The 144,179-nt window shown below is 40.5% G+C and overlaps 1 protein-coding gene across 1 annotated transcript; it reads right to left on the bottom strand.

Moving 5' to 3' along the window:
- Window positions 1-79,720: 79,720 nt before the first annotated feature.
- Window positions 79,721-140,746, bottom strand: CLIC5 (chloride intracellular channel 5). The gene is made up of 6 exons (XM_082048774.1): window positions 140,386-140,746; window positions 114,233-114,342; window positions 113,781-113,906; window positions 112,331-112,437; window positions 91,193-91,374; window positions 79,721-88,900 (listed from the first exon to the last, which is right to left on the bottom strand). Exons 1-6 carry the CDS (start codon window positions 140,446-140,448, stop codon window positions 88,733-88,735), a joined length of 756 nt encoding a protein of 251 aa, XP_081904900.1. The 5' UTR covers window positions 140,449-140,746; the 3' UTR covers window positions 79,721-88,732.
- Between the last annotated feature and the right edge of the window lie 3,433 nt (window positions 140,747-144,179).

The raw sequence follows: 144,179 nt of genomic DNA, 5'->3' as shown, positions 1-144,179 counted from the left end.
AGAAAGGCATATATTCCCTTCAGAAATGTAGGTTCTTATATTTCAGCCATGGGAAGCCAGGATGAGAGCTGGTTTGCAGGTCAGAGACACCTAGATCTGATCAGCTGAATCACTTTTTAGAACTCACTGATTCTGCCAGCTAGATCTCCATCAACCATACCTGGAGTTTAGAGATCAACTTGCAAGTAACAATGCACATTTACCTGTCCCAGTCTGGACCTGTATTCCATTCTGACAGACATTTTACCCCCTAAAACACCGCCGAGGTCTTTGGACTACAAACTGAGTTCAAGTGGCAACCTAAGGTGTACATCTCACCAGCTGAGTGACTCCCTCTGATTTGGAACTTTCTCAAGGGAAACACCACCAGAGCCATAGCCCATCTGCAGAAGAAAGGATGGTGTCCACAGCTATGACCTTCTTGTGGCTTTATGGGAGTCTTTGAAGGCTGAGTCAGGTCAGCATGGGAGCAAGAAGTAAGGCTGAAATTCTGCCTCTCAGTGTGGCTGTTAAGGGCCCAACGTCATTTTTCACAGTCTGAAACGGGAATCCAAAACTGAAACATGCCCTTTTGCTGCAGAAAGGTCTACAGGATATTCGCACATAGAGTTTGTCAGTCTTGCTCTCCCTCAGGTTTATTACTCTCCTCATTAGACATACAATATACTTCAGAAATAATATGTAATACAAATATTTATCATGTGTATATGTGTGTGTATTATAGTAAAATAAACCATGTATATTCCTGTATATATATAGGACCGGAACTGGCAAGTAGGTATTTCAAGTGCATGTGCTAAACACTAGAAAAGATCATCTCCTACCTACCTTTCTGTTCCTGGATTCCTGAATTTCCTCTGCCTGGAGAGCCAGTTAGATCGTTGCAGATATGAGTCAGAGAATGAGCCTGAAGCTGGCACAGATGATCAGAGACTTCGGGCTGAGTGTGAATTTGAGGCATGAGCTAATGCAACAGTGTAGATATAGTCAGGGAAGAGGATGGCTCAGCAGTTAGGCAGTACTCCGCAGGAAAAAAAAAAAAAGGAAGGGTCTGCGTTGAAAGCCAGGGAAAGGATTCAAATAACCCTGAGTGTACCAACCCAGAAATAATTAAGGGGATCCTTTCCCATTGTTTCTGTGCTAGAGCAATGGTAAAGTTCATGATGAGCAGGTAAAAACAAAGGGATTTTTAGTAGTGGACCCACTCATCGTCCCACAGACTGTTCAGCAGAGACTGTTCTGAGTTAGAAGCTACAGCCTGTTCACGAGGACACATATTCCTGGATGTTTGAATCTTACCTTAAGCCCATTAACACCTCTGGCTTCTGTACAAGCCTGCAACAAGTTCCCTGACTTAATTACATTTTTGGTTAAAAAATACTTATTTTTGAACTAAACCTGCAGACTGATGATTTCCTATGTTGTTTTCCACTTCCCACCTTCTACAAAATGGACAGCAATTGTTTCCTATTTGCTTTTTTCATGACACTCCATTTCTACAACCCTCTATAAGCTGTCTCTTTTCCAGTCTCCCATTTTACAGATACCATATCTTACACACACCTGATCATCATTAACTCTTATAATCTTTACCTTTCCTGATCCCTGCCTTCTTTCTGCTGAGGTGAGGTGAGCAGATGTGCACACAGTTTTAAAGAACTGAGCCCAAGAGACGTGTATAGTTTAATAGTGATGTTTTCTGTTTTATACTTTAGTCTTTGTTAACAAGTTTTGTCTCTCTCTTTGCTCTTTAAACTGCTGGTACCCATGGTCCTGTTTTCAAAGAGCTGCAGTGATTCCAGGATTTCTTTCCTGAGCTGGCAATAGATTATTCAGAACCTCTCATTGTTTATGAACACTAAGAGCTATTTTTTTCCACCAGGTATCTTACTTCACCTATGAAAATTGTATTTTCAGATGTGGAACTCAAGCTTCTTCCTTACATGATAATTTATTTTCTTATTGCAGAAGCAGGATGCTTGGTTGGAAGCTCAGCTGAGCAGAAGCAGCCACTCACTGCATGTGTTGTATCCCACGACCTTAGACAGGAGTGCTCTGTTGGTGAGAAGAGACCTGTAAAACCTAACTCAAGCTAACCAATATGTTGGAAAACTTCCTAATACATAGTGGGTATGTTCAACTGATGAGAGGATCTGCTGGCACGTGGGATGAAAGGGAATAGTCATGTGTGAGAACCACACATGGAGATGTGTGGAGACAGGCTGGGGCAGGAGATCTGGAGCACAAATTCAAGTTTGATTAAAAGCGTCCAGGAAGGGAGGAATGTGGTATGGTGACCATTTAGTCTGTTCCTTATCTTTTACTCGTTCCTGTTGCCCCATAACACAGTGCTTCTTGTGCTTCCTTCCTCACAAAGCCCTCTGCTACTTCACAGCCACCCACAGGCAGCTGTATCTGCACACCCTGCCAACCTTCACCCTGCCCAAATGACCTCTCATCTGGATCCCACATCTGCACACCTCCTCCACACTCAAGGGAGGTGTCCTTTCATAGGATCTGATCAAAATTAAATACAGCCATGATCTGCTTGAGTGTAAATTGGGTGCTACATCCACTAATGTACACTTGCCCGTCACCACTTTTCCCTAAACCCTCTGACTTGAGTCACTCCCTTCCCAGCCCTGTTAATGCCCCAGAGCTGTCCCTACACTTCTTGCTGGGTTTGGAGTTGTGTGGTCTACCCTCAAGCTGTCAGCATCCCTTTCTTCTCACACCCAAGCCCTGAGGTACTGTCACTGATGAAGCCATGACACATGCCCTGGATCTCTGTAGAAACAAAATCCACCTTCTGCTCATTGTGACAGTTTGGAAAGCTGGGTCATGACTGCTCTTATCAAAATTCCTTCTGGAAAAGACACAGGTAGGAGGAAAAATGAGTGTGTCTGAGGGGAAAGGAGGTCTACAGGAACCTCAGGACTAATTCTTGGCTGCAGAGGTGCATCACCTGATAAGATCAATGCTAGTATCTCACAGTACAATACAAAGAAACGTGAACTCTGGGCTCTGCTCTTGACTGCCTCCAAAACCATAGTAGGATTTTGGCCTACTCCAACTCTTCATGTTGTAGGTAGGCTGGCTTGAAGTTAGGAGTAGGTGCCTACTGAGGGGTTCTTGCAGTTGGACTAGATGATCTTGTAGGCCACTTCCAATGGAACTCCTACTTCTATTCTATTCTATTCTATTCTATTCTATTCTATTCTATTCTATTCTATTCTATTCTATTCTATTCTATTCTATTCTATTCCATCCTATATACTCCTTGAAAAGGATGAAGGCTTGATCCAAATTCTCTGAAAATCAGTAGTCACTTTACCCCCAATTCCAGTCATGTTGGCAAACCTCAACATGCAAGGCAGTATTACTTATTCTCAGCTTGGGGAAAAATTTCTTGGCACTTACCATTCCCCTGTTCTTCCAACTGTCTCTGAAATTGTTGGCTGAAGAATTATTTTCTTCCAGACACAGTTTTCTCCCTCTGTGTATGTGTACATGCTTGTGTGTGCAGGGGACAGGGTGAGTTATTGTGGCTTGTCTGCTTATCCAGATTACCAGCTCCATTTGCACAATCACCATACATGTTTCCACAGGATTATAAAAAACACTGGTCATTCCAACTTCAACTGCACAATTTGACATGTTGCTGGTTGACTCCTCCTCCTTCCCAACCCCCCCAGAGACTGGCTTCTCTCCACTAAAGTCAGTGGAATTGCAATAAAATAAAATAAAATCAATGTTGTGGAGCAAAAGAATCAAGCCCATCTGACTATATATCTGTAACAATCCACTCATTTCATATAGGTCAGATTCTGGCAAGTGACATTTTATAGATGGACTCATTACTACCACAATGTGACAAGACAGGATCCACCAATATCACGTTCTCAATAGAAGCAGTGGGACTTGATGTCTATCAGCTTTTATTTTTGACATGATGTATTTAGTTTTGCATCATGAAAAAGCCCAGAGGAAAAGGAAAATATCTAGTTAACTGAAGTATTAACTACTCAAAATACCTATATGCACACACATGTGAGCACATACACACAAATGTAAACCCCAAATTCTGTTCAAACCACCATGTTGCTGCAACATATGAGATTTACCACCTACTCAGACCTCTGGGCATGAAAAAGAGCAGAGGAGATCCCATTCCAAGGTGGGAGAGCATAGACTCCAGTGTCCTCTATGCAGCCCTCATCTAATGGCAAGAAAATTAATGTAACAGTACTGAGGGGTTTTAGCTGAGCAAACAACCAGCACTTCAGCATGGCTTTGTTGTATTTACCAGTGCCAGGGCAATTTTCAAAAGGATTTCAAAACAATAGCATGAGCCCCAGGTCAGTTCAGCTAATTTCTGATAGATACATTTTTTCTCTCCCCTTTCCAGAGGAGGAGCTGCAGAGGGAGCCAGTGACAAAGAGCCAACGTCTGTAAGGTTTTCCCAAGAGTGTGTAACAAATTTAGGAAACCATGAAGGGGAAGACTCTAAATCATGACCCAAAAGGATGCACTGTCCACAGCAGCAGCTCTGAACCTTTAACGAGACATTTTTTGAGCAAGTTTTTGGAATTTTGGTGGGCTCTGACCTGCAGTTTTCACTTCCAAAATAACTTGACTTTTCTAAAGTGGTAATTTCATTTTCATGATAATACTAAACTCAAGCCACATGTGCTTTAATTTAAAGCAGGACTCAGGCAGTGGACCCTGCCAAGAAACAGTAGAGAAACATGCTTATTCTACTAGTTTGCTTGAGGCATTCAGCATTTTTGAATGCCTAGGCAGAAATATAGTTTTTAAATAAGCCAATCCCAAAGAGAGAGAGGAAGAGAGAGAGCAGAACAGGGAGGGAGGGGTAGAAGAAGGTTGCTGTAGATTTTTGCATTAAACTTTTGTTGCATTGGCTGGTTAAATAAGAACTGACGAACTGGCAATAGAACAAATATTATTTATTGGTTTCACTCTTTTTGTTGTTGTTATTGTTGTGGTGGCCTTGGTAGGGATTTTTTTTGACAGAAAAGGTGTTGTCCAGACCTTCTTCTCCTTTTCAGGCAACGAACTGGCATGTTAGACTTCATCATGGAAAAGGCTATTAAATTGCTTTAAGTATACAACTTGGTTGAACAGCTCTTTGTACTAATTAAATCCTGGGGACAGATATGTTTACAGTCCTTTTGGTGGCATTTTTAGGATTATTTTAAATGCTCCTGGGAGGCCCAGGAAAGCAAGCTTGTCTTTTTATTTAGTGAGAGGAAAAGAGAGATACAGAAAAGAAAGAGAGAAGATCCAAGAATTAGTGGACAGAGAGGAAGATAATTTTTCTCCCCTCGTCCTGAAAGTCAGTGGACAATGTTCTTGGATTTGTGGGCACTTTGTGTCAAGAGGGAAGCCAGCTTCTTTCCCCCATTAAAGTGCTTTCGGACTGCTTGTATCTGTCACTAGAAAAGCAACTTTGGCTGTGGTTCTCCAAGTGCATCACTAAGGCAGGAAGGTGTTGTCTTCCTTGTGGAGGAATTTTTACAGCCATGCACACGTGTGCAGGACAGTAACACTTCAATCGGGGTTTCCTCTTCTGCTTTCTTCAGACCTGTCCCCAGATGTCTCCAATGGTTAATTCCTGAGTTTTCTGCTCAGTTGTCACAGTCCCAGGCCCCTACAAGTCTCCTCAAACTGGGACCCAGCTATTTCCAGCCAGAAAACCTTCCCTGAGTGCCAGCTTCATGGTGCAGCATCAATTTTCTGTTTCCATAGTATTGGACCATGTCTGAAACTGGGAGTGACATCAACCTGAAGGATGTAGCTGGATTCAGGCAAAAGCCCTGACAGACTCTGAGTGCCTGCTGTCTTAATTTAAAAAAAAACAAAACAAAACAAAACAAAACACCTTCGTAGGTAAAAACCCTGTGATCCGCATTGGTCTACTCAGGACAAGTTGTTTAAATCCCTTGAAATAATAACCCGTGTTCTCAAGCCAGGTTTGGGTTTTGATCTTAAAGAAAACAGAGGGTGTTTCAACAAAGAATTTCTAATTTTGAAAGGCTGAGAGTTGCCTTTCAAACGATTCTTCCCTGGCTCTGGAATGGGCAGCCCTCATTCTCGTTGTTTTACAGTGAAATATCTTCAGTAAGAAGTATTTAGAAAAGGAACCACAATGCCTCAAGACAGACATGATTTAATGATTTCCCAAAACAGAGATTTTAAATAAATACTGCATTACATCTTTCTGGTTTTGTTTTGTTTTTACAAGCCATCAGTAACATACATGTAGCAGCTTCCAGGAAGGATGTGCAGGTAGTGAATTATCTGTAAAAAATGACCAGGGGCTGAAAGCTCAAAGCTTCCCTCTTTCCCTGAATTACCTGGCTGGCAGGCTATAACAAACATACATACCACCCACACACTGCTTTAAAAGAACATTATTAAGGTTGCAAATCAATTCTTAACTCAAAAATGAACCTTAAATCATTTCCCTTGTATGTATGAATTACACAAGTCTTTAATTAAATGAACACCTAGTATATTTTCCACCACCTCATTCAGAATGGATGGTGCTCTCCTAATTCAATATTTAGTTCTCTGCTTATTATCTGAAGTGTGACCCCAGGCCTTACTTACAGTACAAATCTCATTCTGAAGACAGAATTATTAATTTCCTTGTGGCTTCTCCCGTGGGGTTCACCACCGCAGCATCTGAGGGCTTCGCAAACATTCATTCATCGTTCTTCCCAAACCAGAGAGGAGGGCGTGCTGTTGTCCCCGCTGGTCTGTTGGAGAGCCAAGGCACAGGGAAATAGTTGAAAAGTTAGATCTAGAGGGACATGGCATGAGACATGACCTGGTCTTGCATGCTGAGTTCAGCTGCAGTCAGAAATCATGGCTGTTTCTGCAAGTCAGAATCTATTATCTTATTAGATACCTAGAAGATGAGAAATGCACAGTTAATGACTTGTGGGAAAAGGTTGGTTTCAATGACCAAAGATGGGCTTAAACAGACACAAGGATAAAAGTGAATCCAACCTAACTAACCTAACTGAGATACCATTGTTTTTTGGTTTTGTTTTTCTTGCAACCTTCATTTTCTATTATTATCTTACACTTTCCAGGCTTTGAAAGCACTGAGATAGAAATACTGAAAATAAGCCTCCTTCCCTCAAAACATCAGTTCCCAAAACAGAGCCTTGTTGCCTTGAATGAGGCAGGGGTCAGTGGGAAATGTAGGAACTCATTGAGTCATTAAAATCTTCGTGAACATCACTTAGACACAGAAAACCAAATCGAAGTTGCGTGAGCACTCTTGAATTTGATAATTCCTAACCTTTGCATCTTCCTGCAGCTAATATTTTTTATTTCCTAGGTTCTTAAAAAGGCAGTCTGAAAAAGTAGTCTTTCCTGCAGGAGGTATGGTCCTGACACCCACATGGGCCATCAGAAAGACTGGAGCTTCTTTATCACCCTCTTGGACTTCTGTCACTTAAAGTAACAGAATAATTGGGCTAAGAAAAGCTTTGGAGAGGTTTTCTAACATCTAAAAACTGTGTGAATTGTGGTTTTTCAAAAGTCTGAAATTTTGCCAGTTCTGGGCAGATTCTCACGGGGAATGCAAAAGACTTGTCCCATCCACAGCAGCCAGCCAGCTGTAAAATTTGAGGTTCCCATTAGAAATCAAAGGAAATACCCTCAAAATCTAACACCAGAAATGAATTTATCCTTCTTCTTGGAAGTGGTAAATCTTTTCACCTCAAATCTCTTCTCTCACTAAAAAGGAAAACAAAATCAGTTATAAACTAGCAATGAAAATGGAAAATTTCAGACTCAACACAAAATCTTGGGAAAGTCATAATGAACTGAAAATTAGAGTGTTTTAACAGTATTTGTTGGGCAATCTTAAAAGTTATTGTGACAAATGATGTTTATGTGTTTCTCTTTCACTTGGATCCACGACATGATCTTAAAGTTGACACATTGCAAGAAGTTACCTTTTGCCTGTGGTTTTTTACAGTTCACTTGCAGCAATGCAGGTGAATCAGAAAATGTAATCTATCTATCTACTGGCTTAGTATCTCTGCTTGGCTTTGTAGTACTCTGGTCTGATTGAAATGGTGAGAATATATGCAATTAAAAATTTCAGGTCCTTACGACATCTATTCCCACTCCTGGATGAGACCTTAAGTCAGCCAGTTCTTCTACGGTATCTAGATAAGTGGCCTAATTTTAAGAGCTGTGAAAAGATCACAAATCCATCACACATCTTTGCTGCCCAAATAGGAACAGAGTTGCTGAACTGGAAACCTTCTGATTGACAATGTTTGACCTTGCTCTTGAAGTGTTCAAGGCATTATCTCATCTAAGTTGTACCAAAGCCAATGAGAAATTTGAGTACTGTTTGATGTGCAGCTCCGCGTCTGCAGAATGAACTGTCACTTGGCCAGATGGTAGGTCAGGAACTAATTTATTGTTGATTGTTGCAACCAGGATTCCTTCTAAAGGGCAAATGTCACCTGCTGTAGGACACAGAGGAAGGATCAGTCCATGCACACCCAGGTGGCGCACATCCATAACCCCATGCGCTGCTTACCAAAATCACCATGCAAATGGGACCCGCCCTATGCAAAGCAGATACGGCAGAGAACGGAGGAGTGCCAGGAGGCATCCACAGGTGGAAAAGGTTAATGTCTCCCTGTGGGGTCCTGTCACTCATTTCTGAACATGGTGCTCAGTCCTAGCACAGGCTGGGATGCTTGTGCTGGATGGGTTCCTTGGCAGCTACAGGGGTGGCTTTCCCAGTGGGTCCCAACCTGCGTGGGTGTTACAGCCATGGGAGTCACAGCTCTGGATTAAGTAGCCGGAGAGCCCCAGGTTGACCATCCAGGTATTATTTTCATTTATGTTATTATTGTATGCCAGCTAATTATTATTTAATGTGTAAAGCATGATGTTGGCTGCAGCCCTTATAACTGGTAATTGGGTGGGGTTCAGACAGTATTTTTTAATGAAATTGTTTGGGGTTTTTTTGACAGAAATGACAATTTGTTACAAAATCCATTTTTTTTTAATCTCAGTGAAAAATAAGAAGCTCTCAAATCCAGATTAACCTCATGATGTGTTCTGAATATTTTCCCCAAGGTGCAGTTTGCCAAAGTGTTTGAATTCTGAACAGTAATGTGTTTTTTTCCCCACATTTTCAAATTGTCAGCAAAACAAAACAAAAAATTATTTTGCCCAGTACTAGCTGGAAGATCATTTAGGCAGATGCTCTGTCAACAACATCCATAGAATTTAGCCCCTAGGGTGTTATATCTGTGTTTCTCAAGCTCTACTCTATCATAGCTTGCCATATCCTTTGGAAAAACTGTAGGTAGACCATTGAATTAATCAGGTTTACTTGATTTTTGCCCACTGGAACTGGAATAAACAAAACAAATGCTAATGTCTAAACCAGAACAACTGCATGTCTCTCTGATGAATTAGGAAAGCCAAGAAGTATGTATTTTTTTAAGCAAGAACAATGGAGAGCTGACATTGCAAAAGGCCTGATAAATGATATTATATTGTTTTCTTTTCAGTGCTTTCCACCATTGCCCACTTGTTTCAAGCCCAAAAGACCAGCTCCAGAAAAGGAAATCTTGATTTTAGTGAATACAACTCCCAGTCAAGCTTTATGATTTATTTGTTCACTCTATCATTAAAATCCCTCAATCTGGATGCCACATTCTGGGAAGAGCCTAACCAGACCTGTTGGGTTGTTTGTGGGTAGACTCATTCATGGTAGTAAAAAGCAAACTTGTGCTAGCAGTGGAATATTTAAGTGGTCTAGGCATCCAAAAATTTGTTTCCCGGTCATCTGAATTGGATCTGCCAGGATGTGCTCGTGCAATGTGACAGAATGAAAAAGGAGAACACTATTTTAATGCATGGTCATAAGCAACCAATAAAAAAGCCCTTTTTCCCTCCCTCTGAAACTCTTGCAAGTTTAGCTCTGTAAAAGTTAAATAATTGGTTTAACCTGATCCCTCTATGACTCTCCTCTACCTTGTGGGAAAACTCCTGTAAGCTTATTGTAAACATAATTATGCTGTGTGGGCTTTTCATTAATCTAGCAAAAAACCACAAGATGACATGCATCAGACTATTTTTTCTCTTTCTGGAACTTGCCTCTACTTGCAGTTGCTGCAAGATGCTTATTTGTATAGTCTGAGCTTTTTTGCAAATGTACTGTGAACTAAATCTTCTCTGTTTTTTACATTCTGAGAATTAAACAGGAGGTGTCCCAGGGTAAATAATAAGGAGTTTAAGGCAGACCCACATCTTTGGCCATTGCATGGTAGACAGAAACCTCTCACCCTCCTGTTCCTGGGCTTCGGTGGCAAGTCAAGCAGCAAAATATTACTTGAGAATGTGAAATACAAAGGTTGGATGTTACTTTCAGCAATGATGGGGCACATTGTACGTTGTCTTGGTGGCAATGTAGCCTCCTGAATTACATACAGTTGCCAGCTGTCCAGATGTGGATCCTGTACCGTTGCGTGTGGTAGGCAGCTACTTCAATACACTGATGCCTGGAGACTCAAAATCACTGATCTGAGGAGAAAGCAGATGAGCTGAAGCCAACTCTGTTGGGTTACCCCAGAGCCAGCTGAGCACCTAGTTAAGGTCATTCTGCAGGGAAGCAATGGCACATCTGGGAGCCACTGGCTTCTCCTCCTCCTCCTAAGGACTTTTGGAGAGCACTTTCTGCTTTCTAAAGTACGTGATAAGTATCTGTTGGCTCTTTGGGGATTTTGGGTCAAGATGTTTGGAAAGCAGTGGCTTATTGTGCAGGGTTTGTGGTGGGCAACATGGACTTTTAGGGCGTGTTCATTAAATAAAGGTCAAATCCAAGGATATCTCAATTTGCACATATCTGCAGGCAAGTTGAGCTGTGCCTCTGATTTCCTGTTCTCCCAGGAGCCACACAGGAGCATCCCAAGAGCTGAATCTCTCTCACAATCCAGCAGCTGCATGTTGTAGGGCACTGACTAGAGACCAGGCCTGGAAACCACCCTGCAATATAAGCCCCATTTCCCCTCACTGTCTTCATCTATTAGGAAAAAGAAAAAGTAACACTTTGGTTGGTTGCCTAAAAGGACTTTTAGGGACAAGAAAGAATAACATTTGAGAAGTGCTTTAAGTAGTCCTGTTACATATGCTGAAATAATGGATACAGACTCTTTTTCTCTCCAAGAAGAAGGTGCAGCCAGTGCTTGGCTATGCGTTACAAAGTGAATTTGTCAGTACTGCCCTTTGTAGAGAGCAGACCCACACTCGCATCATCTGGACTACAGCATGGCTGCAGATGAAGCAACTCTGATCCAAAAGCAGCAAGTGGCTCGCTGAGAGCAGCATAGAGCTTTCAGCAGGACTTACGGATCTGTTTAAGCATGGCGCTGTGCTAACGAAGCTGCTCAGCTTTCAAATCAGAGCTGGCTCGTGTCCAGCTGAGCAACTGCAGATCTGTCTGCAGTCACAGCTGGTGCAGAAAAACCCACAGCTGGTGCTCCTGGGGTGGGAGCAGGGACAGGAGCCCCCTCGTTAGCAGCACCCAATGTGGTGCATAATCCAGGTCAGCTGCTGGGGTTACAGTAGCACAGCTGCTACTTCCAGCCCTACAGAGCTGAGGTCTAGCAAAAAAGCAGAAAATACTTTAAACATTTTATTTTATTTTATTTTATTTTATTTTATTTTATTTTATTTTATTTTATTTTATTTTATTTTATTTTATTTTATTTTATTTTATTTTATTTTATTCCTACATTTGGTAGCTGAAGGTTGGGCTGCAGTCGGTGTTGAAACAAAGTCCTTATCATCATGTTTAGATAAATTTGGAAGCTTATAAGAATCACAGAATAGTTTGGGTTGGAAGGGACCTTCAAAGCTCATCCAGTGCCACCCCTCCCATGAGCAGGGACATCTTCACCCAGCTCAGGTTGCTCAGAGCCCGTCCAGCCTGGTCTGGGATGTCTCCAGGGATGGGGCATCCACCACCTCTCTGGGCAACCTGGGCCAGGGTTTCACCACCTTCATTGTAAACAATTTCTTCCTCAAGCCTAACATGAATCCCCCCCTCCTTTAGATTAAAATAATAGGCTTCCAGTCTGCTTATACTGTTACAATTGAGGTGGATAGTTTGGCAGGCAGGAAGCAAAGAAAAAAGGCACTTCAGGCACTTATTTCACAAATCAAGTTGTTTAGGGCTTCCATCAAAGTCCTAAAGCTAGGTGACTCTAGGGTCTGGAGTTGGTAAGTGAGAACTGCAGTGCCTGCAAAACAGCACAGGAGAAAAAAAATCACTGTTTTGTTTTTTTTCAGAAGAAATCTTGCCAAACCAAACTAAACTTTTTTTTTTTTTTTTCTTCTGGCACAGCAACATACCTTTTGGATAAGGGAGAAACATAGATGTTTCATCTTGCCTCTAATAAGCTTTTGATATTGTTTTAAACAGCATTCTTTGAAGCAAGTCTTAGTAATAATACATGGTAAAAAAAATTGCTGAGAAACTAATAGTTTTCAATACTACACTCTCTAGCAGGAAATATGTCATGAGAAGAGTATTGTAGTAGTTTTCTGTAGTAATATTCAATGCCCTTATGAATGAATTGGGGATAGAGGAAAGAGAAAGCTCATAAAGTACACAGATCATGAATTATGTGGGCATGCAAAAGTGAATTCTGAAAGTATATTCAGGGATCAGAATAGAATTAAACCAATTTTCACAAAATAAAGAAGTGGCTGGTAAAAAATGGGATGCTATTTGACAAGGACAATAGGGAATATTACTAATAAAGCATGTGATGTAATCCCACTGTTCTTGGTTTGGCTAAATTTAAATTGAACTACTGTGTCCAATTCGAGAAATATGTAGTCCAGTGGCAGAAGAAGCACTGAAGGTCAACAACAAGTGTAAGAAGTCAAGAAAACATGACCTGTAAGTGGAAGGAATTAGGATTATTCAGTCTGTTATTTAGAGAAGATTGCAGGGAGATGTGATAATGGTCATCAGATATGTAAAATTAGCAGTAAAGAGGAAAGGAGTAAACTATCCTCACATCTAGTGCAGGTAGAACAAGAAGTAAAAGGTTTAAATTGCAATAAGTAAGATTTAGGATAGCCTGTGGGGAAAAATGTAAACATAAATGTAATTAAGCAGAGATGGATTGCTTTGCAAGGCTGTGGAATCTCCAGCACAGGAGTGTTTAAGAACAGGTAAAACAAGCATCTGTTTGGAATAATACAACTATCACTATGCTAAGGTTGATTTTCCATGATAGCCTATATGACCTTTCAAGACTTCTTCCATCCTTTTCTTTTACAATTTTGAGTGTGTGAGACGGTGTAACATGTCAACTAGAGCACTATATCTATGGGGCAAAGCTGTAAGAATGTCGGTATTTCCACTAGTATTATGTGACTTTGGTTAAAATACTCCATTTTCCACAATAATTTTCCTTAATATGAAATTGCTTATGCTCTGAGTTATTGTGTTGTTCTTTGAAGTATCTCTGATTCAAATATTTCTTCTACACAGGCATTCATATAACCAACTATGTAGTTCCTTATTCTTGGGACAGTAAGACATCAGGTAGGATATAAAATAACATGAGGATGATAGTAGAAGCCAACTGTTATTCCTTAAGATCCTTACTATCCCGAATAACAATTTTATATTAAAACTAAGGACTACTGTGTTTCTTTCCACTTGAATATAATTTTTCCATTAAAAAATTCCAGTTGCAGAAGAATGGGTTAGCTTTACCTTCTTAATAATACTGTTTGTGTCTTAGGCTACTTTGCCTAGTCCCTCAGTTTTCCTTCTTGAAAATGGAACTTATTACAATAGACAATACCATAATATTTTAGTGTATTATAGCAACAAAGTCAATATAATAGGTATAAAGACAGAAGATGCAGGCCACGAGCCAGGACAAAATCATGGTCTATCTATAGGCACAGTACCCTAGTGTTTTTGTAGACATTGGCAGAAGTACTGAATGCAAAAGGCTATGCATTTTTATAATATTAAGCAGGATGTAACTTCTGTACTGGAGTTATATATAAATATATGTATATATATGCCTTAGCCTAATGCAGGTATCTAACTGTGTTCCTCAGATGAACTGAATATGGTCCTTTTCCATGTGATCTGGAGTTCACTGCATAAATGAAATTCCTCTTTTCTTGAGGAGTGATTGCATGTTTGAGTATCTGATTGCTGTGCAAACAAAAAGAGATGTCATAGAAAATCCTGCCCTGACCAGTTATGAAGTTATGACTCCAAGGAGCACAGTGAATGCCAAACACATTGCTCTGCAGACCTTTTCCATTGTTTCTTTTCATTTTGGATGTAGTACTGGTAGATTATACTTAGCATTTATTTTGAAACTAATTCAGTTTGACTGTTTATTATGTATCTGAAAAAGCAAATGTCTAATTTCCCCTTTTTAATATTCCGATTTCATATTTTCCTTAGTGGATTGCTAGTGAAGGCAGTCTAACTAGAAAGACTATGACACATCATCCCGAAAAATAAAGAAGAAGATTTTTTTTCCCCTACATTTTCACAGGGTTTTTCCATACACTGTTTCAGATTGAAAAACCTCATCTTTGGGACATGTACCCCAAGACAGCAGGATAAACCAAAATCTTCCTTGGCTGTTCTCATAGCATGTTACATGAATCCTCTATATCCTTCAGGACAGAGCAGAAAACACTGAAACAACATTTCAAAAGAAATGAATCCTTCAGAACACACTACTCCAAAATGAATCTCACCTGGAATAGCTCCCAATACCATTGAGATTATTAGTCTCAGTTTTTCATAACCACCACTTCGATGCTTCTGGTTTTGCCTCAGGTTTTAACTGTAGGTACTGCTGGCTTTTTGATTGTTCTTTTAAGTAAGTGTAGGTATTTTCCACTGACTTTATTGGCCCCTAGATTTCAAGAATAGGTATGTTTTTGTAAGGGTTTCATTAAACCAATGAACATGAGTCCAGACCGTTTCACCTGAGTTTAAAGCCCACAAAGGTAAGGTATGTAGGTAGTTAGATTAGGCTTTCCAATGCGGTCAACAGATTATGTCTCTTTTATTGATGATATAGGAAGCACTGAAAGACAATACCTCTATACAACACCTCACTTAAGTGGGATGAACTTACCTATATAATACCTGTGCAGCTGAAATCCCAACTAGAAGCTGAGAGACATGGTTCACAGCAGCGATCACTATATAAGCTACTGTCTCTCATCAGATCTAGATGAGTGCTCTGAAGGAGCTTCAAGTTGCTCTGTAATGTTTTTGCTAGTCATAAAATAAATTAAATAAAATAAATAAAATAAAATAAATAAATTTCTCCCTAGTCCTGGATCCCTTTAAAATATGGCACACCCTGTGATTTATTCATATTTACTGTTTTGATTAGTTTAATACTTCAACAGATACAAGGAGGACTGAGAAGGATAATGACATCCAACAATAGTCAGAGATGAAAGATGCTGTAATTTAAAATAAGAATTATAATCTCAGACCCATTGCCTTTAGCTTCTGTGTTGCCTCTTAAGGCTTATCCTTTTGTGAAACCTTTGACATAAATTAAATACCTTCCCCACCAACTAGAAGACGGGAAAGACGATTTTGAAAGCCGTTCTCCACTGTAAGTCACAGAGAAAGGGCATATTCAAGATGGATACAAGGTTGCATAGGACCAGGAGCTAAACATGCTGAAAAAATTAGCTGTCATTTATAATACTGATGCAGCAGAGATTTCTAGTTATTAAAAAGAAGTCCTGTCTTCCTCTAACATATTGATTGCTCTCAAGAGTAAAACCATTGAATACTCCCTTATTATCAGGAGTGAAGTAATCTAAATATTGCTAAAGGATGCTCATAATATTTGCCTCCAGCTCCTTTGAACCAAAATCCTTCCTGGCTATTTATTCTTTCCCTGAAACAATACCTCCTTCACTTCTTATGCTGACATCATCTGAGGAAATCAGGATGTTCTTACTCAAATCGATAGATTAATCCTCACAATGGCCCTAAAAATAGAGAATTATTCTGACTTGGTAAAGTGGGGAATTGAAGTACAGCAAAAAATCTTTTTACCCAAAAGACAGATACATACAGTCTTAGCAGTGCGAAACCTTAGCAAACAGAATCCTTATTTGTTTTCTGGATTTCAAGTCCATGATCCAGCAGCAATACGACACTTTCCCTCCTCTGTGTAATACATTTCATCTTCCTTCAAACATCTCTCCTTGAAACTCTCACGTAGTGTAAATGTATTGTAAACCTTAGTTTCAATATTTCCTTCAAGTCATCCCATAAACAGACACTTTCAAGAGTGAAGAATTCCATTTCGAATCAACCCCTTTTGTATGTGAGTCATTCTTCCCATGTATCACATTTGCAGTCAAGTGCTTTGTGCTTTCCAGTTGAAACATACCTCTTGTCTCAGTAATTATTTAGGAATCAGTATCTGCTTTCTATATATTAGTGAGTGAAAAGCTTCCAAATATTCTCCAAATCTTTTTTAAATTTTCATCACAGCCAGTTCAACAGCAAATCTGATTCTTATTCCTATAGGATAAGCATGTCAAGTCTCTAATCCCAGAACAATCTTTGCTGCAGCCCTGCATTATTTATTTGGTTTACCTCATGTTTCCACTGTCTCCAAAAAAACACTAAATCAAGCAGGGATAGAGCTGAGATTTTGGAATAGATTTTCATTGGCATAAATATCAGTGAGGTGCCTAACTCCTAGGCAGTTCACATGGGCAAGTAATATGGCTGTTCAAAGCCTTTGAGGATTCGAAAATCATTTTCCAAAGCCCAAAAGTGCAGTAAAACAACGTACTTCATGCTTACTTCTAGAAAGTGTGTGCAGATGAAATGGCAGTGCCAAACTCACACCTGGGTAGACAAGCATCTGAATATGTAGCAAAGGCAAATAAATTCAGTGCGTTCACCAGTCTGCTGTTTGCTGTGATCACATTAGATTAGAGATTAGAACTCAAAATGAAGTTTTTGCCATCTTATTGGCAAAGTCTGGATAGCAACGTGATGCTTTCAGTGTCTATGTGAAATAGTACATAATGCTCCTTGTAGTATTTTGTAAAATGATTGCTCCATGTCACGTCTGTGTCCAGCTTTTTGCTTTACTTTGATTTTAAGCTCAGGGAAGAGAATTCACTTAAAGCTTGGAGTTTTGGAAAAAGCATAAGAAGGGGTGATCAAATTCAGTGGAGTAACAGGATCTTTTTCCTGCAATCTGATCATTTATATGGGATTTTGACAGCTAGAAGGAAAATTATTTTTCTTTTCTTTTAAGCCTGTCTCTGGTCTCAGACTTATTGAAGCTTTTAGCACTTCAGGCAGGCAAATGATGCCAGAGTATGTTCCAGTATATTCCAGCACCCTGCAGTGACTGAAAGGACATTTGACACAATTGTGTCTCCTTACCCATTGACATTAATGTTGATTAATTAATTGACACATTACTAATTTTAATTGACAATGATTAATTCACAATTAATTGTCAATTAATTGACAACATTATCCTCAGCTTGTGGTACAGCCCCATAAAATCTCCTTCCCCATTGTCACCTGTGGGCAGGAAGGGTTGACTGTGGAAGTCAAATATTTCTTCAACGCCATTTGCCAGGTCATTTTGGAATAATTGAAAATGAAAGAAGCCCCCAAGTGTGTCTGAATTAAGAACAGCCGCGTTCAGTATTTGGTACTCATTTGCAGGGAGTGGAAAGTGAAACGAGAGAGCAGAGGCAGATATGCAAAAAATTGCCTTTGGCACCAGTGTCTTAATGAAATCTAGCTCAGGAGAATAGTTGGCAGAGGGAATTCACTTTAGCTTATATCTGAGGCTAATTTGTGTTGTTGTGGTGTTCATACATCCAAGTTCACTTGGTGATAGTCTATGTCTTTCCGCATCTCAGTTGTAACTACACAGTGCCTCATAAACCTGAAGGTCTAAGCAAGGTTATAATGGTCCAGCTGGGTGCTGCTAGAGCCTGTTGCTGGTATGTTACATTTTTGGTACCTGGAGCTAGTACGTGGAGTTGGTACCACCTTAATTCAGGCGGAACAGGTACAGTGTAGGTTGAGTAAGGGGGTCACTCCTTTCCCCACTGCCAAGCAGAGGTTATGTCAAGAATTTGATGGATCAACTAAAATTTTGGTTAATCCCTTTTTGCCAAGTATCTTTTCTGTCAGCAAATGCTGTGTCTTCAAAATGGAAGTTCTTTGCAAGTGCGTCTCTCTTTTGACAACAAATATATGAGGGCAATTTATGTCTGTCCAGTGCTCACAGCTACTGCTTCAGTTGCGCAAAAACCATGTTGAAATCCATGCTTTTCCCAGTTCACAGCCAGGATTTGAACCTGCACTTTGTTATTCGTCTGGCAAGTTTCCTAACTGTTCACTTGCATTTTCTGCAAAGCAGCAACTTTGAGATATTTTTCACAAAAGAGTTGTATCTGCATAGCTCGAATTGCAAGGTCCTGGGGTGCCCTGCTGGTCAAATACCTATGTGGAAGTTGGTCCTCATATAACCCAATGGCTGCTCACATGGCCAGCTAGGAAACAGAATGAAAAAATCCCTTTAGCAAAAAAGAAAGATTCAGGGATTTAATCAAAGTGACCCAATGAGCTCTATGAAATCCAGGCAAGTTCTAGCCACTTCTTCAAGGTCTGGAGAGGAGCTGAAATTTGCAGATGAAACAGGAGCACATAGGTGCAGTGTATGGATCTCATCAAAGACAGATGCAATCGGGAGCCTCTTTGGTTTGTGTTCATTCATGCCTTGCCAGTTCTGCTCACTTTGATGATAAAATTCCTTCTCACTGCAATTTCAAGGAAATGGGGAGAAAATGCATAAAATACTTTGGAAAATTTCGCTAAGGCTTTTAGAACAATTTTCTGTTAAGGAATCGGTGTTTTGTCTCTAAGGGGCATTTGCAGTGTTTCAACCAATACTAAATAGGAAACTAAACCAACCTGTCACTGAAAGTAAAATGTTGACTCATGTTGACATTTGAGCCAAAACTCATAACAGGCCTTGGGATGAGCAGCTAAAAACTCTTGCATCTGCTTCCTATCTGGAGGCAGAGGATATTAACATTTGCTTTACTTTTCTAAGAAAAAAAAATAATGAATTAACACCAAAAAGATGAGCTTGAATTAAAAATAACAAGTCTCTTCATATTTATAGTGTCTCTCACAGAGCAGTAAATTCACTGGAAAACTATAAATACTTTCAAAGAATCACAACGATCATTCTTAAAGCCTCTATTAATCCTGCTTTTAAGAAATGAAAGTATTCATAGTGTTAAGAGTGGTAAACTGTGGAAATGCTATGAATTCTGTTCCAGTGATATTCACTGTTTGCAACACTTAAAATAACAACACCCAAATTCATGGGCAAATCTGATAGGGAGAACATTTTCCTGGCTCTGTAACTGATGATGTGGAGGACTGTAACTTCTGATAGTTGTGTATGATGCGCATCAGTTGTGTTCAGGACATAACCTAGTATTAATACTATTAAAGACTAAAATCCACATGACAAGTGACAAACTGGTCACTCTTCCATAAAACTTAACTCATCTCTCCAAGTAAGTGCTCCAGCCTTTTAGGAAAACAACCCTGTTCTGGTTTTGTTAAAAAACAAGTTTCTCTTTTAGTGAATCTGCCTGTCAGCTAAAGCCTTCATATTAGCTGCATTTTCCTGGAGAACCAGATACATGTTTTGGTAAACACAGCAATGGAATGCAAACTTATTGATAAGCACGGATGGACATCTCGCGGGAGGGGCAACGAGAAACAAGTGACTAAGAAACTGAACAACTGTGTATAATATTCCATTCACGTGAATACTTCATATAAAAGTGGGAGACCATGAGGATCTCTTCCCTTTTCCCTTCTTCTTTTTCCTTCTGCTTATGGCCGACGTTAGGAGAGGACCTTGCTAGTCATCCCTGCGAACTGAGGCCTAGTGACAGACTGAATCCAGCTCCGGTTGGCTGCAGAGTCCGATCCAGGACTTTGGGTGCCATCTCTGCAGTTGCTGAGACTTTCAAGGTTGGTTTTGTATATTTTGTATTATTTTCTCTATTCTTATTAGTAGCATTAGTAAAACATGGTTAATTTTTCCAACTCTCTTCTCTCTGTCCTTCTTTCCCTCCCAATCACCTGTAATTAGTGGGAAGGGGGGAGAGGGAGGGGCAAACGGGGGAAGCAGGGGGGAGAGGAGGTTAACAATACATCTGCCAGGGTTTTATTGTCACCCCACAATCTAAACCCTTGACAAACCCCCTAAGACATCTGGCAGGGGAGAAAAAAAAAAAAGAGTAGCCATTTCCACCAGATCTTGAAGGTTAGGAAATACAACAGACCTACTAAATCCTGGAGTACGTGACCACGGGATGGTAGCGAACTGTCAGTCTCTGAGCTTTAGTTTCCCAAACTCTGTTGGGGGTGACTGAGACTCATTTCCAAAGCTTTCAGCTGGGATGCTTTATTTAATGGGTTTTGTTGTGTGGGAACTGATTAAGACCAATGATATGATAAGGTCTGCCACTTAATTTGGAAATGGTTTGACTTACTAAATTTGAGCTCAGCCACTGCCAAGTGCTATCAGAGAGTGAAATCAATGTATCAAAAAAAAACCCCACCATCCCTTATGCTATGGAAATGGGTGGCATGATCTGGCTGGATCAGAGTCTGATGGACCTGATGTGAGAATTGCAGGGTGAGGTTTTGTGGTTGGCATTATGCAGAGAGTCGGTCTAGGTGATCTGAATGGTGCCTCCTGGCCCCAGAAGATATTAAACCAAGGGGTGTTTTGATCTCTTTTCTGAGTGTGTTGTTTACAATAGCAGTTCTTGTGTCCGCTTTCACACCATAAGTGCAAGGTATTCACTTGCACTCATATTAGTGAGTTTTTAGCTGCTCTAATCAAGATCCTGCAACCATTGACTTTGAGAAAGGGGCTAAATACATTCACAAGATTTTGCAGGAGCAGGCATTAATCAGAGCAACCCTTTTTAAAAGGACTGCGTTTAATTAAATTAATTATATTTCTTTGTATTTAATTAATTCCATGCTTCAGGGTTTCCACTGGATGCCTAGAGAGGCCAGGAAGGTTTTTTTTCCCACCTTTGATGAATAACTTGGCTGCTGATTTTTGGTGTTTATTTTTTCCCTATTTTTCTCAGATTCATCAGAGATTGGCAGCAGTCTGACTTGGGAGATGAGGTCAGGTGCGCTGTTGTTTCTCTCCTGATTTCTTTTTGCTCTGTGGTCAGGTTCAAACAACTCATGAGTTAGAGGGTCAGGAAAATTTTCTACATATCAGATTTGCAATAATTTTATGTGTTGGTTAGATTCCTTGGACATTTTCACCTGTCCAGTGTCCTGCAATTAAGGTGCCCGAACCACTGGCAATGTCTTGAGTCTCTGCTGTGTTTATCCTGTGCAATATTACTGTTTTGAGATTTTCTCTCTTGACCTGCAGATCTGATTTTTTAGCACAGTGTTGGGGAATGTAGCCAACGATATTTGGATTTGTGCATAGAAAAGGCCCTCAGGGGACCTCCCAGGCATAGCAGCTGTTACATCTTTACTCATAGGGGAGTAAGTTACATTATCCAGGTGATGTCCTCCAGTCTGACATCCCTGAGATGGCTCAGCATGAACTCAGAGCTTGAAATTACTTTATGCTTGTAATTCTTGGGCGACATGCATATAAGAAAAGGTAAACTAAGCAAATGACAACTAGCCACAAATTTTAAGGAGATTCTAATGCAGGCCTCAATAAAGATAGATATCTTTAGGCAATTACAGGCTCCCATTACAGTTTATAACCGCCTTTAAAGGCTTTAACATTGATGCATGGTTCATAGCTGTGCCTGGCTGCCGTGCTGCTAAAGAAGAGCTCAGGGTAGAGCCCAAATCCAGGACCAAGGCTGGAACCAGAGGTGGAGAGAGGATGTCCTGATAGCTGGCATGAAAACAAGCTGGAGACCATGGCTTTTCCTCCCTTCAGGTGAGAGGACTGCAGTTAATTACTCACCCTGAAAGAAAACCTTGTTATTATAGTTGGGATAATACGGTTCCTGGGCATAAATAGGGATTTGTGGTTATTATAATTAATATTAGGACTCTGACAAACTCCTTTGTTCACAAGGTACCCAAAATGCAGTGGTTCTACTATACAGATCATAAAACACTGCTTTTTTTTTTTTTTTTTTTTAAATAAAGCATGTTATTGACCAGAGGATTTAAGCGTGGCTTTTCTACTTTGTCTTTTTGATGTGCACCAACACAGGGACTGATTCTTCCAAAAACCCAAGAGGAGAGATGATAAACATCCATGACCACCTAGAGCATGAATAACACAAGGATGGGACTGCAAAAATGCCTTAAAATATTTCTGGGCCTGTACAGGACAAGGCTTGATTTAGACTGGGGCAATTAAGGCTAGAGCCAGGGCACTTAGGCTGAGCAACAGGTTCCTCCTAGAGCCTTGGGGCCCATTTCTATGTTCTGATTGTCCAGGTAAGAGACATTAAGGAGAGAGTATCATAGCTCCTCAGTGCTCTGTCTTTCTGGGTTCTTCCCAATATAAACCATTATTTTAACAGGCAGATCTTGCTTTGAGATGAGCCCAGGACCAGAGTTACTAATTCTTCCTCCTCCAAATCCTCCTGCTTTCAGGTAGAGAGGACCATAGAAATGTTCTTGACACAAGTGCTCTTTGGTTCGAGTCATAAATTGGGTTGTCTTTTAAGTCTGAGTTTTGGCTGGGATTGCAAATACCATGATTGGGCTACATTCTGAGGCTTGCATTCAAAGGTTGTGTCTCCTTTCTGCCAGAAATACTGATCTGAGGAGAAAAGAAAATGGTTGCTGTTAGTGCACCATGTCAGGTATGACCTGCTGCAATGTAGGGCTTTGGGGTTCCCTATCCCTAAAAAAAAGCTCGAAGATGAAGATCAAAACCAAAAACATCACTTTTCTAGCTCATGAGAATTTTCTGAAAAAGAGAGAAGGATAAAGATTTCTCAATGCCCAGATTGAGTGTAGAATTAAATTCCTCAGGAATTAATAAACATCAAAAAACTCACTGTCTTTTGCTGAAATGCAAGATGTCTACCTCTGAGCTGCCTCCTCTAACACCAAACAATCAGCAAACACTTAAAAATATTTGTTGGTAATACAAAATCCCCCATAGCACATGATTGTCTCCTGGGGAAAGTATGAGAAAGCAAACAGCAGATAAATGCTGGTCACGTCTCTAAATTGCCTACTGGTAGATGGTCACACGTTATGGTTGGGAGCTTAACATATGAACATACAAACACACCAACATACAAGCTGTCAGCCCATCATCAGACAAACTTCATGCCAAAGCCAATGGGGGATTTTGCCTCAGTAACGTAACACTTCTTACTCACAGCCTCAGTATTTGCTGCTTTAAAACAGCAGCAGATTTTTGTTCTTTTGTTGTATATGACTTTTTCCAGTAAGTTTAAAGGAAAAAAATTACAAAAATTCCTTCCTTTTTAACAATGCTGCCTCCTTTTTTAGATTTGCAGCTCAGGAAGGGTGTGTTTGAGGAAAAGGATGCCAGTTTCTTTTAAGCTTTTGTTTAACAAGGAGAAGAAACAAAACAAAAAAAGATATCAAAACAAACAAACAAAAAAACAACAGCAAAATACACACACACACTAAAAAAGAAAAAAAAAAGGAAAACAGTCCAACACAAGTCAAAAACTAAACAGTAATGTCAGTCAAACCAAAGAAAGGATCATCAGACTCTTAAGTAAAATCTACAGAGTGAGCCAGACGCCAAACTGATTATATTATGCCTCCACTTTTGCATAAATAGGCAACTGTCAAAATACAGCATCTTGTCATTCGACAAAGTGAAATTCCACTAAATTGAATCAAGTTGAACAGAGAGACGACTGTAGTTTAGACAGGCCCTCCCTCCCCTCTGACATTGTGGGCCTGCTTGGCAGAGCACTCAGGTTTCAAATGAAAGAAATGTGTTGGAATAGAGCAAGTGATGAAAAAAATGTCCTTAACAGGAAGTTCATTAATTAAAACCCAAGAGGCTGAGAAGCCTTGAGTTTGCAGCGTTGGGGTGAGGGGTATATGTTACGCAGAGCTACAAGCCAGGTTCGCTCCTCACACCTATTACCAGGACGAGTGGAAGTTTCTTCTGTAGTTTAAGCAGTATTCACTGTTGGAAAAGAAACACAACATTAATAAAACTGAGCGTGTCACACTTCTGCTAATTTTAGGGCAGCGTGTATCTCTCAACATTTATAAAAACCTCAGCTGTCAGTTTCAGGGTGTTATACTGGTGCCTATCACCAATGTACCTCTCAAAACACATAAAGTGGATTATCCCCAGAGTGGCTTCACAGCTTTTTTCATGGACTTGGTGACTTCTTCTGGCATTTCAAAATCCACCCTGGAAGGGATAATGTCTTGGTTTGCTTGTTCATGGGTTTTGAATTTTTTCTTAGCTTTCTGCAACTACGTTTGACTTTAGATTAGCCACAAAGGTAGGTAGAGCAGAACTGCCTGGGGGCTTTTCATCATCTTGCTTGCAATAGTAGAAGAGATGGTAAAGAAGAAGGGGTACAACATTTCCTTAAGATCAGATGTACCTTACCTTCCACAGAACCTACAGGGCAGATTTTACCTTCAGGATTTTACAGTTCTTCTGACTGCCTTAATGCTACATGATATTTTTCATCACAGGACCCTGTGTTCATTAGTCTTTCTCTGAAAGTTTGACTGAATTTTCTTCATGCCATGTGCTCCCTTCAAGCTGAATTTCTCTTGAAGAGTCATCAAAACGCTTCAGCCCTTTTTAAGTACAGAGCCCAGAAAATGTTCTTACTTCTGTTATCCAAGACATGAAGAGAGCAAGTTGAGGGCAGTTAAGATCAGACAAGGAGCCAGAGGTCTGGTGAAAAGGAAAAACAGGAGTAGTTAAAATAGGAGCTCTGGGGTGAGATGACTCAGATCATATCCTGATGGGGTCTGAAAGCAAGGAGATAGAAGAGAAACTGGTGGAAAGTCACATTCCTGGGCATTATACAGCTGCATGAACCAGGCCACACGACTCCTTCTGCAACCTTCATCGCTTTTTTTCTGATTTCAGCATGTGGTGGTAATGAATTTCTGTGATAATGAAGCAGAGACAGAGGTCTTTTCAATCAGGGAGTAATTATTTATTCCAGTGAATGCCTGTCCCATACACTGACAGAGGCAATGATCCAGGAGCAGGGAAATACCACATCTGATTGGGAAATATGAAATGAAGGTTTTCGCTTGAGGACAATGGAAAGGAGAGGACAGGAGTTAGGATCACCACCGAGCTCACTGTGCTCTCCTTGGCAGCCAAGCAAAAGAAAGGATCAATAGACCTTGCTGTGAATCTCTCATTCCCCTGAGCATCTGTGGGATTAACGTGAGAAGAAAAGAAAGATTAAAAATTGTAATATTGAAAAGATTACAAAAGAAAGAGGTCTGTTATATTTCTTTTTTTTTACTTAAGTTTTAAATTAAGGTATTTCATGTGTATTTTCAAACAAATCCCCAAACATCTGGAAATTTCATCTTTCAATCATAGACTAGACAGACCTTCCTTCCTTTCCTTCTGCTGGTCAGTCTTAGCCAAAAGCCAGAGTCCAACATCCATGCTGAATAAAATATATGGAATAGAACATGACGGATGCTATGCTACCAAAAAAATTAGTAGCAATCAGGCTATTGAGATCAGAAGAGTAAAAGAAAAGGAGTTTGACCCATTTGCCAAAACAATGGGAAAATGTAACCAAGGCTATTGTAAAAAGAAGGAAAAAAATGCAATGAGAAAAAGTTATTTCACTAAACAGAAATTGCTTACTAATATCAAGCTCTCTTCAGGCCAGAGAAAATAGCCAGATGTCTCGCTCAGGCTGACAGCACTTTTGCAGACACATTTATCTCATAGACTTTCACCTTCAGCTCTATGGCAGTTCAATAAGTCTTAATGCAAGTGAATTTGCCATTGAATGTCTCCAAGTAGCTTCTCCGTCCATTGATTCAGGCCATATGAAGGTTTGCATCCAAATTTAAATACCAGCATATAGCCTATGCTTATCAAATTTTTTTTTTATTTTTAAAAACCGAATAAGTCTCCGGTTTTGTCTGATCGGTGAAGCAAATGGTTTTTGTGTGGGATCAGGTCACAAAACTCTCATTAATTTAGTCTCCCTTTTTCCACAGACCTTTCACACAAAGATTAACTTCATGCCTCAAATTTAATACATATAAAGGTAATAATGTCCCCCTAGAATCAAAGGTCTGACCTAGGATCAGAGTCAGACACTATTTTCTTGAAAGTAATGACTCAGAAAAGGAGCAACTTCACATCAACTCCCAAAAAGACATTATTGGATAAGGACAATCTTGAAATATGAATAGAAAGGTGATAATCAGGAAACTAATTTTATATAAGTATTGGTGAGACCAGTGCTGGAATATTGCACAAATACATTTCCAGTGACTCCATATTTAAAAAAATTTCAGGAAGTTGGAAGGCCAATCTTAAACGACTGGAAGTAGTTTTCAATGAGGAATTCAAACTGAGTCAAACTTATTCAGTCCATGGAGTTTATCAGGATGATAATTGAGCAGTGATGAAATTAAAGTCTGTGAAAATGTTCTCAAGGAGGAAAGACCCAGAGTACAATGTCTCTTTAATCATTCTGAGACAAGGATAATGGGACTGGAAGCCCTAAAAATTACATATAGGAATATGACAATAGAAATGATCAATCATTATCACAAACTACAAGGAAAGCAATGAAATATTAACTTGTAGATATTTTCAAGGGGCTATAAAAATGTCAAAGGTGTATTTTAGCCAATACAAAATTATGGCTTTATCAAACAAAAATTATTGGAGTCTATAGCCAGGTCGCTGTGGATAATCTGATAGGTGCATCACCACATGAAGTGTCCTTTTCATTGCCTTTCTGGCCTCAGTGTCCTCATTCGAGACTTGAGCATCTGTGAAGCCACTGGTCAAATTTTTGCACAATCAGCACATGTTTGCAGTGCTCTGGCACAGCCGAGGAATTATGGTGTTAATATTGGAAATTAGTTGCATGGAATTAGTTTAAAAGCTGACGTAGGCCACATATAGCTTGTGTATGTGGTGCCCTAAATGAGCTGAAAGGGAGTTTGACTACTTTAGGAAGAGGCTATTAATGCTTGTCAGACTGTGTAGATCTTCTCTCCTAACTGAAAAAATGCAGAGCAAAGTGCTATTTATCAGCATAAAAGCACTGCCAAGGGAGAAAGGAAGATCTTCCCAGCGATCTAAGGAGACTGCCTTGTAGTTGTTCCCAGGCTTCTTTGTGGAGTAGCTGACAGAAAAGATGGGAGGGAAACAGCAGAGAAAGGTGAAAGATAAAAGGAAAAGTTTGAAGGGAAATGTTCCACTTATTTAGCTGACTGAAGTTCACCATCTGTGTAGAGCTGTGTCGAGAGCCAAGGAATTTGCATGTTGCAGTGAACCATCTATGAAATACACAAATATGTATATAAATATATTATACTAACGTTTCTTGTAGTTATGGTTTTTTTCACCAGTAAAAGACCCTAATTACACTAATGTTCATAACTTTACATAAATCACTTGCCATAAGGAATCAATAGATTTCTAAAAATTTCTGAGATTTTCTAGACAGTTTTTCAGGATTACATGTAACATACTCTTCAGCATTTACTTGAAGCTTTCATTTCACTTCCAAAATTGAGCTTTTTTGTTTGTTTGTTTAGGGGAAAGGGGGGTTGTATGTTTGTTTGTTTTCCTCCAAATATTCCCATCATCATTTTTTAACAGCCTGATTTTAAATTAACTTTTTATTGAACCATACCATGTATATTAGTATCAGCCCAGGAAGAATATAACGGATGAAAACTTTCCATTTCATTATGGAAAGCCGTGTCTTTAATGCAGTTAAACCTTTCTGACACAAAAAGAACTAAATCCTCCAGAGTGCCATGGCACGTTGACACCTCTGTGGGTTTTAATGAAGAAACTCGCTTTTCAGCTTAACTTCGTATGTATGAAAGGCTTTGGATTTGCAGCTCTCTAGACAAGAATCTGGAGGCTCAGCTGCTGTAATCTGGCAGAGATTTGCACATGATGAAGTTCTGGATTCATCTGGTCACTTAATGGCAGTGTGTGTAGGTAGAGAGAGAAACAAGAGAAGTTGCCCAGAGCTATTTTGCTCCTCACCTTCTTTTGCAGTGTTTTTCAGTCTATCGGCATGTACAGATGTAAGTTATTCTGAACCCTGAACATCCACTCCAATCCTCAATGAAACTTTCTTCATTTCTTTAAGGAGATCATGTTGGTTTTTCAATGCTATTGAACTCAGAAGTTCTTCTACCTCCTCCTTGAAAATCCAGCTTGGGTTTCTATAAGTAAGACATATGGAGGCATCTGCCCTCGTCTGGCACTTTCAGTATTTTCACAAATGGCTTGCATGAGGGGCAGCATAAATGTAAGGGTATCAACAGCATGGGAGAGGCTGCGTGCATGCTGGAAGCATGGATTGTCACCAGCATGAGCTGAAAAAAGTGGAGAAATGCTCTGAAGGAACAGGGTGTAATCTAATGACAGCACACCCAAAACCCCACATCAGAGTAAGAATAATCAACTGCACAAATATGAGGTGAGAATGACTGGTAGTTTTGTGGAAAAAACATCAAAACATTACAATGAATCAGAAATTGAGTATGTCAACACTGTCGTGCTGTTGGGGAAAAAAAAGGTGAACATGTCAAAGAGCAGGGTAGCCCACAAGACCATGAAGCATCTCTCCTTCAGTATCGATATGTCCCTGGCTGAGATATACAGCATCCAGTTCTGGCACCTCTCTGAAGGAAGCGTACCCACTGACCAGGGAGCAGCCAGGGGACAGCAGTGAAGCTCACGTGAGGATAGGAGAACAGCTAGAAATCCTGGCTTGGGAGGAAAAACTGAAAGAACAGTTTTTAAGAAAACAATGAACCTGCAACGGCTCCTGAACGTGTCTTCTGTACATTCATGTTTGCTCACAGAGTCCATGAAACATGTTAACTTTATTTCTTCATCAAATGCACTTGAATTCTTTCTCTGCCTTTTGCCAGGGATGACTCCCAGGCATCTATGAAGAGTCCTGTATCTCCTTGTTTGGACTTCTCCAAGTTTGGGATTGATCTCCTCATCTCAAGCCTTTAGACAGCTCCAAACCTGTCAGCCAGCAGGTCAGGGCTCTCCACAGCCAACTGCCTCACAGCTTCTGCATGAGGAGTTGGCTGGTTCCTGGCTGCTGTGTACAAAATAAGCTGGGTTTAGGCATCAACATGTAGATTAATCCTTCCCTCTGCGGAGCAGTGTCTTCCCAGATAAATTACAAGAGCTCTTACTTGCCTTTAACCAAGATCATAGTAAAGTAGTCAGCTATGAGCTATAAATGCAGATCCGCTGCCTATTTAGCTCTGGGAAATGGCAACTGTTCATCTTTAGGGCCATAAAATCAACTATAATAAAACATATACTTTCCTAAAAGGGTATGTGTAGACAGCAGAGCCGAAATAGCATCTGCTTGAGTACACAAAAGGACAGGTACTGGGGTCCAGTCACTGCCGTAGGTTTATCATTTGAACTAGATCAGTCATTGAAGCTCATTAGCTATGCTTAATATTTGTGATTTAGAGAATTTCCTCTCCACCATGCATTGCCATCAGTGTAGTTCAAAATGAGTCACCAGGTAAATTGCGCACATTAAAACTTGAAATTCATACAAGGTAAAATAGGTGAAGTTTGCAGGACCACGTGTACTTCCATTGCATCACTTACTGTAGGACTGTATTAAGGCACTAGTGCTAAAAGGGGTTTTTTTGGTTTTTTGCATTTCAAAGCAGAGTATTTGATGCTGCAAAAAGTTAACTTTTGAAGCCTCAGATCTCAGACAAAGCAGGAATGTCATAAGCTGTAAAACTATCTGATTGAGGCATTCATTAGAAACACACATGAACACACACACACAGAGGAATGCACGCTACACACTAATGAGACTTGAGCAAACACAATCTATATTCTGACAATATCCCTGCATGTACACCATTCATCTACAGATGAAAGATTTGACTGCTTGTATTCTGTCTATTTTTCATTAATCCAAAATATTTTAGTGAAAACAATCATTGCTGGGGATTTTCTCCAGTGCCATGAATTAAAAGAAAGTCTTCAAAGAGTTTTCAAATAAAATAATGTGCATCATCAGCTAAGAGTATTCAAAGCTACATCGACAATGCAAATAACTTTGTTTAAAGCAGTAAGTGTACAAACATGTCATGTAAACAGATACACTGAAACCGGTAAATTGTGGGCACCCATTTAAAAGCTTGGCCATTACTGACCACTGAGCTCAGAATAATTTGCAAAAAATTATTTAATAAATTATCATGGAATATGGAAAAAATTCAAGGGAATCAATAATAGAATCAAAAAATACAGCACTTATTGGTTGCATATTTTTGTGAACTCTTAGCCTGCAGTCTGCACATAGCACATATATCTTATAAACTAATTTTCCTAGAAAAGAAGTCTTAAGATAGACTTGAATTACAGTGAATCTTGGAGCTGCTCAAGCTGATTATATCTCCATGAAAACCATTCAAACCTCTGTTTATTTCTTTTTTTCAGTTATACAGAGTTACTACTGAAAGGAAGAGTTGTGACTCCAGGTGTCAAGTATGTGTATCCATTTAACAATCAGATTATTGACATTCCAGTCCCCTTAGTCTTTAGGCAATATCTCCAATGGAATACTTCCCTTTGAGGTGAATGAATATTACATTAAATGCTCGGTTTGTTGTGGTTATGATCAATTCATGCAATGAAGCCAAACCCAAAAGAATCGTTTTTTAAACTACGTTGAATGAAGCATCCAAGGGCATTACAAAAACCGAGCAAAGGTGAAATTTGGAGAAGAAAATACATTGTCTTGTCTCAAATATATCAAGCATGTTCATTAACCTAATTTATGGGTAAATATGTGCATCTACACACACACATATGTGCTTACAGAGAGACAGATACATGCACACACACATCCACATACATATGAATAGTTTTATGGCAGGTGTCTCCAAATGGCAGCGTTCCCACAGAATCTCCAGTTCTATCTCCTGGCATACAAACAAAATTTTCTGCCATGTAAAGACATGCTGTTACGCTGTTATGAGTTTTAATTTTCTAGCTAATTGTTGACAGAAGATCACGAAATCTCAGGGCACCAAGTCAACCCTGAGACTGCAAGGGAAAGTGAAGAGCTGAGACACACTTAGGAACTCTTAATAACTTGCTGAATCTGAACTTTTGTCGACTTTGGCCTTCATTCTTTCCCTGAATCTGTGACTGGAGCTGTTTTCCATGTTGAGACATCTTGGAAGGAAGGATTTCTCTGCCCACGGTTGTAATCCCCTCTCTACAGGAGAGGTCCAGACATCTAAATAAAGCAAACTGCACTTTGTGTGTCACCAGACTCCTCGTCCATCATGCTGCTTAGTCAAAAAAGTGTGTTTATATGCCTCCAGTGAGCTATCTATGGTGGAACACATAAAAGAGCATGAGGGATTGCAATATCTGTCTGGTTTCTAAGAAAGCCATGGCCTTCCAGCCTAGCAAAAAGAAGAGTTCAGATTAGAACACCACAAGTCTTTCTGATTCATTGCCTTGGAGAAGTAAGAGCAGATTTGGCGTATACCCCTGTTATTGTGTGCCAGCTATGCGAGAAGCCACACTGAAAAGCCTGGGGCCTTACACCGTCAGAAAAAAAAAAAATCACCACAGTAATTGCTTCTTGTTAGTGCAGCTCAAACCCACAGACTTCAAAAGGTTAACCTTTCGGTATAAAAGCTAAATAGAGTTTGTCATGTTGGTCCCACATAAATACAGTACTCTACTGTTTAGTTTGTTGTTTAAATCCTCCTCCTGCCAGTGCCTGGGATTTCTGCAGATGTCTGAACATGGGAGAAGCTTTCTGGTGTCAAATTCATTTTGAGACTAGCCATTTATTTTGCTTTGGTGGTTTTGTTTTGTTTTGCTGTTTTTTGTTTTTTTCTAAATTCTTATTCCATTCACTGTGATCAACCTTCTACATTTGACATGCAGAAGCACACACGCTCATGAAACAACACTGTGGCCCCTTGCCAAGGAAAAGGTCGGGTCCTCAAGACATGGGTTTGCATAAGTGCATAAGTGTCTATGATGTGAACACGTTCACCACAGGAGCTCACCCGAAAGTGCTATGACAGGGCTTGGGGCTCTCACCAGAGCTGCCACTGAGAAGCCACAGCCCCAGCGTTGTGGGGGTTTCAAACCCCAGAGCTTTGAAATGGCAGCAGATTTCTCAAGCCTTGCTAATAGATTCACAAAAGCCTTTATGCACAATTAATTTGGGGAACTTGTCGTCACTAGATAGAATTGAAACCAAGGTCCTACTGACATTCAAAATATAGATGCTGAAACACACCACAGAAACATCCAGAAGCATCTTAGCTTGCATAAAAATACGTGCATAGGAAAAGCAGCACTTTGCATTCTTAACAGGCAAATTTCTGCAGTCTACACTTATTAACAACTTTCCTTAAAAGGCAGCGAAACAGTTAACCCAGGCTACAGCTCCCTGCAGAAACTCTGCATAGAAACGTAAAAATTTTGTTTTCTTTCTCTATATCAGCTTGTGTCCCAATGAACTTCTATAAATTATCCTGCAATACAGATTCTGAGTAGTACAGTTAAGCTCATCTCAGATAAGAAAAGTTTGTTGTTTGCAAAGATGTCATGGTTATACCCATAGTAATAATGTATCTCTAGACACAGGAATCTCAGCCTGCTCGTGTGAATCCTCGTGACTTGCTACAGCGGGAAAATATCAGAGTTAAAGATGGGTCAGAAGACATCAAGTTAGTGATCAGCAATGCAGTCTCCTGAACTAACCTCTGAAAACCATTGTACCAAACTCAGAGGTGAAAATAAGTTCAGCTTGAGCCATTTCAGCACAATCTAAACTGTCTTGTTCAAGCTGTACAGACAGTAGGAAAATATTCCTGTAACAAAAAAAAAAATATTTTCATTTAACAGATTTTAAGTAGATTCAATTTTCCAATGGCAATTATTTTTTGTGAAGCACCTCATTTAAACACTTATCAGTATGACAATTAGGATATAAAGTCAACTTGGGAGAGAGTGAGATTTTTAAAAGCAATTACTTTGCTAATGGTTAAGACAAGAATTTCCCTAATCATTTTAATTAAAAGTACATTGTAAAAAGTGAAATAAAATTAATAATATTGGAGATTGTGCACCCACAAAAATGTATAAGACAATTTGCCCTTCTTTAAAGTAAACAGTTTAAAGATTCTTCTATTATTTTGCTTGAAGCTATTAAACATTCAGTTACACTGATTTGAGATTGCAATCATGTCTTTCGTGATGAAAGAAGAAGATTAGATTTACTCTGACTGTGGAGCCTGGATCACAACTGCTTCCTGTTCTCTCTAGAAGCAGTATGAAATAATTCCATTTAAAATCCTTTTATGAACCTCAAACCTGATTCAAGTCTCATTTATAGGCCTTTTTACCAAGGCACATCTCCATATCTACCTGCTGTCCTGACACCCCTTCTCAGATTCATGGCTTACCACCTCTCCCATTCTACCAGCTGGCTGCCCTTTAGAATTGGTTTCATCAAGCATGGCCCGTACTCTCCCTAGTATCTCTGTTGCTGGTTTCTGCTTTGGTGGTGGGTTCTGCCCCTGCTTCCTGGCTCCTACCTTTTGTGTCTCCTCCCTCTTGCCAGGTCTGCTCTGCCTCCCACCGCTGGGGCTCACCCCCAGCTGCTTCTTGCCCACCACTCTTGTGTGCAGAGACTCTTGTGGGAAGCCCAAGACTTGGCCAGTTTCCCTCTTACTCCATACATCTTCCTGTAACTTTGCTGGCCATCTAGCTAAATATTTTTAAGCTATTTCCAGACAAATCTACATCCTAATATTACCAAAGCCTTCAATGCAGTTTTCCCCCACCTCACATTTGCCTCACTGTCGTCCCTTTCACCTTCCTTTCTTCTTGAACTTTCTCCAAGTCAGATCTCACCAATGCTTTCAGAGGTGCATCATAGCATTCCTCATTTCTTTGGTGACAACCTCTCAGCACTCTCCTTCCTTCCTCCTGATACGAACAGGGACATTTGTGTTCCTCCTTTAATGCTGGCAACCTCACATGACAACCTTGTACATCCTGTCCCTCATTCCTCTGGATTTTTCACTTTCTTTTCATTCTTGTATTGTCCTCTTCCATACCCCTCCTTAAAACATTGTACCTCCAAAGATACTGGCCAGAATTTGGGGTGCCACTATGCTTTGTCTACTGATTGTCACAATTAGTGATGGTTGTCTCTCTTGCTGTCCAACTCCATCTGTTGTTTCTTCCCTATCGCTGTTGTACAAGATCTCCTTGCCAGCACTTGGAGAGTCACCAGGACCTTCTGAGTCCCCAGGACAGCCAGTGTGTAAGCCATTAGCCCACAGAAAACACAATGTAAGACAGCTTAGGTGGTAACTTTATTAACACAGAGACTGTTATTTATACATCTCCTTGTTGGGGACCTGACCCTGGAGTTCAAGTCTCCCAGGGATGAAGATACTACGACTAATAATAATACTAATCCCATGAATATCAGCAAGGGAGTGTTTTTGATTACAATACAGATGCTGATGTTTGAACATGGGGTTTCAAAATCTGCTTGCATTGTAATTTAAAATAAATGGTTATGCTGTGGAAGGCCCTTTGACCCATCTATACTTGCTCCCAAAGTGATGTGAAATTCATCCCCTGCAGACAGGCAGTGCAATGAGCCGGTCAGACCCCCAAGACCCACAAAGGGTGAGTTATGTTCAAAGAGCACCTACATGTTATGAAAGTATATTGCTGCAAAAAAGTACCCTGACTCTGTAACAGTCTCTTTGAACACAATATAAATGCTACTGTGGACCACAGGGGTTAATCCATTACAACAAGGCAATTAGATTTAGTGACTGTTTGGAAGATAAAAGCGGCGAGTCATAATCAATCCTGAGAACCCAGACATGATAAATTTCTATAATTTCCTCTTACTTCATAGATCTGAGCATGACAAAGCGAGTTAGGGTGGAGTGGTTACAGTCCCATGTCAGAAATGCAAGAGGAATTTTATTTTTATTAAACAAGTTACTTGCGAAAGAGGAGTCTTTCTCTCGCTCTCTTTCTGGCACTCCCATTCCAGATGATGATACGTTTAGCCCTCAAACATTTTGTAGATACCTCTTGCTAAGCTTTGAATGTCAGCTTCTGGAAGGAAATGGGAACAAAGGGTTTTTTTCCTGATTCTGCTGCAGCCAGGTGACTTCAAATTGAAGGTCCCATTCCCCATCCCTTGGCTGAACCCTACCCAGGACAACTATGTTCTGCTTACAGCTTGTTTCACCCACAGTGGGAAAACATATTTTCAGTCTCATTTAGAGGTGGTATGTAGCATTATGCACAGCCAGATGCTTCCCAAGCCAAATTTCAACATTGAACCAAATTATTTCTGCAGCAGAGAGTGGCAAGTCCCCAGTCATCAGGCTGTCCACAAAACTAAAACCCCAGGCCAGTACAAAAGACTTGCTAAAGGAAAAGCCACTGCAGCTGTTTGAGTTGTGCACGTCAGTCCACTCTGCAGCACAAGCCACCTAACCTGGCTGGAGGAGGATCCTGGCTCTCTGACAATGTCCTCCAGCAACCTGCGTGTTGGCATAAATCAGATACGCGAGGTTGAATGCCTGCTTGGCGCAACTCGATTGATCTCGCTATGTTGTCATATGCCTACAAAGCAAAAGATCTTGTTCTCATAGGATATGAGTATCAAAGTGATGCCCTTGAAATGCTGATCTGTGTGTGGAGTTGCCACTCAAACTTTCCCTGGAGACTCGAGTTGGAGAAATAGCAATGAAAGCACAAGGTGTTACCACCCCACCCAGCACAGAGCCTGCTAGCAGCTGGGGAGCTGAGATTCATTTGCAGATAGTGGGGTTTATCCCACCTAATTTTGGCTCTCCAAGAATTAGTGACCTAACCTAGGCAAGCCATTGAGATTTCCTCTGCACCCAGGAGGAAAAAATCAGGAGCAGGAAGAGGTTACTGGGGGCTAAAATATCCCTAAATAAATGTAGGTACTAACCATACAGAGAGACTAAACAATTTGTTTGTACAAAACATTTAGCTTTTAAAGAGTTAAACTTAGGTGAGATTAATAGAACTCTCTAAATCTGTACCAAGCTAGTGGCAAAAAATAAGTTCAGGCACCTGAAATTCTTTGATAAACCCATCAGCTGATTAGCGTCCTGCTCCCCTTTTTCCCCTTTTCCAAGAGAAAGACTCACATTAAGCAGGTTGGGCAGCACCCAGTCATTGTTCTGGCCATTTGTAGAGATGTTAATTCAGAAACACCACGTAGGAATTCTCAGGAAGAAAAACTGCACCTTGGTGGGACAACCCTACCTTTTCCTAGAAGAATATTGGTGAGTTGTCTTCAGTGAGCCCACACGTCAGTGTGGCAGGAGTAAAGCACCAACCAAAAAGGCGTCACAACTCTGAAAGTAAATAAACTGCACTCCCACCACTCCCCACCCACTCATCAGGGGTGGAACTGCTGGTGGCATTTGGGTCAGGAGAACTGGGCTTGAGCCACCTCGCTGGCTGTGCCTTTATTCAGTGTCTTGAGTGACACATAATCCCCCATTTGACAACTGGCCTGCATATTTGTGGTGATGCGGCCAGCTAACTGTAGTTCAAGTGTTCCTCTTCTGTGTGTCATTTATTAGGGCTTTCAGATTTTTTTCTTATTAATATAAAAATATGTGAGGAGGAAGAACATGGTAGCAATTAAGTGCGCCATGAATTTTATGAACAATTTGCTGGCAACTGCATTAGTGACTTCACCAAAGCTAAGTGCACACTTTGGCCCAGCAATATTTACTTTTTAAAATAAATTTAGTGCTCAGGAAAGATGCCCAGCTGACAGCCCTTCTCCTAGGACAGCAGTCTTCTCCTAGCCACAGAAGAGATACAGTGAAAGCAGTAGTGGAATATACCTCACCGTGTTGCCATGCACATGTGGGCCTCAAGAATGTTTCAGAAGGGTCACCTTTAGACTGGCAGAATAATTCAACATTGCATCCTTTGCTGCTTATCTCTATGTGGAAGAGGTTTGCGTTTACGTCAGCAGTAATAGTATCTTTAGAGCTACAGTAACCAGAGCCTGGATTCCCTTCCAAACTGCAGCTGAAGAAATCAAGTTACAGGTCTCCAACAGTCAGCATCATTTTGGTGTATATCTTTGCCCAGTAGAAACTAGTGGCTCTGAGCTGCCTATGAAGATAATTGTTGTTGTCTATTTGATATTTTTTTCTGACGCAAACGTCTGTGCATTTTTCCGAGCTGCCCCTTAGAGTTTGGAAGAAGTTTCCCATAAATATTTGTAAACCTGACCTTTTTTTTTTTATTACTTTGGTTCCCTTCTTAAGCATCCCCTTTGCCATACTATCTAACGATGACTAATTTGAAAAAAAAATCTTACCCCAGTCACTTACTGACCAGCAATGACTTGGTGGCTTTTGCTGTGGGGCCATCTCTTGGCTTACTCTCATACAGCTGGTGGCTCATGGTCAGCACTGTCCTGCTAGATGATTTATTCCAGCCCACTGCATTGGTATACCTGAGAGGTGGACAGTCTCACACTAGCCAGATGAATGGTTGGCTTTTGAATGCAGGAAAGTTAGATTTTAGACTGTTGGCTTTTTAGTGGAAGAAGCCACCTTTAATGGAGTTTGAGCAGAGAGCGGAGTGAGGTCCAACTCTCCTGCAATAACAACAACAAATATTTCAGACAACGCCAACCACGAAATTCATATCCAGTTCAGGATCCAAACACCCATAAATTTTGTTCCTGGTTGTGAAATTCAGCTCAGATACTCATTACAAATGATTTCTAAGGTCAGTGCCATAACTGGACCCAGGCCATTCCCTGCTAGGAACTGAATCACTGCACATAGAAAAATGGAAAAATTTCAACTGAAAAGAAAAAATATTGCAAAAAAAATATTAATGCAGAACCCTTTCAACAAAAGACTATTACCTGGGTGCTCCATTCATAACACTTAGGTCTGCTTAACCCTATTTTTTCATACTTTTATTCCAATGCTAGCAAAATTTATCACATGCTGGTTTTGTGTGGGTACTATTTCATGAGAAGATATTTGAGATAAAAGGCAAAAACAAGTTTTCCTATTTCCTCCTCCTGATAGTCTAAAGAATAAAGAAAATTGAGAGGAACACATGAGAGGAAAGAGCTTTTTAACATGCTGGGTAGTGAGCCTGTGAAATTCATTACTTTTAGATAAGATTATCGAATATACCTGAGGACCTAAACCAAACAATTGATTTGAAAGCAACTTTACGTATGAGCAGAGCAGGTTTGTTTTTTGTTGGTTTGTTGGTTTTAATTTTGGCACAAAGGCCATCATTCATTTATTTTTTTATGGGTTTTCATGAAGTTAAGCAAATGAGGAAATCATTAATCACAGAAATTGTGTTCTCTTCAACAGAACTGCAAAATTGCAGAACTGCTGAGTCCAGAAGGCACGTCTGGAGATCACTTAGTCCAATCCCCTGACCCTCTGAGCAGGGTCACCTACAGCAGGTTGCCCACAACTTGTGTCCAGTTGGGTTTGAATATGTCCAAGGACAGAAGTTGCAGAACCTCCCTGGGCAATCTGTGCCAGTGTCTGACCACTCACCCAGTGAAAAAACTTTTCTTGTGCTTAAGTGAGATTTACTATAATTCAGTTTGTGTCCATTGCCTTTTCTTCTTTTACTGGGGTCCACTGAGATGAGTATGGCTCTCTCTTCTTTCCCCCTGCCCTCTCCAATCAAGTATTTATACACAGTGGGAAGATCCCCCTGAGCCTTCTCTTCCTCGAGTGGAACAACCTCAGGTGTCTCAGCCTCTCCTTCTGTGACAGACGCTGTGACATGTCCATGCCGTGCACTGGGACACAGCACTCCAAGTGTAGCCTCACCAGTGCAGGAGGAGGATCACCTCCCTCAACCTGCTGGCAGCGCTTTCCCTGATGCAGCCCAGGGTGCTCTTGAATGCAAAGCATTTCAATGCTTTGTCCACCAGGACCCCAGATATGCAAAGCTGCTTTCCACCCAGGTGCCCCCCCCCCGGTCATTCCTCCCCAGGGGCAGGATTTGGCATTTTCCTTTGCTGAACTTCAGGAGGTTCCTGTTGGCCCATTTCTCTAGCCTGTTGAGGTCCCTCTGAAGAGCAGCACGTCCACCTGGTCTGCTAGCCACTCATCCTGGGTTTGTATCATCTGTTGACTTGCTGAGGGTCCATCCTGTTCCATCAAGCAGGTCACTAAGCTGATAAACACTGTTGGCCCCAGTGTAAACCCCTGATGAAAGCCATAAGTGACCAGCCTCCAAATGTATTCATGCCACTGGTCACAACTCTTTAAGCCTTACATACTACATATGCATTATTCTTTTCTCACCTATATGCTATATCAAATGAACCTGCAAACAGTTATATACACATTTTTATTTTTCATATATATGCGCAAACATATGACTGGCTTTAAAACTGCATATAGTCCTGATCATTTTAGAGTTATGCTTCTCTGCAAGCCTGTACAGGATCAGAACTTTTAAAATAACCTATTTGGATCCAAACAAGAAATATGCATCTGACCTCAGAATGCTGGGCATCTCACAATCATAACTGAGAATTATGTATGTCAGGAAACTTATGGGGAGAAAGATTAGAAATGGAAACTACGAATATTTAAGTGTCTCCTTGGGTTTTTTTAATGTAAATTTCACTGAAGCCAATCTCTTCAGTCCATGTTTTTTTAAAACATTTCCATACCTCTCAAAATATCTAAGGTATGTTAATAGCCAGCTTTTATGCAACGCAAGCAAAACTACACCGTTTCAAGTTATCAGAGTTCCTGCTTTGCAAAAATGTCACCTTCCCAAGGTTTTGCACTTTATTTGTTGAGAAACAAGGTTTCTTCCTGTATATTTTCTGAATTGAAAAAGGGAGGGCGAAGGTGGATAATGAAATGTGCTGTGAAACATAGTTATATATGAGGAACTGTGCATGTAATGTGTATTTTCATAATGTTCCCAGCAGCAACTGAACTTCCATTTCAGAAGAGCTAGCCTTTCACTTTTTTCTTTTTTTTTCCTAGAGGAGGGAAGATTTCCAGCACTTCTGTGTTCAGTTTCCATATCATACTTTTGCTGGAAATGTCCTCTTTCCATACAGGACCTCTGAGTCATGGCTCAATGGGAATGCTGACTATAATCTCCTCTTGACATTAAGATGTTTCTGAGCGACTAGAGGATATTTCAAGCAGTGGAATTCATGTTCAGCCACATGTCTGGGCTGACAACCAGTTAAGCCTTGCTAGAGCAATATTTTTCTACGCCGTTAGTTTTTATACCAAACAAGGTCTGTAGTAACTGGATGCCCCAATTGAGCAAAACTGTTTACAAGAAATAAATCACTCCTGGCATTAAGAAAACACAAGGCCCATGACTCGCAAGCACAGCACCATTCAGATCTTTTTTTCTCATAAACCTAACCCCCAAACGTGTATTCTCATACACTGTGACATGCGCTCTGAGTTGTGGTCAGTGCATTTCCATAACCCTTTATTACCGTGCTTACCTAATCTTGTAGCCATATTTAGCTGCAAATGCATAAGACACCATTTCACTGCTTGAAAAGGAAAAAAGAATGCAGCTGAAGATCTGACACAAGGTAGGCATTTTATTTGCTTAACACCAAACCTTAATTCTAATGCAAAACTCCCAGTGATGCATGAGCACCAAATGGCCCTGAGAATAGCGTGCGGCTTGTGCACGCCGCTGGCGCGCCTGAGTTTCAGGTCCTCTTTCTGCCGACCCGCAGCGGATATGAGTTATTACAACTTCTAGCTTGGCTTTCCGGTCTGGAGGTTCCTGAGTTGCACCATGACGTGTCAGGTAAGCGGGACACGTCTGGCACTTGCGGAGCTGTCAGACCTCGGTGCTGCAGACGAGCTGCCTCTGAACAGAGGAAGAGTGCAACCCCCCGGTGGCTTGGAGCTTGGGTTTTCACACAAATTTCACATCAGAAGCAGGTTGTTCTATTCTGTTTGTGGAGCAGCATCTTTTGCAAGGGCAGCTGCTGAAATCAGAGAGCACAGAGCAAACTGCTTAGAAGATATAAAAAAAAAAATAAAAGGAAATGGAGCCCAGCACCTTGCTTGCTCGCCTCTCCATCATAGAAAGATGCAAGCAAAGTGCTGGACCAGAACTGGATGTCAGCCTCGAAACCACAAGATGACCTCCCTGTCAGTGTCCATCTTTGCATCAAACTGTCCAAGTGACAGTGACAGGATAATACTGAAAAGTCCTCTAGATCCCCCCACCTTGAAATGCAAGATCAGATCATAGAATCTTAGGATGTCCTGAGTTGGAAGGACCCACAAGGATCATCGAGTCCAACTCCTGTCCCTGCACAGGACAACCCCACAGTTCACACTGTGTGTCTGAGGACGTTGTCCAGTCTCTTCTTGAACACTGTCAGGCTTGGGGCCGTGACACCTCCCTGGGGAGCCTGTTCCAGTGTCCAGCACCCTCTGGGTGAAGAACCTTTTCCTCATGTCCAACCTGAACCTCCCCTGGCACATCTTCCTGCCATTCCCTTTGGGTCTGACACTCTTTCAAACAGACTTTTTTCCAAGCTGCACATTTCTCATCTCAGATAAAATTGATATTCAGTCTTCTTTGTGATGCATGCAGTTATTAGTTCCTCTTTCGTAACGTAAGGAAAACAGTACTTGCATTTTATTGCCCGTAATCTCATCTCTCCAGACAGTTATCTTTTAGCACCAGAGCCTGCTTCTTCCTCCCTCTCTGTACAACACGTAGCATCAGAAGACCTTGATTTTTTTCTCAGACCTCTCATTTCCCCACCATAGAAAAGAAAAAAATACCAGGTTATTTTGAGACTTTAAGTTCCCACACTACAGAACTTCACAATTTTTTTATTTTCTCATATAGGTAGTATGAAATGGTATCAAAAGCTTATAGTTACTGCTCAAACATAAAATGTTTTACTTAAATCATATGTGTTACATGGTTCATTGTTTATGTGTGTCGCTGCTGTTTTGAAACATTTTGTCAAATGTCCTTGTGGTTCTCAGCCCATTTTACTAACCCTGTGGATACCAATTGCAATCAACAAAAAGTGGGTTTTTTCTTAGCTTTCAATAGAAATAATTATGAAAGTTCTTGCAACTTCAAGAGTGTGTGTGTGGAAATTTCGGTTACTGCAGGGAAGGTGATTGACTAGATTTCAACAGTGATACTTATGATCCTAAAAGCATGGCTTACATCCACATGAAAGACAATTTTCTGTATTGTTTTCTGTTACTTATTTAATTTTAGGCTATTTGCTAATTTTGCCATCCTGAAAATGGCTATTTAAAGATGCACGTTAACAGACAGGAAAAAGGATCCCACTTAGAACACCTACATTTATAAAAATAAATTAAATGCAGTCGGTCCCCTTTCTCTGGTCCTCAGGGCAAATAGCACAGCATAGCCCATGCTCATGTCTTTTTCTCTCACATTCCAAAAACTCCAATGTGTCTTCATCTGTACTGCTTGTGGGGAGCACCATGCACCAGGTGGGTGTTTATTGACATCATCAAAAGCATGAGGAGAGCTCTTTTGATCGTATGTGGTGGATTGTGCCTGATGTGGTGGATTTTGAATCAGCCCCACAATTGCCGACCTTGTTTTCTCATCTTAATAAATATTTTTTATGGACAGAATTTTAATGGAGTTTTGCTCCATCGTAGTTGCCTTAAGCTCCTTGTTTATACTTTAGCTATGGATGATCCCCTGTCCATCCCTTTATATGGACCCAGAAAATTTGACTTTTGGGCCAATTAATGGAAGCAAAAGTGAATATTTCTGTCCCGGGCTCACTCCCAGAAGCACAGGAGCTGGCCCCCCATGTGGCCTTGGTTTCAGCTTGGTGGGCAGATTTCCAGGCTCAGTGGTGAGTGCAGTAGGTAGATCTTGTGAGACTCATGATGGGAAACTCAATGCCTATCAAGTGCTTTAAGATGTCTTTGAAGTCTCAGCTGTGAATAATCATAACAGTTCCACTAAACTGACATAAATTCTATGGTGATTATACTCTGTTCACCTTAACTGTGGAGCCAGAGGTATAAAGCTGTGGCACCGGGTGGCAAGTGTGCTCATGAAATTGAAGACCCAACACTGTAATTTGTAAAATTGGAGCTTGTATTTGGCCATTGGATAAAATTGAAACAGCTTAACTTTGTGTCATCAGTCCTAATAATATTAGCAACACTTTTTTCCTAGATGGTCATTTCTGCCAATAATCCTTAAAGCATTTTACAAAGCTGACAAGTATAATTAACTCTGGTTTATAGGATAATAATTCTAGGCACAGAGAAGTAAAACTTCTGGTATTAGGACTCACAGTCCAAGTTTTGCATGCCCTGCACACACCAAGCTACTTTCTTACTGATGTTACATTTCAACCAGCAAATTCTGAATTCATGCCTTTTTCTGCCCCAATGCACTTTTAATACTGTATGTATGATATCTGTCTATAAAGGGGTGGTTGCTAAAATGTTAGTGGAATATTGTTTTACTTCCAAAGCCTTCTGAGAAAAGAAAGCAGGTGAAAAGAAAACAGGATGGCTTTTTTGAATACAGCAAAATCACTTGTGAGGTAAATGTACCTTTTCTAAGGTGTCCAACTGTTTCAAGAACTGTTGTTCTTCAGAGACAGTAAAACAGAAAAACACAACATATTGGCATAAACCCCTTAGATAAATTAAGAAAAGCAGTTAGCAAGTATGAGACACTCAACCAACTCTACTCTTCCTCTAAGCTCAAGTGTTGTCTTCACCCTCTCACACAGCAGTAAGTAGGAACAGAGCCAGATGCACTGGGTTTAAAGGTTCAAATGCTTCCTCCTCCCCTGCCCAACGAAGAAAAGAAATGTCAAAATACTTCCAAAGCAAATTATAATGGAGCCAGCCACAAGAATGTCCTGCCATTTCACAGTGGCTTGTACCAAGCCAGTCTCACTGTTTTCCCAGTGGAGCAGAGCAGAAGATTCGCAGCATGTTGCTCTACAACCTCAGCCCCATCAGCCCTTTCCAGCCTCAGGAATCTCAGGGTAATTTATGACCAGCTGCACTTTGCCTCTGTGGCCATCTAGGTAATTAACAGCGTACCGGAGGGGACATACTAAAGGGTGAGAACCATGCACTTTGGATCACCCTCCATCACAGTTGCATGGATCTCTTGGAGTGCTTGGTGCTGAGTTTTCGGGTGGACGTGTCATCTGGATGGCACCACTCCATTTTTGAAATGCACTACTAGAAACCCAGGAGGACTACACCAGTGTTTGTTCTTATTTTCTGACAGCTTGGCTTTCTCTAGAGCTTTTGAAGACCTTTTTCTTGGCTTTGTTAAAAGTGTTTTCCAGTTCAAATGTCCCATTTTTTACAATATCCTTCATTGCACAGCTGTTAGGGGATTAGTGGAGATCAGACAGGAAGGGCAAGAGCCACAAAAGGTCTTGGCTGCTTAACTTCTCCTCACTATCCCTCTAAGCTCCTATGAAACCCAAGTCTCTGCCTTACCTCCCACATAACCTTGGAGATGCCTCCAAGGCACCACCAGCTATATTCCCTAAATTTATCACTAATCCTTGCTCCTGACATGACTAAATAGTGAAGACGCTAACACAGGCTGCATCTCTAAACATTTCCAATCTTCTTTTAGGTGTATGCCTGTATCTCCCCAGGAATACACTCACCACTGGGGAGGAAAGGAGATTAGGGAAGGTCTAGCCCTCCTTTAACACCCCATAGAGTGGCACATACCCTCTGTGACAGCACTGGGAAGAAGCTGCAGGAGCACACATCCTCACCTGCAGAAGAAATATGCAAGCCCTTAGCTCTATACCATTGTTCATAGAAAATTGTCCTGTACCCTGTTACCCCGAAAATAAGACATATCCTGAAAAGAAGCCCTGGCATGACTCTTCAGGATTATTGAGGATGCTCAAAATATAAGTTGTACTCCAAAAGTAGGCCCTAGTTACAGTTCATTAAAAAAAGTCAATTTAAATAGTGTCCAGGCAGCTATACACGTAAAAAACTAAAATTAATTGGCAGTAGAATGCATTTGAATAAATGCTGATTTTTGTTCAAGAATAAATGTAGATTGTTGTTCACAGAAAAATAAGACATCCACTGAAAAATACCCTAACACATCTTTTGGATCAAAAATTAACATAAGACCCTGTCTTATTTTCAGTGAAATAGGACAGCATATATGTGGCTTTCATATCCTGGCCTATGGTAAAGGAAGCTTGTACTTCCTCCCACTAAGACACTCTTTTTATAGCTCTTCATAACTTTGTAAATTTAACCATTTGGGCTGAAATTTTACAAATGTGGTTCACCTGTTTCCAAAACAGAGCCCAAGAAAAAAAAAAATCCATTGTTTTACAGCATAAAACACAACAAAACCCAAATAGGTGTTTCATTAAAAAATTCTACTATCCCTCTTCTCTGGAGCAGAGATTTGGAATTCAGCAAGGGGCTTACCATAATGTCAGAGACATGCCTTTTCCTGCAAAAACCTTCTCCGGTGAAATTACCCGGTGAAATTATCCTACAAAATGAGCCTTTGGGAACTCTGAGGTCGCACACACTCCACAGAGAACTTTTTTTTCTCCTTTTTTTTTTCAAGTTTAACAGCTTTGGAGTTTCCTCCAGCCCTGAGCCAAATATGAGTTTCCAGATAATTTGCTGCTCTTGGCTGTGGAAGGGGCACTGGTAATGCTGGGGGAGATGGAGGACGCCTCTCATATGCTCCCATTGCTCCTCCTGCTGGGGTAGCATGGCATTTGGGTGGCAGATGGGTATGAACGGGGAAGGGAAAAGACAAATCCCTCAAATATGGGGTTTGAGCTCATGTCTGCTGCTTGGGTTGTCTGTTAAGGCTTTTCCCACAATCACTGGAGTGGGGAATTTATATAGTTTTTTAAATGAAGAATGAACTTTCTGTGCCAGCTTTATGTGCTGATATAAGGACAAGTATTTGCAGCACCAAGATCAGGAATCACAACAAGAAAGCAGATGGGGCCTGTTACACCACTCTTTTTTCCCTTCGTAGTCCCCTACTCCGTTGCCCCACATCCTCACATGCGGTCTGGTATTGCCGTACAGCAGATCCTGGGTCTCTACGCTACTCATTCACCCCTGAGACTACTGATCCAGGGCACTGGATGAGACAGAGATTGTGGAAGAGATAGGACATGATCATCTGATCTGAGATATTATCATAGACCTTCTGCACAGCAGAAGAAAACTGAGGTTGCAAAGGCTATGTAAACTGTGGCTTTTCCTAATTTCTTGCTTGACTTTGTAACCTAAAGCTCTTGAAGCACAGAAGGGTCTGTGCATGCATATGTATGTAAAATATATTTTTTTCCCAGCTAATTTGTGTCTGGGATGACACAGACATCAGACCATCTAGTGTGAAAAACTACAATTATACTAGACAAAAACGCAGTCAGAAACTACCATTTTGCTATGGGTTGCAAAGCTGAGAGATGCCACAAATAGGATAACAAGGCGAGTTTCATGAATCCAGTTGCTCAATAACCTAATGCAGCTTTTTCAAAGCCTCAGCAGTGGATTCCTGTCTCCAGGCTCTCTTGTGGTCAAGGAAGTGTGAGGAGCCACAAATGACAACGTGCTCTTGGCGGCAGCATGCTGGCTTTTCAAGTCTTGTAGGACTCTGGTACTTCAGGACCTTAGGTTTTCATTCACTCAGAAGTAAAGAACACATACATGTATGTTTTGGTTTGGGTATTTTTTTCTGTCTTTTGCACTTTGTGCGCGCCCTCTGGTTTATCTGTGTGAGTCTGAGAATGAAAGAGGAAACTAGCAGATTTATGTATTTCACATCACTTTTCAGTAATGTCATTAGATGGAAAATGAAAAAAAAAAGAAAACCCATCAAGCAATAGAAAAGCATTTTTAGAAATGGAGATAGCAGAGAGAACTGAAAATAGCTGTCTGTGAGATGGCATCAAATCTAATATGGACATATTTGAAATTTCTCAGGGAATATGGCAGAGAGCACAATTATTATATTTAGTTGTGACAGAGGGTGGTAGGCAGCTGGATATTCACTTTAAATTTCACTACAGTGGTTTTCTAGGTATCTCTCACTTCAAGACGTACTCAACATCTGAAGTCCTTTCTAACTGTAAATACAAAAGGTTTTATTTTGGACACTCTGTGAGACAGACTTGCCTGTTGTAAGCCTTGGTGAAAGAAGATGTTCAGAAATTACTCCTGGTAAATGGGAGATGACTAAAGTACGGTTCCCTCCTCACAAGAGCAACTTTTCACTGTGCTGTGGGCAGCTGCTCTTTGAGATGCTGGAGGGGACAAGCTCCTCCAGAGTTGTAGAATCCCAGAGCTTCCTCCAGACCTGGCTCAAACCAAGAAAACCAGGTTAAGAACAGACAAACAAATCAATGCAACAAGCAAACAAAAAACCACACACAGAAACCAATACAACCAAAAAACCCAAAGAAAACAAAACAACAAAACCAAAAAACAAAACACAAATTCAAAGATCAAAGTGAAAATTCTGTTCCCTTGACCATGTCTTCCTAGACAGTAACACGTAACTGAAGGTAAAACTTCCTTTGGGAGACAAAGGGATTCAAAACTCTGCTTTGGACAGTTCAGGATTTTTATGGGCTTAGAAAGACAAGGTGCACACAAAGAGCAAGAGAAGACAAACAAGAAATAAGGAGCTTAAAATTCAACAAGAACAATTTAGGTTTGACAACAGGACAAGCTTCTTAAAGTTAAGACAACATATTGCTTGGGACTTTGAGTTTGTCATCACAAAGTGTTTTTTGAAACAGGCAGATGTGTCAAGAACAATACGGATGATGTTCAGCCTTGTTTCCAATGTCTCATTGAAGTCTTTTGCAGATTTCTGTTCCTCTAATTCTGAGATGTCACATGCGCACATGTAAAACTACACCAGAAAAAAATCAGTAAGATTACAAAGCAGTCTTCAAATTGTTCATAAAAATTAGACTTTGTTCTTCTCTTTATAATTTTCCTATGTTTAGCCTCCTGCACACATGATGAGACAGCCAGCAGCGTTATTATTGCCTGTCTGCCATTTTCAGTAGTGGCAGAAGCATCTGGGCCCATTTCTACTCAGATGTTTCACTCCTAAGTCTTTTTTCTGTCCTTTATTAATGTTCATTAGACAGACCTACAAGGAGGGACTTGGCCTGTCCTGAATGTCCATATTTTTGGCCTCAGACATCTTCCTGCAGCAAGTAGCCCTTCTAAGACACCCCAGCATCATCCACCCCAGCAGTGTTTCCAACAGAGGGGATAACTGATCAGGAGGATTTCAGAGTTGGGGAGGTTTATGCAGGATACAGCCTGAGCTTTCCTGTACAGAATTACAAATTCAAACCCCAAATCTGGTGCAGGTAACAGTGGTGGTCTTTGATAATACATGGGTGTCTGAAATTCACATCTACAGAGGGAGAGGAGGAACTACAATAGCACACTGTATACATATGGGAGCCAAATACCAGGTCACTTTCTACTTTTTAATTACTTTTTCTACCAGCAAGAGAAGAATGAATGAGAATGCAGAAGGACTGCTCAGTTTGCTGGGTAAAATATTTGAAATATTTAATCATTTATCAATATTGTTTCAGCCAAAACACCAAAGTGAAATAGCAATTCTAGTGTGTCTCTATATATTTTCTACATTTTTATGGGAGTGAAGATTCTATCTATGGTTTCACAACCAGCTAGAGTCTGCAATGCCTCAGAGGAACCACTTTGTCAAAGCGATGGCTTCTTAGAAGGTTGGTTATAATCTGAGTTAACACTTTCCCAGGTACAGAGATGAAGAAGAGACCACAATACTTGTCAAAAATTTATCATCTAAAAATTAGTTGTTTATCTCTTCTTTGCAGCTATTAGTTCCTTTTTTTGCAGCTGCATTTTTTCACTCAACTCTGACGCAAACTTAATAGGCAACTCTTCCACTTCTTTTTCTGCTTCTCATTGTTACATGTAGATTAACGGAGACAGGAGCCTTGAGGAAAAAACTGTATGTGATGAGATAACTAAAGGCTGTATCATAATTTACAATGCCAAAAGAGAATGTTTTGAAGTTGATTGACATCCTTAATTCTGACATTTATCAGCTTTTAAGTGCTTGATTCTACAACACCAAAATGTACTTTCAGGTTGCTTGGATTATTTATTTATTCTTAGATGTAATATCCTAGGTCTCAAAAAAACCCCACCCTCTCCCCATCCTCCTTGGTTATCAGGTGTTGTCATGCTGACATCTGCCTGGGTCAGGGGAAGGAGTGGACTGTATCAGTGCAGATTATGGACCAACCACTATTAAAGGTAAAAGAAAAAGTAATGGTGGGAGGAAACCGTTGACTTCTGCTGGAGCCAGGTAGAGGTGAGAAAACCTCACCAGTAATTTTCACAGGCATTTACTGACTTCAAAGGAATAATGAGCAATAGAAATGCTGGGACCCATCCAGACTCCAATGGGCACAAAACCAGGGCTGATTCCTTCTTCCCCTTCCTCACTGACCTCTCCCAATCTCTTTCATACTTCTGACACTTTACCTCATCCCATCCTTTTCCCCTAGACAGTCTCAAATACAGCTGCTCAACACGCAGCTAGAATTATGTGTCAGATTATGTTTGTGGGCGTTTTATTATTTCCTGGATGGACAGACTGAAGAACAGCAAGACAGACAAACAAACAGATAAAAGTTCCTAAATAAGTGGACCGGCACAAGAAGAGGTATGTATTTCTTTGACCTGGTAAAAGGCTGATAACAGATTTCGTATCCTCACTGTGTTCAAAACTGCATTAAAAAAAAATTAATAAAAATAGGGATATGTTATACAAAACTTACCAGATCTGGAGTCAGCACTTGTTCACACACATCAAAGCCCCAAATAAACATGGGCACATTTGACTTCATAGTACAGATGCTAGTGACTTTTTCTTTTTTTTCTGTAGAGGTTTTCTTACTGGTCACTCACGTGGTGGAGAAGATAATTTTCAAGAAGCACAGTAAGTAAATTCAGGAAGGCCCAAGGAAGTGGGTATTGCCATCTGCTAACTACCATGTTGAGCTTTGAAGTTAGGAGAAGCCACAGTGCTCACCACACCGCCATGGCCAATTTTTGAATGGTAATGTCTTCCTCCAGATGTCATTATGTCGACCACTGCAATAATGTGCTCTCCCTCTAGCTTTGAAGGTTTTTTTCCGATCAGCGCCTAGGATTTTATCGGAAGAGTCATGGACCTTAGGGGAACAACTGCCAAAAACTCATTGTGAAAGTCTGCAGGATCAGATTACTGTGGTGGAGAGAGGGTGAGAGTCCAAGACAACTTTAGAAAAATCTGTCTAACTCAGTTTATTTGTTACAGGTTGTCTGGTTGCACAAAGCCTTATTTCCCTGTCAATAAGAAAGTACTGCTGCTTAATAGAATGGCAATTATATGTCTGTATTCTGGCTCAACAGAAGGGACCTTGCAGCAAAATAATTTTGTTCCCTTAAGATAGTAATTTTCTATTAATGTTAAGGTACAGTGTAAAAAAAATCTTTGTAAAAATGATGTTTTATGAATGACTAAATGATCATCAACTATTTATTACTCAGATATAATTTATTGAAAAGACATCATGACTTGTACACTAATGCTTTTTATCATTTATCTCTTTAACCTCTTTGTCCTTTGAGTTGCTCCCTTATTGTAGAAAGAAAGAGTCTTTTAGGTCTGTTTTGATGTGGAATTAAAATTAGCTCTCTTAGATCCTCATTTTTTCAACTAAAATATGACTCAGAGCTAGCCAAAACCCTCGTGTACCATCTATTACTGTATTACCCTTACAGTGCTACTCACCCATGGTCGAACAGGGAAACTATGAGATGACCAGAAACTGAGTTTATGTATCCTATGCCCAACTTCAGTATCTTGACCACAACACTATCCTTCTCTTAAATCAGTCATATTTGGTTTTGGTTATCCAAACTCTCATTGATGAGGTTTTGTACAAACAGCAAAGTGCCAGCATTAGGTTAAAAGCAGCAGTTAGCTGGACTATTCCAGTCTTAATGGCTTCTGTGGGTTTGAATTGTTAATAATGAGGGCAGGATTTGCCCTTCTCTTGCTTGGCCTACAGAAGGCTTTCAGTGTTCAATTCTTGAGAAGGATGCGTAAGGGGAGAAGGATCGTCAAGATTTGGATTTGTGCAAGTCAGCTATTTGTTCTTTTTGTTCTTCTTTTTTTTTTTTTTTCTTTTTTTTTTTTTTCCTTTTCCAGGTGATTCAATCTCATGGTCAGTCATTTCTTGAATATATGGATCTTACCTAAACTTTTTTTTAGGACAAGTGGTGCTGTGTATTTGTATTATTAACAACAACTCAAGTGTAGTCATATGTTTCAGTCAAGGCTTGTATGAAGCCCATATAAAAAGGTTCTCCTTGAACTCAGATGACAGTGGTCTGTAGGTCAGGACAGAGTTTGGCTTCCAGCCTAATTGCCTTCAGGAAACATGCTTTGGCAATCTATGAGGGGTGAACAATTTTTAATTCAATAAATCTTGGTAATTTGTACCTAAAAACTACCTGAAAGAAATTTTGATGAGTTGCTACCTATTTTTAATAACTATAGAAGCTCAGGAAAATTCCAGAAGTTGGGTCAAAACTAATGTGCAAGTTTTCGAGGCAGAAGTGCGATGACACAGATAGCTAAGGAGACAGCTAAGACTGGTAGAATTTCAATTCACGGCAAAATTAAAGGAATGCAGAAAAGTGATTCAATAAGTAAAAAATTTAGAAATAAGGTGTAATTGGGGGTCACTCAGTAAGTTAAAACTAAACTGCTTCTCTTTTGAAACAACACATTTGATCTGTAATTATATTTTCTGAGATATATGAGGTATACAGACTTTCATAAGGTCGCTTGACTGTGCCACCATTCTCCTTTGACTGCAGTCTCAATAGCACATATGTTAAATGGATTAAGGAATTATTAGCTAATAGATCTCAGAAGTAGGAATGTCACCAGGAAATCAGTTTCAAATTCAGTGCATCCACTGGGCTCTATAGGGATTGGTGTAATGTGTCATGTCATTCAGTGCTTTAATCATTGTTCTGAAAACAAGTATAAAAATTGCTGCTCATAATATTTTCAGATTACATGAAGTTTCCCAGGTGGCTAAATAATAAAGGAAGGCAGATCCTTAGCACCATAATAAAGGAAGGCAGATCCTCAACACCAAGTGATTTTGATCATTCAGTAACCTCATACCAGTCAAACAAAAGATATTTTAGTGGATCTGGATGTGAGTATACCTCTAGAAATAAGTATTGAGATGGTGCACAAGATCTTCAGAACAACAACAGATATGTTTTTGGAAAATATGGGTAATCACATGAAAGTTGTGCTTTGGACAGGTAAGTTGTGGCCCAGGACAGGGATAATGGAGTAAACTGTAAAAGTCTGCAACATGCAGTGGGTTAGAACACATTATTTCAAAGTTTACAGTTTTAGTCCACAAGAACCAAGTTCACCTGACCACAGGTAGACACCTGAAACTCAGACCTCTGCATAAAACTAGTAATTCTGCACTCCCTTTATAGTCACGGAATTCTAGAATCACAACATGGTTTGAGTTGGAAGGAACCTTTGAAGACCATCTAGTCCAATCTCCCTACCATAGGCAGGTAAGTTTCACTAGATCAGGTTGATAAAAGCCCCATCCAGCCTGATATTGACACTGTTCCAGTGTCCCACCAACCTCATGATGAAAAATGTATTCCTTATGTCCATTCTAAATCTAACCTCTTTCAGTTTGAAACCATTGATCCTTGTCCTGTCACCACAGTTCTTGGTAAAAAGTCTTTCCATCTTTCTTATAAACCCCCTTTAAGTATTGAAAGGCTGCAATAAGGTTACCCTAGAACCTTCTCCAGGCTGAACAACCTCAACTCTCTCAACAGTCAATAAGGTGATATGCATTTTAAAATCATGATATATCTCTTCCAAATATAGATAACAAAAATGAGCTAGATGAAGCAATCCCCAAGAGATCCTGTTTCTTTCCTTTGCCTATAGAAGATGCTTGGGCTGACTGTCCTAGATGTAGATATCCTCACTGTAGCTTTCTAATGTTACACAAGATGAATCCCACCTCAAGTGACAATAAAAGAAACTAATTCCCTTGAAGTCAGAAGACATTAACATATCATTTACTAAATTATACCTTCAGAACAGCCTATATCAGGGATAACTAAAATAACTCATAAATAATCTGAAATTCAACTGACAAATTATTTTGGCAGATAGTTTGAGGGCTGAGTTTTCAGAAACAGCTTGTTATGGTTCCGCAGTACACTTTTTGAATCACAGACTATGTACCCCTCAGGTGAAGCTTCCTTAATCAGTAGCCGTTTTTAAAGTCTCATATTTCATTTATATCATGGTATTGTAGATTGAGTGAAACAGTGTTCTCATGTATTAATGCCATTAGTTTTCTCTTAAAATCCACTCCTCAAAGTGAAATTCAATAATAACTTCGATGCGTTCTTATTGGTGGAGATTTCAGTGTGTCTTTATCACAAATTTAACTGCATCTGTCCTTCAAACAAGTCTACTGACATTTTGAATGATGAGGAAGGGAGAATGGCAAGCCTGTTCACCTCTACGTGTCTGGCTTGCCTCCCTGATGTGACATCACTGCTCATGCCCTACTCCAGCATAATTGAGCAGGTCAGTGGTTATTCCAAGCTTCACCCATTCCAGATTCCACCCTTAACCCTTCAAAATGAGTCTTTTATAGTTAAATGATTCACTTATTAGGTAAAATAAACATGAAAATAATGTCAAATTAAAATAAAGCGAAGTAGCATGAAGTTAAATTCAGACTGACACTGAGCAAACAGTCTGGCTGGAATCATTATACCCTTTTGGAAACAGGCACGGATATCGGAGCATGGATCCAATTAGTTTCAACTGGGAGGACCCTTCCTGTTCCTGGCTCCTTGAGTTTAAATCTCACAGTTTAGATGTTAATTTAGAGTTTGGAACAACTCGCCTGCAGTTGCCATCTGCAGGAACTCAAGAAACTTGCAAACTGTGTTCTAAGGCCAAGGCAACAAAAGAGAACTATTGAAAAGTATGTAATTTATCATTTGCAAAGGTATTTAAGACCTTGGTCATGTAAATGCTCAACAGGCTTTGTCTCCTACGAAAGCTTCAAGAGAGAGCCAAACCCAACCAAGGTTCACCAAGTCCAAGCATTGGTCTTCATATCTGGAGCCAACAGACAGGCCAACGTAAACAGAAAAAAACGAGTTGAAAGGGGTGTGCAAGGGCTGCTCTGCAACTACTTAAGAGAAGTGCTAGACCACACTTTCAGGTTTGCTGTTATTAATCGGGCTCCACAAATGATTCAGTTAGATGCACTACCAGACCAATGCTACAACCACTCATTAGCTTTCCTGCTACTGCCCCTTGCCTCAGTCCAACAGATACAAAATGATACACAAAGTGGTATGAAAGAGCAAGTAAGCAGTATGGAGTAAGCTTTTGGCTGTAAGCAACTTTCTGCCTTTCTGTAACAATGTAAGCTACTTCGTTAAGTTGTGGTATCGTATATGGGAATGGCAGGAAGATGTGCCGGGGAGATTTAGGTTGGACATGAGGAAAAGGTTCTTCACCCAGAGGGTGCTGGAGCACTGGAACAGGCTTCCCAGGGAGGTGTCACATCCCCAAGCCTGACAGTGTTCAAGAAGGGACTGGACAACATCCTCACACATATGGTGTGAACTGTGGGGTTGTCCTGTGCAGGGACAGGAGTTGGACTCGATGATCCTTGTGGGTCCCTTCCAACTCAGGACATTCCATGATCCTATACAGAGAAAACACAAAGCCACAAAATTATAAGAACTCAGTGATGCCACTTCAGAATGCAGAAGAATCCATCACTGGGCACAGCTACCCAAATACAAACCCCAGAAAGGGAGGAAAAGTATGTTTCTCTGCTAAGATGAGCTTGGCTGAGCTCAGTGACTTGGTATCTTTCACATTCCCTTGGAAGAATAATGCTCAGCGGCACTCGTAGTTTTTAAACCACTGTTGCAAACATGTCCAGGGTGTATATAATATGAGGTACATCCCTACTTGTTTGCAAACATACCACCCTGCTGAGAACTGGCAGTGGTCCTTAGCTGTATCACAAAGGGTGATACAGCTGATCCGACAGAACTCAGTACCACCTCAGCAGCTACCCAACATGAGTCAACCATAAGCATCACTGATCAGATTTGTGCAGTTCTTGATTTTGCATGCAATGAGAATAATGAACAGTGTCAGGGTGTTACTTCAAATACTTGGATTATTTATTTTTTTAGGGGGGAAATATGGACATTAAATACTTTTTTTTTTTTCTTTCAATTTATTTGAAAAGTCTCAAAGCAAATGGAGTAATAGCATTTCTGCTGGTACACCCATACTTTTCTTCTAGATTCTATGCATTTGGGGGCAAGGAGTTTTCAGCTAGCTCTGTCTGGTACACCTTAAACCGTCAATGCACATAAGGGTATAATGCACACACTTAAATTCTCCTTCAGCCCACTGAAAACCATACATATATTTTTAATTATCAAGCTGTTGACTTTGAAAATTGGGCAACAGTGACTTAAAAAAAAAAAACCCAAAGCTGATATCACCATCTCTGCCAAGTGAGAGTGATCCAATCAAAACTTGGCATAATCAAGTAGTATGAATCCTTCCAAGCATTCATTACAATCTTTAAAATAATCCTTCACCCAAAAGGCTGATACAGCATCAGTCATCACTCCAAGGAAGCATTAACAAAATAGGTAAAAGGCAAAAGCAAAAAGTTCTTAATAAAAATCATTCAAATTGGGCAAGGAATGTCTTTGTTTTTATTACACTCGCTTCTCAAGTATAACAGACCATGTTGTCTACTTCTGCATGTCATCTGTGTAGGCTGAGTATTCTCTGGATGGGGACAACAGCTTTTCTGTAGAACACTTTACATCCTGGCAGTGTGTCACAGGGCTGCGGCCACACAAAGGCCATGTCTACACTATTTTTGAGAGAATAAAACCAGCAAGATGGCAGCTCTGTAGAATTTCTCCCTTAGTGCCTCAGGGAGGCTGAAGATCTCTGCCAGCATTTGGTAGCTGCAAGCCAAAACCACAAGCTCAAACCAAAAAAGATGGGAGTTATCCTTGGCTGGAGAGAGCCTCTGCAGCCTCCATCACTATAAGGAAAATGCATTCTTGGTGCAAGCCTCATCCTCCCAACATGCAACACCAGCTGTCTTCCTTTCATGCCCTTTGGTGGCAGCTTGGACCTGGGGTTAATATGGCCACTGCCAACAGATAAGTGAGCCTTAACCTACCAACACACACCCCAAGCAGAGACAGCAGCCTGGGTCTTCTCCTAGAACACAAACGGCCAATTGCAGCCTCCTTGCTTCCTCCAAGACACACTTCTTCTGCCACACCAGTCTGCCATGATGATCCAGCCCTGGCGCAATACACTGTGATCCTCTCCTCTCCTCTCCTCTCCTCTCCTCTCCTCTCCTCTCCTCTCCTCTCCTCTCCTCTCCTCTCCTCTCCTCTCCTCTCCTCTCCTCTCCTCTCCTCTCCTCTCCTCTCCTCTCCTCTCCTCTCCTCTCCTCTCCTCTCCTCTCCTCTTTCCACAGTATTCAAGGACCAAAACAGCCATTATGAAGATGTCATAACGCAGGCAGCCTGTTGGAGCATTTCTCATTTGGAAAGGTTGCAAATAAATCAACAGCAAATGCCCACCTACATACTAAAAGAACAGTTTTTGTGGATTTATGTACATAAACATCTTGTTTGCTTTAGTAGGATAGAGAGATGGCTGGAGTGAACTATGAGCCCCAGAACTGTTACTGTTGATGACTAGAGGCATCCTAGACTGCCCTCTGAGTCCAGTTTGATTCATTCATACATTCAAAACCAGAAAGTGAGGCAGAGAATTAGAGGCCAGCTACTGCTTTAGGGTATCTCTGCCCCATTCACTGTACCTGCCATCAGAATAAAATCTGAAGAGCTTGACCTCTTGAAATTTCATGGGAGTAACTACTTGTTCTCCTACATGATCCATATTTTCCAAGCAAGTCACAGATTGCAAGCAAAATGGGGAATAATGACCAATTTCTCTCACCAGTCTGGACCAAGGGAAGAAAGTACAATGATTTACCACTATTTGTTCTCTGTGGAACTACAAATCTTTCTGTGATTCTCTTATTTTTACCCTAAAAAATACAGCAGAAAGATTGCAAAGAGCACTCAGCTCTTACTGGTACCTAAGAGCATGTAGAGTTGTTTATAAGCTGATATGCTGAGGAAGTGGTACTTTAATACAGATGAAGTATCATGGAGTAGTAGTAGCTATATGTACCCTGTTTCCTCTAAAATAAGATCTATCCTGAAAATAAGATATATCCAGAAAATAAACCCTGGCATGATTTTTCAGGATTTTTGAGGATGCTCAAAATATAAGCCCTACTCCAAAAATAAACCCTAATTACAGTTAATAAAAAAAAAAGTCAATTTAAATAGTGTCCAGGCAGCTATATATGCAAAAATTCATATAAGACCCTGTCTTATTTTTGGGAAAACAGGGTAGTACATAGCATAGTGCTGGCTCCCAAATCTGTCTTTCAGCAGCTTACAGACAAACCTTGGAACCTGGCAGGTGTGAAGTGTAAAGTAAGAAAACTTTAGAGAAATGTTACAAGAATAAGTATTTGCTGATTGCAAGGTAATGCCACCATTTTATTATATTTCAGATGAGAAACCTGGGAATATTGTATGGAGCAGACGATTCAGCAGCTCAGCACGAGATTAGAAACTTATCAAATGGAGACTGTTAAACAGAATGTATTTAACAAGAAAACAATGGATGATTGAAGGGATTGCCTTCATGGCCCCTTAATGACAAATGGTCTAAGGACATTCATCCTACAAGCTGATGGTGAAGACTGTAGTTTGGCTCCTGCCAATACAAATGCACATGTTTATATAAGGAAATCAATATGCTCCTGCATGGTCCCTCTCCTCCATTTTGATCTCACAACAACATCGGAGCAACTTAATATTATTTTTCAGCACAAATATTGCCAGTCACTATTTTGTACAACCGGGTATTTAATCTATTTTGGTATTAAGAATATCTTATAATTAAACACATAAGACCTATTTTCAGTGTCAAGGCATTGTAAGTTAGTTGAGCAGATGCTGTAGAGGTAGACAGTAATGCTCTCATTGACCTCACAGAAATCAGAGAAAGGCTAATAAGAAATAATTCTGGAAACACCATCTTGAAGAGACTCATGAAGAAAAAATTGCTCATCTTGATCTCAGTAGTGCATTTCCATATCTTGCCCTGGTGCAAGGCAAAAGGTGCGAATCGGAGCACCTCCTGATGTCTGCTTTCCAACAAGAGATTGGGGGCACTCTGGCTCATCAAATTTTATAAACAGTGCAGTCCCAGTACACTGGCTACTGTTTTGTATACTGAATTGTTAGGGGGTGGTATCAATAAACAGCTGCAGAGTCGAATTAGTACTGTTTACTGTCAAATTAACAAGGAAAGTGATACTTTCTGCTCTTGTTTATAACTCTGCACAGTTGGCCCTGGCACCAGGAAGACCAAATGAAAATGGACAGCTCCCAATGGTAGATGCTCTCCTAGATCAAAGAGAAGGGAAATTTTGTTTGTCTTATAAAATAAACAGTATCTTTTCAGGTTCATGTGCTCAGAATAACAGCTATTCAGTTGCACCAGCTGTTTTTTATTTCGCTGCTAATTGTATGTCTCAGGCTTCAACCATCTTGCAGGTCATTGTTTGCTCGCTGATGTGCACTCAGGGAAAGGGAGAAGTCCAGCTCACGTGTGTGTATGTTCATAGGCCTGTGATGTATGGAGCTTTATAAGATACACCCTGGCCTTTCAGAATGCTCTCTGGGTTTTGTTCTTGGGGAAACGGTATGAAAGGGACACCAAAAACTTGCAACAGCTACACAGAACTGAGCTCTGATACTCAGAGTGCTTTTTTTTCCCCAAAAATGCCCCCAAAGTCGACAAACAGTCATTAAAGAAATATTCTAAGCTCTTCAGTCAAAATTTTGAACAGAGCTGAATTCCTACTCTTATTAAAATGTTTTAAGAGGGAAAAAATTTTATTCCAACTCAGTCTAATTTTTAGATGTGGTCTGGGTTACTTTCTCTTATAGTTACTTATTTTCTATATCCCATGCATTCAGATACTAGTACATAAAGCCTGTCATCACTCAACAAAGACAATTTGCTCACGCAAATTTGGCACAAGCTTTGCTTATGATAGATTTTTCCCCTGGTTTTACGCTATATCCATTATTGTCACTTTAAAACAGGTTTTTGCAAGACACTTGATGTTGGTGTATATTTCTCATTAAATCCAATAATAATTTAGCATTTATTTACACTAATATATTTAGGACAGCTGTGTGGAGAGCCTTCTAGGGCTATAGTTCTTATCAGAGGAAGTAAAAAACTGATAAAGTAGACATACAAACTACTACAGCTTACTGTTTGCATCCTTTGCTAAATGCTCAGAAACTATGTGAATGAGGGTGGCATAAATGCTTGGATGCATTAAAACAAAAAGCCAGCTCTTCTCTGTCTCCAGTTAAAAGGCTTTTGTGGTGATATGTTGATAAGGACTTTGAAATGTTATAAATAGGTAGATATGATCTCCAAAGAATGCGTTTGAGGTCATTCTAATTCGTGTTGAGAAAAAAAATCACTGCAGGCAACTTTTGCAGATTTCATTAAGTTGGGTAGACAGTTCTAGCAGTGAGAGCTGGTCATGTCTCCAGAGTGAGTTGGTACCTTACAGGTCAGTATTACAGTTGGGAGTCCTCACCTAAATGGTTTATTTATAAGTTAGACATGAAGGGTGGGATGAATCATGCCCAAAGTGCTTTCAGGACACCTACATGTGTGCTGGGCATCCAGACCCTTGTTATAGTCAGTGGAGGTTCAATCCCAACAATCAGTGACATTTAGACTAAGCTTCATCTTTCTGTAGACGCCATCATCTGGTCAGATGATCTGTGCCCCAGTTCCAATACCTTCCCAATACAATTTTAACTGTCATGGGAGCCAAGACAACTAGTTCACAAGTTACATCTGTAAACACCTGAAGTTATGAATTAAAGGTGACATCAAAGTTACTTGCCTGTGTTCCCTGAATAAATGATGGAGAGGAGTGGGAATCCTCATAATGTTTCTTATTCCATCCTGTGAGACAACTGTCATACTTCATTAGCTTCTAAGGAACCCTAGATGAGTGATTTAAGCTACCTATGCATCTTTAGATGAATGAAATGCAATGAGATGAGAAAAAGAGAAAGAGAGATGGAAGAAGGGTGGAGGAAGAGAGAGAGAAAGAAAGAAAAAGAACAAAAGAAGAAAGAATAAAAGAGAAAAAAGAGCGATTTCACTTTTTGGTTAGAAAATAACATCATTTATTCAGAAATTATACAGTCACCTTTACTAGCATTTTGAAAGGCAAATCCTAACTTGCTATAAAGCAAGATATCAAATCAGGATCCTACCAATTGAATTTTTTCCTGTGCTTTCATCTGTATGTTTAATGATATACTTTTGATCCAAAAGCCTCTGTAATATTATTCCTTCAGTACGACACTTCGCAAATGACTCGGCTTCAAAGGTAAGTGAAGCTATTTCTGAACCTTCTGGACATTTGGAGGCTGATGAAAATAACATCAGAATAACACAACAATAAAAGGTGCCCAAGTAACATACAACATAGTTCTGCTAAACCCTAAGCATGGTGCGTGCTTTATTTACCTCTAACAGCATTTCTGTTGTGTGAAGACAACTAATGCAGGGCAACCCTAAAGCCAAACAGAGTAAAGGAAATAACTTTTTGCAAATCTATGCCAGACCCTTTCAGAAGACAACTAGGAATGTAGAAAAAGTGATCAAAGGCAAAAGAGCCTGCCAGGCTTTATTTACTCTCTACTCCCTGTCTGTTGGGGATTGACATTTTTTATATTTTTATTCCATTTTTAAAAACAATAGTTTAGACAAATGTGTCTAGACTGATGGTAGAGCAAATGTGACATCAATTATGGATTCCTACACAGTGGCTCAGTGTATGTGGGCAGTTGCCAGTTCCCAGGGAAACAAAAATTGCCGGGCTGCCAAACTGGAAATAGCTACTCATCTTACCACAATCGTGTCTTTGAGCATGACTGGTGTCAGATGCTTCAGAAGAGATCGCTGGCACATTGAAGTGGACAACTGTAGGGTAGCAGCACTGGAAAAGCTGCTGCATTTCCTGCAAAAGATGTTAATGGGGTGAGGCTACAATGAGATTTGTACCCACAGATCTGCAAGAGGTATTTCAGATCTAGTCACATGCCAGGTGAACGCTAATTTGGCTTCAAGAAAGTTTTCTGCAAATGTGGTGAGGATGTTTCTGCACCTCAGCTAAACCCTCAGTCTCCTCTCTCAGACTTCATTTGCCCAGGCTTGTCCACAGAACAATGAGTACCTGGGACATAGGCAATATTGCAGATCTTTCATGACAGTGTTAAAACATCTTCCTTGCTGGAAACATCTTCCATCCTGAGAAGACTTTTGTGTTATTCTGGTTCCATTACATTGGTGGTTCTGAATAAATATGTCATCAGATAATAAATTAATGCTATTCCCATCTCAGTTGCTTCTAGCTGATGGCTTTGATATTCCAGCAAAAATTCCCATTATTAATTCTAAAGTGAAATCCTTGTATTTTGCTCTGTTGAATATCATCCTGTTACTACTTTTCTCACCCTCAGGACACCAGTTCTTCCTGTGTGATATTCCAGTGTCTCTTTCTTTCATTGGTAATCTCAACAGCCTTTTGTGCTGAAGTGAATAATGAGTATATTAAATATGTTTATTCTTAATAAATGGTTAATGACAAGTATAATTCTTGGAAAAAACTGATCTGGTAATCTCCTTCCAGCCAAACACATAACTTCTTTCATCGCATGTATTTTTGCTTTCTATTGAGCTAATTTCTTACACATCTTCCAGCTGATTAATATTTGATCACTGATGGACTACCACATATATTCTGATATCTTGTGGGGCTTTTGGAGGGCAGAGCAAGGTATAAACATGCTATAACAACAGGACAATGTCACTTAGTGTAGAACATACTGCTGACCATACCCTTCTCAGTTTATACATGAAAGTCTCTATTGCACCAGTGTCCAAGACTGGGTTCTCAGCTTCTGCAGAAGTTTGTAGGCAATGTCTTTAGCAAGAAAATGATTTATTAATATTTGGGGCCATAGCAAAATGTGTTTGCCTTTTAATAAAGACTCAGCACTATAATTTTTAGAACTTGCAAGTGACACAACCCGTTATTGGTTTGTCCATATTAAAAACTTCCTGGTTTTATTTTTAATTAAAAATAGCTCTGACTGTCAGAAGTGCTGAAGGCTGTAACCTTCTGGTTATCCACAAAACTAGAATAACAAGGGCAACGGGGCAACCTCTCCTCACGCTGCCTCTTCACGCTGTCTCTGTTCTCCCGGAGGGTCTAACTCTTCCCACTCAGTCTAGGGCTGTTTTGCTGAGTCTGACACCAAAACTGTGGAGCTGATTTTCCTGTAGGGATGCCAGGGACAAAACCAGAGTCAATGTGTAGCCACAAAAAATCCTTTAAAACTTAAGACTCAGAAAAATGACTCAGACTGTCTGAGGAAGCCAATTCATACTGATAACTGCTCTCTGTAGCATTCATGCTAGGGTGAAAGAGGTGGGTGAAAGCTCTTGCCCTGTTATTAAAAAAGCAATTTCCCTGAATTCTCCTTCAATTGAATTCTCCATTGCCTTAAGTGATCTGCTGGTGAAAGTGTGGCAGTCAGCGTTGCTGGTGCCAGAACCACAGGCGCTAGGCATTGCTAGAGCATCACATGTTCCCTCTGGAGGCAATGCACCTCTCAAAATTTTTAGTTCCCAGCTCTTTTGAGGGGTGTGAATATGGAGCCACTGAGAGTAGAATGGGTGGGGAAGAAACATATGCTTCTCTGCTGTGCCAGATCAATCAAAGATCTGAACCAATTTGTTATGACATATTCATAGAATCATAGAATATTTTGGGACCTTCAAAGCTCATCCAGTCCAACCCCTGCCATGAGCAGGGACATCGTCATCCAGCTCAGGTTGCTCAGAGCCCCGTCCAGCCTGGCCTGGGATGTCTCCAGGGATGGTTCATCCACCACCTCTCTGAGCAACCTGGGACAGTGTCTCACCATCCTCAGTGTAAAAAATTTCTTCCTCATGTCTGGTCTGAATCTCCCCTGTTCTAGTGTAAAATCATCACCCCTTGTCCTATCACTACAGACCCTGCTAACAAGTCTGTCCCCATCTTCTTTACAAGCCCCTTTTAATTACTGAAAGGTCATAATAAGGTCTCCCCAGAGACTTCTCCAGGCTGAACAACATCAACTCTCTCAGCCTGTCCTCACAGCAGAGCTGTTCCAACCTTGGATCATTTTTGTGGCCTCCTCTGGACCATCTCCAACAGGTCCATGTTTCTCCTGTTCTGAGGGCTCCAGAGCTGGATGCAGGACTCCATTTGGTGTCTCACCAGAGTGGAGCAGAGGGACCGAATCACCTCCCTCGACCTGCTGGCCACACTCCTTGTGATGCAGCCCAAGATATGATTGGCCTTCTGGGCTGCAAGTGCACATTGCTGTAGTGTTGAAGCCCCATTAAACGGCCAAAAAGCAATCAGCACATTTGCACGTAATGTGGCTATGTCCTCCTCAGCTGAATTAACGATTCGGTCATGTTTCGACTCTTTTCACTAGTGCAAGTAGCCAAGGCAGGCAGAAAGAGCTGAAAAACTAGAGCTCCAAGAGACAGGGCGGTAGCAATGCCACATCCTGTGGTCTGTATCACCTCCACCTAACTGCTAGCGTGCAATGAACTTTCTGCCTCCTCGGCTCTGCCACATCCCTGTGTATGAACTGGTGTTGCCGATATTTGCATGAAGACACCAGAATGAGAGTAAAAGAGTGAGGTGCTGGCTCCCAGCAGAGAGGTAGGGTGGAAATTTGGGAACGGTGGTACCTGGACCCATCAATGCCAATTCCAACAGCACTGTTTGTTGAACTCCTGCCTCCCCATGATGCCCCTTTTTTCATGTGGTTTGGTTTTCAAGACAGAGCATGTTTATTCCAATCAAGTCCCCAGTATCAGCAGGGTGAAAAAAATGTCCATTTAACTCAGACCTTGCCAATGAAATGTTTCTTTTTTCCATAATGAATACAGTCCTTGAAAGAACTACTGATAGCAGAGTTGTATCCTGAAGAGAAACTTTTACAGATATGACACACACAAGAAATTGGAAAGCCCTTGAAATTGTATATCAAGAAGGGATTTCCAAAAATCATTTAAAAATGAGGTCTTATTTTACCCCAAGCAGTTCAAGGAGCATCACCATATCTGCCAAAGTGTCCATACTCAGGAACAGCAACACAGAGAGGAGGACATGAGGTAGCATATGGCCCAGTGTGTTTCCTCCCACCATGAACATCAGTTCTTGGTTCTTGTTTCCCTCAAAACACACAGAGAAAATCAAGATGTACAAACTAATTTTTGAGGGTACATACTGTAAAGGCACTGAGTTTATTAAAAGCATTTACTTCATAAAAAACAGACATGGTAGAAACTGTAATCCTGGGGTAAAGTAAGATCTACCAAGTCACAGTGAAAGACTGAATGACATGAGCCACCAAGTCCCCCTACACTGTTTCTCTACATTTGGACTGACTGACAGCTTTGACATGTCCACATTTCAAGCTAAAAAAAGAAAAAAAAATCTAGAAGAATGTTCATTTTTCATTAAATCATAGAATCATTTTAGTTGGAAAAGACCTCTGAGATCATCAAGTCCAACCCTTAACCTAACACTGTCAAGTCCACCACTAAACCATGTCCCTAAGAACCTCATCTACATGTCTTTTAAACACCTCCAGGGACAGAGACTCGTCCACTTTTTCAATTGAATCTACAAGTGACAACAACACATGGAGTATGGAAACAAATGGGTTGGTTGTCTGTACATGCTGGGCACAGTTGTACTAGTTGACTTAAACTCGTTCTGCATCTGCCAGGAGTCAAATCCTTAACACCAGTGCACAGCAATAAACCAGTGACAATCAATTTGCATGACGTGTCTTTAAACATAGTCTAAATTTAAGTAGATAGTATTGTCCCATGGATAACTGATTTGGGTAGGAGCTGGAGATACACTCTAAATATTCTGTATTCTAGTACTTGTCTTATTGATGTCCCTCTGTGCCTCTGCTTACCCTTAAAAGACCATTAATATATCCTGAAGCACTACGGATGCAAGATAGTACAGTAAAATTAACCAGTCCTGTTTATTTAGGAAGTTCTACAACAGAAGTCATATACAATATTAGTAAATATGCCACAAAAGAAGATCTGAAAAATTGTTGATCAAGGGTTGCTATAAAATTAATTAAGGAAAACTATTTCCTTATTTTCCCTTTGATTTTTAACCGTCTTTTTCCAATCTTTTCCCATTTTCTAGTAATTTTCCTGGTTTTGTTCATTCCTATATTTCTTTGTGTTGGATAACGCCCATGTGTTGGGTTGGGGTTTGTTTTGTTTTGTTTTGTTCTTCCCTTTCTAATATTTATGTGTTTAACTGGTCATTTCTCACGGAAAGTGCTGGTTTTCCCTGTGCTCATTGTGTAAGAAATGCTTATGAAAGTACTGAAAACAGCCATTTTTTCTATATCTTTTCATAACCGGACTTTTGGAACAGAAAATCCCTTAAAAAATAAGTAGGATGCAACCTCAGAATAGGGTGGGTTTTTTTATTGTACCAAAACCTGATTTCTTCATGTGTGCTTTTCTGAGGCGATTGCAATGAATTTCATGTTCCCAGAATCTAAAGATTTTGAATGCTCACTGTCAAATGCCAGGAGTTACTATTAGTAGCAAGCTTTTGACTATTCCCTTCCCCATAAATGACTGTTTCTGATACAGAATGGGCTCACACTTGGCATGAGCCACATAAGTGCAAGACTGCATGTTCATGAGATACATGTGTTCTTTAGGAGAACACGGGCCAAGATACAATAGAGAAGAGAACGGGGAGATGGGAATACTTCATAGGCTGTGAGAGGAAAGATAAAAGAGAATACACAACAAAATGGACCTGCTGAATGGTGAGACCCAGGTGAGGAGGGCGTGTAAACCTGTGTACGGGATCTCACCAACATCAGTGAGATATTCATAGACCAGGGTCAAGTCCCACTAAGACCCTTGGAGATCCCTTCCTTTACCTTCTCTGATGCAGCTCTTGCCCAGGTCTTCTTCGTTGACCCTTTGCTAAGTTAATTCACCTCATTGAAGTGACAAAAGATTCTTGAGTGTTTTGTTGCCCCCTCCTTCATCTCAGAAGATGATCCTATTGTATCAACATTTCCCAAACACACCCAGCATGTGGACCCCAAGTTGCCACTTCTTCAGAGCAGGGCTCAGGACTGATTTTTAAAGCATATTCAGGGGTTGGGGAAAGATGGAGGAAGAGAAACGAGAAACATACAGAGTCAATTTAGTTCTTTTGTTGCACTAGAACAAATCCAGATTAATTCCAGTTGTGCTGATGAAAGAGAAATTTGCCTTTGTGCTGCCCAGCAGGGAACTTGTTGGCTACAGAATATTTCTCTCCTTGGTTGTAGACCAACACAACCTTACGGTGCACAAGGCTCTTTCTTCACAGCTTTCATCTGGCTCAGCCCTGATTTGCAGAGATGTCAACAGAACCTTTTTCCTTGGCTCCAGCAGTAGATATTGATGGGTCTTGCCTAGTTGCTTCCTGCTCATCACATTTTGCTGGCAGTTACCTCTACCATTGGAGGGACAAATGTGTTCTCATTTATGTATCTCCTAATCACTGACCCATGGCGCTGCAATGTGAGGAGCCTTTCTTGGACTGAAGTAGAATTTGTCACTTTCAGAGGTGTGGTTCAGTGAATGTAACCACGGGCAGTCTTAGGGGTTGGTTATTGCAGCTGCCAATTGCCTAATCCAGCAAAGTGTGTAAGTCCAGTGTTTCAGTTTCAGCTAATTGTAGTCCCATTCATCTCCATATGAGATAATTCTCAGCTGCCTCCAACCATCCTAAAGCTAAATGCGTAGTCTGAGAAGGTCCTCTGGAAGGTGGTTCCTTATATCCCAAGAGAGTTGTCTACAACCAGCAAGATAAACAGCTTTGTGGAGGTTCTCATCTCACGTCACTGCTGACAGAGACACCTTGGTCTGAGATGGCCAAAGTTAGAGGAGGACAAGCCCAACTGAAGGGTTTGGTGTAAGCCAAACCTTTGCCAGGTCATATGAAGGGTCACTGGGCTCTGCAGAGGCAACACTCAAACCTTATTATAAAGTAGTTCCTGAAGATAAATAAAAATCTCAGCTCCCTTCCCCTCTGCATCATCTTCAGCTGACTGATCCTCATGGTTCAAAGTAACATAAATAAATAAGCTGACCTATGATTCTCAGCAGCCAGGCTTCAAAAAACATTTAACATGTTTGTGAGTGAAGCTTTTTGCAGAGTGAGGTACCAGTGTCCCAATGGGAGTCACCCAGTGCTGCTGGATGAACCCACTGGAAAATCTGGCCCAGTCTGTAGACACCAAATGGAAGAAACCCAGCTTCTGGCTCTTTAAAGAACCTGGCCCATTGCATTTCAAATGTCCTCCATAGCTCTCATGTCTTGCAGTCCCCAAGGAGACGGAAGCAATTCAATGCTAGACAATAGCAAATAAAATAAAAAAAAAAAAATGATAATTGGAAAGAGAGTGCCAGCAGGCCTGATTTCCAGAGCTCGTCTTCACAGGTACTGCAGACATAGCATGAATCTGCAGCTCTCTGAGACCCAATACTTGCTATTCTTAGATGTGGAGCAACCACACGATCCCCCCAACAACTGCGTGTGTGTAACCTACATGCCCAGGAGGTTTTTAGGACAAACCACTGTCACTCTTGGTTTGCACAACTCCAGAGCGAGAAGCCAGACATCTCCTTGCAATGCTCCTGCCATGATGGTGATGGCAAACGCCACGAAGGGGTTGGCCACCTGGGTACCACCACCAAGCCATGGCTTGGCTGGAGAAGCAGCTGCAGAAGACCAGCTTCAACTCAGGTGAGGTCAAACACATGAGGTCAGACGTCCAGTCTGAACAATGACCTTAGTTTCTCTCTGCCTAGAGAGCATGTGGGCATGTACCGCATTTGAGTGACTGAGCAGATACTTAAAATAAGGAGAAAATGTTTTGAAAATGTCATGTCCTCTACTGCCTTTGGTGCCCACAACTATGTTTGCACAAATATATCAAGGGGATCAAGAATTTTATAATGATACTCCCTCACCAATGGTTCCAGTTAAAACCACTGTAATAAACAAAACATACAGAGCACATCACTGGCAGCAGAGGCTATAATTTTCTCTGAGCAGAAATATTACCAAAAAAAAGAAAAAAAAGGCAGGGTTTCATCCAATTTAGGAATAAATCTATGCAGATCTTTCCTTTCATTAAACTTCTCAACTATTATTAAAGCCAGTAGCCAAAAATTCTTTGATGATGACATTGAATCAGTTGATGATAGAGTGTGTTGGGAAAGGCTACAGACGCAGATCACTGGTAAAAGCCTTGAGTCCCAGGAAGAATAATCTTTCAAATGTCACAATACTTTCTCTTTTGCAGGGGAACACTTTTAATCCTCTTTTTCAAGTGAGCTCTATACTTTCTCTTAAATACTTTGATTTTGCAGCTATGAGGAAAATAATATACAATGCCTTTTCTTCTGGAGCTGAAGATCTTGACTGATGGCAAAGAGAAAGCAAGAACCAAGGCAAGAAATCTTCATACTGCAGAATATGAAACATGCAATGCTCAAGCGTACTGGAAGTAAAGGTGTTTGTTTTCTTATTTTCCTGCTTAAGATGTTTCATAAAACCACAAGGAAAATGTGGGTTACATAGTGAATGATTAATTTCTGATTAACTTCTCATTATTCTGAATTCTATAGTCTACATATCTTTATGTTTCAGATTTCCTAATGATTTATTTTTCACTAGCTTTTAGTGCCTAACTGCAGGCACTTCAAAGAAGAACCAAGCTTTAAAGGTGCTGTTCACAGGACAGAGCTACCTGAAGGTGCTTCTCTTGCTGTGTCATCCCCATCCAGTGACAATGACCTTTCGCCTTATCTTGTCTTTTTATTTTTTCAATCATTCACTTTCTCTTTCAACTTTGCAAAAATGGTCCCATTCAGTAAACCAAATGAGGAAGTCTTCAAGCACGTGCTAAACTCTATCCCAGGTCAACGTACCATATAATGCCCTTGACTTCAACCCTGGATTTAAGGATAAGTAAGTCAGTATGTATTTTTTTAAGTGGGAGTCAAAGAAACATAAGATATCATCCAATCTGCATCTGACCAGCTTTGAACACCCATGAAAAGAAGTCAGGGGCTGCCTGCACCCATTCCTGAGACCGAGGTAGGAAACATTTATTCCTCCTCTCCATTCATATTTCATCAGTAAAAAATTGTGGGTTCCCTGTGTTATGTGCTACGGTACACACAAATGAAGATGTTCACCCAGTCCACACATTAGAGGACAGCAAATGAGTAAAGTAGGCAGGGGGAACACGATGTGACAATGACTGTCAGCAAAAAAATGCCCATTTCAGTGCACTGGAAGGAACAATTCCTTTTGAGCTGCCATCTTACTTAAAAATGTAATTTCATTTCCAAATACTGACTTGAGATATTTAACTTTAGTATCCTGGTTAGTAAACTAAGATTAATTGTTTTGGTGGCGACTTGAGTGTGCGTCAAAACCAGCAATTTTATATGGAAAAGTTTTACTAGAGTACATTTTTTATTAAGAATTTCCTTTTTGATGAAAAATGCTTTTCATTAGGGATAGACATTGCACCGAAGAGCCCCTAACTGAGGAGTCATACACAGAAGATCTATGAGGTGTGCATTCTAATTTTTCAAAACTGGTGATAAAAATGAGTTGTTCCCCTGGGAACCCAAGTCACCAGTGCAGCAAGAGGTTCCTAGTCAGGTACCTGCAGGTGATGACCCACTCTCATGAGTCTCAGGGTGCTCCTGGGAGACATCAGGATTTTATCGGTCTCGCTAAGGAGTGAGTAAATGTGGGACAGGATTTGGCTGGCCTCAGTAAAACTCCCAGCACTTATCAATTGGTAAAAGGAGATGTGCTGGAACTTGTTGGTCACAGGCCATGGGAAGGATAGAGGCAAGAACCTTAATTAGAAGGAGTGGAGAGTGCCGATTCTATGTTTAGACAAGGTCCACAAGTTAATAAGGTTGTCCTGTAAAAAAGGGGACTCTTGTTTTTGCACAGGGAAGATTACTTGGGTCAGGGTAGTAACTGTTTAAGAAAATGGCTTAGACCAATCAGTCTGTAACACGGTAACAGAAACACCAATCAGCTCGCAGCACGTTGCTGAGGAAAAGTATAAATGTATGTGAGGTACACTAATAAAGCGGACATTTTGTTTGCATCAAACTGCGTCCCGTCTCTCAATCGCGGCAAATAAAGGCAGGAGAAGAGTGGATTTGTGATGTCCATTCCTTTGTCTGCTATAGTAGTGTTAACACTGAGGAGATAAGGAAGTTTTGGTCAGTATTATTTATCAATAGCATTTTTAGACCCAAAGCTGAGCATGGTAGACCTCAACCTGCTACAGGAGATGGGAAGTCAAGAGCTAACATGAGGCATGGCACAGATGGATGTGCCAAACAGAGCAGAGAAGAAGAAATAGCAGTGAGAGTGGCATGGTTATTCAGTGTCTGGTGTCCTATATGGTCCCAAAAGTAAGTGAAGACAAAGACAGTTGGGAACTCAGAGAGGAGCCTCTCAGAGCATGACGTGGCTATACTTCTCTGTAGGCCAAACAGATGGCAAAAAACCCTAAGGAGACCTCATTCCTTCTTTGCTCTGGCTTTCTCTCCCAAACCTGTTGTGTCTAGGTTTCTCTTGTACCTCACCACCACCCTTTTCCTCTCCCCTTCTTTTTCATGGAGAAGAAAACCCTCCTGCAAGCCCCTCTGTTTATACCAGGAATGGGAAGGCACCAATGGTCCTGTGCTTCATACATTATTATCCAGGAGATGAGAGCTGAACAACTAATCTGGCCATTTGAGAGATGAGTGAATATCTTTAGACAATCTTCTGTCTGCAAAGGGAGGCTGCAGAGAGACACCTTTATCCCATTTGGATCGCAAATTCATGGAAGTAGCACAGTCATTTCAAGGACTTATTCAATTACTGACCTAGTGTTATATGTTTTCATTGTTTTGTTGCGATGTTACTGTAATAGGATGTCAGGATGAGTGGAAAACCTCTTTCAAAGCTTCCTGTGCCAAATGATGCTGCTGTTACCCATTCAGTATTTGTCACCATCCCTTATGCTTCCCTGTAGTTTTTCCAGAGGAAGGGATTAACCAAATGCTCTGCTGTCAGCTCCTGACACAGCCAGGCAGGCTTGTGCACAACCATCCTCACTGCTCTTCCAAACTCCTCCAGACAACCACCATCACTGATTTAAGGAGAGCTCAGGCAAGCCCTTGCCCATAGGTAGAGCCGTGGATGTGGTAGCAAACATGTGAGACAAGGACATCTTCCAGGGGCTCAGCTGTTTGCTTAGCAAACCACCATCCATGGTGTTAGTTACAGCACTCAGGTGGATAAAACAGGTCTGATGTACTGGAAAGGATTCATGAGGGAGGATCTCAGCACTCTGCTTTACCCAGGGTGGTTGATGCCACCGTGGTTCCACTGTGACTTGTGGCTGCAGTGCGGCGCAGTCGATTTATATCAGGTTGTGCCTCTTCCCGAAAAGCGAATGATAAAAGCATGTCAAAATGTGATTTGTTGAATGGCAACCAACAGAACAAAACTCCCCAGATAGATGCTTTTCCCCAGCGCACCCTTTCTGACAGGCAGCTGGAACTGATAAAGCCATAATTGCACCTTCCACTTCAGAGAACACAGGGAGGAGTGTACAGAATGCAGCCTCTGTACTACCTGGTGGGCACAAGAGTCTCATGCAAAGTGGTACTGGTGCAGGGATGTAGAGAATTTCTTTTTATTTTCTTTTTACAACAGCAAATATCACGCCATCTAAAGCCCTTGGTCCCTCTGCATCTTCCCAGCCCCAGTCCTGCCAGTCATTTATGTAGGACTCTGGTGCAGAGGATGAAGCAGAGCCCCATGTTGCTCCTTCATGCATGGCAGATGCTCGTCAACGGTGGTTTGGCTGCCAGAGGAGCCCCAGAATCAGGCTGGTCTCATAGGAAACAATGGCATTGTTGCCACTGGAATAAACATCCTGGTGGCCCATTTGTGTTTATCTGGTATTTCCATTCTCTGCTGATTAACCCAGCCAAGCGAGGTCTTCATGTGGTAATTACAGCACAGCTCATTTGTGTGTGTTTTACAATGGTGTTGATATAATCCCACTAGAGCACCCCAAGCATGTGCAAGGAGTTCCCACCAGAAATCTAAATAACGCCCCAGCTCTGCTGACAGCTTAATAACATGACAAAGTTCAGTCTCGCTGGATGTCAGGGACAGGAATGCAGCTCAGGCTGCTCTGACCTGGAGCTTTCAAAATACCGTACAGTTGAGGCTGAGCATTTGACAAATAACCTTTTCTTTGCCTGCTTGAATCCATCAGACGTTACCAGGTGCCATGAAGAGGCCACATGCCACTGTTAAAATGTTAAATTGAGTGGCATGGCCATCGAAAGCTCTGGGGAGGGACATTTATCTTTATTATTATTGTTATTAATAATGCAGATATTGCTGTGCATTGCATTCCAAGGTATTTTTGCAGCACTAAATCATCCAAACGCCCATCGACGGCTCTGATAAATCACACAATAAACCAAAATTCAATACAGCTGTCAGCCCAGACCCCAAGCAAAATCTCAGTGAGCTTAATTATGAAGTTCAGGCGGGAACTGAGCCTGTTTGCGAGGGGACGAGGAGCAGAATGGCACTGCCATTTCGGGCTCTCAGGGAAGGGACTATCAGTCCTCTCCTCCCACTACTCAGTGTCTCAGCACTGTTAAAAGCAGAGGGATGGGGGTGGCTTTACGTGGAAATATTTCTCACTGTTTTCCTTTTTCTGCTTTTTCCCTACTATTTCTTTACTTCTTCCTATTTATTTTAAGCTGTTTCTCTCTGTAGTACTTGTACTTTTGCTCGTTTCTTTTCCTCCCATTCTTTCATTCTCTCCCATCACTTGGCTTCTATCTCACCGTCAGTTTTTTGGCCTTTCCCTCTTCTTCCCCTCCCGATTCCCCCATCAAAGCAAGGAAACCGTAACCCAAAGGAAGAACAAGAATTGAAGCTGTGCCAATGCAATGGGCCAAGAGGCTACATATGGAACCAGCAAATCACAGAGCCATGAAGAATGTTAGTGATTTAAAGTTATGTATATTGAAGTCTGGATCTTAAAATGAATCCATAATGGTAGAGGTAACTAATGGAGAGACTTAACTGACAGCAAGCAGAGTTTTTTCTTTTACAATGTTATGTTCCCACAAACTCCTTTTTTCCTGTCCCCACCCTTCCCCTGCTCTCCCTTCTGATTAGTTCAACATCCATATTGACAATGAAAAGCTAAAGCTGCTGGTTTATGAATAAAGATTTAAGCCCATACACCATAAATATGAGAGCTGCTCCAGCTGGATGCAGAGCAAAGCATCGTGCAGGCCCTGACAGCCACACGGTTCTCCCTGGGGAATTGTGCCCCATGGCAAGGGGTAGTGAATTTTCCCGGCTGAACAGGCACAGCAGCGTGACTCTCACTGCCCTGTGATGAATAACTTCCCTAGGACTTGGGCTTCAGCACTGATTTTCTGTGATCATTACAGATACCCAGAATTAAAATGATGCTCGGAGGGAAAGATGCCACCATATGTGTATACACACATGTGTATAAATATGTGTAACTATGTGTGTATGCATACATATGCACACACACACAAAACATTATACAAGGAAAAAACTACACTAAAACCTTACTATACTTGCAAAGTCATAAAATCATAGAATCATACAACAGTTTGGGTTGGAAGGGACCTTCAAAGCTCATCCAGTCCAACCCCTGCCATGAGCAGGGACATCTTCACCCAGATCAGGTTGCTCAGAGCCCCGTCCAGCCTGGCCTGGGATGTCTCCAGGGATGAGGCATCCACCACCTCTCTGAGGAACATGGGCCAGTGTCTCACCACCCTCAGGGGCAACAATTTCTTCCTCATGTCTGGCCCGAATTTCCCCTCTTTTAGCTTAAAACTATTACCCCTTGTCTTATCGTAACAGGCCATGTTAAAAAGCTTGCCCCCAGACAGACTTTGAGCCAGACCAAATACTGTTCAACTGAGCCAAATTTGCTACTTTTTATGGTGGGTTTGGTGCAGGAGCTCTGAGCACTCCCAGCTGCACTGGAAAGCAGTGGGAACATAGCCCAAATACCTGCATTTACTACTTAGGGTATGTACCCACCATATATATATATATATATATATATATATATATATATATATATATATATGTCTAGACTGTGAAAGCTCTCTTGGTTCAGGCCATCTAGCACCCTCCCAAACTAATCTGTCCCCAGCATCATTTGGAATTTTGTTTGTCCATGGCCTGTTTCTAATAAGCAGTTTGCAGGCAGCCATCCAGTTTAAGAGGGTAAAACCAGTGTGGACATGAGCTATTTTGAACCAGTTTGTCCCAAAGACTGGGAGTTTTCCCAGCAGATTGAATTTATTGGTACAGCAGTACCCTGAAATTGCTGTGCAGTGCAATGTCCTGAGAAAAAAATCACATCTTAAAGAGGTGAAACGGAGTATCCAATGTGAAGAGAAAACCTATATCTGAAGTTCTAAGCCTTGGTTCCCACGCTGTGAAACATCATACTTTCCCCCTTAGGGACACATGAAGTGATCTAATGAATGTTTGTGAAGCAGTTGCAAACAACACTGCTGCAGAAAGCACATGATACCATGACTGTTTTATAGAGCTTCCTAACAGGCTGACTAATAAGGAATAAAGAAGTCCCAGCACCACATATTGCTGAGAAAACAAATTACATCACCCATTCAGGGAACTGAAAGGGGCAGGACTTGTGCAGGGCTTGGTACATGAGCAGATAGAATCATAGAACCATTTTGGTTGGAAGAGGCCCTCAAGATTATCGAGTCCAACCGTAACCTAAATCTAGCACTAAACCATGTCTCCAAGAACCTCATATTTTAAACACCACCGGGGATGGTGACTCCACTGCTTCTCTGGGCAGCCTGTTCCAATGCCCAACAGCCCCTTCTATGAAGAAATTTTTCCTAATATCCAATCTAAACCTCCCCTGGCACAGCTTAAGGCCATCTCCTCTCACCCTGTTGCTTGCTACTTAGGAGAAGGGACCAGCACCCTCCATGCTACAGCCTCATATCAGGTAGTTGTATACAGTGAAGATGAAAGCTGGAACCACAGCTTGTCCATGTGAGAAGGTGAATGAGGGTTAGATGGGTAACCTGAGCTTCAGCAGGTTTCTAAAAGCCCTTCTCTTGACACTGGTGATGTTCTTTGATGTTGGTTTAAGAAAGGGTTGAAAGACAGGGAACTTCTTTCAGTAAGCATTTTCTCATACTTCTCAGTGAATATAGTTCCATCCAGCTTTTCCCAAATCCTATGGTTTTCCTATGCAAGGAAACTAGAAGAAATCTACCCTATTATCTCTGCCTGAGAAATCAGGAGCATAACAGTACTTAAGCACTAGAGAAAACACCCTTTCTTTTTATTTTGGGCAATTTAGGCTTTCCAGACAGCTGTGCCTTCTTCCCTATGGCATGATATTCCCCTTTACATTCTGCAAAAGCCCCTGAAGTGTACACACAACACATGAGAGAGAAGGACTGTGTTTCCCTCTAATTGCTGACCAACAGGGCAGATTGGAGACTGACCACCCGCTCCACCATTGCCACGTTCAGCCCTGGTGTGATGGTGATGGAGGACCCGGTTGCAGTCCTGCTGTGGAGCGACTAGACTGCGGGTTTTTCCTTTTCATCTAGGCTTCACCAGAGAAAGGCTAGATACTGTTAGCGGTGGCTGAATATTGGCCAGATTATGGAGTATGTGGGTATAGCCTATATTTTTTTTTTTTTAAGTATATATTTGTTTGATGTTTTGCAAGCATCTGCTTAAGATTTCTGTGCTTATCTAACTGGAGGAAAGAGCCCATTCTTCCCAAAGCCAATTCAGTGCAAGAAAATGTCATAACACTGCTGGGCCCCTTCGTTTCATCCTTCGCCAAAGGGACTCCATAGTTCCTCTGCTGATTCTTGGAAAGCCAAGAGCAGTGGCTGGCAATTAAAGGCATCTGCTGGGCTCATGAAAGGCAAGGCATGCACGAGATATGAAGGATGGATGACACCTGAAATGTCTAAACTCTTGCCTGGTGCAGACTGAACTGGTTGCAGTGTGTCTAGTAGGATGTGTAGAGTGTTATAGCAGGTATTGAGATAAAAAAGAAAAACCCCAAACTAAACCCTCTTTGACAAAGCTCCCCGCAACCCCATCCCTGAAGGAAGAGGTGCCAGCAGCTCTGTGGACACTGCTAAGGACTCTATTTTTCACGTGGCAAGCAGGGGGAGACAGCAGAACAAATCCCCATCAGATAGAGCGATTAGCTGGGTAGAAGTGATCCTTCAGAGGCTGAATGACCCAAACCATGGCCAGCAGCATAGAGACGGAGCTGTGAAAAGGGGGAAAGCTTTGGCTTGTTCAGAGCAGATGCATAAGGAATGATAAAATAAAGACAGGAAAAATGATAAGTGATCCAGGTTGTTACTCACCCCATTTTTCATCATTCAGGTCTGCAATCACTATCACTCAGGCACAGAAACCTCTCATTTTATGCAGTGCCTAGTGGATCTGGTGCACTCACTGCCATAAAATATCACCTAGACCAGTGTCTGGAGAGTCTGAGACTAGTGTCAGGTTTGTTTGTATAATGAGAGGACTTAGAGCTATAGGTAACTATTCTTAATCAAATAAACACTAAAAAAACACCATCAGTGTGGAATATGTTTTGAGTCTGGTCAGTATGGTAAACCCCAAGTGCTGGGGTTCATGGCATCAGTCTTTGAAGAATTCAGTACCGGTTGCTCTTGGAGATGCTCATCAGGATGACACAGTCTCATGCATGTGGTTCTGGCAATGCAGTGACATGGTGGAGCTGTGCAACATGTGGGTTTCTATGAGAAAATGCATGGCAGCGTTACCAATAACCCATAGCAGTGGCTGTGGTCAACATTCATGCAGCTGAATGACCAAACAGTAAAGCTCTAGTTCCATTCAGGACTGGTTACAAATCAGGCAAGAATAGGGTAATAAGGTAATAAGAATTACCTTATTTATTCCTTCTTTGATCTGCCTGATGATGCATTTTGCAGATGCCTTGGTTTTCTTCCATGTCACAATCTGAGAGAAGGGGAAGACCATGTCTGCTATGAAGGTGCACCTGGGTGCTTGCACTTGCAGATTTAGTCCAAAAGCAATCAGCCAAGGCCCTGGACCGGTACAGTTCTGGACAACTGAACAGCTATTTCAGCACTAGTTAAAGCCAAAACATTAAACTGACACTTATCAGCTTGGGTTTGGAGACTTTGAGCCAAATTCTCTTTGTTAGATCACACAGCACATCAAGAGAGATCTGGTACTAGAGAGATGTGGCCCAAAGGTAGAGTCTTTGGTGACCAGAGGAAGAGTTGAAATATAAACCAGGAAGAATCCTATTTGTTCCTCTCCAGTTGCAGCTGTTGGATGATGAACCCTTGTTATTTCAGATGGCCAGTGATTCCCTGACATTCTTTATTTATTTATCATTAATATTTATTTATTATTTACTTTAAATATTACTTTAATTTAATTCATATTTAATTTTAATATTTCATATTAATATTTATTATTTACTAGTTACTGTTTTATATTTCTCGTATTTCTGAGTATTTTCTCCTGACTGCTGTGCTTTGAATAATATGGTCTTCAAACATGGGATTAACAGATAAAATGTTTCGTGTAGATGAGATTCTCAGGGAATTGTTTAGAGGTGAACTTGTCAGTGGTAGCCTAATGGTTGGAGTCTATGTTCTTAAATGTCTTTTCCAGTCAAAACTATTGTCTGATTCTATGATTTACTGTGAGAGCGACTCAGACCCTCTGTCTCTAACGCCTCTCTGGAAGTGGTTTGCTTGGAGGAAGATAAATTCAAAGTGTTGTTTATCATAATATCAGTTTTGCTTTTTTATCACATCAGAAAGGCCATCCTGGAGCCAAGCCACCTCAGCTCTCACAGCAGAAGCTATGTAAGAAATAAGGTAACTGGAAACTACTTCTCCCTAACTCTCTCCCAGACCTGGTATTTAGGGACTTGACCTGAAAATTGCATCCAAACTTCAGTGTTTAACAACAGTAATGGATCTGTTCTTCATGAAGTGATCATGTCCATATTTGAGCCCCCTATTCATTTTGATCTGCACAGCATGCACTGGTAAAGGGCTCCAAAGTTTTATTACACATTCTGTAAAAAAGTACTTCTTTATGTTTGCTTTAAACATAGTGCTTAATTATTTCATTAGGAACACCTAACCTGGGTTATGAGAGACACTGAATAATCATTCCTCATTTCAACACATCCATTATTGTATAGACCTATATTATAACCCCACCAGTTCTCATATCCCGTGGCCGCACTTGGACACCACCTTGGAGAGTGGTCTCTGATCCAGGCCACCATGGTGCCACCAGCTGGCACCAAAGTCTGGGGGACAGTGCAGGAGTTATACCCTGGCGATGTTTCTTCTTCTACCACAGATGTAGCTTGCTTGTCCTCTCTGTCTTTCCATTTACTTCTATTAAATTGATTTTTAGACCCCATGATGACTATAGCTGTATTCAAGCTGTAAGTGCATGTTTTTGCTTGCAGCTGAGGGAATGTTGCCTGTTTAAATCAAAAACTATTAACAAATTAAATAAAAGTTCAGGAATAACACAATGAGAAAATAAACCACTTTTATTCAAATTATCAGGTGTTAATCACTCTTGGAATATAAGATTATAAACAGCTCCAATTTAAGAAGGTGGATTTCTTCATTTAACACATACTCATTTGAAGGATACAAAAGAAATGTTTGATGATTTATCCAATAGCTTAAAATGAAACAAAGAGCAGATACTTCTTTTCTTTTAAAAATTAAATTTAACTGTTCCTTCAATAATAAAATATACTTCTTACTATACAAAAAGGACATTAATTTTATTCACAGTTGACAGAATACAGCCACACAAACGTAATATTAAAGGTGAACTGCAATGATGTTTTAAATATATTATTTCTATTATTATATATTACAAGGGTTAGAGCAGCACATGAAGGTTCTAATCAGGCTCCTATTATGTTAGGAGCTGCACATACAGAGAAGAAACATATAGCTCCTACCCCAAAAGGTTACAGTCTAATCTAAAATTAACCATTAACAGAGGATGTGTCTCAACTGACAATCACAACTATGCAAAAGGGTTCATCCTGTCTTTCTTATCTGATGGAGACCCCTAGATATGTGGTCACTTGTCACTGTCAACCACTATAAAATAGTAGTTTATAAATAAGCTACTTTTCTTTGAAGCTTACCAGATCTGAGTTTAAAGATAATTCCTGCATTCTCCTTAAGAGTTACCAATCTTTACTTTTATTCCCGCAGATCCGCCATTAGGTGTTTCTGAGATTGATGACATTTCAGTGGAGAAAATTCAGCCATGGCCTTGTGTCTGGGCCAATACCTAAACAGCTGAGTGTCCTTTCAAATGAGATATTTTTTGCCTACAGAATGCCATGAAAAGGTACCATGCCTGATCATCATGTCATTGTTCATATCCTAAATCTTGCTTTTTTATGTTATTGCAATTTTTAAGCAGTTGTGGGGTAGTATAAGGCAATTCGGGTCTCTGTACAAGTTGCTTTCACACTAAATATGGAAAATATGTCCATATAACTCTTAGGATTTCCAGACTGGTTCTTGCTGTCCTCTTTCAGTGGAAGGACAGTAGCATGTCTGGTACCTCCCCTTTCTCTCTTTCAGCCTCAAACCTTTCTCTAAGCAACCAGAATTGTGCCCTAAGTGAGTCAGATTTGAAAATTAGTGGGTTTTGAAGGAAAAAAAAGCATTTCTGTTCACCACTGTGCAACTTGGTTTTGATCTTCAGGCTTTAGAACTGAAAACAGTCAAGCAGTCAAGACTATAAAAGTAAATCTACTGATTGTTAGATCATACATTTGTAGGCCATACAGATCAGAAGACTTCATTTAAAAAAAAAAAGGGCAGAAAATAAAAGACATGGGTGTACCATTATGTCTACAAGGATTTGCAGAGATGAGGACATGTTATCCAGAAACCAAATGAAGCAGCTATTGGCAATTGACTTGCAGCCTCTGAAAATATGGTCGCATGCGTAAGTAGTCAGTTTTACACTAGGAAAGAGGGTTGAATTTGGTTTTGGGTCTTTTCACCCCAATTTCTTATGGTCAATAACATCGAGTAATTTCCAGCACTAAACAACGCAATATACTCCTGGCTTATTTGACACAATAGTCTTAGACATAAAATAGCATTGGAAAGGAGAAGCAAGGCAGAGTGGCAGTTCAGCACACTTAAGGGAATATTTTTAAGCCATTTAGCAGGAGTTTATTGCTCCAGTGCCGGAGCCTTTGAGTGCTGGAGCACGACAGGGTGTGCATTGTGGTGCCAGGATCGCCTGCCCCGGGTGCGTGTGGTGCGCGGCACAGGGCCAAGGGCTGTCTTTAAACCCACCCGCATGAGAAATGCGATTTAGGCAGAACAAAGGCCACTCCTGTCGTGCCTCCATGTGATTATAAAATAGATCCGTGTCATTATAAATAGAAAACGACTGGTGGCGAAGATGCCGCTTTGCCTCGCGTCTGAGGCCAAGCTCTTGCGCTGCGGTTCCTGATGTCAGAGCAATTTAGCGGCTGTGCTGTCGGCAAATGTGTCTGGTTCAGGGTGAGCCAGTCCACGTCTCATGATGGCTTAATCTCATTTTGTAACAGCAGGGGATTCTCCGCGGTCATGCGCAAGCAACACCATCCATTCAGCCCAGGACTGTCCTGTCCGCTTCCCTGTGCCCACCGCAAGGCTCAGGTTGCTAAACAGCAAATTACCCTCCACAGAGGCTGCCAAACTATCTGCATCTGGGGAGCTGAGATCCTGCTTCTACACAACTAAGTGGTGCGGCTCTTGTTTATTCCAGTGGGAACAAAATCAAAGACTCAGTAGTAATAATGCTGCTTCAAGGGTATAAGTTTTCCTTTTATGCCACCTTCCATCCCAATACATTACACAGCATTCTTGAATTAAATAATGCAGTTAAAGAAAGTCAATATATATAGTTTTCACATTGTACAATCATTAGTTCAAATAAAAATAAAATTAAATAGAAAACCACCACACAACAGAGACTAGAACTGAATCTTAAATCCCTACTGCAGTTTCTGGAGTATCCTGTTTGTTTAGTCTTAAGTATGCTCCTTAAAGCAAACTGTGATCTTCTTGCTTAAATTATTTAATCAGAATCACACTTCTATATATGTTTTATACCACATTTTATTCCCAAAGCTGGGTATAATCTCTCATTTCCTGAAAGCTCTTAAAAACTTCCTTAATGAAAAAGCAGAGAAATTCGCTGTTTGCAAATTCTATTTACTTATCGGTTACTTCCAAACTAAAGTAGTTAGTTTAATGAAGAGGGAGGAAAAAAGTCAAAAAGAAAGACATTAATGTGTTGCCTGTAGCCATTTCCCAAATTCTTCAGAGTTTATAGACCTAGGGAGACAGGGAAAAAGCAACTTCTCAGCAGTGTGGCAGAATAGGCTGAAACGACTCTGTGAAACCCAAGTGATGCTGGGAATTAAAGGATGTTCACTCCTGTTATGGTTCTGCACTGTAAACTGCTTTTAGGGCTCCCAGTAGTACCCATTAGCAACAGCCAGGCTTTTCTGTTTTAATTTAGTGTAATTTAATTTCCACCAACAAATTCCACCCTGTGGTGAGAATTGACAGTATCATGTTGAGAACCATTAGAGCATATTTGGATTGTTTTTACTCCATGTATACATAAAAAAAAAAAATCCCCCATCCTTCTTAGTTTTCTTTAGACAAGCTACTTCATAATAAGAGGCAGAGAAAATGGAGGTGGTGTTATACTGTGGGATACCACCGTAGAGAGTGTGGTTGGAGATACAGCAGAACATGCCTTAGTATCACACCATCAACGTGACCTGGTCCCAGCTCCCCTCAGAACGTCTCCATGCTAAACCAGGATGGGGCCTGACAGCACTGGTGATGACCTTCCAGTTACCACTGGGACCAAGCTGGTGTCCTGCTTCTGTAGTAAGAAGCTGCCTCCTTTTCTCCTTGAGTGTTTTCTGTTCACAGAGGGCACCTTCACACTTGAAACATCTTCGTGCTTACATAGCCTTGGGCTCTACCGGGAATTCCTATTGGGAATTCCCCCACTGGGAATCCTGCCACCAGATTTCAAAGGAAAAGAGAATAATAATGCTCTTCATTAAGATAGGCTTCTCTGTCATGACTTTTAGGCCCCTCTCCAGGCAAGCAGGCAAGCACATGTTTAGCTTTAAACACGAGTAGTCTCTATTCACATGCTGCAAGCTAGAAATGCTCGTTAGTGCATGGCCCCAGCTGAGCTGCTAACACACTTCAGCTCAAGAGCCAGGCCAGAGAAAAGGTGGCACCGAAACCTTTCATCTTGGTTGCATCACCCTTGGCCAAGCAGCTTCAGCATTTCCCACCCGAGTACTGCTTCTCCAACAGGCGATGGGTCATCCCTTTGGCAGCAGAGCCATGACCTGCTGAGCTGCCACGGTGTCATCGTCCAGAGCGGGTTAGGTGATGAGCACAGCTCAAAATAGACCACATTCAAGTGCATCCTCCAGAGTATTTTCAGCTTTAGCATCTCTCCAGTAAACGGTGAAAGGGGAATGGTTTGGGGCAATGGGAATAATGTGATCATTGCAGTCTCTGAGACACTGCTGAGTCCTGTAAGACTGCCTGAGGAGCTACACAGGGGTCTTCAGATCTTTATGTCCCATGTTAAAAGATGGGCAGATCAAGCTTTGAAAACCAGCACTGGATGGGGTTCTTGTGCTTTCCCAGGATTGGAGTGTTGCCTGGGACATGGGGCAAGGAAATAAAACAGGTTAATGCTTTCTGCTTTCCCTGTATGTGAGCTACAAGGGGAGAGAAGGGAACAGGAACCCTTTTTTCACTGCCTAGCACTGAGTTAGTGGGCTGTCATAGTCCAGTGCCAGTACAAACCAGCAGATCCCTCCTGATCAAGGAAATGGGAAATTTCGTGACTCGGCAGGAACGTCTCTATGTATCCTGAGGAAATCCCAAGGCAAAGGCATCTTAAACATGGTGGCTTGCACAGGTCTGTGCTGAAAATCGGAGTCCAGACTAAACAGTCTATCACTCTTGGTTAAAATACCCCGGATGAAATAACACATTTTTAAAAAATATTTTTAATATTGTTTTCTGAAAAAAAATCATTACCTCCTTCAACTTCTCAACAAGTATAAGCCTCACAGCTTTCCTGCCTCCTCTGCAATTGCCAGGTCGTTGCAGTCATCGCAATTAAAGAAGAGATGAAAGATTCAGCAGAAAGGCAAAATCTTACTGGAAAATATTTCTTAGTATCAAAAGCAATTCAAGAATAATGATTATATTTAGCAGAATAATAAACAAATGCAAAGTTCCTGATGCATAAAGGAATATACATGACAGAGGACACAACATTTTCGAGTTATTTTTTTCTTTATAGCACCAATTAATTTTGAAAAGTGAATGTTTCCATTTGCTCCTGGGGCTTTACATGAGTGGGATTTCCACTGCCTATATTTTTGCAATACCTGAAACTCAGATAATTAGCCAAATTCAGTCAATGCAGAAAGGGAGTTCTCGCCGCTTCTCACCTTCGCTGCTGGTGCAGTGGTGGCCTTTGGACTTCAGCCCACAATAGGGATAAAACCCGCTTCCCCGTGTGCCCATCCATGAGCCCCCTGCTACTTAGCACTGAGGAAACAGTAGAATTTTCACGGCTAATTTAGACTTGACTTTTAGCAGGGATGAGAGGAGGAAAGGTGGCTGGGGGTTAAAATAAAATACATATGCAAAATAAGTTGCAACGTGCAATTCAGCTGAACTTGTAGGAAAAAAAGGCATCTAGTTTCTCCGTGATTTATGCTGTCATTCCTCCATGGCAGTGACTTTTCAGCTGATGCAAACATAGGAGTAACCTGTAGCTCTATATTTCACACTAGACCTGATAAAGCAATGTCATTATATGATTCGTTATATTGGAAAAAAATGTTTGTCAGAAGACTTATCTTGAAAATGGTACTTCTTTAGTCCTACTTGCACAGCAAGATGACCTCTTGGCAAATCAAACAGTCCAACAGAAAATAGAATAACTAATATACGGGATCCTCTAGCACTCCCATACCACTGCTAATAGAAGAAGAATCAATATTAGTTCCAATATGAATGGAGTGTTGGATTGACTGAACAGGGAGCTTTGAAATAAATATCTAAGAAATGTTTGGATGAAATGGACATCTTTACAGACATTTGGTCTGCATTTCTGTAATGCAGATGATTAAATCCACATTGTTGGCTTCTTCCCCCTCTGCACTATGTCTTTCTTTACATCTTGCAAAAAATTTATGAACAAAGTTATTGTAAATCTGCAATGTCTGTCTTGTCACTTAGATTCTTTTCAGAAATGCTGCTTTGCCAATGTAGCTATACAATCCTGTATGATTAATATTTATTACTTATAATTCTAAATACAATGGAAGGTCACAAAAAATACTCTGCTTAAAGGAGTCTGGAGCCCTTTAAAACCTCACTGGTGATGGATCCTGAGTCTTGAGAACTGAGCTCAAAATCTTAGCAAAACACTTTTCTATGTAGGATTTCCAGTGTTTCCTGCTTCTGACTATGGCTAAAGCCAAAAAGCACAAAGGTGAGCAAAAGTTACAGGTCTGAAAACATGAGCTTGGATTTCAAATCTAAACAAAGGTCAGGGAATGCCTGAATTTGTCTATAATCTTGCATCAGCCCACAATAGGGCTATGAGTGAAATACAAAGTTAAGAGTGAGATTTTAAGTAAGACAGAACAGGCACGGTAGCTGAAAACTGTTTTCATTTTCCTCTTATTCTTTTTCATATTGATCGATAAGTTTCATCAAGATTTTGGGGGGGCATTGTTAGAAAAATTGAGATATTTTGGGGTTGTTTAATTATTAATTAAAAGGAAGGTAGCTTGGGGATTTTCAGATTTTACAATGAAATCCTAAAAGAATTTTAACAAGAGCGTGCAAAACATCTTAGAAAAAACTCATTGCACTAACAGCTCTTTTTGGTATAAGCCAAACTATTATTAAACATCGTTTTTTAAAACCAGATGCAATTTGAAGTCACTGAAATCAACTGTGTTTTGGCCTTCTTCTAGCAAAACTCAAGTAAGACATACTAGAACATTTCAGGACCACGGGATTCAGGAAATTGATAAAGATTCACAGAGATGGAAGAAATTATGACAGATCCTGAACTGGTTCGCTTACTCAGCCTGACATCTACTGCATGTTTGGGCAATCTTCTTTAAGGAGCTAAAAATAATAAGCACAGAGGAAGAATCTGCATCTGCCTCTGAGTCTTCATTCAAAGATTCACTGCAAACGTGATTAAGCAAAGCCACTAATTGAAACAAACCTGGAAAAAGACAATGTAGATTCTGTTGATTGGCATGCTCCTGGTCAAATCATACCGAAAGTAAAAAATCCCAGTGACCATTAACCAGACAGAAGACTTTTCCCCAGAACCAAATTTGCAGAGCGTTACTAATAACACTTTTCTAAACAGACAGAGCCATCTTGATCACTGTGCTGAGTGAAAACAAAACCAGAAAAACAGACAGAAAGGACCGAGTCAATTAAAATAAATAAATAAATAGTTGCCTTAATTTACACACACACAAAAAAAATCACAAATAACTCCAATCTCATGAAGAAATGTTTTTAACAAGCCACATGTGCTTGCACAGACACTTCTAATCTTATTAGATTTTTCTGGCTGCTATTAGTGTTCTCTGAGCCAGCTGATTTCTCAGCAATATTTTAAAGAGTGTGAGCCTTTGCCCTCCAGTCTAGCCATTGTTAAAATAGCCCATTTTAAGGGAAGATTTGGGAGTTCACGGATTTTCTTCCATGGTTTTGAAACATTCAAAACAAATTGACCATCGCATGCAAAACAATAGTCAACCACAAGCTATCTTCACAATCAACGAGCAACATTCTGCTCCCAGCTGGGTTAGCGTGAAAAGCAGAATAATCAGGCAACAGGGATGGCTTCAGATTGTCATCGGCATCACAGGGCAGAGGCTGATTTTTGATGCTGTCTCCAGTCCTTCAGCTCTCTGGCTACAAACAAGCCAGCTGTGAGGTTCCCCTTGGTCACAGCTTGGGGTTACCCTCAAATCAGTGCAGCTCTCTGCAACTCTGACCAGAAGGGGAGTCACATCGGGTTTTATTTTATCTTTAAACACAACATTTAAATCTCCCCAAACTGAAAATCAAGAGCCATGCGCACTGTTGTGCATATCAGGGCATGTGAGTTTCATGTAAAAGAGCTGTCATTCTGAAATTGCTAAAATAACATGCAAATAATCACTAGTATAAAGCAGATTGTGTCAGGAAAATGCTACAGACAGAACAAAATAATCAGTTTTAGGGAACAATCCTTATTCCAGATTGTGTAACCTGGGTTGGTAAACCCTGGAGGACCAGGACTAAGGCGTCACACATGGATTTCTGCTAGCATCCTTGCCAAATTTCTTGCTGGAAATGTGCCTCCCTCTGTTTTAGTCTGCCCTCTTTGAGGCTTTTGGAGCAAACTTCTCCTGGGGTGAGACGATGAGTGCTTGAAAGTGACCCATCTGGAGCTCAACATGGAGAAAGCGCTTCCCCTGCCTGGAATTCATGCGCAGCGACAGCTTTCTCCTGCCGACCCAAGCTTCCCAAGATAGTAATTATAAAGGAACTGGCAGCCATACAGTCAAGACGACAATATCCTACGTGGTTTGGTTCACTGTGCCAATTCCCTCTATTTGCTGGAGTCAATATTCTGCCCCCGCTATTGCTGTGTCTGAGTGTCTCTACCAACTAGCAGATCCACTGGGCATTTTGGCATGAGCCCTGCTCTTCCAAGGGCTGCCGGCTTAATTGCTCATTCACTCACTTTCACTTCAAACATTCGGATCCAGCAATATCATGCAAATTTTATGCAAAGTAGCATCTGCAAGTCTGACATATTCACTCAGGCTTCCCCCCTTTGCGCCAAGTTAAAAATAAATACCCTAGAAGCTCTTGGGCCTGCTAGGACAGAATATGCATTCAGAAAGTTTTTTATAGTGTAACTGCTAAGAGCATTTCACCTTTAGGGACAAACTTCTTTACCTCTCTCTCTCTCATATTTTGCTCCTGCCTCAAGGATCCCAATAGCACCAGCAGAAGGGAAGCATCCTTGACATAACCTACAAAAGAACCAGTTCTGTGTATTCCTAAATCTCTTACTTGAAATTTCAGCTAATATCTTATTTTTGAAACTCCAAGGGTGGTTGATATACCCCCAACATGAAACAAGAAACTAGTAAAGTGGACTCATTTCCAATACTGATTGCAAATAATACTAGTTTAGCCAGATCTTAAGTTCAGATTTCAAAGGCTCTCCACCCCCCACGCTAGAGCTGCCTTCTGTTTTCTCCAGGGAGAAGCAGATTTGTCCCTGACCAATACACTCGAATAGGTGAAGTCATTGGGATGCCAATCAGATAGCATAATGATAAAGTACATCTTAAGGCAACGAGGAGAAGAGTCTGTAAAAGGGGATACTGAGCCATGGCCAAGGGCAGTTAGGACTTGCTGAGCCGCTTGGCTACGTCTGCGTAGGCTTGCTCAATTTCTTTGTCTGCTGCACAGGTGTTGGTGAATTCATCCCTGGCATACGCGTTCTTCAGGTATCGCCACAGCCCCGTCATCTCTGTCGGGAAGTCAAAGTCGCGGTATTTCTTTGTAACAATCTAAAACAAAGAGAAAAGAGGGGGTAAAAAAGGTGTCTTGCTGGTGATACATCTCTAGATTCCCTTTTAGAGAGCTTCGTACTCTTTCTTGTCATGTAATTAATAGCAAAGGAGAGAAACGCTTGGAGGATCAGGGTGTTAGAATATAAAAGCCTGAAAAGAGACCATTGGTCATACCCTATCTTGCAAGGATGCTACTTGGCCTAAGGACACACTAATGCAATGTCCTGGCAGCTATATCACCAAATTATTACTTTTATGATACCCAAGGCTCATTAATTTTACCCTAGTGGTATTTGGTGGTTTTGCCAGTCTTATGTACATCACTTCTTAAAGTTGAGATGCCAAATAAGAGAAAGCTGATTAGCTGAATCATAGAAAGGAAGACAGACTGAGTGGAAAGTCATTAGTAACATTTTACATATAACATAGTTTAACATTAATTACTATACTTATGTTTAACATAATTAATCATTATATATATTTAACATATATTCTAGATATACTATGTTTCTACTTATAATACATCTAATATATTTTGCCTGGCCAATGATGTCAGAGAATGTAACCACCTACAGCTGTTGTAAGACTCTATCTGTGTTCACTCAAAGGGAAAATTCAGGGTGGTATGTGTACCATGATTGAGAAACCAAGATGATTTAGCAGACATTAGGAACAGGAATATTAGGATAAACTGGGGGAGAAAATGGTTCTTTCAAGACTTGTTAGACTAGGAAATTGTCTATCAAGGGAAATTTTTGATTTCTGAAAACACTCAGGCCCTTATTCAGGAAAACAGTTAAGTGCACACTTAATTTTAAGCACCTGTATAGTGCCATTGAAGTCAATGGGACTAATCTGTGCTTAAAGCTAGTTGGTTGGTTAAGTAGCGTGCTGGATTGGGATATTTCAGTTTTCCTGTAAGAATGTACCACATAGAATAATCCTGTGGTGACAGAATGAACTAGCTGATAGGAAAGGATGGATTAGCTGATTTAATGTCCGCTTCCAATCTCTAATTTTTCTGACAGTATAAAATTGTTCCTGGGCATAAATTACATACATATGTGCCACAGAGTTCCCCTTTATTTTTCAAGCACATGGTAGAGGTGTTTTCCATCACAGATTTCTTTAGACAGTCAGATTCTCAGAAATGACTGTGATTTCTTTCTATTATCAAGATCCATTTGGTATTTGCAAGTCCAAATCCTACCCTAAACTGCATTTAATTAAGCATTCTTGCCTTCAATGATGTTTCACACACACATGGAAAAGATAAAACATGCTGGGCAACTTAAATCAAGATTTTCACAATTTCTAGCACACATCTTCCATCAAATGAATAAGTGTTAATAATTTACACTTTCTTCCATCTGTAAAAGACTTTTCAGGCAATAACCTATGGCTATACTTGTCTGAGAAAGATTTCAATTCTCTTTTGACATCTTTCATTTCATCCCAAGGAGACAGGAACCAGTAAGGGGCCACACATTCATTTTGCATTGTCTGACTTCATCACCAATGAAAATGAGCCAAAAAAAGAACTAGATCTGTGAGGATATTGTCACATATCTTAGCTGGTGACTTATGTACTATTTTTTTTCAAATATTTTGCATGTGTGCAGTCAGCTCCCAGGCTCAGGTTATGTTTTGGCTCATGGAGCCAAATTAGATGCATGACTTGGCCTTAATTCCTAGCTTTCTCGCTTGCCAAGGTCTGCCAGGTACTTGCTTTATTCTAAAGAAACATGTAATCTGATAAATTAAATGAATGCAACATTTAGAAGCCAAGATGATGTACACCAGCGACCACTGTACATCTTGCATCCTGGACCTCAGCGGTGAGTTTGATTTGTTGACTTCCCTGTGTGAAATACCAGCTGGAACAAATACTCCCCAAAATGATTGACTGCTCTTCTTAAGTTACAAATGGGTGGGAACTGACTAAAGCTTTGACATCACTCTTAATGGGAACTAATGAGTATGAAATATGCTGTTACTTGCAGCATGGTAAAAATAAAGAGATGGGATACCTAGATCTTAATGTTGTCTTTGTGTGTCTTAGTGATAGGACAATTTCTTCATGTACTAAATACGAAGTTATTTAATTTAAGTCATTTAGTACACTTAAACTAGAAGACATACTGAGGACCAAAAGCGTGTTTCAAACTCCGCTCTTCTAGGACTTAAAAGGACTCTGGTGAAATACATGTTGGCTTTAGCTCTTGGCTGTCAGAGCAGGCATTTAATTGTCAGATAAGGCTTCATTGGCCATCACATGGTATCTTTTACCTTGACAACATGGAGTTTGGGCAGAAGGTTGCAGTCAGCAAGAGTCAGGTCATCTCCATCCAGAAACTTGCGTTTAGACACTTTCTCCTCTTCGGTGCTGCCTGCATCGATCTCCTCTGGTAGAGGTGTTCTCAGATAGTCATCCAGCTTCTTCAGAGCCTTCACCAAGCCTCTTTCAAGGGCTTTGCCAAAAAAAAAAAGAGCAATGAATAAATTATTAGGGCAGAGTAAGACTTATTTAGAAACACCCATCATCAATGGCTACAGTAGTATCTAGAAAAAAGCCAAGTACAACAGGGTGTTTCAAAAAGATGGACCAAACTTCAAAGCAGTATATTTCACAATGGCAACATGTTACAATTACACAAAAAATTACAAATGGTTTAATGAGTTACCAAGTTTTAGTAACCTTTTTATAAATGCTTTATGTTCCCTCCACCTGCTATACAGACAACATCGAGACAATAATTGAATTTGTCCCAGACATCTCTCAAAGTATCTCCTTCCATGTGGTTGCAGAGATATAGTGATTTCAAATTGGGTCCATCTTCTTGAAACACCCTGTATTTCTTTCTTCTTATTTTTTGTTAATGTGTGCTCCAACGCATACACAATATGGTGACAAAGTAGCCCACCAAGGTCTGCCTGAGGGTAAAGCTACTTCTGCAATGGAAAAAGGGGACACAGGGAATTGCTGTGTCACATCTTCTCACCAGCACAAAAACCAAGAAAACAAAAACACAAACACAAAACAAACAAACAAAAAACAGTGAAAGAGAACATGAAAGAAAAGAACAGGTCAACAGTATTATATACCAATAAAACATATACACTCTATCATATTTTTTTTGTCTGTCAAGGCTATCACAAAATAAATTTGAGATCTGTAGCCACTACATTATTTTTCTAAGCAGCCAGGTAGGACTGTAATGAAGGGGAATTTCCTAGCGTTACTTCAGCTGTAAAAAGTTGTACCTTTACTACTTTTAAACCCCTTCCAGGGTAATTGAAGGCAATAGCAACAATTTCAGAGATGCTAACCAGAGCTCTACAGAGCTGGAAGGTACACTACAACTGAAACAAAAGTAATATAACACTAGTTAAATACAATGCTACACAACACAGTTGAGATATTCAGCCACTGTTAAGGTTCCCCTCACTTCGGGTTCAAATTAGATGCAAATTCTTTTTTTGATATATCTCAAATCGGGTATCAGAAGAGACTCTGGACCTCTCACTTCAGTTACTGAAGACCATGTCCCACACTGCCGCTGGTTCCAACAAATTCCAGGCTTAAAATGCTACTTTAGACATAATTTATAGCAGAATGCAAATTTATACTTAAAGATATTAACCTGGGCACAGAATTTGTGTTGTTATGTGTTACTGGCAGGATTACAGAAAAGCTTGATTGCAGCAACACACTTAGAAAAAGCTGAACGACTATATGAAAGTTTGCACGCTATTTAAACTGTGAACACTCTGCAGCAAGAAGGGTCTTTTGCATCTCTGTTCGAAGGGTGACAAGCACGATGGGGTCCTGGCCCCTGACAAGTGCCCCAAAGTGCTAAAGCAATATAAATAAGAAACAGCAAAAATTTACAATGTGAAAAAATAACAACATGACTCATGGGCTTAGGGCCAGAATTTCAGCTGTTGAAAATTACCTGCAGTGATTTATACCTGCTGCAGATCTGGCCTGGAGTCAGCACTTAAGGCCTAATCCTGTAAAATCTCATATCTCTGAGTAACTTACTGCCATTTAACTTCGGGGAGACTACTCAATGCGCCAAGTTACTCAGGCGGTGTAGCTCTACAAGTCCTAGGGAGATAAATACATTTATGGAGCACAACACAAACTTCAAAAGGCTGCAGCCATTGCCCTGCATAGAGGAGCCGGCTGGCACAGGTAGCTCCGCTGGCTCTGCTGTCAGCGTCCCCCCCATGCTTTTGGCAAGGAGAGAAAGGCAGCGCCACAGAACATGATTGCTGCCCTAACATCCATTAAACCTTGTGCCAGTGGTGGAAGTCAGATTAAGCTGCCTGATGTCTTGCTCCCGCTGAAGCCTCTTGGCCAAGCACCAAGGAACCATACCAGCTCTTTTGTGGCTGACTCTTAGACACAGTGGCAAACCCTGGCTTAATTGATTGACTGGAGAAATGACTGCGATCCAACTGAAAATACCCCAACAAACATAGCAGGGAGGGAAAGAATTTTATTTCTGAAAGCAGAGCATCTAAAGCGACTGAAGTGCTGCCATCCATAAAACAAAAGTGTTGCCATCCCTTATTTAATCAATTCAAATTGAATTTTGACACTGACATTCTGCTGTCAGATGCTGGCAATGGTCTCTTTAATCATCTACAGCTGTGCTCTGCTGCACAACGTCTACTGAAGGGTAATAACTGCATAGCTTGTAATATACCCCCATGTGGCAACACTCAAAAGATTTAGCAATCTCTTTTTGGTTTGACCCGTACCACCTGTTGAACAGATAGTCCTCCTTCTCTTGGTCAACCTCAGACTCTGTCGTCTCACAATGAATTCATTTAGAGACAATGGAATTGAATTACTCTGATTTAATTCAATTTTGCTCATTTAGATTTTAGAGAACTGGCTTAACGCTGAGCATTTTCCAGTATTCCCTTTGGTTCTCTGAGTCATCTGTGCAGTATTTCCAGCATCAGTACTACATTAGATGTTTTTTGCTGGCCCATGGGGTCAGTTAAGAGAGTGTACAAAGACAGGAGCATCAGGTGAGACGCATTTATGTAACTTTTCTGGAACTTATTAGGGTTGGGGCTTTTTTTTCGCTCTTATTGATATATCAAAGTGCGTCATGGCTCTCTCAAAAACAATGCCTGGAGTGAAGCCTATTTGTGACAGTGGGAAAAAAATCTATCTGAATTCATACTTGGCGCTTGCATATGGCAGCTTTAGGCCAGAAATAAGTACGTTCAGGGTTCAACGCATCTGTGACCTAATTCACAGGCTCTGCTGAAACCCACAGGATCCTGACTTCTCACAGTAAAATCACCACATGGTCAGGACCATCTCATAACCTTATAATCAAGAACTGGACCACTACACGTGACACAAATGTCCCCATTTAATTAATCAAATCTCTTCTGATCCTAGTAAACTCTCAGAAGAGCCATGAAACTAAAGGAGTAGTGAAAAAGGAAGAACAGCCTTTCTTCCACCTGAGCAGTGACAGAATTTTGAAAATGTAAGAGTATTAAGATCTTAAAACTTCCATTTGAAGTGGAGCTAAGATGCACAGGGTCAAATTTTTAAAGCATGTAAAGTTTTTCGAGGCATTTTTTGAAATCCGTATGAAAATATTCATGTTGCAAATCCTACTTTCTAGGTGGTTGACACATTCAACTTCATCTATATAATTTGAAGTCTTAGGATCCTTGAGAAGGTGCTCAAAGAAATTCCCACTCAAAGTTGGAGCATGAGTAGAAGAATCTGAAAAATATTGAAGCAAGAGGTCTCTGAGCCCCACACCTGAGATAGAGTCAAGTGTATAATCCTGGCATGGGTAGGAGAACCCACCTTATGTTTCAGTTCACCAGTCACCTCCCAGAAGAGAGAGGTATCAAGAGCAAGTCAGGTTTTTTTCTTTCTTACGAAAAAATTGGGGGAAGTGCAATGATTTTATCAGTGGTATAGGGAGAGCATTTTCCTGGAAAGTGGAAGACTGAGTTTCTAACGGCTTTTCAATGTGATGTCAGTTCAGATCTGCCAGATGAGACGCCACCAGTACAGTATCAGTTAATCTGTACAGCTCTCCTGTTGAACTCTTTCACTTTCCATAAATAACTTAGCATTTTAATGGCTTACAACTGGAGCCTGATACCACAGGTAAAAGTCAGAAAAGCGCTCTCGTTTTCTCTCTTCTCTGATCAATATGTAAGAAGAGACCAATAAATAACCTTCTCAGAATATCCTACAGCTCTGAAGGCTTTGGGACTCATGCTGAGGAAAGAGTTGTCATATTTAGTATTACTGAGTAAACCCAGCAGAGGAAAGAAAGATTTCATTCTAAACCTCCCATACTGGATGACTCTACATGTTGTCTCCACTGATAATATGGGGACAGCAGGCACTCACCAGAGCAGGGATCTTGTGAATACCAGTCACAGCACTAGATTGAATGAAGACATTTAAAATACGTGAGTAACTAAAAAGTTACTAATTGCACGTTTGTGAACATACTACCCACAACAAATTTCAGAAGTGGCTAATCAGCTAATTCCCTTGGCAACTTATCCTCTTGTTAACATAATTAAATAACTAAGTAGGTTTGCTGGTAACAGCCGAGGCTCCATTGCAGTCAACTGGTGGGATTAATCTTCCCTGGAGGACATTAAATGAGTAGGTTTGAATTAAACATCCTGATCTTCCTCTATAGTCAGTGGAGTCTTCCACACTTGATTTAGGTGACCCCTAAATCAGCATTAAGGAAAACTTCTACTCACGTGTCTAATCTCAGCCTTGCATTGTCTTGGTAATGTCAGGGTGGAGGATTCAGTGTTACAACACCAAGTGGAACTATGCCTGAAAATGTGGCTCTGTGCTGCTTTTGAAATCATAGAATAGTTTGAGTTAGAAGGGACCATCAAAGCTCATCCAGTCCAACCCCTGCCATGAGCAGGGACATCTTCACCCAGATCAGGCTGCTCAGAGCCCTGTCCAGCCTGGCCTGGGATATCTCCAGGGATGGGGCATCCACCACCTCTCTGGCCAACCTGGGACAGTGTTCTACCGCCATCAACATAAACAATTTCTTCCTCATGTTTGGCCTGAATCTTCCATCTTCTGGTTTAAAAACATCATCATTTGTCCTATCATAACAGGCACTGCTAACAAGTCTGTCCCTATCTTTCTTACAGGCCTCTTTTTAGTACTGAAAAGCTGCAATAAGCTCTCCCTGGAGCCTTCTCTTCTCCAGGCTGAACACCCCAACTCTCTCAGCCTGTCCTCCCAGCAGAGCTGTTCCAGCCTCAGATCATTTCTGTGGCTCCTCTGGCCCCTGTCCAACAGGTCCATGTGTGTCCTGTGCTGAGGGATCCAGAGCTGGATGCAGTAGTCCAGGTGGGGATCTCACCAAAGCAGAGTTGTCCTCCAACTGCTTCCCCACCCTGCAGACTTTCAGTATGAATTAAGAGATCCCAAATGTGACCAGCTCTGCAAGAGAAGCCCTGTCATCTACTTACTGCAATGGCTGAGCTCCTGAAAACCATCTTTCTGGACAGTGAAATCACCAAGCACAGAGGCACCAGCACTATATTGACTCTACACTGATGTATTTAACATCACTTCTAATTCCAATAAGTTCTACCTGTGTTTATGCCAAATCCATGGTGCAACCATCTTTCTCACCCTACACTACTCTGCTCTGGGCTACTTGTGCAAGACAACTTGTGCAAGACAACTTACAGCAGTTGCAGTCCTGTCGTGTCATCCCACCAATAAGAAACAATATTGATAAAAAAAAATCTCACAAGCTCTTTCTGATTTTCCTTCCCCCTTCAAAACTAGGGTTTTATACAACTTTACTTAAGAATCTTGGGTTAGAAGCCAGAGAAATAGCACTTTCCAACCTCAAAGCAACCACAGAACACTTAATGAATGTATTACCATCTGTCAAATGCACAGGGTGAGGTTTAATTTAGCTGAGGATACCTAATTCACAATGACGCTCTGTTTTCAGCGAAAGGTTACTTGATGTTGAACAATGAGATTAACAAATCCTGACACACACAGAAATACAAATAATGTAACAAAAGTTAATAATTGGCAAAATTGTGCTCTCGGTTACAGTGACATAAAAGAGGAGTGACTCCGCATTGTCAACAAGCTATTCCATATTTACTCCAGTTCAACCAAGAACAGACTTTGGCTCTGATATTCAACTCTTCAAGCAAAAACTTCCTTAAACTATTAGCCTGTGCAACTATTTCCAGGGGACAAGGAGAAATCTTTGTGTCCTGAAGTATTTATACCACAACTGAACAAAACATTGGAAAATGTAATGCATGGAGCACTCCTGCAAGTCAAGGGGAGAGCCAGATGACAAAGATTCATTGCTAGGTAATCAGGGTGAAGTTTTGGCCATATCAGAGCCTGTAGAAGTTTTGCTGTTGACTTCAGTGGGATTAGGATTTCTCCAGCAGTTTTTAAAGCCAAAAGGGACTATTATAATCAGTTGATCTGACCTCCTAAATAATACCAGCAATAAAACTTCCAGCGTCATTGGCCGTTTCCATCTCTGTTTTCTGTGGGTCAAATGAGGCTGAAGCAAAACGGAAAGTAACTAGAAAGTAGTAAAAGAAAAACAGTTTGGAAAAAGTAAAACTGATTCAGACTGTCCACACCCACAGCATTCACAGAGGTCAGACAAGGACTCTTCTTCCCCTTCCTTGAACTCCAAATATTTCCTTCCTTGTTTAATGCTGGGACAAGAAGAAATAGCAAAGCAGAAAAAAAACACACAGTGGCCTAAAGGAGCCACTGGAAGGCAATTCATTCCATCCTGAAATAGTAGCCTTGGAAAAGCTGAATTACCACCAGAGGAGCCTCTCTCTCTCTTTTGAGAATAAGCAGACTGGCTACCTAAATTTAAAATAGCTAAAATTAGGTGAGATGACTCCTATTTTATGTGTCTGAGTGGAGCCATTTGCAGAATGAGGATTTTACTTGATAGTTATTATGCAAAGAGATGCAAAGCATAGAAGGCACAATGAAAGCAATAAGAACAATTGTTTCTTTGGCCAAATTGAATATAAAAACTATTTGATTTACATTAAAAGACAGCAAAACTAGTTCAATTTTTGAAACAAACTTAAAGCAAAATAACATAAGACTTCCAAAAAATAAGAAAACAAAAAGAAAGCCATGTTTTAGGATGGCTGGTTAAGTAAGTCATGCCCAGACATTTAATTATTTTCACATCACTTTCAAATGTTAGTAATCTTCAAAATTGACATGTCAGTTCTCATTTTGTCATAAAATATTTTCTCCAAGCCACAGTAAAGTATATGTGCCCTTTTTCATAGGGAATACTACTGAAAACACGGTGACAACAAGGCTTCAAAATCATCAAAGCCCAGTAACATAATGGCTTTTGTAGCCATCATCTGAAACCACCTGAGACTGACCTCAGCAGAACTGCAAGTTTCTTAATTGTCAAGCCCAGGCAGGTTCAACAAACAATGACCCATGTACAAAAAAGAACAGTGATTCCTGCTGCTACCCTGGATTACTGATTGATGCTTTTCCTTTTTACTGCTTTCTTCCACGGCCCTCCAGTAAGATTTATCCTGTAACACACGCAAATGAACTTGGTGAAACAGGCAATGAGGGAAAAGGGGGAACAGTACATAAATATTCACCGTCTCACACAAACAATCTGAGATTTATTTTTCCTTTAAAAAAACAAACCACCTTTCCTGATCACTTCCAGATTCACAGAGTTTGATATTATGTGAGACCCAATACTGTTTTCTGGCAGGAGAGAGAAACCAGCTAAGAAACAGCAATTTAAGGTAAGAAAATAACATCATTCTACTACTCTGAGTCTGATTAAAGACCAAGGATTCATATTTTCACTCTCTTTTTTCTCCGTCCTGCTCATTTCTTTTCAGGGAGGCTCAACAGAGTATTGTAAATTTAATCTGTGTAGATTAATCCTTCTCACATGGAGGAGCTATGACTGCAATATGCGTGCCACTGTATTACATCTCAAACAATTTATCTTCCCCACTATGATTTCAGTATAATCCTTGAGATTTGAGCCCTGCCTTGATTTCTTCTGTTCAGCCATTTCAGAGTCAGGTACCTTGTCCAAGGTGGTTATGGAGGTTCTCTCTCGGCTCAGAGATACTGAGCATCTGTTGAGGGACCTGTGGCTGTTCAGCCTGGAGAAAAGGAGGCTGAGGGGAGACCTTATCGCTGCCTACAACTGCCTGGAAGGAGGTTGTAGCAATTGTCTCTTCTCCCAGGTAACAAGTGATAGGACAAGAGGAAATGGCTTCAAATGTGCCAGGGGAGGTTTAGATTGGATATTAGGAAAATATTCTTCATGGAAAGGATTGTTGGGCATTGGAACAGGCTGCCCAGGGAAGTGGTGGAGTCACCATCCCGAAGGGGTTTAAAAGGCATTTAGACGAGGTTCTTAAGGACATGGTTTAGTGCTAGAGGTAGGTTAGGTTATGATTGGACTCAATGATCCTGAGGGTCTCTTCCAACTGGAATGATTCTATGATTGTATTCTATGATTCTATGATCTCCAGAGGACAGTTCCTTCCAACTGCCTGATTTAAATGTGGTGTGATTCACCTCACACATGCCCTTCTCACTGTGTGAATTACAGGCGAAGCCTAAAGGACTAGCTCAGACTAGACACCTAACTTTCAGGGAGGTGAATTTAGGTGAGATGAATCCTACTCTTTGAATCCAATTTCACAGTTCACCAAAGTGATGTAGGATAATACCTCTTTTTTTTTTTTTTTTTTCAAAGGTGCTTAAATATTAGGGCTCACTCCCCAAAGGGCAAACACATTGCCAATTTGTGCATTGCAGCATCCTTGCCAGGCATGTTTCTGCCTTGTAAAATCCCCAGCTCTGGTCAGCGTCTATATCGAGAGGCAAATGAGTGGGCAGTCACTAAACCATTGGAAATGCAGAGGAGAAGGATGGAGGTTGTATGCTCCCATGCATCCAAAGCATTTGGATGCCTAACTTTGGGCCGAAGGGAGTTTCTGGGATGAGTCACCTCTCCTATTAAAGATGTTCCACTCCAGATAAATAATTCAGTATTCACTGGAATTGAGACTTGAGCATATTCCCACAATCAAGGTAAATTCCCATGCAACTATGCTGAAAAGTTGTGATCTGTCTGTTTCTACTCACTTGATGCATCAACAAATACCTAGTTGTGCACCCAGAAGATAAAAAAAAAATAGTATCTCTCATTCCTCCATTCTATTTTCCTGGCTTGGGGTTTCTCTTCGGGGACAGGGGTTCATATTCATCCTCCAGATCAGTCAGAGCAGAGACCAGGAGTGGGACAAGTCACACAGACACAGCTGTAGACATGCAAACAGCCACACAACTTTGGTCATAATCTGCCTTTCAGACCTGGACTAAACCAAGCATAGATAGGTACATATTTTCTATATATGTTGCCACATACATTCTGTGTATGTCTAGTGAGAGAAACAGAGGTAGTAAATGCCAGCAGCACTTCAACCAGGACTCAGAGGAACACGGAGCTGAAAAACAGACATTAGATACGCAAAGCAACCTTAGGAACCCAGACTCATCAAAAATCTACTGATTTACTTATGGATAAGATTCACCTTGTCTAACTTTAGCCACCTAAGTGTTAGGTAACTAGACTAACCTAGTTGTCCAAGTCTCCTTTAATGACAGAAATGCAAGACAGGCAAGAAGTTCTCCCAGCTTTAGATCCATATTTTAAGATAAATAAAACTGTCCTTTAGACATAAATACATTTGTATTTATGTCCTAAATATATTTGCATTTATGTCCATCTCCACTGAACACAAAAGAAGCTGGGATTATCGAAAGACTGATGTATAATTTTAGACAGAGTTAAGTGAGCTAATCCCTCCCTTATCATCCCTCTTCCTTTCCCAATCCATCTACAAACCCTTGATGACACTGGTTGATTGATTAGAGCTTCATCCCAAAAGTCTGAGGTATTTTGACAGACTTGTCTCAAAAGCTCCACAGAACATAAGTCTCTCAGAGAGACTGAGACCTTGATTCCCCAGGTACCACGTCCTAAGCCAGAGCTCAGTGATCCAAGGCTTAAGAGGTTATCTGGAGTTAGGAGACCTGAGTGTCTTCTCAAGCTTTTCTACATGACCTTATACAAATAATTTAAATTCTCTGTCTTCCAACTTCCTATATACAAAATAAGGATAATAGCACTCTTCAGTCACAAACTTTACATTGATAAAAATAATAGTGCACGAGCTGTGGACGTATGTTTCAAGTTGAAGGAGAGAAACTGTAAATGTAACTAAAAAGAGTCATCACCCTATTTTTGTGATACCGTCTGTTGTACTCCCAAATTAAACCCAGTGAAACAGGCGAATCAATAATGTCTTTAAAAAGACACTTAAGCACGTATTTTCCATGCATCTAGGAAATTTGTTTGGACTAGTTTATAGTTTTAGACTAAAAACTCAGGTTTGTGCCTTCCCTTATACAGTTTTAGAGTGGTGGGCAACTAATAAATGTAATACTTGTAATGTTATAATGAAGAATGCAGCTGGAGCACCTTCAGATACTGGTTTTTAAGAAAACCCAGGTGTTAGAATGACACCAAAAGAAGGATTCACTTCCAGGTCTCATAGGAGCCCAAGAGACCCTGAGGTCAGGAAGAAAGTGAATGTAAAACTACTGGCCTACAAGTTGCCCAGGAAGAACAGCACCTAACTTGCATTTCACAAATCATCGTAACTCTGTAGCAGCACGTCGGTGACAGGCATCATTTCTAGAGTGTGTCCCCAAGTGCCTAAACCTGACCTCTGCAAAGCTAGTCTTGCACAGGTGTCCCTAAACCAACTGCAGATAAGCAGCAGCTGATTTGAATGAGGAAACTGAAAAGGCAAAAAAACCCCACACCATCGAGCCCTGCAGATTATAGTATCACTTATTTATAGTATGAGATTACCACCTTGGTATCTGAATATTTAAGATGCTGTGTGTTTACTCAGAGTATAAAGTTTTGTTTTACTAGCGAAGAGCAAACAAGATGATTCTGGGACTAACAAAGGAAAAGTATGTGTTTCTGCGTTAAAATAAGAGTGAAGTTAGCTTCTGGTAGGGAGTGCAACTAGGCTTTAGTGACAGTGCTGTGGGGACCCCTTGTGTTCTAATATTGAAGCAAAGAAGATTGTTTTACAGGCTGTTGGCACTTGCATCTTTAATATAAATTTATTTCAATCCTGGGCATGTAGAGGAATAAAATCTGCTTTTGTTTACACCAGGATAATCCGAATTGCACTCCACAGTTTACAGCTAAATTATTTCACTTCAGCAGCAGCAGACCGAAGACATGGGAGAGGGAAACACAGCAATGCCTACCAGCAGCACCTGAGGATGAAGTTTTAAAGCTTATTGAGTTCCGAAACTCTTCAGTCCACTTAGAAAATCTCAGTCTCAAACAGTTTTGTCTCGATGTTTCCAGTATTTTCTGCCTTTGTGTTCAAAACTTGTTACTCAGACACAAAAAAAACATGAGACGATGAGATTTACAAATGACTCACATCTTAATTCTTTTCCATTGTTTCTCTGCTTTTGAGATTTTTGTTTCAAGCCCCATGAAATGACTTAGAGATCATCACGATTATGCCTCCACTTAGGCTCTCTGAAAGGAGCAGAAGCAAAAAGAATTATAATTATGTCTGGAGGTGTAAAAAATTTTCAAGTACTACTAGGGAGGTCATATTCCCTCTGTTGCAACTGCACTGTTGTGACAAGTATTAAGAACATTTTTCCCAGCTCTGATGTCCTCAGTTAAAAAAAGGATTTTGAAAATTCAAGAAAGAGGTCAAACAAGAATAATAATGGGGTGCTCAAGGACTGGAAACAAGGCTCAAAATGTCAGATTCGAAGAGTCTATTTGTTCAGTTTATTGGAGAGAAGGCTGAGAGGCCAACGGGTACAGATCCTCAGTCATGGACAAAATATCTGGGAAGTGTGAGGGAGCTCTTCAGCCCTGCAGACGCAAGTGTGAAATGGTTGAAAGCTGGATAAATTCACTTTTCACATTGCCAAAGCAATGAACTGTTTAAGGATGAAACAGGGAGAGAGGAGAGGTGGACTTACTTCTTTAGGCGTTAATAATGAGACCAAGAAAAGGCAGGCTTTCATCCAGTTCTGGCGGAAATGGGAAAAACTGGGCTGGAGAGGGACAGAGTCTCATGGCACTTTAAAATCCCTAATATCATCTTCCAGGTCTTGGAACAAGGCCCAAGGTAGGTTGACTGTACCACCATCAACATCAGAGAATTTGCTACTCATCATTAAGACAATGACTGTAATTAAATCTCATACTTTAAGACTTAAGATGCTTGCAAAGATCACGGTATCTTTTCTCCCACTATGCAATTAATTAGATGTGTTACGGGGCTTATCCTTGTCGTTTAGGTCATTCTCTGCTAGAAAGGGGAATGGTTGCACCAATTCCTTGGAGTGGTGCAGAAAGTCTTGCTGAGCAGATGCCTTCCTCACATGTTCAGAGCCATCCTGATTCCAGGTTAAAGGTCCAGGAATACTTGTTTTTCAGCTTTGACTGGCTGAATCACTATGATTCACTTTCTTCTGCAGTGCAGAATATGGACCAGCTATTGCCATCAGCTGGGCATCGATCGTCCAGTAAATTGCACCCCATTCTTTACAAGGGCATTGTGTATTAAAAACCCTTCAGTTTCTTCTGTTCTCTGCTCTGATGCAAAATAACTTATAGTCTAAAGGCCGAAATAATAAAATGTTTGCTCAAAGGGCAAAACTGTCTGGGATGTGATTTGCAGGAGATCATAGTAAATAACCCAAAGATCCTTCTAGCCTCAAACTCCATTAAATGCTGATTTTTTTTCCTGCAATCAGAAGAATCAGGATATTTAGTAAATAATCATGTCTCCAGTTGCCATTTAGTCACCTTATTCCCAGCACTGTTTTCAAGCTAAAGGTCAGCCATTTAAGATTGGATCTAATAAAGAAAATTAGCAATACTGATTTTCAGTTATGTCTCATTCTTCTCTTTTCTGTTATTTTATGAAGAACATTTGTATGCATAAAACAAAAAATATGTTTTGGGAAAAACAGATTCTGGGCCAATGCTTCTCCCTTTGAAGTCACCAAGAGTTTTGCAAACTGGCTTCCAGGAGCCAGTCACTGGGTTCTCTATCATGTGATAGCTTGCTCTACAATTGCTAAATATTAATATAAGCCTGTGAACAATCCTCCTGGGAAAATAAGACCAATTAGGTGCTTAAATCTGGACATTTGCTTATATAAGATTTGGACACTTTGCTGAGCAAGGTTGTAACTTCATCTAAGTCCTTGCTGTGGGGAACATACTTAAGATGCACCAAATACATTGCAATGAGGAGAGTTACCCACCAGCGCAAAACCATAGAGCAATGAAGTTAAAACTCAGTTCTAAATAATAATGTAATTTAGGCCTCCCATTCCAGCAGCAAGGCGCTTAATTCCTCCCAGGACTGCTGCCGCCAGATTGCTCTAATCCACTTCCAGCTGTGCTACTGCTCCTGTGTGCGAGCATGGGAGCTCGGCTGGGAAACAGAACAAAGCATCCCAGTAAAGCCAGCAGCACTTGGAGGAATATTCAAACACACGGGGGAAATAAATTCCCTCTTAAAGAAGAGCATCTGCCAACTACTGTTCCCATTGCAAGTATTTTAGTCTAGGCCTGGCCTGTGCGTATAGGCCCTGATTCAGCAAAAGCTTAAGGACATGCCTTAATCTGAGCATATCATTAACTTCATTGACTGCAGTATATATTGTCAATTGTTTTTCAGGATTTTGCATATTCTCTGTCTTGAACCTATCTATATAGATAAATTATTTCATTTTTTTCTCTCGCTCCCTGTGGAGTGCTATGATTTCAAAGTTACTTCATCACAGATGTGTCAGAAAACTATGTCTGCTGGTACATTAATTGTAAATATTTACTGTTCCCTGAATGGCTGCATCTAACTCTGCTATTCAGGTATACCAAGTCCCTGCCTCAGAGGGCTTGCAGTCTGATCGCATTTGAACTTACACAGAGTTTTAGTTTTCTGTTGCTTTTACGTAATATTTTTCACATGTCTATCAGGAAATCTTCGTATTTTAATTAGCAAGGTCTTAGGAGAAGGAAAAAACCCTAAACGATAGGGAAGTTCAGAAACAGTCCCTAGTAAGGTACATATTTCCAAGGTTAAGATGATGGTTTCTTATAATTTCAGAAAACTGAAAACCTCTTCCTTCCAAGGGCATAAAATTTCAGTTCTTAGTTTTGGCAGGTCAAAAGATATTGGTCCTTCAAGCTGTCACTGGTACCAGACAGAATATTAATGGCTCTGGGCCTCCAGCCATCATGATTTTGAGAAGACGTTTCATAAAGTTATTTCTCAAGCAAACTTACTTTGCAAACTGCTGTTTCTTAGTATTCTAGAATCAGTCTTTGATTGCTGGGCAGAAAGCAGATAAAGCAATTTAGGGCGGATGATAAATGCAACTTGTGGCTCTACTTAACAAGTTAGCACACAGCTATCACCACTGTTTTAGTGGTCTTCATATGTGTGTTTTTATAAAGAGACAGAGTGGCGAACAGTTTTATTAACATATCATGAGTGAGTTATATGGGTCATCCCAAATGAATGGCAATAAAAGCTTTATATCACACTCACCAAGATGTATTTGGTACTTTATGTGCCACAAATGTTGCAGAAAAGCTATTTTACATGTGTTTTAAAGACTGGGTATTTTTTATATTAGGGCTGGTTTTGTAAAGCTGCCAGGCACTTTAGCTACCGCGAGCCCAACAGTACTCAGCTCAGCTCAGAGGGAGCCATAAAAACTTCTTTAAAATGTTCTGAAATAGCTTTTTTGTACTTCAAAATGCCAAAGTTAAAGATCTGTCATCCCGATATGTTCCATCACGAAGCAAGTCCTTTTTGTTAAAACAATTTTAAAAGCTATTTCTAGTCCTTCCTGGTTGCGTGACAGAGAAAATTAAATATTGTCAGAGGACAGGGCAAATTGTGGCTCATGCTGGGCCTTGGACAGGTGTGGGGTTTTGTAGCAGTAAAGGGAAATTGTGCAAATAAAGAGGAAGAAGGAAAAATTGAATGGCAAGTTGATACACAGACATCACCCACACACATGCATATATATATACCTGTATATTTATATGGCACTTTGAAAATCTATGTAAAAAGCATAAAGTATTGCTGTTGGTCTTGAATTAGAGCCTGATCCAAGATCCCTGTCGCAGAAAACTCCCCATAGATTCAAGGACAGCCAAACAGCATTTAAAACTCGCTCCATTAAAGTCAAAAGGAGCTTTGGCCGAGCACAGGATGAAGCCTTTAGGTACAGAGTAGTCCAGAAGGATCAAAGACTCAGGACAAGTTGTGTCACGTTTATAGTTACAATCTGACCCCTTTGGATGTGAGAAGCCAGGCTGAAAGGAAGAGAAGTGACCTCCAGCCCTTTCCATACCAAGCATGGAGATGATCTGGGGACAGATGTTTGCTCTCCTGCACCAACCTGACCAGACCAGGCTTGTCAGGGTGACACAAGCTGACCTAAAACATCAAAAAGCTCCTATCCTGGCTACATACGTCAGCATGTGTGACACAAAGGGTCTGCACCACCGAGCTGTTATTACTGCAAATATTCTACATAAGGTGTTGAAGTGAACTCATTTTCTGCTTATTTAATGAGGTGTGCGATGGCTTCTAGTAAGGATCAGAGCATATCATCCAGCCTGGTGATGTCCTGATACTATGGATTTGACTCTCTTCTCAGCACAAGGAACTCCACAAAGTCAAAGGTGCCTTAAAACTGGTGTAGGCCAGTTTCAATCCCAGTCCTATACGTGTCAGTGCATATCTACTGTATACATACACATGCAGCGCATGAAGAGAGGCATTTCCCACCTCACACACTTAACCACAAAGTGTGATGTAGCTACTGAAAGAGGTGAACAGCATTTAATCACATGTAAGTTAATGATTTAAATGCGCTTTTATTTTTGGCTTCTTGATGTAAATCCAAACCAGACAAGTGGAGTCCTCTGGTCAGACGGCTGGAAATTCCTCTGCATGAAATCACGTTGGTGGTCTCCCGGCTCAGCGCCTTCTGAAGAGCCATACAGTGAAATATCCTCCCATACCACTAATGAATGCGGCCACCCACACTGGAGCGGGTGCCCCCTAAGAACTCAATTCAAGAACAACTTTTTAAACTCATAAATGAAATCAAAGGGCTCATTCTATGAACCAAAGAACCTACAATTTTAGGTGGGACAGTTAATGGGTGGTTACTATTGGTTGTCACCTTGCTTTGCAGTATACAGTCTTGCAAGAAAAAATAATAAACAGGATACAAAATATGTACACAGCATTCCAATTAATTAAATTTCATCCTCCTCCAATGAATACATAAATTGTCACTACGCTAGTTACTGTACAGAGCTTCAGTGACTGGCTCAGCATGAACCAAAGGAGCCAAAGTAAACTCAGAAGATTTTAGTTTACTTTCCTTTGTTTAGACAATATCTCCTTCTAGATATTAAACAATCACTAAGCAACTAAAACCTCTCAAATTGACCATGAAAACCTGAGCAAGAGCATCCAGGAAACAATTTTAAAGACTACTGCCACTTATAGAATGTCCTGAGTCGTAAGGAATCCACAACGATCATCAAGTCCAACTCCTGTCCCTGCACAGGACAACCCCACAGTTCACACCGTGTGTCTGAGGACGTTGTCCAGTCTCTTCTTGAACACTGTCAGGCTTGGGGCCGTGACACCTCCCTGGGGAGCCTGTTCCAGTGTCCAGCACCCTCTGGGTGAAGAACCTTTTCCTCATGTCCAACCTGAACCTCCCCTGGCACATCTTCCTGCCATTCCCTCGGGTTCAGTTGTTGGTCACTAAAGAGAAGAGCTCAGCACCTGTCCCTCCTCCTCCCCTTGTGAGGAAGCTGTGGCCGCCATGAGCTCTCCCTTCAGTCTCCTCTTCTCCAGGCTGAACAAACTCAACTCGCCCAAGGATTCCTGTTCTTGTGTGAATGAGGACTTGCCATCCCAAGTACCAGCAGTGAAGCCTGGTGGCAATGGCTGCAGGACTGAATAACCCAGTTGTGCCATCAAACAGAGGCACAGATCTAATCCTGCGATTAAGAGATGGCTCCTTCAGAGAAGCCTGTGATAAAATTATCGAGTGGCATGGGGGGTGGAAGGAATCAAGCCCGTTGTAATTGAACTGACTTGAAATAATAAATGCACACACTTTCTTTAAACACAGCTTGCCACATCCTGAGAATCTGGAATCAATTCCTTCCCTTTCAAGAAGCTTAAAAGTGGTGGGACTTTGATATGGCATGAGCATGTTTGCTTCTGGGCTTACAGCCCTCGCCAGCCCGTTCCAAACCTTTCAACATTTTTATATTATAAGACAGAAAAGTTAGGAAAACAAAGATGGAAAAAAAGCATCAGAAATTCAGGGAACTATTAAATCAGGGCAGCCTGGCTGCCAAATACCTTCGGTAAGTAAATGAATCACGATCAATAACATATTGCCATACATACTTCCAGAAGAAGGTTATCACCTGCTCCTATGCCAGGCATAAAACATAATGTGGCTAATGAAGTACTGCACTTATCCAGAAAAATAAAAACACTATTTTTCTCTGTAATGTTAAATCAAAGTGATTTTAACTCATACAGAAAAAAAAACAAAACAAAACAAAACAAAACAAACAATTTTTCCATGAAATTTTTTTCAAAATTGATAGGTTACTATGAAACACTTCTTTTTTGACAATGTTGCATTTTAAGAAGAAACAGTCTTGATACAAAGAAGCCTATTTTGCTGAGGGGATGTTTCAGCCCTGATTGTAAAGCTGCTTGCTTTATATATTCACATATTTGCCAGCAGAGGGTATCACAATCTTAGAAACAAACAGACATTCATATCATTGTGTCTATTCATTTACATGCAAGAATTCAGACACACACTAAACCAGGAAATTATATATCTTGTTTTCTTCAGTAACTTTTGCACCGACAGAAAAATAAATAATCATTTAGCTACTTAAAAGCTACAGATTCGGTTTTCAGTGTCTTCTCATTGACTCTCACAGGATAGCAAATCTTGCAATGATATAGCGAAGTGATGGCATCACTTGAAGTCTGAAATTGTTGCATGACCCTGACTGTAAACCCTCCTGGGAGGAACACCAGCTCGGGCTTATCTTCAGCGTGCATTAGGTTCTCATTAATTCTCACATCCAGCATCCTCATACTGCATAAATCTCATTAGTTATCCCAGCCACTTCACGCCACTTTTCCATGAAGATATAATAGCCACAGTGAGAGCTCATGTTACACAGACCACACGCTCTCTGCCAAACCAGTATGCTACAAAGAATGATCATATATAATTGCACCTAATCCACATTCTCGCAGCCAGAGATAGGCTGATGCTACAAATTCCCAGACTGGTATCCCACGCATTAATGAATTAACCTCCCTCACCCCAAGTTAATAGAACATAATTTAAACAACTTGATGTTTGGTGGTTTAGCTTACTTGGTATTCAGCACTCCCCTATTCACAACGAAAAGGAAATTAAAATTAGTTTTTATATACTGGTCTGGATTCTCCATTCTATTTTTGATTTATTAACAAGCCTTCTATTTGTGTATTTTGATCATGTGAAACTGGTGTCACTGGTATGGCTTTCCAGATTAACCCAAGCACTTGGGTCAGCTGCAGCTAGGAGCCGATATAGAGTATGACTATGAGACATGTGTTACCTTTATCTGAGAGCTGAGGTGCATAGGAATCATTTAAGACATCCACAAGCAGCTGATCTCTCTTCTTTTTGGACCTCGCCTGCTCATATGGAAATAAGGGAAAGGACATTCTCCTACGTAATTACATTTTATGTTTATAAAATGCCTTTTATAATTACAGAATTATATACAACTACTCCTGCTGTTATACAGGAAAGATAAAACATCAGAACCTGGTGCAAAATGACATGTATGGGATCAGGGCCAGAGCACCAGTCCCTTTTTGATTGATATTGCAATTTTTAAAAGTACCAATCAAAAAAGAAGTAAGTTCAGTAGGAAATATGTATACAGTGGGGCTGTCCTTTCCTTTTTCTACACAGTTTTTCCACTGCTCAAGTGATCTATCGCAACTAACTTCATATTAACTCATTATATGCCATCCAAATCAACCTGCAGAATAACTGCTGTAGTTTAGATGAACAGGATAGGAAAGTGAGTACAGTGTCCCTGGGGTAAGGGAGAAGCTATTCTTGCTTAACCCTTCAAAACTGGAAGTCGATTTGCTGAAATTGAGCTCTACTTCTCCCTCGGTATAAGTCTGCCCTGACAGTCCCAAGGACTCTGAGGTCCTCAGGTACTTTATTCCTGATTGAAAGAACATGTAGGTACTCTGCTCATCTCTGCTTTATTCTCCTTGCATTGCAGCACTCCAGCTGTAAAAAATTAAGCTAAAAGCTTTTCTCTACTTCAAAGAGGAAAGCTGAGTATGTTGGGAGATTGCAACATGTCTGGATATCACAGGAGCATGAATCAACTAAGGAAACGGAGCCAGGATGTTTGCAGGGAACAAAACTTGTTTCCCTCCTGCAGCTTAACACCTCTTTTCTCTGTAACCTTGGTGTGCTCAGCTGCCATTGAGAAGTATTTTCCTTTTAATTTCAAGAGTATCTAAAGCAAGAGTTTGCTAGGCAGGACCAAGGAAAGCTCTCATTAATCACGCAGCAGCTAGTAAAAATGGAGAAACCTGGTCATGAGCGCATTGCAGGGTTCGATTCCTTGTCTCACAGTAGCAGGTATCCCACCTTGAATTCCATCTCTGGCTATAGCCAGCTGCAGACACCTCCAGGACAGCCTTTTATTACTGGATGGATCTTCCATCCCTTATGAGTCTGGGGATTTGCATACTGCAGAGTCACTGAGAAGCAACACATTGGGATTATGCATGTGGACATACACCTATGGTTTTACAGCGCAAGGGGCAGCACTGCTGAATTTAAGATTTACAGTTGTGGAGCAGACCGTAAAAATTCCTTGTAAATGGCCAAGATGTTTTATTTTTCACTCTAACATCTATTTAGTCTAACTCTTAATTTATCTTCCTTTTACAACTTCCTACAGAGGTTAGATGAGCATCCCATTAGCATCAGACAAAAAAAATAACTTCTTAACATCCTTGAGAAGTGAAGCACTATAATTATTTCCTCCTGTTAACAACGCAAAAGTATTACAGAGCAGATTGCTATCTGACATAAATCATCATTTACCCATTTTCATCTCATGGGTCAGCCCCAGGCAATGAAACATAATCACCAAGATGAAATCTGTGGCAGAGCTGAAACCTGAAATGATCTAGTCTTCTCTGAATGATATCATATAAGCGTGTGGTGTTTAACATGCCTTAAGTGTCTGTCTGTGAAACTAGTAATGTAAGATGTACATCAGTGAGTGACTGCAAATATTCTACCAGATCCTCTCGAGGGATAAGGCAGTGTAAATCCATTAGATTTCATGGAGCAACAGGCGCTTAGACTAGCTGAAGTCTTGCCTCTCTGAGGGGAAAGGAATGTGGAGAAGAAAAGCAGTTTCATTACAAAGTCAGTGTAGGATGCATGTAAATACGCCTGGCTTCCAGCTTTGGGGAAGGGGTATTTCTTTTGACACAAAACATGTGCGGGAAATTCTGCAGTTTACAGAGTGCAATTACATTTCTTAAAGCCACTTCTTTTGGTTAATTACATTGAATATCTTGATATAACTCAGTTTATATGAACAAATTAGAGCATAATGTAATCATGAGATAAGTGGGTCAAGAGTCTGATGGCCACACCTAATGAATTGTGAAGGGTCAGGGCATGGGTTGCCCCCACCCAGTCATTCACTGCTAATTTTTAAGTACTAGCATGGGTTTGGGTCCAGTCAATTCACACTCCTCTAACTAGTGCCTGAATAGAGGAGGTAGCACAGGCCACCAGTCACTTCCACTAAGCAGTGTGGGATATTGTTCTGGTGAGGGCTGTATGGCCAGGAGCCACGTCATGGCAATTGGTAAAGGGGCTACTGAATGCTCTGTAGTCTGCTTTATTTACAAGTATAAATGTAGTCTGGATTGGCTTTGGACATGTGAATTGAGGCCACCGAATCCACCATCTCAAGTTGATCAGCAACAGTATCTGATGCCATTTGAACAGAGTTTACAACAAAATGATGGGAGAACGGCAAGTTATTTCAATTCCAAGTACACAAACTCCCCGGCACGTTTGGTAATGATCCTACTCACCAGCATTATCCTGCTGTTTGGTATTTTTGATGTATGCAGAAAATTTGGAGAAGATATCGATTCCAGCAGTGTTTGATTCCCGGTGCTTAGCAGCCAGCTTTGGGTACCTGAAAAGGGCAAAGCAGCACAGAGAGTAACATCTTGTTACCAGCAACATAGTGATGATTAGAAATACAATTTACAAGAAGAAAGAAAAAAGCCCTGTATAAGGAACTGCAATTAAGGTTGTCATTTAACTCAAAACAACAGCTTGGCAAGTCCCTCTTAATAATACCTGTGTCTGTCAAGGCAGGCGTTTGGATAGTTACACAAGGATGGTTTCATGACAAAGGTAATTGCGCTGGTGCTTTATGTGATCGCAATCCAAGATACAGTGGCCTTTAATCAGAAGGAACCATAAATTTCCAGAAAGGTGCAGGGCAGTCTGGCAGGCAGCTCTCTCTATTATGAATGGCAGTCGTGTCTAATTCTCTACACTGAAAATGTACTCCAGGATGTAATAGCAAGGCATGTTAGTATTACCCAGGTGAAGGAACATAAAGTTTTCAGTCTCTGAATTGTTTTTATAGACATCTGGTGCAAAGGAATATATTGATTTGAAAGACCAACACAAACTGACGACTCCTACTGATTTCTGTGGTCTTGGACCAGAGTTTACAAAGTTTAAATATCTGATCTCTTGCCTCAGGACTGGCTGATTCAGTTGGAGGTAAAAGACTCCATAAGGAACTGAGCCAATTTTCATTGATTCATAGATTTTAAAGTCCAAAACAAAACACAAGCCAACATTTTTTTTCCCATTATCCTTGTATTAAGGCCAAAATGTTTGACTAACTAAGGCATATCTGGTGAATCCAAGCCTTTCCTTGGTAGCTAGTTCCAAGGGTTAATCATCCATACTGAAAAAATATCTGTATCTTTTTTCTAATCCAAATTAGTTTGGGTATAACTTCCAGTCATGGGCTTTTGTCATTTCTTTACTACAATAATTAGCACTTTTCTGCCTCTGGAGCCTCTCATACTCTTTAATCAGTTCCCCTTCCAACCTTTCTAATACACCATACAGCTCGGAAACTTCCAGTTTTGTGCTGTAAAATGCTTTTCCTGGCACAGACATTTTGCGTGGCAATTCTTGGCATCTATTCCAAGTTATTTTTAGCTTTGTAAAATGTGGACACCAGACCCCTACACAATTTTTCTAGTATTGGTCTCCTTAATTCTGCATACAAGGACATCATGAAATGTGTACAGAGAAAACATTCTGCAGTTATTAGTCATACAAGTAACCTTCACACATGGAAGTCATCTCACTGAAGCCAGCAAATTTCATAAATAAATATTACTCCTGTAAGTAAAGATTGTAGGAAGGAGTGCTTTTTAGGAACTCCTCTTAGGACATCTTTCATTCCTCGGAAATGGAATATTGACCGAAAAAATCCCAAGTTCTTACTTTGGAGGTGCGAGAGTCTCTTCCAAGAATTCCTCAATCTTGTTAACATCTGTCTTGACTTCTCCATTAAAGGTCAAGAAAGGTGGGTGGGTCCCAGGAGCCAGATTGTGTAGGTCAGCTGGTTTTCTGCAGAGAGAGAAGTCAGGAAATCACTAACCTTTATGTTCAGGTAGTTGCACGGATATTTATAGTTCCTACAAAATCAGTTTGTCCTTTTTTTTTAATGTAGTTCGTGGTTAGAAGACTTTGAAACTACCTCAAGCACACTGTTTAATATCAAAACATTCCACAAGTGAAAAAATTAAAGAAGCCCAAATCTGAATCCCAACTATTTTGTTGTGCACCACTGACTCTCTAGGCTAGACAGAAACCTGATTGAACTTGGTGGGGCCTTTCTGTAGGGAAAACACTGGATCATATCACTATTTTCAATCAAACTGAACAATCTTTACCTTTTTAGGTCAACAGTGGTGACGTTGAACACAACTCCTTTGAGCCACAGGATCATGAAGAGTCGCTGGGAGAATGGGCAGTTCCCAATGCTCTCTCCATCGATACCAGCCTGAGGGATGGGGAGAGAAGAAAATAGATTTCAGACACGTTAGTCACTTACTTCCCTCAGGGTGAACAATTGGATGTGGAAAGAAAAACAGCCAGTTCAAAAATAACCAATAGTGCCTGTTATTTAATAGAATTTATTATCAACACAAAAATGGAGTTAGTCCAGGATTCAACCTTCGTCAGGAGCTTGAGAAAGCAACTTGGTGCCTCTCCTGAGGGCAGCTCTGGGTAAAGGAGATGTGTCCCTTGCTGATGGCGAGCAACATCTAACAGACCCTATATTCTTTCAATTACTCTGATCCCTCCAGGACTGCCTGCTATAAAATTCAGGACAGGTTTTCTGCTCTATTTAAGTCTGTGGACTGCAGCTCAAGAGCTGCTTCACTGTTTTACTATCCAAAATGTGGAATTTCAGGTCTAGATTTAAACCCAAGCACATTGCACAGTCACTCATTCTTGTTCACATCCAGTAAAGCAAGAGACTCAGACAAAAACAACCAAATCCAGACGGAAATCTCCATCTGAATCCTTCCAAAGTTCAAGGCAGATTTCAGCCACCACATTCAGGCTGTTCCTATCTCTAGTACCTAATGAGTTGCTTACAACCCACTGCAAACCAATAGAAAACTGCTAGTGTTAGCATGGAGGAAACAGCCTGTTTTTTTCTCTAAAAATTTATGGTCCTTAGCCATGTAAATTCTGACTTTGAGCCATGGAGGGATACAAATAACACTAGCTAACCGAGCCAAAGCTGCATCCAAGGACAACATCCTTCTACAATAATTATGCTTGTGGCCAAAGCTTTCAGGACGATAATGGTTTTGATAGATTTCCATTTTAATTTGTGGTACCATTGTGTTTAAAAGATTCTTATAATCCTGGTGAAGCAACCAACCTTCCGTTGTTGACCCACATGGGTTGCATAACTGTATTTTATGCACACTGTGTGTGCTTGAAGACGGCTGATGAAAGAGCTAAACAAACACATGCCCTTTTCCTTTGGAGAAAATATTATATTACTCTGTTTCTCTCATAAATTTTATCTTATTAATATTCAAGCCATGAGGTAGCATTTCTCTGTCTTAAAGAAGGAATCACTTCTAATTATTGAAATTATATGAGATATTCATAGCACAACTAGGAACATTTTGAGATGTGTCCAGTTGCTACACATTCAGGCCTTGCTTGTGAAATGTTTAGCTGAAAGATTTTCTGGTAGGCGTCACAAATCTTGCTTGTGTCTTGAACTCAGCCTTTGATGATTCTGGGTTTAAAAACAAATTCCAGATTCTCCATCAACCAAAATATGGAGAGAGTAAGAATTCAAATATTGGAGACAGTCCATCATAAAGTTTAGGGCTATGTAAAGAGTTTTTTCTGGGTTCAGATTTGGTTTCAAGCACTCGGACTCTAGAAGCATTTGGATATGGGGGGACAGTTTGGCTGCACTTTTACCTGAAATCATGCATCTGCAATATTCCTGCCACATGGCATATGCAAGAACCAGCAAACAGTGTGGGTGAAAGAACAGTATGGCACAAGAAGGAGCAAGAGAAGATGCATTTTACCATCTGCATGACCTGTGAGCATCCAGGTTTTGCAAAATTTTATTAAATAGTTAGGTCTGTTCTGCAAATTTCATGGCAAACCAATGACAATTTTACCATGGGAATACGAGGCACCACTGCATCACATGCCGTAATTCCTGCAAAGTCATATTTGTTGTTTTAGCTTTGGCTTATTAAACCATTGCCAAGAACTTTTAACTTCTTACCCTTCCTAAAAAGAAGCAAATGCTATAGGAGAAAACAGTGGTAGGACAGCAAATTTTCCCTTGGTATTTTCACCATCTCAATCATAACCACACCTTTCATAAAAGAGCTGGCTAATGGAGTCTGCAAACTATATATTACAAACCTAAAATTCAAAGAAAAGCAGATTGATGACTGAATTAGAGGGCAAAAGCTTGCAGACAGAAGGGCTGATTATCATCTTAGTTTTCCTGGATTTACTTTGGCTTATAAATCCATTGAATCTGATTCACTGTTCACCTGAATCCCTTCAAAGTGACTGCAAATCCCTGGTTTGCCAAGTCCTATAAATACCTTGTGAGCAGAGGGCTCTTATCTCACAACAACATGCAAAGTTCCAGCTCTCCTGCAGGTCTCCATCCTGCATGGAGACAATCTCCTGCCTTCTTCACCATCCTCTTCTTGTGCCGCAAGTACCAGTTTCACCTTTTTCAGGAAAGACACTCAGGGAAACCATTTCCCCGGTCTCTTTAATTATAGATTCTCATACAAAGGTTAAGGGTCACTCCGATCTGCATCTTTTTACACATTCTCCATCCTGCAAGGCAATGGTGAAAACCTCTCTCAAGACCAGAGATGATTACTGGGGGAACAAAGCAGATGAATGGCAACAAAGACACAGAAATGAGGGGTCGTGTGAGGTTAAGGGATGAAGCAGTCATTTGGGACAAGAGAAAGATGCAGAGTCTGGAATAAATAAGATTAATTTAGACATCAAAAATAAAATTAATTGTGAAGGTCAAATGAGGCCTCCAACAGCCCCAGATGGTCAAAATAACTTCCCAACACTTCCAAAAGAGTGGGAAACATTAATTGCTAGAGACACACTGGTAAAAGACAGAGGAAATTCCAGAAATGAAAGATAAACTAAAGAAAGAAGTCGGGTATGATCTCTGTTCAAAGCTCCTGGATCTGGAAGCCAGGCTCATGATTTGGGTGGAGTCTGACTCATGGGTCTTGATCTCATGTGACTGGCACAACTGAAAACGCTGCCACAAATCAGAAGGCAAAGTGGTGACAGAGGAGGGAGCAGAATCAAAATCTCCCCAGCAACACAATTTACCCACCTATTTTTCTGCAGAAATTATAAGTCAAGCTCTGTCAGTTTTATGAATCCTTCCTCATTGCTTCTCACAACAGTCAGTAATTCAGCATTCAGCACTCAGAAAGAGCAAAACCTTAGTAGGTAATAACTTCAAAGGCTGATCAGAATGTCTCAAGATCCCTTGTGAAGTCTGTTAACTACCAGGAGGAGATGAGGAAGAACAGAGAACTTCCCAGGCTTAGTCACTTTTAGATTCAAAGAAAAACAGTTTGCTTAAAGCACCCTGTGAGTGCCTAAATACATGCCTATTATGTATCTGTCCAAGGTTAAGGGCTCAGAAATGAAGGAATTAAACAATACCTTCGTCAAGATCAAGAACTCAAACAGCGGATGGAAAGAACAGAACAAATAATTGACAAGCTGGAGAAACACCATTTATCCCTGCTGTTATTCACAAATGAGCACAAAAGCTTCCCTGAAGCACAGCAAAATTGATCAACCACTTATAAAAAGGAGCAAATGGATGATGTATGCACTCTCTCTGCCAGTAACACTGGATTTTTCTGATTTAATGATTGCAACTAGGGATAGACATGAGGCTTTGTGGGCAGTAGGATCAAGGAAATAGGGGTTTCAAAGTGCATATCCAATCTGCCAGCTTTCACTGTGACTGAATCTGATGAGTATCTGAATTTAGGTGGGATTAATGTGGACCCCAGCAATAGAAAAGCCTGGAGCTTGCAGAGGTAGAATTTCTAGAAAATTATTTTGCTCCATCTTGGAAACACCACTTTCTGCTCCCATTGCTTCACACATGCTTATTTTTATGAGTTTACCTACTAAAAAAAGATGCTTTTCTGCTTAACTTCCAGCTGTTCAGGTACTTCACACCCATTCATTCAAGGTCCTGCATGGAACTGAGTATAATCAGTTCAGGAAAGCCCACCATCATAGCAGCTGCTTGCATCTGCCTGGGTAAGGACAACAATGAGCAAGAGGTTCTCCTTTATTATTTATAAGGTGCTCCTCCTTAAATACTTCAGCTATTTTTAATTAATTAATTGAACCTTAAAGATATTTGTGTGCACATTGGGGGACGTACTGACCCATCACCAAGGAACAAAATTAAGAGGGTTTCAGGGTGGGGAGAAAAAGATGTCTCCGTGATTTTATGAGCTTATGCCAAATATTTTTGTAAAGTATCAGTAGTATGAAGAGCCTCCAATCACTGCAGAGCACAACTGAATGATGCGAACAGGGAGCTCCTCTCAAGTTCGAGCTACTACTTTGCTATAAGTGCAATAACAGGAATAAATTTCCTCATTTATTCCAAAAATACTCCAGCTGGTACATGCACAGTGACTGCAATGCACACAGACAACTGTATATTATTTTAACTAACCTTAAGGGGGCAAAAAAAGCCAAGTCTCATTTCCAGTTATTCCCAAAATATAGCAGCTTTAAAGAAATTTACCGTCATTAATAATGACTAAGCATCTAGCAGCACTGGAAAGAATTGCATATTGGAAAGCACTTATTTCCAGGAAAATAATATATATGTTTTTATTTATTTTCTTTCTCTTTTCATTTTTCATTGCATGGAGGCATTCCTCACAATGGCCCAGTGCTCTCTTGGACTCGGTGGTAAACTAGGGCGATATTTTTGATGACACTACAAGAAATGTCTTTTTCAAAAGCGTTGTAATAAGTTAGCAAAATCAGGCAGGCTAATTCACCTCAATGTTTCCAGTGAGGATTAAAGAGGGATTTGATTTCATCATCCCTACAATCAAAATCTAGACTCACATTACACATGGTTACACCCTCCCTGGTTTAAGATTGGGAAAACGCCTGCATTTGACACTTACTCTCTTTACCCTCAGAACCCAAAGGGGAAGTGAAAATCCTATTCAAAATGCAGATCAAGCCAAGAAATATCCTATTTATTGTGCCATTAAAAAAAAAAAAAATCTGTCTTAGTAATTATACCACACACACAATAGCACAAATCTCCATTGTGGGGAAAAATCATTGGCTGCAACATGCGATCAGACATGCCAAGGTATTGCTTTCGTAAGGATCATTTTTTCCCAGTTTCTTGTCTCTTTGCTTTCAAAACTTCTCATCCAAATGTAAAAGCCAGTAAGCTGTTTGGAGTGCCACCAACGGAGAGGGAAGTGAAGTGAAGTGTATATTCATGGAGCAGCGCTGGTAGGTCTCAAGTAAGAAGTAAATCTTGTAGCACAAGTCCCGTGTATCGCAGGACACTGATGTTGACCATGGCTCCGCTTCAGGAAAGCATTTAAGCATGTGCTGAAATACATCCCAGTTCAGAGGAAGTATATGCTTAACTTTAAGCGTGTTCTTAAGTCCTGACAATTTCAACGGGACTTGAAAGCCCATACTTAAGCACATACTTAAGTACTTTCCTGAATGGGGGCCTATAACAACAGTAATAAATTCGCTGTGCAGCATTTTAACTTCATCCGAGATTTCCCTTTGCAAGGAGAAACTCTTTGCAGCAGCCTTCCGAGGGAGGGCAAGATAGAGCAGGAATATATTCCTAGGCACACACACATGGAAATGGACCATGTGCATATACGTCAAATAAAAATAGAGCATTTGCTAGAAAGACTGTCAGAGTAGTAACAAAATGAAAAAGGAAGTGGTGAAATTCTTTAGCCAGCTCCCCAAAAGCCAGCCAAAATGTTGTCCAAGTCTGGCGTACATACAGACATATATTATAGATGCATATAAGCTTAAGCCAGCCAATTTTAAGGGAACCGGCTTGTTACACTCGGTTCAAACTGGCGGAGCAGCATGCCAGGAGGGCTGAGGATCTCCAAGGAGCTGCTGTTGCACTTCTCAAATCTCTGCAAACTTTGGGAGAGATGCATTTGTACTCTTGAAACAGTCAGGATTTCCAGGAGGTGGAATTGCAGGTTGGAATCCCCATGGGCATCAGTGGTTAAGTCACGAAAAATATTTTCTTTAGGTTTGGAAAACCATAGTCTTCTAGCTTTTTATATTCATGTGAACGGCAGCATGGGCAGGAAGGGATTGGTCACATAGGTCAGCTTCTTCCTAACGATGCTTTCATGGTGACTTGGGAAGTTCATAGTTAAAGATCACTTGACCCAAGCTGGTTCATGCATCTGGTGCAGAGCAGATTCATCTGCCACATCCACTGAGATCCCCTTGTAGAACAGCTACATGCACAGTGATCAACCTGTAAGTTTTTGGTTTTGTTTTTGTGTGCTTGGGGTTTTTTTGTTTGTTTTGTTAGAGCCACTGGCCACTGTACATGTTCTGCATGGAATAAATTTTGCTTTTTAATAAACTTTGCAATGCCTGAGAACTCCGACCAGTCATGTACGGTTTGGATTTATGAAATTACAGACTAGTCACAGGTAGATATATTCAGCATGTGAAAATTATTCATGCTATTCCATCAAAGAACTGAAGGCCCATGACTTGATGAATATCAATATAGTAGAAAAGCACAGACCGATCTGATACGCTGACCAAGAAATTATTTTGTTCTCCTTTATATTTGTAGATATTGCATGTGTTCAACTTAATGAGAAATTGATAGTAAATAATCAAAGGAAATAGGAACTATAATGAAACTTTCTATACATACATATATATATATATATATAGTGATTCCTGAATTAAGGATGAGACCTTTTGGGGGGTCGGTTTTGTTTGTTTGTTTGTTTGTTTGTTTGTTTGTTTGTTCAAGGAAACGGTGTTCCATCATGCTTTGCTGTGAGGAATTTCTGCATACCAAATCTGACTTTCAAATGGTGATCTATAGGGGAAAAGCCCCTAGAAGAGTGAGAGTCATTAAGTAACACCAGCAGTATCATAGAGACAAACCACATACAGCACATCTTGCACTTATAAGCAGTTTTTTAATGTCAGCAAAATACTGGCTAAAGGCTGACATTTTTGAAGTGACTGGCAGATTTAGATCCTGTGAGACAACTGAAGGCAGATGACTTCTCCCAAGTATCAACTCTCCACACTTGGAAAATCAGGACATGAGCCAATCAGAAGAAAAAGCTGTTTTAAAAAGTCCTGGTAAGAATTTTCTAGACCTGTGTTGGCAGCATCCCTTATGGTGAGTTTCTTGAGCAACTAGGCGAAAAAATGAATATGAGTGTTGAAAAAAAACATCTCCATTGGAGCAACACTCTTTTGAGGAGCACACTTTGGATATGACAAATACCTGGTGGAGAAGTGTAATGTCCTTGGACAAACCACCCGGGAAATACTCCTGGAGTCCTGGTCTGTGGCCACCCCACCACAGCCCAACCAGAGGATGAGAAGGGTGGTGGGACCACGAGAAGTGCTCAGAGAACATGGTGCCACCACGCAGCTCAGCCAGGGCTCGCAGGGCTCCTTTCAAAATTCCTGAGACTATTTCAGTTTCCCTCCTTGCAGAAAACCCACAGCTTCTCTTCAATAATGCTGTGACAGTTTTAAAGTGTGTTTTTTAGACCCAGAGCAATTCTTCAAAACCCCAAATTGCTGTTCTCATCTCAGCCCTCATTAGTAGATTGTGCACAAACTTCTGTACATACTGGCCTGGAAATATATATGTTTATTTCCTGGCTTGATGGACAGAAATAATAATCTTTACACTTCTTCCTGAGCCTTTTCAAAGCTAATTAAGCAATTGTGCTCCCATCACTTACCAGTATCACGGCACAGGATCCTGTGTACACACATCGGCCACAGGTTGTAACCACAGCAAACAGCTTCTAAAAGCTTTACTTTTGGAGGACCCATCTTCAGCAACTCGTTGCAAATGTGAGTTCACAGAAACAAACTAAAACCAAAGAACTCAAGAAACTACATATATAAGCATAACATATAGAAGGATATTGGAACAAATGATTAAACAGTAAGCTCACAAGCACATGTGGTGATGTGAAGTGGATAAGAAAAGAAAGGACTTATGAGGAGCAAATTACGTTAAATCAATAAAATGTTGTTCTTTGACAGGTTATCCAGCACAGCGGGTATTTAGAAGCTGACTTCCATAAGGTTTCCAACATAAGCTCCAGATCGTATTTTCATCAACAAAGTAGGGAAATAGGACTTGTATGAAATCTCTGCAAAGTGTGGTTGAAAAAATACTTATGGAGTAGTAATAGTCAAGCTTTCTGTTAGTCAAGAAACACATAACAAATAGAGGAACCGTAAAGGCCTATGACAAGATGAGTCATATTTAATGTTCCCATTAGCAAAATGGAGGAAGGAATAGACAGAACTCTACATAATTTCCTGACAGCAACAAGTTCTGTCAGAGGTTATTGGTGTTTCCCAGGAGAGGGGTAGACTCCAAAGTGATGCTAAGAACTTGGAACAAATTGTCTGCAATCATTTAAATGGAATTTAGGAAAGTAAAACTCAAGGTAGAAGATGTAAGAAGAATAAAATCCAATGTACAAATGCAGGATGGCAAATAGCTGGTGAGGGTGTGAGGATGAAGTGAAAGAGGTTTTACATAAATCACAAACAACATGAATCACCAGGGTATGCGCCTACAAGCAACAGCAACAAGGTAATACGATGTACATATGACATTCTACCACTACATAACAGTCCTCAAGTATGTAGAAGACTGTTTTACGAAGAGGACGATGACTCATTCTTGTTCATGCCCACAGAAGATAGAATTAAGTATTTCGCTTAATCTGCAACAATAAGGCTTTAGGGAAAAAAAAAATCCAGTGTAATTATAGGACTAATAAAAGACAAAGCAGGCTTTCTAAGGAGGTTGTGTAATCTGCATTAGTGGAAGCTTTGAAGAAATCAAAAGGAAAAAAAGTTGGTAAAGCTGGTCTTGATTTATTTCATTCTGCTGCAGAGCGGAGAGGGTGCATTGCATGTTTTTAAATCCTTTCTAACAGTATATATTCGTGATTCTGACAACAAAGTTGTTGTTGCTGTCGGTGTTTGGTGTCACAGACTTGTGCTTTCCTCCAGCCTGCCCAGGATAAAGTCAGGCCCCAGTGAAGTCAATGGGAATTTCACCTGTGACTTTGACAGGACCAGAATGTCACTCATAGGTTTAATGGCCAGAAGGGACAATTATAATAATCTTTCCCGACCTTTTGAGTAATACAAACCATAGATTTCGCTCAGCCTGAAGCCAACATCTTGTGGTTGAACTAGAACATATGTATTGAAAGGTTTTTCAGGATAGGCATATGCTAGACATAGAGTGGTAGTAAATTCCCCTCTAGTGGCGTACTTTTGCATTGCAGAGTGAAGCTCTCACATGGAAGTCGACCACAAACATCGAGTTTGCAGGATTTTGCTAAATGAAGGTAACTTACCCTATTGCTTATATATGTTTGGGTTTTTTTTCTATAAGTTGCATTGCTGTATGTGAGTTAGGTTGGTGGAAGGAATCTTAGTGACAGGATTTGGGGAGTCAGAGGTACACAGATAAACATCACAATTTTAGTAAACATCAGTGGAGATGATGCTCAAGCATCAGCTACTGCTTGGTTATCCTGGCTACACCGGTCTGTCTCATAGGAAGAGGTAAGGATGTTGGACAAGAAAGCCACAAATCCTCTTTTAAGACCTAATAAAGTTATCCCACAACATATGCAGACTGGATGGCTGTTCGTACTGTGCAAACACAGAATGCAGCTCCTACATTTCGGAAGCCTATTCCTGCAGGGTCATATTCTGGTTTTGGCCTTTTATTGTCACAGCTATTAATGGTCATACTGTAATACACTTGATCTAATTTCATAACAGTCAACATAAATACAAAATAGTCCCACTAATGAAAAATATTCCACTGATTTCAGTGAGAGCAGACATATTTTAGATTCACTAGTTTCTTTCTAATAAGTGATTAAAACCACAAGTGCTTTTATGGGCTCTGGAGAAGAATCTGGGAACGAATCTGTTTTAGCTGTTCACAAGGCACCAATTATAATCGTTTCAAATATTGGTGATTCTATACCTTGAAAGCTGATTAGATATGTTAAAGATACATTCCCTCGGGAAAGCTGCAGAAAATAAAATGAGAGATTGTCAAAAGGTGTCACAGACAATGCAAATTATAGTCAAATTATTCCTGTTTCTAATAGAGATCAGGTGTAAATAAAGGAGTCGTTTCTCCAAAGCAAGCTCTGTGTAGAGCTCCAGTTCCCATTACAGTACCAGAATCCCACATGCAGTTTTTCTTGTAAAAATTAAATCTGTGCACATCTGGAATTTTAATGTCCACTAAAAATCTCTGAGCCAGGGACAGTAATCTGGTCGTACAGCATATTCCCCAAATGTTGATGAATTGCAGCCAAATTTCCATGCCTCTGAGCAGCATATCAGACTAACAAATAATAACGGCAGCCAGGTGCTGAAAGTTAACGCTGAACCTGAAATCAGATCCGGGGCTGAATTATTTATTGAAATTCCACGACTTTATTTGCAGTATTAGAAGAGAGAGTCACTTGCAGGCACTGAAAATAAAGGGGGGGTTGTCGCTGATAAGGGCATTTACCGTCACATCAACTGACCCCAGCACAGGCCATAATCTGCCCTTGACGGCCTCATTTTGTATCTCATTTATCATCACTCAAATCAACTGATTTAAGATGAAAGAGCAATCGGTACCTCTCAGGAATTATCCTGCAATAGGCAGGACTTACTTGTCTTTCTATCTCCTTTTTGCATCTCCAAAGGTGCAGAGGGTGGGAGAGGACCAATGAATGTTTATGACTTTCACCGAAAGCAGATCAAGTTGCCTTGCAAAGGAGCAGCACGTCCCAGGCTCAAATTAGTCTTCAGTTTGATGTTTTTGCCTTGATATGACTTCAAATGTAACCCATGATACCTTCACTAAATTCATTATTTATCAATACAATATTACCAGCATTTGGACTAAGCCTTACTGCCATGAGAATAAAAATGCAATATAAACAAATTTTCTGATTCCCGGTTACTCACAGAGAAATCATTACAGAGTTTAGGGGATATTTTTTTCACTTTTAGTATTTTCTTACCTGCCAAAACTGTTGTATTTGTTCATCTGATGATTTACACAGATATACAGAGAAATTTAGCCATTGAAGGGGTCTTACCAGGTTGTCTTTTCTTTTAGCCAAAGCATGGGAATGTAAATCTCTCTGAATATTTCATTAAACAAGAAACAGAGAGCAAGTTCTGGGTTTGTAAATGTAAATACCTACAATGAAAACAAGAGTCTCAAGATGTACACACAAACAGCAAGCAAACATGCCTTGTGACTCACCTAAAAGCAAAACAATTTGTGTTTTCAATATAAAATGCTCAAGAAAAAGTGCAGTAATGCTTTCCAAAAGCTACGGAGAAATTTTGAATAAGTGTGTATAATAGTACAAGTACAATTGACAAGTATTTTACAGCACGAAATTCTGAAACTAATGTATGACAAATGTTGTATATAGAAAAAAAACAGTTGGACCCATGAGTGGAGTTTGGGTCAGATTTCTTCCTGTGCTTTACTTGTGCTTGTGCTCTGGACCCAGATTTCATTCTAGATGCATTCAATGGAGATGTCATGCTACCAATCTATAATCTTTCTAGTCTTCTACAGCACTTCTATGTATTTTATATTTAAAGTTTTATATTTTGTATTTGATATAAAATATTACATAATTTATATCTTATGGTTTTTTTATATTTACATTTATTACATATTGTATTTTTATACTACACATGTGAATTATATTATTTATTTTATATTTACAGTTTGTTGTGCAACCTGTTAACAGGCATGGTTAATCCGTTTCCAAATAGGGTTAATCAAATATAATTCATACCTTACCACTTTGTGGTGCTGTCCACTTAGATGAGCAATTGGGTCTAACCCTCATATCTAGAACATCTCACCCTGCTTCACTTAGGAAGTTTCTCAGAGAGCTTTTTGCTTTCTCCTCTGCTCCTGCTCTGTCCAGACAGGAGAAGGCAGTATTTCCATTTTGCAGGTTGTCAGCCATCTGTAGAATGGCATTTGAACTCTACACACCAAGCACCCACCAAGAAAAACTTATTGGAACACCTGAGTTAATAAGGTAGTTGAGAAAACAGCATTTGGCAAGAGAAATCTGAAAATTACATATACATTTGCATAAAGCTGGGCCAAATTCCCTCAACTACCTGAACAAGCTTTGAATAATTAGCTATTTTTTCCCATTTACTTACAGTTCTCTCTGAACCAGAGATTTTTTTTTATTATTGTGAAGTATCAAGCACGCGAGCGGATCTTGAAAAATAACAAATATAGACAAATCCTATACATTCACACTTCAAATGAACAGCCAGCCACCAGTCAATACAAAAACTCTCTGACTGATAGTAGGGCACAACGTGATTACTATGAACTGCACTCATGTTCAGAGGTCTTGGATATGACCTTAACTAAATTTACATACGTATTTAAATAAACAAATTAAAATAAATAGAATATTTAAATAAAAATTTGAATAAATTATTAAATTTAAAAAAATAAGCCCAGTAAAATCCTTGGTGCCCAGCCTGGCTGAGTTGCCCAGGGTCTAATCACGAAAAGCCCCTCCTGCCCATGGCAGGAGCAGCAAAGTGCTGCCACATGTGAAGATGGGGTGAGGAACAGTGGCCAAGGCTGGTGGGGAGAGGTGTGTCCTTCCCCTGGAAAATAACATCGATGGTTCAAGGTCCATTTCTTTGTCAAGGGAGTGGAACGGCTCTTCCTCTAAGTTCCCCTCCCAGTCACATCCTTCCCAGGCTCTCCAAGGTTGCACTTGAAGCTGCCTACCATCAGCACTTTTAAAATTTACTGTTATCCTTGCAGAATCATCTCTTTGGAGATAAACATCAAACCATCAGGCAGAGGTCCTGCCCAGCCCAGTAAGAGGATGAAGTCCCCTGTAGATGTATATCAAAGGGTGCTGGTGTCAGCATCCCAGGATGGGCTGGTAGATACTTCCCAACCTGAAACCAGTCTTCTCACATGTGTGTTCAACTTCCTTTATTACAGATTGAATAGTGAGAAATAAGACTTACTGGGTGTGTAGAGAAATAAGTACTTGGAGATGAACTAAACCCCAAAAGATCATATTCATCCACTCTGAGGAGATCCTCATGGCTCCGTCTTGGAGCAGGGAGAGAGTTTAATGCAGGGAAGCAATAAATCAAGTTTGAACCTCAAACAAGAACCAGCTCTAGAACTGGATCTAGAGTTTAGCTGGAGGACTCAGATATACTGACTTCAAAAAGAAAGCAAAACCAAAAATTTGAAGTTAGAGCACCTCAGTGCAAGAAAGGGCAGCTCAGTAAATCAAGGCAAAAATACCATTCCTTGCCAAACTGCATGTGCGAGTCAACAGTAGGAGAAGAAATTAACATTAAAATTATGTAAATACTAGTGGAAGTCAAAAAAAAGGGGGGGAAGGCTTAATAACAAAGGTGCAGAGAAAAACAACTGAAACTGCTATTCTGAGAGATCCTGTAACATGCAAGAATATTCCATGATTCAACCCCTCTTCATCCAGGAACAGCTTTTTAAAAAATATTATAAATAAAATAAACAAACCAAACAGGTCTTCAGTTGCGCACTGAATCAGCAGCAATGGCTCATCACAAAACACAGGGCAATGAAAGAAAATCATTTCCTCCCATGATATGCATTTGTATCGGTTTGAAGCTGCCCATTCAGCAGCTAAAAGCAAAAGGAAAGCAGTAACACAGCGTGCCTGTTGACCCACACAAATCGAATCAGTCTAGAAAAACACCGGCAACAATAGCGATGATCCATTGGGGCCGGTTCCTCTGAATTCCACTTGTTTCGGACAATACACAGGTACAGACACGCACCAGCACCCTAAACAACAATAGTCAAATGTGTGGCAAGGTTCAGGATATTTATTTGGGTGTTAAAATGTCATGGTGAGGACAAGCTTGACAAGGGATATAGAGAAGCACCCACCCAACCTGAGAATAAATTCAGCATTTTATGAGGAGTTAAACCACAATTCTTGAGTAGCTTTTACAGTAATTCATCTATGTAAAGAGAAAAGAAGTGTTATTCTAGATTCAGGACAGACATGAGGAAGAAATTTTGTACATTGAGGGTGGTGAGACCCTGGCCAAGGTTGCCCAGAGAGGTGGTGGATGCCCCATCCCTGGAGACACCCCAGGCCAGGCTGGACGGGGCTCTGAGCAACCTGATCTGGGTGAAGATGTCCCTGCTCATGGCAGGGGTGGCACTGGATGAGCTTTGATGGTCCCTTCCAACCCAAACTATTCTATGATTCTATACTTTTAGCTGGACAAGCTACCAGGCTACACGGATATTAAAATTAACGTCAGTGCAAATGTTTCATAAGAAAAGCAGCCAAGGCACAGGGATGACTTAGGCAGTGACAGGCAGAAAAGGAATTCGGCTCTCGTATCTGCCCGTTTCCCTCTTCCTTCATCTCCCTCGAGGTCTGACCTGTCCTGCCCATCACCCAGAGCCCAGGCCAAGCCAGCATCTGCTCAGCCTTTGGAGGCTCTTCCCAAGTCTGGCCGTTGTACATCCAAAGATAAGCATTTCTATTTAACCTCCATCCAAACTAATCACATTCCATTATCACACCCAGGACACCAAGAGATATTTGAAGACACACAAGCAGTCTCTGACCATCATTTATATCAGGCTGGCTTCAAACCCGTTTGTGCTGTCTTTCAGACACATGGAAATCAAAGATTTCTTCCGTGCTTGAGCCAAGCCATCCCCCCTTGCAATGCCTTCCAGGTTTCTGGATTTTATGGCTTGTTCTTTCCTTTATTGACTCTAACTATATGTGTTTCCTTACAGCACATCTAGTCTTGATCTGAACCAGAAGAAGAAAGGCCACGACTTCCTTGGTGGTTCATTCCAATGGTTAATCATTTATACAGTTACTAGTAAGCTTATTTCCAACTGGACTATATCTGACCTTAACTATTAATATGTCTTGTTGTACTTGTTACCACTATGTTAAAAAGCCCCCTACAGATACATTTATTATTACAATCAAGTGACATTTGGACTTTTTACTTAAATTAGAAAGACTGCCTTAAGGATGGCAACCTTACATATTTTTTAAGCTTTAAAATTATTCTTCTCTACATCTTTTCCAATGTCATGACAGACATTAGTTCTCTGTGCGTTTAAGATAGCCAGCCAAAAGATAATCTAAACTTCAACCCCTCCCTACTGACAGCAAAGGAAAAAAAACTTAAAAGCATAGCTGTGACTAGTGTAATTTGTGTATTTATTATTGGAATATTTACTGTGAACTACTAAGCAGGTGTGGCACATGAACACTGAATCATTCATGCTAAGTGTTGTACAAAAAAAAAGACACGAGAACTGTGCCTAAAGGACAGAGCACGGGACCAGAAGGAAAGATGGGGACAGACTTTTTAGCAGGGCCTATTACAATAGGACAAGGGGTGATGGTTTTATACTAAAAGAGGGAAGATTCAGGCTAAACATGAGAAAGAAATTTTTTACAATGAAGGTAGTGAGACCCTGGCCAAGGTTGCCTAGAGAGGTGGTGGATGCCCCATCCCTGGAGACATCCCAGGCCAGGCTGGACGGGCTCTGAGCAACCTGATCTGGGTGAAGATGTCCCTGCTCATGGCAGGGGTGGCACTGGATGAGCTTTGAAGGTCCCTTTACACCCAAGCCTTTCTATGATTCTATGACCTCCTGGCACAAGGCCACCGCTTCTCAGCTTCTGCACCTGGAAAGTGCTGACCGTGACCATAAAGTGCTTCAGATCTGCTCTAAGAAGACTCTGTATTTTTTATCTCAGGGACTGGATTTTGCAAAGAGAATCATGTTCATAGACAGCTGCCAAAGCATGGAGCAGCGTGCACAGCCTCCTTCACAGAACTGGGGTCTAAGTATGATAATAGGTATCAGCATCCAGGAAGGTTATAGATCTTCTATTAAAAAAAAAAAAAAAAAAGAGAGAAAATAAAAAAGGCAACTGCTGAACATTTAAATCCATGCTATACTCTCTTTTCTGAATTGCAGACAGTTAGAATCATAGAACACTTTGGGTTGGAAAGGATCTTTAAAGGTCATCCAGTCCAACCCCCGAGTTGTTGAGCTTAGCTGTCCGGTGTTTTTTGAGCTGGAGCATTCATCTCTATGGATTAACTCATCATACTTTGAACTTCTCTGCTAGCCTGCAGCAGCACACACTCTTTAGAGGTGATTAGCCCTTTTCCAAACAGCAGACATTATAATTATTAGGCTTTATTAGCAGCAGAAGTTAGAAATTTTCATATCTGCTTTGGCATCTTCACCATGAAGAGAAAAGGAAACTAAAACCATACCTAAACCAAGCAAACTTCCTCTGTGTGTGAACTCCATTTCCACTGTCACGAACAGGTATTAACACATGAAATACTGGTGAATGGACAATTAACTCATGACATTTTTTCTTAGTCCAGAGGAAATTAACAAATGCAAGAATAGCAACAAAAATTATCAAGAAATGCCTTTTTTACAGCCTGACTTACATGAGGAGAGGAAAAAAAATACTGCTACCATATATAATCTTTGCAAGTTTTAAATGTGTGAAATTTAAGTTTTGTAGAGCTTAAAGTAAATTAAAATTTGCTTTGGCCTTGAATATTAGGCTTTGAACATTTTTATTACCTTCTGCATCAAGTGCATACAGGTGAATGCCATGGGCTTCTGTCATCTGTTCTGTTCACAAAATTAGTGACTATGAAGAATGAAGATGTAGAATAGCAAACTGTCATTATCTCGGCAACCTCATCCTTAATATAATGTCATTTATGCCAAAGTAGCTCTAGCAGGGATAGGTTCAACTCCTAATTTCCTACAGAAGCATAAATAAATCATTACAACACAATGGTCCTGACATAGGTCTCCATCAGTTCTTTATCTCAGTTTTATGCAGAGTTGTCAGAAATACATATAACGGAGATATTTCAACATCTTTTGGCAACCAGGTACATGGGAAAAGAATTGGAGAAGCACCCAAGCTCCAGATTTACAATTCCTCTTAGGCAGAAGTTGAACCAGGGTATCCTGGGGACCAACACAGAAATCATGGAGATAGGACACTAGTTTAAATTTATGAGTCTGAATACTTCTGAGAATTTGAAAAAGAAAGCAGTTTAAATGAAGCTCCCTATTGCTCCGCTACCTGGCTGGGCACAGCACGGTGCTAACACAGCTGCACAAGCTCTGCTCATATCCTGACGCTTAATAAAGCATCCAACAGCCCCTACCTGAGAGCAGAAAAACGTCCAATTTCCTCTGGTTTGATTTCTTTTATATTCAGGAAATGAACATTTTCAATATACTTTGTTAGGAGACAGTTCTACATCAAAGGTCTGATCCCATCACAGATTTTTCTTCTATTCTAATCGGTGTTTGGGATGCCGTGCTGGGAATAAGGGTGAAGAATATTCCCCGCTCTCACAATGTGTCCGCAGCAGGTGGAAAAGGACTAGTATCAGCATTTTTTCAAGGTGAGGAGGGCCTGAATAACTTGCCTGAGGTCACTGAAGGAGGCAGAAGAGCAAAAAATCCAATAAAGACTCCCACAAACTTGGGTGGTGACCCATATATTACTGAACTTAAAAAGTTGCAGAATTTGCACAGCAGGACCTTTTCATATTTGGATTAGAGCTGGACAAAAGAAAAAATACATCAATAAAAATTAAAAAAAAACAGAGTTTCCACCTGGTGGGAGCTGTGGATTTTGCTATGTATTAAGATAAAGTGCTGAGACACTGAATGAAATGTCAAAAATACGTTGATTTGGATTTTGACAACACCTGGAGCCATTTTAACATGGCAAAATTTTGCTATGGTGTGTTACAGGACGGTATCTCAGATGATGCATGTCCCAGGCTTTTTTCTGAGTTCAGCTTCTCTTATGATTTTGCGGCCACACAATTTCTGCAGTGCACCAGAGTCACTGAATCAAAGAGGCATCTGTGTTGTACCATGGAAGATCCACTTCAGCCAGTTAAAAACACCATTAAAAAGGATACATATAGAACAGTAAAATCATAAACACTTTAAAGTATAAGTTATGAAATTATTCTAGAGAGGGACAGAATAATACTCATTGACAAAGAATCATTTAATTTAACATATTCAGAGGAAACACCCTATGGACCTGTTCTACCATTACGTGTGAACTCGCAATCAAGTTGCATAGCAAACAGCAATGACATGCTGTAAATGTAATCAGTTACAGAAAGTTCTACCCTTAGGTATCGTTAGATAAAATTACTGGCTTTGGATATTCAAAACACAGCTGAATGTATTCTGAATTACTTTTGTTCCACTGTAATAATTTCCAACTCTTAAATCTAATATAAAAATATCATGCCAGGAATACATGATGCTGATTAAGCTCATCAGACCTGTAAAAATCAAATCTTTGCTGCTTTTAGCTCCAGATGTACATACGCATATCACTGTTATTGCATCTAGATGAGATTTACTGCATGTCAGCAGTACAGAAGTGCAAACAAAAGGGTCAAGGAAGGAAAAGGAGTAAGCATCTATTTTGGACTTTGTCAGTGTTAAACATTACTGTGTCAAACAAACCACTTGAAGCTATTTTCAAAATACCTACTATGGCACTTTAAGTACCTGCTCTCATTTCCTAGTTCACGTAATATTTATAGATTTGAACACGGTAGGAATCTAATGCACAAAACCAAATCCTTCCTCATTCCAGCTGATTCTCCTTATGCCTTTGAGTCAGCCTTTCCTGGGGGGAAAAAGAAGTATAGTTGAAACCTTATTTTATTTGTGTATGTAACTAACACACAAACTTACAGCCCTTTAACATCTTACTCTACTAAAAAAGACTAATTTGAAGTCTTCTACCAGAGCTCTTAGCTGCAAAATGGAAATATTATAATAGTTTTGTGTTACCTGTTTGTAGCATTGCTGGCATTATTTTGCTGATACCTGCCAGATTTTGAAGAATTAGGTGTCATACAAGCACTAATAATATTGCTGCTGTAATGATCAATATGTTATCTTATACAAAACTTACACAGCCTTCAATTAAAATATATTTGATATAGGCAGGTGAACTAATATGTTAACATTTAGCTTTGGAGCACAGGCAGACGTACTTCCTACTGGCTCTCTTGGAAAGGATTCCTGTATATTTTTGGGATGCTATGTCAAACGATCTCTGTGACATTTGCTGTTCTGGAACAGCCACAGCAGAGCCTTATATTGCCAATAAAAGTTTCCTGGGGACAGTTACTGGAGCTTCACTGTCATCGCTGAATCATGACACAACAACCTGTGAGCCTGACGAGATGTGCTCTACCAGAGATGGAAACAGAGCTTGATAGCAGCTAAACATAGAGCACCCAGGGGATACCAGTGGCTCTTTGTAAGTACAAGCAATAATAATTATGAATATCACCAGTTCCTCATGGTAGAATTAAAATGCTCTATTTACATGGCTGGACTATGTGGCTCAGAAAAGCTGGAATAAAGGAAGGAGTTAGTAGGTGGAGTTTAAACAACATCTCAAATGTACTAAAGCTGGACTAAGTCTATCGCCACAGAACTCAGCAGTACAAACCTGACTGGCTTTTATGGCTAGTCCATATTAGATGTGATCCATCCCGAATGTTTCTGAAGCCTTATCCATTCAAATTATGGATCCAGTGTATAAAGGCATTTAAAGAAATAAAGTCTATGCATATTCAACAAAGCATTTGAATATGTTTCATTTTAATCAAATGGTTTGGTCACAATTAACATATATATTGATGCCATCAAGTTCAATAAAAAACAAGTAGTCACAGCTATTTATATGAGGGGAAAAAAAACGTACCATGGCAGATGAAGGTCTTATTCGCCTTTAGCTATAAACTAATGATTAGGTCATGAACTTGGGCAGAAGGAGACGTAGTTGAAAATCCTCCCTTAACTTGAGATTCAGTTTCCCAAGCAACCCTAAAAGCATTTCAGACTGGGCTCAAGGTGGCAGGGGTAGTGATTATCTCCCTGCCAAGTACTTTTATAAATTTGGCCTGCTTAAAATATTCACAGCCCGTCTCTAATATTCCCACCAATGAGGCACTTGTCTTGACGCAAAACAAAATCTGCAAATGCTCAGAGAGAAAACAGACACACAGACACACAGGGTTGCATAACTCAGGCTAAAGCTTCTTTAAAGTATTGTGTTTCCTCATCACAAGGGAAACCAAGCAACTTGTAATTTTAAAACATTTGCTAGGCAGCTATTTGTTTATTTATTGAATTGTTTCCTTTTACCAATATGAGATTGCAGCAGAATTAGATCTTGCCAAGATGGATGTTTTTCCCTTGACTATTCTTTTTATTATTTTATTGAAAATGATTAGTAAAAAAGACCAGAGAGTTAAATGTCAATCCAGGTGGCATTTTCACCAATTTAACTGGGTCTGTAGTGGAGTTACTGTTAATTTGTGATTCAAATTTAGGAGACCTGACTCTCTTCTTGTGTCCATTTTATATATACACATATATACATGCATATATATATATATATACACATACATATACACACACACACACACACACATATATATATATATATATATATGGTTGGACTTAAAGATCCTGAGGGTCTCTTCCAACCCAAATGATTCTATGATTCTATAAACTCTATGGGTTTCAACCCAGTCAGTCCTGATTCAGAAAGATCTAAACAAGATAGGAATTGAGCCAGAATTACTCTGAAATACCTGAGTCCCCCTGCATGGAGCTTATGAAACACGCTTATAGATGTTTAAACAGACCCAGTAAAACCATTCTCCTCCCAGTATATCTGTTGGTATCTGGACTACTGGTAAACCTTGTATATTTGGTAACCTTAATACCAATGCACAACGCTGGTATGCTAGAAGAGGAGGCTTAAGGCTGCTGATCGTACACTGTCTCATCAAAATAAGTTTGGAAGAGACATGAACCGTGGTGTCCATCATCTGCTCAACAGCTCCTAAAGGATCCAGAATAGCCCGCCATGTTCAGGCCCCAGGGGGAAATGTGAAAACCTTAGCCAACCACATAACCGAGGATCCAAAAGAATGTTATTGTGAGTCTTGGACCAACAGACAGGTTGAACCAGATGTTTCAGTATCATTGTATCATTATTCTTCCTCGTGTTTTTATTATTTCCTCTTTGCCTAGAAAGTTTCGCTGAACTTAGGAGTAATTCTGTATGGAAGCCAAAAGCTGAGTTCATAATAGCCAGCAAAATACCTACACTTCTCGAGAAACAGGAATGAACTTTGTATCTTCCAGATCTGGTTAATTTCTACTCATCATAAAATACTTCTCAAGGGCATTCTATGAATCAAATAAATTACAGAGCCTGTATTGTTATAATGGGCTTAAAAGGTTCCTGTCAAGTTCTCTCTCCCAGTTCGTAAAGCCATTATTGGTTTTGATAACCATGAAACTCTGAAACTGAAATCAGTTTTCTTATCAGAGTGACTTTCTAACCTTAAGACCACAAAAGCCTTAATAGCAGGGAATGATTGTTTGTACTAGGAGCAAGTAACATTTTTACTGATACCTTCCTTTAAGGCTACGCTGCAGTAGTCCACCAAAATCCAAACCAGGGTTACTTTGAAATCACCCTTTGGCAGAGACAACTGTAAAAAAAATAATAAATCCAGAAAATGCACAAAAATAAATCCCAGGGTGCATAAAAAGCTTGCATCTCCCTGGAACAATTTGTGGGATAAATCTGTCCAAAGGAGAGAAGCGCAGCTATGACCTCCCGAGAGCACCAGCTCCTGGGATTTTGATGGAGCACGCTAAATCCACACGATGACTTAGGACTTCTCTGCCATGGACAGCCAGGCTGTCCCACTGACTGATTTCTGCAGGGACAGTAAGACTAGTACCAAATCTTGCCATTGATTTTAAACATACTCCTAACAGACCACTAAAACTCCCCAAAATGAAACCATTGGAGATGGCAAAGGACTCACAGGAGGTTCCTGGCCTGTTCACTGCACCAGAATTCCACAAGTGTACCAGGAGGACTGAGCTCTTCTCTTTGTGATAATCCTCTAATGAGAAATGACTGCCAGGCACCCTGCAAATCCTTTGATGCTGTTGGTCCTTGCACCTGACCTTGGCTGGTACTGTACCCCCGAGATGCTGCAAACACACTGTCCCTGTGCCCAGTCATGCACCACACTCAGCTCATAATGGGAGGAACAGGCTGAGAGTGTTTGCAGCATTTTATGACTTTATACCTTTATTGAGGCGGAAATATGGTCAACGTGTAGGATCACAGAATCATTTTGGTTGTAAAAGACCCTCAAGATCATCTAATCCAACTGTTAACCCAACACTGGCACTAAACCATGTCCCTAAACCCCCTCATCTACACTTCTCTTAAACACCTCTAGGGATGCCTGAGTCAGTGAGTGTGGAAGCTCAAGGCCTTTGAAAGGTCTCTCTTGCTTCTTATATTTGAAAACACCTTCATATTTTCTCTGGGTGGGTGTTTGGTGTGACTGCAGTTGAACACTTTGTGAAGTAAAGCCTCACACATTATAAGCAAAAACCTCTTGCACATCTGAGCTGATGAACATATCCAGAATATCAATCACTCGATACCACAATGACTCCTTGCAGAAATAACTGCCTGTCAACTTACTATTTATTCTCCTACTACCATGATGATACTACCATCTTTTGATTGTCAGAAACATGGCTTAACACTTGTTATAGAGCATTTCTAAAGCAGGAAGATTTTTTAAAACCAAATGTTCTTTGGACCATTTATGTGATTTGTTTGCCTTCTAGACTGCACTCATTCTGATCAATGCAAATAGAGAGTTGTACTCTCAAGTTTTGCTTGTTTTATAAGTATACAACGTATTGCCCTTCATATTAAGTTTCTGGATATCAGGCGTCACTCTAATTCTGAAACCCAAGGGATGTACATCCCAACACCTGTTTCCACTGAAAACAGAAAGAAGCCATAAGAGTTCTGTGGTCCTCCAGTATAGATTTTAGTAGTCTGTACATAAAAAGAGCACCATTTCAGTTTAGTTATTATGTTCAAGTATACAGGTGCAAGACTGCCAGAAAAGAGAAGTTAAATATACCTTCCATCAGGGTGTCATTTATCCAGAAGCACTTTGCTTCTCCAGTACACAAAGAATTAAAATTAACCACAGTTACAACCAGCTGGGTTAAGCACAGAGCAAACGCGACCTTCCGATGCTCATTTTCCCAAAGCTGCTGCTGCCAGCGTCTTGTGCTACCACATATCCAACTTTTATTTCTCTTTTGTTTTTCTGACAGGTTCTTCCAAATCCTTGTCAAACAAGTTTAGAGAAGGAAACGCTGCTGCAGAGTTTCAGTGTTCATAAAAGGCTTACACAAGTGGACCTCACGGCTCCTCAGCTCTGCCCGCTTCCACCATCAGTCTGCTGGTGTCCCGCCCCAGATTTTACCTGGGGGGTTAATTCCAAATAAGTATCTTGCAAGAACAAACACACATTCACCAAAAGAACTCACAGATCCAGGTTAGGGCACGGATAGAAAAAGAGTAAAATGAGTGGGGATGACAACAAATAGGTGTGATAACCGGGTAACCTGTCTCTGCTGTCCTGGCAGGAGAGAGCGAACCTGCATTAGGTTACAGCACAGCTCTTTTCTTTACAGCCATCCCTCTCCTTGTCTTTCTAAGGCTCCTTCTCTCCTGGTTGGTAAATAGAAAAAGGGAAATAGAGCAATTGTGTAACACCTTTCTTTTTTTAACCTGAGACAGAAACCGCTTTTATTAGAGACTCTATGGCTGGTGGAAAACAGCCCTTTCTGGTTTATTTGTGCTTGTGGAAGACACAGTTTTCTTCAGGCCACATCTACTGTCCTATATTTTTCTCACTGGTCTCTGCATTTTCTGGCTGTGTGTTCATTCAACAATGCAGGGCAGAACTCTTTTCCTTCAGTGAAGTACTAGCTCCACCAAAATCAAATGATGAAATGCTGATTGTTGCCAATGTACCTGTTATTAGAAATTGCCTCAAGTGTGGTCCAGTATATATAGATTGGCCACTTGCCCCAGCACCTCATACTCATCTAGAAGTTGCCACCTTTCTGTACTTCATTCCAGTCTTAAAACAGAGCAAGTGCCTTCTCCTCTGCAGACTCTCACCTGCATCTGCTTTCCTATATATCTCCTCTTACTAATATACTATTCTTTTAAATTAAATGCTCCAGCAAAGTTCTCACCTCTTCATATTTCTTTCATAGGCCCCTATTTTTCAACTTTTGGCTCACCTCTTGTTTGGATGTTCTTCTCTTTCTTATTTTCAACTCCTGAGCTGTATAATTTAATATTCTGGTTACGTGCTTTACTATACAACTATTTAGACATTTAATTACAGTAATGGCACGTTTCCAAAACATCAAGAATTGTGATTTTTCAACCTAAATGGAAAGGAAGATACCAATTAATTCCTTTGCTCCAGCTCTGCAAATTATGAGTTTTACGTGAGAGACTCTACGCAATTCTGTAACATGCATTATGCAGGAAGTCACATTACTAAAAATGTCCTTTCTGGAGTTATAAATCTTCAGGTGATGGCACGGCTCAATTGAATGCAGTGCAGTGCAAATTTTTTCCAGTAACTTCAGCATCCAGAACTTCACACAATGAATCTAGGCAATGACCTTCACTTTAACAGCTGATACTGTCAAAGAACTGTATATCACAAACATCCCTATCGGCCTCCATAAAATTGTGTGGGCACTATAACGTATCAGTAGTTAAAGGCTGCATTCCAGAATACATTTGTGATGACAGAGCACCAAAAAAATCCCACTAACCTATTTTTTAGCGCACAAACATCTCCATTAAACTCACTTTGGTAGAAACAACTTGTAGAGGAAAGTTATCAGGATGTCTAGACCCATGCAGGTCCCTTTTTAATACATTAAGCACTATGGGGCAGTTATGAACCAAGAATTCTTGTAAAATCAGTTTGTTGGGAAAAAAGCCTTGGTGCTGGCTCGGTCAGAAAGGCTGGACCTGAACTGACAGGTTTTGGAAGATGTGTGAAGAGACCATGTGTACACACCATGGATGTGGCTGACATTTCAACTTACAGCCCAAAATACCCATCAGGGAGTACAAAGCAATTATACACCCTCAACTTGACAGAAGGGAGGAGCTGGAATTTGCTTTCCCAATAGTTCTGTCCTCTGTTCACAAAGGGCCTGGTGTAACTCCTGCATATTAATAATAATCCTATTGATTTACAGGGATGGTTTAGGCTCAGAGAGACCAAACACCTGCATTTTATATGGCGATAGTGGATTTCAGCCTCGATGTACACAAAGACTTTGAAACATGCTCTGAACATCAAAAAAATCTGAGCTCTTCACTGGGACACAGTTTGCATGAACTTTGCTATTTATAAGGTTATATGTGTAAGTGGTTTTAACCATGCCACTGACTTTAATGGTAAGATTTTCATAGGTACCCAACAGAGGTACCCAATTTGAAACATTCTGAAATCCTACTATAGCAGGTATACTTATTTTTCTACATTCTCATTAAATCAGTTTCTGTTCTCAGTTACTCTTGTATTAAAGCAGAATGAGCTTCAGGCGGAAGAAATGGAGAGTAAAAACTAATTCAGTTTTCACTTTTTTAGAGAAAAAAAAAGTATTGCAGGAAATAATCAGAAGGCTGCCAGTTTATCTCAATCCTTTTTGTTTTATAATCTGTAAGCATTTAAGACCTGACAGCCTCTGCCAAGGTACCACGCCATGGTACCCCTCAGCTCTTCATGCTTTCTTCCCAAAAATGAAGAAGGAAGTCAGGATTCTTAGTGAAAAAGCTGGCAGTCTGAAGTTAGGACACAGCACATTGCAGGTAGCAGGCTAAGAATAAAAGGATAAACTCACAAGGAGAGAAATAACAATAAAATACAGGAACTCTGCGACTCCCTCTGTGATGTTATCTAATCCTAATGTCATGAAGAAGAAAGCAGAGTGAATGTGTGTGCAAGAGATAACGGGCTGTCAAATTAAAGAAAATTAAAGTTTGATTATTCAGTAGAAGCCGAGCCGATCCCAGAGTCACGCCAGGGTCCGGTTCACAGCGCAACTTACCTTCACAAAGAGCTCGATTTCAGGGTCCTTTCCCTCCCCGTTCACGGGAACAGAGTCTGTCATTTTTCACCCCCAAAGCCACCAGACGATCTCCTACTTTTAAGTGGCAAAAAATGAGGCTTGAACTGCACGGTGGGCAGGTTTCCCTTCCAAACAGCTCTCGCAAAGCTTTTAAAACATTGTTTTTAATGCTAAAGCTTGAAACTAGCAGATAAAACAAGTTTGCAGCTTAATAAAAAAAATAATAATAGGGGTTTTTTAAAAAAAAGCAGGCAGCAGAGAAGTAGTCCCTGTTACGGCTGTGTAGCTCTTCAGAGCAACAAGTGCAGCCGTGCTCTGGTACCGTATCCTCATCTGTCAGAGCTGCCGTTCTCACCGCCTGCCCAAAATAGCCCAGAGCATAAAACAAGAGGGTGGGGTTAACTCACAGGGGAGGAGACAAAGCTGCTGGTACCTACGGCAGGATCAGGCTCTGAGCAAATAGTTCTGCTCTTCCCCGTTTTCAGTGTTTCTGTTTGCTCCCTCCCTTACTCTACAGCTGGTTTTGTTGCTTTAAGCAACAGTGATGGTTTGTTCCTTCTTTTCTGAAGGGTATGCACCCTGCTTCTAACTGTTCAAAATCCTGATATTGTTATTGCTAAGAATGGTGAGGGGAAAAGAGCCTCATTTCTTCACCCTGTGCATTGGCTGTGCAAGAAGTGTGTAGAAAAGCTGAGCTCTGCCTTGGTGAAAACCCTCGCGTGTGGTACAAAATGGTACAGAAGCCAAAACTTAATACTTTTAGGTGAGAAAAGCACCCATGGTGCCACCATGTAGAGTTCAGGAGCAGAGGAATGGGAATGGGGTTACATGGGAGAACTAATTGATTCAGGGCCCTGACTTTTATTTTTCTAAAATATTTGGGTCCCGTAACTATTTCTCAGTGTGTCCCTCAGAGTGCTGGTTGTAGAGGGGGGACAGGAGAGTGACAATACGCTGGGGTGGAGTGTGGAAGGAAACTTTTATGGTCCTCAGCTTGCTGTTGACATACTCTCGTCATCAATACTCCCTTCTTTGCCCTGCGTTCCTCACGTGACTCAGAGGTCACCACAGCCCTCGGAGGTGGCAGAAGACAGAAAGACCTGACACAGCTAAAAGGTGAGGAGGAAGGGAGTGCTGGTGCAGGTGGGAGAGCAGACAAAGGCAAAGGGGTTGGGTGGGACCTTCTCCTCATGGCCATCACTACCTGGAGGAACTGGCTACCTTCGTATCCTGGTCCCTGCACCTCCTGCTCATGTTTGGGGACCCCCACAGCTCCAGCTCATAGGCTTCTCACTCTCTACAACTACCCAAAAGGAGGTTGTAACACGGAGGGTGTTGGTCTCTTCTCCCGAGTAACAAGTGATAGAACAAGAGGAAATGGCCTTAAGTTGTACCAGGGGAGGTTTAGATTGGGTATTAGGAAAAATTTCTTCCCAGAAAGGGTTGTCAGGCATTGGAACAGGCTGCCCAGGGAAGTGGTGGAGTCACCATCCCTGGAGGGGTTTAAAAGACAAATAGATGAGGTTCTCAGGGACATGGTTTAGTGCCTGATTTAGGTTAATGGTTGGACTGGATGATCTTGAGGGTCTCTTCCAATCAAAATGATTCTATGACACAAGGAGGACTTTTGGGTACGTTTTTGACATGATCAAACACCCGTCTTTCCTGAAAATGCCCTTAACTGTGTAGTTTCATGACCATGTTTAACTCCTGCCCATGACCCCTGGGCACTCGACCCAGGTCCAGGGTAGCAGCAGTGAACATCTCCCAGGCTTTTGGGTGAGCTTGACAGGAATTTCCCACAACAGCTGCTTCATGTGCACTCCATGAAGCACTGTAATGGTTAACAAGTGAATCTCATTACGCTGTTGTAACTGTAATTACAACATAATCAACATTATAATTAGTGTAAAAGTCTGCTTATGGTTTTTAGATCTAATTAGCACTCATTCAAATAACTGGAAGGTTAACTATAAGAGAATTAAGTGTTATTACTCCTTTGATTTCAAATTTTTACATGTAATTTTTGGACTAGGCACATTAATTACCAAACATTTACAGGATAATTATTCTTAGGCCTACCGGCAAAATTCCAAGGGGTTAAGTGTACTTACATGTGGCAAAAAGAATCACTGTGTTGTAATTATATATTACAGTTATAAAAGTCTGCCAAAAATGCAAGTGTAGTCACCGTATCTCTAAAATGTATCCCTAAATAATATATTATCAACCATATGGTTATAAGCTTTTGTTTTTGATGAGAAATTGTTTTGCTTTAGCACCTCATGTGATGACGTGATTTCTCTAATGACGGCTCCTGGAAACATGGGGAAGTAGGTCACCTTGACTGAGGTTACCGGTACCTCCAGACTCATTGAAAACACTGTTTTGACATAGACAACTTTGAACAATTTATATCACAGAAGTATAAATACCAGCTCTAGAAGAAGAAAATACTGCCAGCTATGGTAACAGTAAGGAGGCAATCCTGCTAATGTGAAACTAAAATGTTAAATAAAATCAGCATTCAAGATATTGGAACTTACTAGATGTGATGCATGTGACCTATTTACATGTCTATTTTAGAATGAAGAAATGTGCCCTAAAAGTGTCTACTTTTTTCCACTGGTAATAAAGGGAACACAGGGTAACAAACTCAGATAAAGACATTATAAGTGTTGAACAAATCCTGTCGTAATTATTAAATAATAGAAATCTGTGGCTTTAGTGTCTGATTTCTACATGTGTCATCTCCCGTTGCAGAAGTTGTGTGTGCTTTGCTCTTCTGAAAGTTAAACTCCAGATGTAGCAGATTCAATGCACCAAAACATTTAAATCATTCCTTCCCAATCACTGTCCAGGTTTAGTGGTATATTACAACTAGTTTGCAAGACAAAGATTATTGTGCCAAGGCTCAGCAAAGCAGAAGAAAACTCTGCAATACAGAGAAAGGGAGTTACGAGGACATGAAGCTGTTTCTGTCTTGAGCCACCTATAAGTTACAGGAGGAATGGGCCAGGACTCATCTGGTTCAAGGTGCTTCTGGGCAGAAATGGCCCTGGAAGGTCCCTTCCCTGTCCCCTTCACCCACGAGGCACCACCCTGCACCCATCCCCTCACCCAGCACTTGATATGAGGTGCTCCAAGGCTACAGAAGCCGTAGTGAGAATGCCTGGTATTCCAGGTATCCACAGAGAGAATAACCCAGCCCATCTCAAAAGAAAAATGTCTGATATTCCCAAATCTCCCTATGGAACCCCTAGAAGAGACCATGGAAAGCAGAGTCCTCATTTGTATAAATGCTGTGTTTTTTAAAATAGATTCTGAAAGCTTGTTTTAAGATAAACATTGCAGGAGGCAGTGAGTAGAAGGAAATATATATATATATATGTACTACTTCTGGAATCTATTAATGTATTTATTGCTTTGCTTTCATATAAAACTGACTTATCACTTACATCTGGGTGGAACCTTTTTGACTATAGTGGTTATTATTGTCTACACGGCTCTGTCCTGTGTTATGAAATCAGGTCTTTCTTCAGTCAAATTAAGGGCAAGATACTGATAAATAATTAGTGCGCTCTCATTTCACTGCAAAGAATGAGTCGCTTAGTTTGGCCTATCATTTTCTCAAAGTCAGACATAGCAGAGGCTTTGAGTTACGTACAAGAACATTAGACACTGAATTATGAACTCTTTATAAGCCAAGTCATTATAGTTGGAGGTTTATGAGTTATATAAATGAATATGAGCACGTCATCCCATTAATAAAG

This window comes from Streptopelia decaocto (genome assembly GCF_964273445.1).
Source record: "Streptopelia decaocto genome assembly, chromosome: 3".
In the NCBI taxonomy this organism is placed as follows: domain Eukaryota; kingdom Metazoa; phylum Chordata; class Aves; order Columbiformes; family Columbidae; genus Streptopelia; species Streptopelia decaocto.
Note: the sequence above shows the minus strand (reverse complement) of the source record. Positions and strands in the feature narration are given on the sequence as shown.

What these genes read in the sequence shown, in the direction of transcription:
- CLIC5 (XM_082048774.1), bottom strand. Translation starts at nt 140,448, where the DNA reads ATGACAGACTCTGTTCCCGTGAACGGGGAGGGAAAGGACCCTGAAATC. An exon ending in CAAACAGCAGGATAATGCTG is followed by an intron (nt 91,375 to 112,330) that starts GTGAGTAGGATC and finishes TTTTTGGCAAAG; the next exon opens with CCCTTGAAAGAGGCTTGGTG. An exon ending in CCAAACTCCATGTTGTCAAG is followed by an intron (nt 88,901 to 91,192) that starts GTAAAAGATACC and finishes TCTTTGTTTTAG; the next exon opens with ATTGTTACAAAGAAATACCG.